This window comes from Sorex fumeus, unplaced genomic scaffold (assembly GCF_029834395.1).
Source record: "Sorex fumeus unplaced genomic scaffold, SorFum_2.1 ptg000007l, whole genome shotgun sequence".
Taxonomy (NCBI): domain Eukaryota; kingdom Metazoa; phylum Chordata; class Mammalia; order Eulipotyphla; family Soricidae; genus Sorex; species Sorex fumeus.
In genome coordinates this window covers 38,055,996-38,196,850 of record NW_026606064.1, presented here as the reverse complement: position 1 = coordinate 38,196,850, position 140,855 = coordinate 38,055,996, and the positions used below count along the sequence as shown (strand labels likewise).

General features: G+C 53.4%; 2 protein-coding genes across 2 annotated transcripts in view; one reads left to right on the top strand and one right to left on the bottom strand.

Moving 5' to 3' along the window:
* The window catches only part of USH1C (USH1 protein network component harmonin), a 44,282-nt gene extending 3,614 nt beyond the window's left edge, over positions 1-40,668 (bottom strand). Inside the window, exons 1-21 of the mRNA XM_056137198.1 lie at positions 40,619-40,668; positions 31,615-31,682; positions 30,175-30,318; positions 29,889-30,027; positions 25,160-25,268; positions 25,010-25,034; positions 24,771-24,828; positions 24,385-24,479; positions 22,588-22,672; positions 21,701-21,760; positions 21,471-21,527; positions 20,985-21,127; positions 19,977-20,042; positions 19,540-19,664; positions 15,149-15,198; positions 10,619-10,771; positions 9,160-9,276; positions 8,193-8,678; positions 4,098-4,217; positions 2,913-2,963; positions 55-96 (exon numbers count right to left, since the gene is read on the bottom strand). Of these exons, the coding sequence (XP_055993173.1) occupies positions 55-96; positions 2,913-2,963; positions 4,098-4,217; positions 8,193-8,678; positions 9,160-9,276; positions 10,619-10,771; positions 15,149-15,198; positions 19,540-19,664; positions 19,977-20,042; positions 20,985-21,127; positions 21,471-21,527; positions 21,701-21,760; positions 22,588-22,672; positions 24,385-24,479; positions 24,771-24,828; positions 25,010-25,034; positions 25,160-25,268; positions 29,889-30,027; positions 30,175-30,318; positions 31,615-31,682; positions 40,619-40,654 (2,229 nt within the window). The 5' untranslated portion in view covers positions 40,655-40,668. The remainder of the gene's footprint in view (positions 1-54; positions 97-2,912; positions 2,964-4,097; positions 4,218-8,192; positions 8,679-9,159; positions 9,277-10,618; positions 10,772-15,148; positions 15,199-19,539; positions 19,665-19,976; positions 20,043-20,984; positions 21,128-21,470; positions 21,528-21,700; positions 21,761-22,587; positions 22,673-24,384; positions 24,480-24,770; positions 24,829-25,009; positions 25,035-25,159; positions 25,269-29,888; positions 30,028-30,174; positions 30,319-31,614; positions 31,683-40,618) is intronic.
* Positions 40,669-42,301: 1,633 nt separating this feature from the next.
* OTOG (otogelin) lies at positions 42,302-125,072 on the top strand. The gene is made up of 54 exons (XM_056106876.1): positions 42,302-42,394; positions 49,045-49,120; positions 50,018-50,110; positions 50,256-50,410; positions 52,574-52,692; positions 54,074-54,279; positions 55,313-55,443; positions 55,563-55,669; positions 55,976-56,085; positions 56,410-56,538; positions 57,589-57,697; positions 59,433-59,479; positions 59,818-59,963; positions 63,283-63,415; positions 64,577-64,754; positions 67,566-67,690; positions 68,873-69,085; positions 69,388-69,580; positions 70,376-70,450; positions 70,709-70,752; positions 72,287-72,440; positions 79,017-79,124; positions 80,262-80,400; positions 82,120-82,254; positions 82,563-82,709; positions 83,157-83,276; positions 85,932-86,048; positions 86,541-86,697; positions 88,506-88,532; positions 89,951-90,118; positions 91,203-91,484; positions 93,955-94,072; positions 94,605-94,684; positions 95,006-96,786; positions 98,094-98,262; positions 98,517-98,662; positions 99,107-99,196; positions 106,522-106,705; positions 109,133-109,353; positions 109,707-109,845; positions 111,183-111,377; positions 111,606-111,818; positions 112,332-112,436; positions 112,589-112,696; positions 113,477-113,578; positions 116,397-116,495; positions 117,716-117,756; positions 119,217-119,292; positions 119,408-119,586; positions 120,250-120,354; positions 120,536-120,655; positions 121,913-121,958; positions 124,709-124,788; positions 124,872-125,072. Exons 1-54 carry the CDS (start codon positions 42,302-42,304, stop codon positions 125,070-125,072), a joined length of 8,634 nt encoding a protein of 2,877 aa, XP_055962851.1.
* Positions 125,073-140,855: the final 15,783 nt, after the last annotated feature.

Sequence of the window (140,855 nt, the reverse complement as noted above, 5' to 3'; positions counted from 1 at the left end):
GCCCCCTCACCCAACTCTGGGGACTGCTCCCCAGGGGCAGGCATTCTCTCTCACCATGGAGTAAGGGTCAAAGTTTTCTTCGTATTTCCGGAAATCCTGGAAGCAAAGGGAGGGGTGAGGGCTACAGAACCAAGCCCCGAAGGGCACTGCCAGATGAGTGCAGGGAGGACAGCATGAAGCGGGTGGAGATGGGGGTGAGGCTGGGGGCTTCAGAGAGGAGGCCGGCAGCCCCAGTAGCCAGAGCACCCCAGCAGGGGAGAAGCAGGAAGCCAGGAAGCCAGGGAGGCATTTGGGGACCCTGCCCACTCTGCCCGGTCTAGGGGGTGCCCGTGGCTGGAAGGGGCATCCTCACACTGCCAGGTGGTCCAGACAGGCACAGCCTCCTTGCTGGGGTATCTCCTGCCCACCGCCTCAGGTCTTTTAAGCTCTGCCCTCATTTCCCTGCATGCTCATGCTAGTCGGGGCTGACTCTGGAGGTGAAGTTCAACTTACGTCTCCCCAAACTCGGACCCCATGGACCGACAACTCTTCTCAAGAAGCTCTGGGGTGGGCGGAGGGGAACCAGTGAATAGAGGTTAAGGGACAAGGCATGAATTAAAAAGGGGGTTGGTCACCCAAAAGGAGAGAGAGAACACAGGGGATTGCCCTGCCACAGAGGCAGGGGGGGATGGGGGGATGGGGGTGGGGGGATATTATCCATGGTGGTGGAAAATGGGCACTGGTGGAGGGATGGGTATCTGATCATTGTATAATCGAAACCCAAGCACAAAAAATTGTAAATCTACAACTGTAAAAAAAAAAAAAAGAAACAAACAAAAAAAATTTTAAAAAAAAGAAACAACAAAAAAAAGGGGGGTTGGCGCTCTGTGCTTTCAGGGCCCAGAATCATTCACACCTCCCCGAAAGGTCAGAGGGCTCTGCTGGGGTGGGGGCGGGGAGACCACACAGCTCTGCTGTCAACTGGTTTGTGGGGCGAGGGTGGAGGGACGGGAATCAGCACAAGATGAAGATGTGGTGGGTGGGAAACGGGAGCGGGAAGCTAGAAGGAGCCACTGTGGCGAGGGGGGGGGGGAGCCGGGGCCAAGGGGCCAGGCCGGACAATGTGAGGGCCACACAGCGTGGGCTTGAGCCCCTGGAGACAAGGGGGCGAAGAAGGAGGTCCAGGAGGTGGGGGTCACGGGCCTTGCTGGACTGAGTGACGCAGCTCCCAAGGCTACGCCGGGAGCAAGTGGCCGGTCCCGGGTGGCCCCAGCAGGCAGCAGCCTGGGTCTCGGCCCTCAGCATCTGCATCCCAGCATCTGCATCGCTGGCCCTCCCCTCTCCTCACGCACCACCACTTCCCAAACAAAGCCTGAGGTTCTTCTCTTTTTTTGTGGGGGGGGGGGGCGGGGGCACACCTGGCAGAGCTCAGGGGCTACTCCCGGTGTAGTGCTCAGGGGTCATTCCCGATGATGCTAGGGGGCTGTGCAGTGCTGAGGATCGAAGGTGGGGCTCCTTTCTGCAGAGCTGCTCTGCAGAGTTCTCTCTCTGGCCTTGAATCAGGGGTTCTCTCACCAGCTCAGAGGCCGCCCCCTTGTGGGTCACTTGAGGAGTGGGCGCAGGGCTGGTCAGGAGGGATGGCTCAGGGGTTGCTGTTCCTTCTAGGATATGCAGCAGTGACCTTCTAGGAGCCCTGGCTCAGGGCGAGCCTTGGGGCATGGTCTGCATCTTGTGTGTGCTAGAAGTGGCACCTACAAGCCCTCACAGCTGGTGGGCACTTCTCGGGATCCCCAGCCTCCCCCGCTCCCCACAGAGAGACTGAGGGGATGTTGGCATCTAAGGTCACCCAGTTCCAGGTCGTGGACAGGGGCTGGACTCCCAGTCTCAGCTCTGAGCCTCCTCACCTCCCACCCTTTCTCCCTTAGGGTGTGGTGCCCCAAACCCCAAACCCCAAATCCTTGAATGTCTAGTTGACAATCATTATAAATCACCATAAACTGTCTTGCCTGCAGCCAACTCCAGCATGATCCCCAGAAACACATCTCGGCCCCTGAGCCTTGTGACCCCTGAGCATTGAGCCAAGAGTGCCCTCAAGCCCCAATCCTCAAAAGAAAAACCACACACACACACACACACACACACACACACACACACATCACAGTTGCATGAATTAAGGGTGGGAGGAATACAGAGGCCCTTATACGCCCACCGAGGAGCACACAGCCCTCTGGACCCGGATCCAGCACCTGTTTCCAAATCTCTCTGCATCCGTTTCCCATCCAGTGGGGCAACAGGGAGGGGAGGGGGCGGAGATCATGAGACCTTTGAAATGGCTTGAGCCAGCTTAGCCTTCAGGAGCTGCCCTCTGTTGCTGCCAGGGCTGGGCTGGGAGCAGCCTCTCAGGTAGCCCCTCATGGACAGCCCCCGAGGGTGATCAGAGGGACCCAGGTTCAGAGGGGAAGCTGCAGGATGACCCTCTCTCGGCGTGTCCGGTGTCAGCTCCTTGGACCTCCCCCTCAGAGGTGACAGAAGAAGCTGCTAGCCCCATACCCCTCACAGGCTGGCCAGGAGTGCCCTGGACAGACAGACGGAGGGTGGGGGTGCTGGGGTAAGTGGGGAGAGGGCTGGGTCAGGCCACCCTTTCCTTCCCTCTTAGGGCTGGAGCAGGGGCCTCTCAGGGTTTTGGGGACCCTCCTGCTTGCTCATCTTAGAACAAACATCAGCCAGAGAGGTGAGCCCCAGGGCTCCTGCCACTCACCCACGTGGCATGAAGCCCTCCCCACCCTCTAGTCCAAGGCAGCGGGGGACATGGCTGGGGTCAGAGGAACCCCAGAAAGTAATGCTTTTCCTTAGAACCAACTGGTGTTTCCCAAGAAAGCCATCAAAGAGGGAGGGGAGGGGTGTTCCACAGCACACGAGGGATGGGGGTTTACTTGTCTGAACGCCGTCTGATAAACCACCATCCGCTTCAGCATCTCCTGGGGCTGCAGGCAGGAAACAACAGCGCCACCCGTGACTCAGGTCTCGCCTGCCCCCTGCTGCCAGCCCTGCCACATGCCGCCCCAAACACACATGGAAACTCCTGCAGTTCTAGTTCAGCGCACGCCACCCTTGTCATCCGTCAGCCCGAGCGCACAGCAGGGACGCATTGGACGGGGTCACAGGCAACAGCAGGGCAGCTAAAGCCCCAAATAAGTATCTGTCTGACACCTGGACGGGGTTCGCTAGGAAAGGGATAAACATTCTGGCACGTTCCTTCCTATGGGAAGTGGAAGGTAAGTGCCACTAGATGGGGCACACAGGAGTCCGGGTGACCGGGGTGGGCCCTTCCCTTCCAGGAGCATAGTGCCCACTTGGCAGTCCTGGTGGGGTGATCTGGGGGCTACCTCTGCTGTGTCCAGGTCTCTATCTTGGAATCTGGATTACACAGTGAGTGTGGACTCAGCCCTGGGAAGCTCAGGGACCCTGGCTAAGCCTCAGCTTCCTTGAGCATTACACGGAGGGAACGTTGTCACCAAACAGTTGGGAGAACACACAGAGCTGGACAGACTCAGCTCTCCATGAGTCTTTGTATCAGTGGCGCAACCACTGCTAGGTTAAACTGTGGCTGCTGCGACCACCACTAAGTTACACTGTGGACCACCACTAAGTTACAATGTGGCTGCCAATAAACACGCTAAGTTACAATGTGACAGCCGACCATCACTAAGTTACACCTTGGCTGCCCACTAAGTTACAGGGTGGCTCTGGACCACTGCTAAGTTACATTGTGGCTGCCAATGACCACACTAAGTTACACTGTGACTACCAACCATCACTAAGTTACACTGTGGCTGCCCACTGCTAAATTACATTGTGGTTGCTGCCACCACCTCTAAGTTACACTGTGGCTGTATCATGGGGTGCCGGGCTGCCGGGTCCAGATGAGCAGCAGTCCCTCTAGTCATGCTCACACCCACCCAACCCTGAGGCCGCGGAGAAGTCCAGGAGCCCACGCCTTGTCCACACTTGTACCCTTCCTCTCTCCTGGGTCAACAGCACCCAGGGGAGACGGTCCTCGTCTGTTTCCTTGGCGATGGCCTGGGAGTGGGGGGAGGTGGACCCACCCCCAGGCTTACCAGGACCTCGGCTTTCACTGGGTGCCGGTAGATGAAGTTGGGCTCCTGGTGGACCATGACGGGTTTGGAGATGGTGGACACGCCAGGCCCCCGAGGAGGCTGTGGGCTTGGGCAAAAGGTCTGCAGGGGTTCAGGGTGGAGAGACCCAAATGAGGAGGGGGGGCGTCTAGCGAGGCATCTTGACATGCAAATTCACACCATCAACATGCAGGGTGGTATGGTCCCTGCACCTGCGCAAGCCTCCATATGTGATCTCAGGCAGAGGACAGAGAAGGCCACGGGCCACTGCATAGGCTCTCAGGCCACAGCAACCAATGGAGGGCTTGGAGAACAGAGCTGGTGACCTGGAGGCTGAGGGCAGCTTGGTGACTCCGAGCACACTCAGAGGCTCCCTCACTGGCCTGGTGCTGCCCAGCCTCCTCCCTCCCTCAGGCCATGCCTGGACAGCACATGCAGGTCCCAGAGGCTGGTGGCTGAGACCCAGCTGATTGGCACCTGAGACACAGGTGTCCCTCTGCTTGGCTCAGACACCCTGGTTCATGTTGAGTAAACGGGTCAGAAGGGTAGAAGGGGTCCTTCCCCGAACCCTTCCTGGTGCCCCTGACTGCTGAGCATCTTGGTTTAACACTGCCTCCCCATGCCCTCCCGCCCCGCCCCCTGTGAGCTTCTCCACCCTCCACTGCAGGCTTATGCCTCATGCCTTCTCTCCCCTTATACATTCTCTCCAAAATGCCAGGTTTTGGTGCCTTGATTTTTCGGTTTGGGGACCCAGAGGTGCTCAGGAATTATTCTGGGTGGTGCTTGAGAGACCACTGTGGCGCCAGGGAACACACCAGGGCTGGCAGCACACTTGCAAAGCAAGCAGCCTACCTTTGCAACTTATTGGAACTTATGGTTCCAATAAGTAACACTTATTGGAACTTATTCACACTCTCTTATTCACACACTCTTCTCTCCTTCTGCCCCACCTGCTTAGGCCTTAGCTTAGGTATCACCATCTCCCTCCTCTGAGCCTCACTCCTCACAGCACACAGCACTTTTGTTTTCCTTTTCCCATAGGGATAGTTTGCTGCTGATGTGCCTCACTTCCCTACCAGATGGACTCAGGCAGGGGCTGGGTTGCCCACTTGCCAAGGTTTTCCAGGAGAGTGGCTGGCACAGAATAGATAGATGCGCATGAAACGTCTCAAATGAATACCTGCATGGCTCAACAGGACATTGGGCCATCGATGGGTAGCTACGGCACCTAGAATCTGGCAGGTGCCGTGTGACTGGACAGGTCTTTAGCCAGCAGTAGTATACTCCCATCCACTCCACACCCTAGGCCTGTTGGTGGTTGGACTGGCTATGCAAACGTGACATGGAGGCTTTTGCTACAGCTCTGGAAAACAACTCACCAATGGCACACAGGAGGGGGTCAGGCAGGGCAGTGGTACAAGGGTCAAAGGGCTGGTGCAGGCGGGAGGAAGCAAAGCTAAACGGTAGCCCCCAACTTTGCCCCCTGCACCAGGAACAAGCCTGGACCTGAGGGTCTTTCAGATATTTAGGGTCCAGTACTTCAGATGCCCCAGGTTTGAAAGGGGTCTTCACTCACTCTATGCTAATGGGAAATGAACGGCGAGACTTTCATGATTCATCAAGGAATCCTCAAGGAATCTGAGAACATGGGTCCCAGTGTTGAAGTTTCATCCTACCCCAAAGACTTTCAGTTTACCTCAAGCCTTTGTTTGCTGTGCCACCCAAATTTTCTTGGACCTGAATCTGCCACTGATCATGTCCACTGTGCCTGCCATAGTTTTAACCTAGAATGGGCTCACGCAATATGTTCTCTGCTTCTCCTAAAGAGGTGGGTGCCATGAACATTTCCATTTTTTCCAAGGAAGACACCCAGGCTCGGATAAAATGCGGTGGCACCAGCCCAGAGCTCTCCAGCCATTTTGTGTCCCAGCCAGGATGGGAACCCCAGGGATTCCATCTTGACCACTCTATGGTCCCTCCTATGCCCTTTCCCCCGTTTAGTATAACATCCCTCAAGGCTCCCACAGATCTTTTACTCTACAGAGATGCTTCCACCTTCCCACGAGCACCTCCTCACCCTCACTCCACTTAGACTATGCTGATTTGGCGGGGAGGTTTGGGTCACACTTGACAGTGCTCACGAGACCATATGCAGAGCCAGGGATTGATGCATGCAAGTCAAGGGCCTCAATACCCACATCCTGTGCTGATTTTATAGCTGAATCCTGCCTGGTCCCTTGCCTGTCCTTCAGATGGCAAAGCCTGGGCCAGACAGGGCTGCAGATTCCCTCTGCATCCCTCACAAGGTGGGTCATGGCTCTGTGCACTAGGGCTCACTCAGTGAAGCTGGTGTGGCTGGGTTCTGGGGCAAAGAGGCTTCTCCCTATCCCTACAGCTGATGCAGAACCCCACTGCAGGCTCAAGAAAATCCTTGGAACTCCCTGCAGGAGGCTGCAGTCCTGTGGGCATCTGACATTTTCTTCACTTGCACTTGATTCCCATAGCACTCCTGCATGAGCTGAGACCATCCAAGGTTTGCTCTTGATGCAGAAACTTCAGGTGGGGAAGGTTGATTAGCAATAGCACAGCGGTAGGGTGTTCGCCTTACAAGCGGTCAACATGGCCGACCCAAGTTTGATTCCTCCGCCCCTCTCGGAGAGCCCGGCAAGCTACCGAGAGTATTTGATATGCCAAACACAGTAACAACAAAATCTCCAATGGAGACGTTATTGGGCCCGCTCGAGCAAATCGACGATCAACGGGAGGGCCTTTTTAAAAAAAAAAAAGAATAAAAAAATTAAGGTGGAGTTCATGCCCAATTCAATCAGCTAATCAGTGGCTGAATAAATAGCTGTACCCCTACAAAAAAAAATCAAAACAAAACAAAACAAAGAAATAAAAAAAATTAAAAAACACTGATCTGAGACCACTGGCTACCCTCGGCTCAAGTCCTCTAATCACCCACCTCCCCTCAACTCCCCTCACCCCCAGGAGACCCACTTGATAAACTGCTTTAGAACTGACTCCAGCCAAGCCCCAGGGAGCAGGGGGATAGGTGTCTTCCTCTCCATGAGGTCAAAGTTCCATGGCTTCCTTTCAAATTAGTGCTCATGAAACAGTCATTGGGTTAAGAACAATTAAAAACAAATGTCTTTTTAAAAAAAAAAAAAGAAAGAAAGAAAAATCACTGTTCTGTCTCCTTACAGGAAAGAAAATTTTCTGTAGTGTTTAAATAATAAATTTCAAGACTTCTAGGAAATTTGCAGTTGGAAGTTGGAAGTTAGCAAGTTTCTGCCTACTGTACACTAAAAGCCAACGTCATTGGTTAGTACCATAGAAAGTGGTGCTGTCTATGCTGGAGATAGTACAGTGGGCGGGGTGCTTGCTTTGCACACAGCTTACCTGGAATTTGATCCCTGGTACTACATATAGTCCACTGTGCCCTCTGGGAGTGAGCCCTGAGGGCAGAGCCAGGGGTAATCCCTGAGCACTGCTGGGTATGTCCCCAAAACAAAAAAGAAAGAAAAAAGAAAATAGCACTGACGTTGGACAGTGTTATCACTTCATTTATAGAGCCCAAGATTACTCCCCCTTTTTTGATATGTATGTGGGGGGGGGGGAAGTGGTGCCCAGGGGACCGTGAGGTGCTGGGAATTGAACCTGGAGCTACCACATGAAAACTATGCATCCCAGCCCTGCAAGCCCTCTCCCTGGTTGAGACCCTTTCCCCCCCTTTTTCACCCAGTTAAAGTTGGGGTTGATTTCCCATATTTAAGACTTTAAGGCTCTCACAAACTGAGCCTTGCAGGTACTACACTGCAAGTGACCAGCAGAGGAGTGAAGAGAGCTCTGGACACCGTCACTCTTCCTAGTTATCTCCGTAATTCACCCTAAAACACAGCACTGCAAAACCAGCAGAAACCATGCACATGCAGGAATGCGCGCGTACACACGTGCGCGCAAACATACACACACAGAGGGCGTGGCACACGGAAGCCCTGCCCCCAACATGCATAGGAGTAGGGGGCGTGGCGTGCAGAAGCCCGTCCCCTCCCAGCATGCTCTCTCCGGTGGTACCTTTGCCGTGGGCGGTGGGAAGCTGCGTTCAGGGACTGGGGAGTTGATGGGCTTCCCGCCGTGGTTCCTGGCCTCCCAGTCCTCTGTGGGGTTGCCCATATCCCCCGTGCGGAAGGTGTGGCTGCCCAGAGCCTCCTCCAGGGCCGAGGGCAGTGGACGGGTGGGTGTGAGGTCTTGTGTGGGGATGGATGGTGGGGGCGGAATGGGGATAGGGGGCGGCGTGTGCTGCACCCAGGGGGAGGAGGAGGTGGTCGCGCGCCCAGATGCGGGCAGGAGAGGGGGCGCAGGGATCTTGGCGGGCGGGTTGGAGGGGGGCGGGTGGGGCATCACAGGCAAGGCCGAGGACGTCTTGGGGGGATAGTAGAACATGTCTAAGGGGATGTCATCCAGGTCGGTGGTGTGGAGGTGCAGCCCGCCTGCGAAGCGCTTCAGGGGCGGGACCAGGGGAGACACAGAAGGCGGGGGAGGTGGGGGCCCCGTGGGCATCTGTTGGGGGGTGGGAGTTTTCAAGGAAGTTCTGTCACTGACTGGAGCACAGAAGCACTTTTCTGCCCTGTGTCTCTTGGTGCTGGAAACTCTCTGCCCTCCCAGACAGTTCTAGAGAGTGAGTGGCACGGGTCTGCCAGCTGGTACCCAGCTAACCCTTAGTGGGCAGCTGGGAGGGAGGGCCCATGGCAGGAGGGTTGCAAGTTATGCCATATATGGGCCTCAAGTAAGGGGCTCCTAATATTAACTATCTAAACTGGGACACACTTGCCAGAAAAGGGGAGACCGGCCCAGGCACCAGCACCATAGACCTAACTGGGGCTGACTCAAAGGGCTGGACCTTCATGAAGGGTCAATCTGGAGACTCGCCCAGGAGAACAGCTATTTCCCCAGAGCCAGGTCAGGCAGTGGCCACTTTGCCTCCTCTGTGGTCCCCCAGGTGGGCGTTGGTGAAGGCCAGGGTGGGAAGAAGGTGTGTTACCTCTGGGATCTCATTCTCAGCAGAGGAGATCTGCTCGAGTCGCGTCTGACACAGCCTTTCCACCCAGTACTGAATCTTTTCTGATTCCTCAAGGTCTTCCCGCTCTGTCTCTGACACCTGGGGCCCCAGGCCGGTGTGTAAAGGAGACAAAGGGTGCACTCACGTCACGGTGGGCCATGGGAGCACACCCCCTCAGGTGTGGGAACTGAAGGGGAGAGGGTGTCGGCACTTCACTGCATTTGCAGGCAAAGTATGAGCTTGTGGATTATTGCACAGGATTAGCTGGCCCCAAACCCTTAGGGTCTGGGGATCCTCCAAAAAGGGGTCATTTGGTAGAGTCTTCCATGAGGATAACTTGACTCTCCCCAACCCTCTTCCAGGCTGCCTTGTCCCTGTGAGGCGTAGGTTTGATCTTATATTTAATTGTGTCACTAATTTGTTCCTAATGCCAGACCTAATTCACTTCACATATTCCAGGACTCCTCTGATTTCATAATCTAATCAGCTTGGCATTCTGATTCACAGCAGCATTAAAGGCAAGCAGAAGCAACACTATCTCCAACAGCTGGGAGTGAAGGTCACCCATTCATCTAGAACATAGGAATTAGTGTTCAGGGTTGCTTTGGGCAGTGTTGGAAGGGGAACCCTCAGATACATTCCAGCCTAAGACATACCCTGTATCGATAGCTGTGCCCCAGACTCTTAGCCTGATTGAGGAATAGCTTCAGCCCCTGCCTGCATCAAGGGGTTCATCTCATTTATTTAAAACTTTTTGTTTGTTTTTCGTTTTTGGGCCACACCGGCAACACGCAGGGTTGCTCCTGGCTCTTCACTCAAGAACTATGGGGATGCTGAGGATAGAACCCAAATCAGCCGCATGCAAGGAAAGCACCTGACCCGCTTTGACTATCGTTATGGCCCCAAGGGGTTCATCTCATAACCAGCCCCTCAGAGGACAGGCAGCCTGGGAGAACCTAGCCTGGGACCTCAGAGAGGTCACTTCATCTGAGAAGCAGGTGGGGGCCAATTTCACTGCTTCTGTCCAGAGGGGTTTGCCCTGAGCTGTCATGCCACCCACTCACAGCTATCCAGCAGGTTGAGAGGTCTCAGCAAGGGCTCCAGTCTGAAGGGGATAAGGCTAAAGGTCCAGCCTTGGGATTCTACCTGGCACCCAGGTGTGTGGAGGGCTAACCTTAGGCCTAAGTGGGGCACAGGGGTTGGCCTCAGACTCATACTAGAGCCAGGAGGAGGCTGTTTCCATCTCAAACATGCACTGAAACCAGCATCTCAGATGAGACTGGCAAGGGGGTGACCTCACTCTGCAGACTGGGTGGCCCATCACTGGACCTTGGGATCTGTTTGGGGAGGACAACTCCCAGCTGCTCCACCAGGGGAGCGATGGGGAGCGAGCAAACCCTGTCCCAGGGAATCCGCCTCTCTCCGTGGACGGGTCACCTACCTCCTGAGCTAGCCGGTTGATCTTCAACTGTTTCTCCTTTTCCAACATTTCCTCTTTCTCTTTGTAAAGCTTTTGCTCAAACTCCAGCTCCTTCTTATTCTTTCTCAACTCCTGGAGGCTGTCGTACTTGGCTTTCTTCTTCTCCTTCCCTCTCTGAGCAGGTGTGGCATTGTTCACATGGCAACAGTTACAAGGCAGTGCCGGCACGGTGCAACACACATGGCATGTGACCCTCACACACAACCAGGCCGCTGGCTCCTGCGGTGCCCCGGCCCCTCACAGAGTGGGCAGCATGTTCTTTTTGTCAGCCAGCAGCACTCACTTTCCAGCTCACTGACTAGTTGTGTGACCTCTCAGCAAAGTTCTTCTCAAGGCTTGACTCACTTCATCTCCCGAATGGGAAAAATACCTGCCCTGCAGGCTTGCCATTTTTAACCAACAAAGCATTGTCTATGAGGGGCTAGAGCAATAGTATAATGGGTAGGGCGTTTGTCTTGCATGCTGCCGACCCAGTTCAATTATTCCCAGCATCCCATATGGTCTCCCGAGCACCTCCAGGAGTAATTCCTGAGTGCAGAGCCAAGAGTAACCCCTGAGCATCGCCGGGTGTGACCCAAAAAGCAAAACAAAAACAAAAACAAAACAAAGAAAAAGCCCAAAGTATTGTCTATGAAAGAGCTAGTAAACGTCAAAAATATTTTATGAATAAAAGGCATTGTATTTACTTCCTACTGTCTGAACAATGATGTCTCCATCATCTGGATGTTCAGACACCACAGATGATAGTATCCTTGGGACTCTAGAAACCAGGCAAACCTCATTGGTACTGATCCTTTTAGTCTCAGGGAGGGGGGTGGAGCCAGCCTCAGCACCAGGGATAAGAGGGTTTGCCAGGAGGCTTAAGCTCCTAACAATTTCATCCTAAGGGATCCAAACCCATCAACCACTAGGGTCAGGCCTGAGAACTAAGGACTAAGAAGCCTCAGTACTGGAATGTGAGAGGATGGCCTGACTTTTCACTGACCATCAGGATTTGAGGGGATTTGGGGGGGGAGATATGAGACAAACAGGCTGGTTACTCTCCTGTTGGAACTGAACAAAGCCTGCTTTCCCAGATACTTCTACTATGGGGCTGCAGGGAAATTCAGGCAGTAGGGAAGGGAAAGAATGGACACTAGTGGACACAGACTGCTTCTATGCCCAGGATGGCTGGCAATGGACTCCTAGGGAGGCATTCTCCCCATTGTTTTTGATGAAGGCACTCAGAGAGGCAAAGCCCCTTGCCAAAGGTCAAACATCTAGTCAGTGGTGGTAACAAGATTCAAACTCATCACTTATAGATTCTATTGTGCCCGCTGAGCCAGGGGACCTGGGCTCTGGGTAGGGAGAGTGTCACAAACACACACACACAGATATACACAAACACAGGGAAGTCAGAGCTAGCACTCAGGCAAGGGGACAGCAGAGACAGTCCACACTTTGGGAGTTCTTGAGGAAGAAGAAAGCCACGTGTTCACTGAGCTTACCCCAGGGTTCATGCTTTTTCCTGGCACCTGCTCCCAGGATTCTAGACTCACCCCTGTATCCACAGCCAGGAATGAAGAACTAAGTTCTCAGCAGTGGATACACATTGCATTGTCCGGAGCTGGAGGGACATGCTAGGCCATGATGGGTTCATGCCCACATCATCCCACTTCCCTGCCTCAAGACACCCCGTGTAGAGAATATATTTGGAGATGACCCCCTACTCTGGGAGGGATCAAGGAGCTGCTTGAGAACATGGTTCTGTTGCTTCAGCACCCTGCTCATTCTCTCCCGTGGTTGTTCCCTAGACTCCCTGCCCTCAATCCCAGGAAGAGCCCCAACAATTCTGCTCAGCGGCAGCATCTGAACATACGTTCCTGGCTACCCAGGTAGAAAGGGACCATCTGAGTTGTTAAAATCCCCGCCAGAGCCCACCTGTCAGAGCCAGAGATGCTGGTGGGGGCGGGGAGGGGGGGGACGACACAGGAATGCCATTACTTCTGCTCCATCTCCAAGAAGGAGGCTTCTGCTTACAGTGGCAGAAGGGGCAGCTATCTCTCAGCTTTGCCTCCTGAGTGCAGACTGGCCCCTTTTGGGCAGTTTCCTAGCTGTGCAGGAACTTGTCTTCTCGCCAAACTGCGGGAGTCTCTAAGCTGCACTAGTCCAGTCGTTGGCTCCAGCAGTGCTGGCCGTAGGGCTTAGGCAGACCATGATTTCTCCTGTGGGCCCAGGTTTTATGAGGTCACGGGCCAGAGATCTTGGGCCCTAGAGGGACTACAGCAATAGAAAGCATTGGGTCTTTACTTCTCAATTAGAGGAATTGTATGCATGGGCAGTCATGGCCACCAAGAGGGTTTTACTTGGGGACTTGGTGACCCAGCTGCCTGCAGGAACTGTTGGTACCTTTTCAGATCCAGCTCAGAAGCAGGACTCTGCTGTCCTCTCAGCTGCTGGTTAAACCCATGGCAGATACACCTGCCCATCTGCATTAGGGTTTTCGAGCGCCAGTGTGTAGGTGTATGAAGGTGGAAACTAATGGTCTGGACTGAGAAGAGGTGCTTGGAGGCTGTGCTCTTGCTTCTACCAAAAAGCAAATTTTCTCCCTTTGGAAAAGGAAATAACAATTCAAAGCACCAGGGTCTTTTTTGGACTAAGTGAACTTAATGAGTAGGGGAATAAAGTTCAGTTTTCAAGAGGCATAATTTCTGATGCTCTGTGTGTATGTGTGTGTAGGGGGGGGGAGGTTGGGGGAGGGTGCACACACACATGTGTATATGTGAAGGAGACTCTAGTTCTTTCACATGCACCTAGTTATAAGTGCCTGGAGAAGCTTTACCTACTTAGGTCCTTTGATTCTTTGATTCTTTTTACCCCTTTCTTTTCTTTTCTTTTTGGGGGGTTCCACACCTGATGATGCACAGGGGTTACTCCTGGCTCTGCACTCAGGAATTACTCCTGGCGGTGCTCAGGGGACCATATGGGATGCTGGGAATCGAACCCGGGTTGGCCATGTGCAAGGCAAACGCCCTACCTGCTGTGCTATCACTCCAGCCCCTTTTCTTTCCTTTTTGGACCATACCTGGCAGTCCTTGGGGCTTACTCCTGACTTTGCACACAGGAATCACTCCTGGGATGGGGGGCTTGGGAGACTAGACAGGGTGCCAGGATTAAATCTGGGTCAGTCGTGAGCGAGGCACGCATCTCATCAGCTGTACTATCTTCCCAGCCCTCTTTGACTTTCTTTCTAGCAAAATTCTGAGTGTGATCCATCCTCCTGGAGTCCTAAATAGAGATAGCATATAGAGAATAATAAATCTAACTAAAGAAGATGTCCTAAGTCACAGAGCTAGCCTGGGAAGGAATGGACAGTCACATGAAATCCTCTTCTTTCTGTGACGACACTCTGGCACCATGCAAAGGCATCTCCTGAGGTCTCTGACCTGAGTTTTACCCAGTGCCACACAAGTCCCATCTCTTATCCCGAGTAATAAAATCTACCTTTTCAGGAACAGCACTGCCACCTGATATCCCAATAACATGGTGTTAGAGAAAAGGGATGGATTTGTTCACACATCAGATATTTCCATTTTATAGACAGGGAGAAAAAATCTATCACTGGAGGTGGCTCAAAGGGCCGGGTGCAAGGCTATGCATGTGGGAGTCCCAGGTTTAGACCCTGGTACAGCATGATGCACTGAGCACTGCTGGGTGCATCTACCACATGAAAAGCAATAAAATCAAGCAATTAAAGATCATAAGGGTCAACCACATACCAGGACTTTGGTTTCTGGGGGCAACCATCCTGCCTAAAAGAGCCAATTGATGAATAACAGAAATTCATTCACCCAGATTTATGCCGGTGCCAGATTTCCAAATATCAGAGTCATCGCAAATGCCCAATCTGCAAACACGAACAGCTGCATTTTCATAATCAAATGCCAAAGTGATTTAGGAAGAAAAAGGACAAGCGGGAGTTTTATGGGGCCTGGAAATAGGATAATGAGATTTGGAGAGAAAATTTGAGGCCCCAGAGAGCAGGGAAATGGCATCCTCGAGGTCACAGGCAAGGCTGTTTCTCAGACGGAGGGGGCTGGCGAGGCGATTGCCCACCCGAGGCGGCACCAGCCCCAGCCCACCCGCCCCTCCCTGGCAGCCTATCTGTTCTGGAGACCAGCTCTGTACTCAGCCCACCTCATACGTCACTGTCTGACCTTGGCTGGGGCTGGGGCTTCTGGTTCGACTCAACAGAGAAACAGAGCAGAAGCCTCCTGCCTGCCTCTGTCCTGCTCCATGCCCACTGGAGCTTGTGCCTGACAGTCCCTAGGGTTCTCTCGCAGTGAACACGTTGCCTCCTGCCCTGGAACTCAGCCTGACAGGGAGGCACAGACAGAGCTCCTCACCCCAGGGGATAGGCTGCATTTCACAGCGTCGGTTTGACAGGAAAAGAAACGGGAGTTTGGGAAAGGCGAGAATCCACAGCACACTCCACCAGGTGCCCCGTCCTACCTTCCGGATGCTGGGGAATTTGCCATCATAACGATAAAACCACCCAAAGGCTGGAGAACAGAGAACACAGGCCAGAGTGACAAGATTCCTTAGCTCAGCCCGGTGTCCGTGGGCTGCGCAGAGGCGGGGGCCCAACAGCAAAACGGCGCCCTTAGTCCAACTCTCCACTTACCTGGCCTCCCCCCAGGGTGTCAAGCAGGCCCACAAGCACCTGGGAAAGGCTCTGGGCCACCCCCTGCTGCCTCTCGCCAAGACACTGGCATCAGCGGTCAGTGGGTGCCAGGGTCACAGTTAAAACTCAGTGTGGCAGGAGAAGCGGCTGTAGGTGACCCCCCACGAGGCCCAGCTGAAAGCTAGCCAGGTGCCCCCAGACTCACATGGGGCCTCCCCATTCGTTTAGGAGCTGGAAGGAGACGAAGGGGCTGCTGAGAGCATCTGCAGGATTCAAACAGGTCGTCCTCCCAGGCAGGCCGCAACCTCGGCTTCCATGTGGGACAACCAGGTGCTGGCCGGTCTGCTCGGGGCTGGACATCTCAGGCAGCAGTAGGCAGAGCCTCTCCCCAGCAAAGCACCCCCGCCCCCCCCCCCCCCGGTCTGGGTCAGAGAAGCTGGACGCCAATGCAGTTTGATAGGGCTAGGGTGCGAACCCCACTCTGCCAGGGCCAGCGGGATGGCTTAAACCAGTGTCCCTCAACCCTTTTCTGATCAGGATCCTCTTCCGGCCTGGTTTCCTTCCTTCCCCGTACTCGACTGCCTGCCCCCCTAGTTTCGGGCCATGCCCCCTCTGCCCATTTGATGGTCTTCTTGGAATGTCCTGGGAGTGGGCCACAGCTAGTAAACACTGGCTTAAATCATTACCTGCTCACAACCAACCTGAGTCCCCAAACACAACTCTGAAAGCTACCTGCTGCACCAAACCCCCTTATTTGCTGGATCTTGGGGGAGCTATAGGGTGACCTAGGGGATAGGGATATTCTAGAGCACCAAAGAAGCAACTTGGGTTAAGTGGGACTAAATGATTTGACAACTGGAACGTCAGTCCAGTCCTGAGACCTGACCTCAAGGATTTTTGGTTTTTTTTTTTTTTTGGAGGGGGGGTGTATACTGACTGTGTTCAGGAATCCCTCCGGGAGGGACTTGGGGGTCAAACGTGAGTTGGCCTTGAGTGAGGCCAGCGCCTTAGCCTGCTGTGCTACCTCTCTGGCCCCTGTCCTCGAGGTTTGGTGTGAGGCTTGGAGGGGCTCCCCAGGCTCCGGAGGCCCCCCCTGAGGTCACGGACTGGCAGGAGGAGGTGCGCAAGGCAAGCAGAGCAGCCAGGAAGGGCATGAGGCGAGGCGGGGTGGCAAACCTGCTTTCCCCGCTCCTTTGGGCCTGCGGGCTGGTGCTCTGGCAGTGCTCGCGCGGGTTCACCATCTACCCGGAAAAAAGGAGGAAACTGGTCAGCCCAGAGGAAGGGGAGAGAGCAGGAGGCCAGAGGTGCTTCCCGAGATGCTGGGGCCTGTTCCCAGCTGGCTCCGTGAGAGGTCAGGGATAGGAATAGGGCACAGAAGCCCTGCACCAAGGTTTCTCACTCTGGGAGGGGACACACGGTGCTTTCAACCTGGGTGGCTTTCACTGCTCCATCTGTAAAATGGGCAAAGGGCGGGGACTCCTGCTTTGGTGGCTGCCCAAGAAGCCCTGGGCAGGGCGCTCAGGGGAAATGGCAGCAATTCAGTGAGAGCAGGGGACTGTCTCATGGGCTTGCCGGCAGGGAGGACGCAGAGAGGCCCCTGCCTGCTTCTGTCCACCCAGGGAGGGAGCCCCAATGCCCCGATGGAGTTGCACGGCCAGCAGCACATGGCGGTGGGGATCCCAAGGAGGTGACAAGGTCCCGGGGGTTTGTGGAAGCACCAGCTTAGGTGGTTCCAAGCACCTGGGTTTTGGCTCAGCTGACCATCTACTCCAGTGGCTCCCAACCTGCCCTCCAGCCTCCTGGAGCCCCTGACGGTGGCCTGTGAATGCGCAGTGAGCTGCTTCTTAGTATTTGCAAGTTTTCCTTAGAACTCGCCCTCTGACCTGGGGAGGAGCTGGGAGGGCAGTGCCTGGAAGGTGGGCTCCACATATAACGCCTCAGCCGTGGGGCATCCCTGCCTTCCTGCTAACAGATGGGCCCACTTAATAAATCACGGAGAATACACATGATTGCTTATTCGCTTAGCAGGGAAAAAAAAACTCCGCTTCCACACCATGGGGCTGACTCATGGAAGAGGGATCATGGAAGGGGTCTTGGATGGGAAGGGGAGCTGGAAATCTCTCATTTCTGGCTCTGAGCTTTAACAAACACCCCCAATATCACTTTAGGAAAGAAGGCCCCCTTTTTTGGGAGGGGGGCTTTCTGAAAGTTTATCTTGGGCTTGAGGGCTCGGTGGAATGTTGGGGTTCTGCTGGGTGGGTCTGATAGTGGGAACCCCTGGGATAGGGATCTGGAGGGGGCAGGTAGCCACTGTCTTGGTTAGCAGTGGCTTCATTCTGTAGTAAGAGATGCTCCAAGCTCTTTCCTATCTATCCAGGAAGTGTGAGATCCACTAACAGGCCTGGATATCAGAGTCAAATAAAACCTATCAGCTACGGACCTGTGGTCAGGGCACAGATGGCTTTTGGTGGGGCTGGACTGAACCAGTACCTCGAGACTAGATCCCAGCAAAGAGACGTGAATGGGGCCAGCTCAGAGGCCTTGGGGCAGTTCCTGACTTAGCTCCAAGTTAAAATGGAGCCACGGGTGCTGATGGTGATGGAGATGGAGCTGCTAGCTCAGGCCAGGAGATAGCTGTCAGCCCCCTCCTCCCCCCACTTCACTGGGGTCCCCAAGAAAGCACTTTCATCCTGAAAAAGGGAACGTTCTTGCTCCTTCTATTAAAAAAGCTTCGTGTGTTTCAGAATCTCTCAATAAGCAGCGAGCTAAAGAAAGGGTTTTTATTGTCTAACATTCCTGAGGAGCTGTGTGCTCTGACGCCAATGCCCCGTGTCTAGGCAGGGACTCAATTGACGAAGATTACTTTCATGAGAAGCAATTAAAATCGATTTCTCTCCCGTGGGAGCTCTGATTTCACTCGCAACAGCAAATTAGCTCTCTGTGTAAGACACAGATTATTCACTAGGAATTGAGCTCCAGTCCCATCCTCAGCTCATGCCCACGGTCCTGGGGGAGGCTGTTGAGAGGGCGCTTTGTCCTGCACGGGGCCCTGGGCAGATGCTACAGCCCCTTGTGCGCTGCACCTGGGAGGTGGACCCGTCCACATGCTCCCCACTGACCAGGCTGATGCCCTCGAGTGACCAGTGCTTGAGTTCTACCCAGAGTTGGAGTCAGAGCTATGCGGATTCCATCCGAGGACCCCAAATGCATCCCACACTGCAGAGCTGGGAAACTTTGCTTCTTGGGTGGGAGATTCACCCCCTCCCTGCAGTTCCCACATCAGCTGAGCACAGTCAGCTGGTGCAGAACCTGTTCCACACTGAGTACAACTCAGGACTGTTTCCAAGAGGCAAAGGCACAACCAGGCAACCTGGGTGTGACCCCCGCAGCCTCCTAAGCAGTCAGGCTCCTGCCCCCTGCACTAGCCCACTCACCAAGCTCCAGCTCCCCTCCTCTTGCCCTGGGGGTGTGAGCTGCCCTTTGATGAGCTGTCCTGGGGGTTGGGGTGAGAGGGGGTGAGCAAGGGAGAGCAGTGTGGGAGAGTGTGCTGCCACTGGAGGGCATGGCACAGGGCAGATAAGGGGGGATGGGAGATAGCACAGGGCAGATAAGGGGAGAGATGGGGGATGGCACAGGGCAGATAAGGGGGATGGGGGATGGTACAGGGCAGATAAGGGGGGATGGGAGATGGTACAGGGCAGATAAGGGGGGAGGTGGGGAATGGCACAGGGCAGATGAAGGCAGGCACAGAATGGTCAATGTTGGCACCTGGGAGGGCCCTCACTCTTCTCCTCACTCAGATCTGGAAGTGGGGTGACCTAGTCCTGGCACAGGGACGCAGGTAATGGGGCTCTTCCGGGAAGTGCTTGCCCAGAGCCCCTGCAGGTGGCCCCCCTGTGATATACCCTCGCACGGACTCTTCCTCCCTGCCAAAGCTCCTTCCTGTGCCAGGGCGGGGTCTGCCCGCTGGAGGGTGTTTCAGGAGGGAGAAGTGAGTAGTGGGTCCCTAGGCCAGGGAAGGCTCACAGTGCCCCAGCCCCACCCGGGGCCCTGGCCGGCACCTGGCAGCCCCTCCATGAGGGTGATGATGTCAGAGCGCCGGGCATGCTTCACCTGAAGAGGGTGGGGGCAGCAGAGAGACCAGCACCTCTGCCTGGACCCCTGACCCCGAGCCCCAGAAGGCGGAAGCCCCCCCCCCCCCGCCAGTCATGTCACTTACATTTTGGCTTGCGAAGGGGGACGGGGTGCACCTCGGCAGTGACGGTCTTGGGCGAGAGCAGCTGCTCCTTGGAGCCCCAGTCTTCTTCCCACTGCTTCTTAAACTTCTCTTCATCCTCCATGATCCTGAAATAAGATTCCCACGCCTGTGGGTGAAGGGAAAGCCTTGGCAGGCCCGCCCCCTCTGCCTGCTGGGAAGCCCCCGAAAAGCCAGGACAGGGAACTGAGGCTCGGCACGATCACCTATAAATGGGGCAGGAGTGCCACCCTAGCACCCTGGCAAGACCCAAGTTGCCAAGGTTATGGGCTTTCCTGGGTGAGGAGGCAGCTACAGATAAAAGGGAGTCCCCCATCCAGCACCCCTGACCTCACACCGTCACACACACACACACACACACACACACACACACACACACACACACACACACACGGACTCACTGCTCCATCTCCTTCCGGTATCGCTCATTTTCCTCTGCTGCCTTCTGGGCAATTTCCTTCTTCCTTCTGAAACACAAAGACAGACAAGCCTGAGTGCACCTAGGGGTGAGACCTACTTCGAGAAAGGTGCTCCCCAGCACTTCCCAGCTCCCTCCCAACTTGGCCTGGACAAGGTCTAGGTGCTGGCTAGCAAAGTCGGGAGCCCAGACTCATATGTGACTTAGGAGTCGGAAGCCAAGACTCATGTGTGACTTTGGGGGACACAGCTGGGTGGGTCAGCATGGGTCTCCTTCAAATATCCACCCTCAAAACATAAGATTAATGGCAGGCAGGAGACAGATGTGCCCTGCACGATGACACCAGGCCCCTGCAGGTCAGAGATGCTCATCAGGCCCCAGGGCAGTGGGCTGGGGACAGGAGGTGGGAATGGGGGGGGGGGGGGGGCTTCTCACAGTGGCTCTCCTGGCTAACAGCCCCTGTCGTCAGTAGCCAGGTGAGCCCAGTCCACTGGAGGAGAACCTGCCCCCGGCCCAGGGATCTGAGCAGGGGAAGGTTATCACCACAGACAGAAGGAAAGATCACGCAAGCGCGCGCGCGCGCGTGTGTGTGTGTGTGTGTGTGTGTGTGTGTGACCATGCCTGAGGTTTAACCCCTCTGAGTCTCATCTCCTAGTCTGTCAATGAGTTCATCCACCATCCACCTCCCAGAGCTACTGTGAAAATCAAGCTATGTGACACTAACGAGGCCCTCACACGATGCCAACCGCATGGTGGGACCCCAACACAGGGCACTCACTGCTCACTGTAGGGACCCAGTCTGGTAGAGACATAGGCCATGGGAGCCGGAGGTCTTGCACCACCCTCCGATCTCCATCAAGCCCACTGGCCTGAGGGTGGGCCTGGAGGGGTGTGGGGAGGAGGAAGCCGGCTGGGGCACGGTGGGCAGAAAGCAGGCAGGAGGGAGAGGACAAGTGCGAGCGGGGAAGGGGTGTCGGGGCCGCCCACTCACTGCCGCTCCATCTCCTGCTGCTCCTGCAGGATCTTGTTGGACTCCATGGCCAAGTGCTTCTGCATCAAGAGCTCCTGCCGCTGCAGCTCGCGCTGCCGTACCTCTGCCTGCCGCTCTCGGTCCGTCATGAACAGCTCCCGGCCCTGGCGGGGATGGACGTGGAGAGGCCCCTTGCTCAGTCCCTGAGGGAACTGTCACAGCCTTGGAGACCAAGATGCAGTTGTTTTTTTTTAGCATTGTTCCCCTACCACCATCCCTACTGAGTCAGGCACGGGGTGGGGGGCGGGGGGGTCTCCTGTTCACCCAAACCTCAGCCCGCTTCACTCTGTTTTATCTTTAGGGAGTAAGGCCCAGAGGCCTTTCCCAGACACTTATGACAGAAAGCAGAGGACTGAGAGGCTGGGGCCAAGGTCAGAGTTCAGAGGTCATGCCCCCTCCCAACACCCCCTTCCCTCCTCCCGCCTCCCACAGTCCATTCTCACTTACAGCTCCAGCCACGATGGAAATGGTCAGGCTGCGACTACTCTTTAGTACGTTCACAGCCTGAAAGACAAGAAAGAACAAACAGGTGGTCAGCGAAAGCCTGACAGAGAGAGCAGAAAGTCTCAGAGGCTGTGGGCTGGGAGAAGGGCTGAGAAGAGGAGAGGAGAGATGATCACGGTCAGTGGGTGAGGACCCCCTCTCCCCTCCCCCTGCCCCGCATCACCCCATCGCACCTCTTTGTGGTCCAGGTTGGAGAAGTCGATGCCGTTTACCTCAACGATCTGGTCCCCTGTCTGGTGAAGAAATGCAAAGAGGGTGGATGTGTTTGCTGTCCCTTCTTCATGCACTCAACTGGAGCCAGGGACAGGCAGTAGGTCTTGCCATGGTTATATTTGAACCCTCACAATGCAGTTGAAAACTCTGATGCCCCCCAAACATAGGAATGCCCCCAAAACCTCATATCTGTCACCAGCTGCCAAATATTTTACCCTTAGAAGTTTGCTTCTTCCCCTAAACGCCTGATACTTTAATAAGTCACTTCTGGAAAAAGAAGCCCCTGGATTTCCTATAGAGCAGAAATAGTTACAGAGTCATAGTAATGGTTGATGTTATAGCTTCGTAGCTCATTGATCCCTTACAATGTGCCAGGCAAAATTCTAAGCATATATAATAATCCATTTGACTTATAATGGTCCCAGAAGGAAGATTATCTCTCACCCACCTTCATAGGAGAGAAAACATGCATAGAAACAGGAATTTGTCTAAAGCAATGGTTAAGAGTACTGGCATTAAGTTCCTCCTCTGGAAAGCAAGGATAACGATAGTACCTAATTCTCAGAATTCTTCTGTATTTTGAAAGGCTTAGAACAAAGTCTTTCCAGCAAACACACAGTGAATGCTAACTCTCTGACTATTGTTCGTCTATCCCCAAGCAATGGATCAAACGCTAAAGACCAGAGACTCAACTATCACCGCCTCTGTGAAACCTTCCCTTGGTGGATGAAGAGGAATCAAAAGCCGATACTGATGAGAGAGTATTGGCCAGGAAACCTCCCCATCGGCCCTCCCCATCCCAGCCTGACCCCACACGACACTGGGGCCCTAGCCCAAGGTCACTCACCTCCAGTCCCACCTCAGCTGACAGTGAGCCAGGCTTCACGCTGCTGATGAAGATGCCAGGTTTCTGGACGGGGCCGCTGGAAATGCTGCAAACGAGATGGGAAAGGCAGGTGAGCCCGGCTCTCTGTTGCTGGTCCGGTCCCAGTGTCTTGCCCCCTAAGTGCGTGTGTCTAGGTGCTCCAGCCCCTCAGGACACAGCCCACCCATAAGCACAGGACCAAAGAGCCTCTATTATCTACCGTCCAGCCTCAGTGCCCTACACAGCATGCAGACCACCACTTGTAATCCCTACTTCCCCTTGCCCACCATATTGTTTCTTCTCTCTTGCCAGCTCTTTTCAGGCCTTAAGACTCAAATGCTGGGCTGGGGTGATAGCACAGCGGGTAGGGCATTTGCCTTGCACGTGGCCCAACCCGGGTTCGATTCCCAGCATCCCATAGGGTTGCCCAAGCATGGCCAGGAGTAATTCCTGAGTGCATGAACCAGGAGTAACCCCTTTGCATCGCTGGGTGTGACCCAAAAAGCAAAAAAAAAAAAAAAATGACTCAAATGCTGCATATTTGTAAGGTTTTCGCCAAACTCCTATCTAACTGCCAGGCTTGGCTCCTTCCTTCTCAGTGCTCCAACAGCAAGGATGGTGCTTTCACCATTATTCTCCCCCTGTCCATCAGACATTACTAATCCATTCCAGCACTTCTATACCAAACTTGGATACAGCCTTATCCAGGCTGGACTCTTTTCAAGACTATTCCAGGCAGCCACTACTGATTGGTGACAAAGTATCGACCAGGAAACCTCCCCCTTGGCCCTCCCCATCCCAGAATGTAGCTCCATTAGAGTCCCTGTCACTCTATGTTATAGATACACAATTGGTCTCTCTCTGAGGCTGTAATCCTGAGCAAAGAGAGAATTTTTTTCTTTTTTGGGTCACACCTGGCGATGCACGGGGGTTACTCCTGGCTCTGCACTCAGGAATTACTCCTGGCGGTGCTCAGGGGACCATATGGGATGCTGGGAATTGAACCTGGGTCGGCCGCGTGCAAGGCAAATGCTCTACCGCTGTGCTATTGCTCCAACCCCGACTTTTGATCAGTTATGCTTCGCAGAGAAGTATTGGATAAATGTGAAGTAATGCCAAGAATAACCAAAATCATACTAGCTAATATTAACCTTCCAAGGTGCAGCCCTTTGTCCTTGTCATCTCCTTCCTCCTCTCAACAACCCAGTATGTGGGTATTATCGTCCCCAGGTTCTCTAGAGGCTGAGCCTGGTTCAGTGGCTAGTGTAAGGTTCCCGAGTGCAGAAGTGGCAGTGGCTGTGTCACAGTGGTGCCGAGGTGCTCAAAGAGCCCGGGATGGCCCAGGGCCTGACTGTGATTTCCGGCTGCCTTTGAAGGAAACTCACAAGGTAATAAGGGACAAGAGAACCAGGACAGATGACCAGCTGGACAGGCTCCTTTTAGTCCGGGAGAAGAGGAGCACAGGGACACTCCCAGGGGTCAGCCCCTTGGTGCAGGTATGATGGTCAGGGCTTGGCCCAGCTACCAAGGCCACACCTAGAGGTGCTGAGGGTCAAGCTCTGGAGCTCACACAGACAAGACGTGTGCTTCCCCCGCTGAGTTCTCGCTCCTGCTAGAGTTACTCAGAGTTCTCTGCCTTCAGGCCGGCTTCCTTACTTCTAAATGGGCCCATCAGAGGTGTCATTCTAACCCACAGTGTGAGACTCCAAGGGGAAATGCGCATCAAGAACCCTCGCCAGTGGAGAGGGAGAGGCAGGAGGGAGAGAGGGAGGCGCCCACCTGCAGCCAAGGCCCCGGGTGCCCACCAGGCTGATGAAGACCTTCTTCTCTTTGTTCTCCTGACTCCCGGAGGAGGCCCCGCCGCTCCGCACGCCCTGGAGGAGGGAGAGGACAGGGTTACTGGGGGGGGGGGGGAGGGGGCACGTGTGTGCAGGGGGTCCTGGGGACTCATGAGACCTTCCGGTCATCACTGTTGTCCCCATGAGCTGGTGCTCACAGGGTCTGGGGACACAGGGGGCGCTGTGTTGTCTGGCTGTAAGCCCAGGGCCCACGAAGGTTCCTGGGGAGTCTCTGGAGCACATCCCCAGAGCCAGCCACTCCTCCCAAACCAGGTGCCATCCCATATACACCCCATCCACACCCATCAAAGGGATCCTGGTCCTTACCCCAGATTCCGACACGAACTGATCCACATACTGCCACTTGAGAGGCTCATCAGGGCCGCTGAGGGGCAGAGGGGCAGGGAAAACAGAAGGGGGCTTATTAGGGAGGAGGGTTTGGACAGACCCCTGAGCCAGGTCTGTACCATCCGCAGCCTTCAGCCCCATTGGCCCCCCCATCCCAGGATGCTGTACCCCAATCCCAGCCCCACAAAGCCCCAAGTGCAGAGGAGGAGCAAGCTCACCTCTTCACAGGAATCAGGCCGATGTCTGTGGGAGAAAGGCACAGAGAGGTGAGGATGGCTCCTTGGGCATCCCCTCAGGAGTCAGAGCCCCAGCTGTACCCCCCATCAGTGACACCCCTCCACCCCGACACCCCACCCTGGCTCACTCACGTCTCACTTTGATGGACACGGTCTTCTTGGTGCGGATAAGGTTGATGACTTCCTCGTGGGTGCAGGAGGAGATGGAATAGCCATTGATCCGGACAATCTCGTCTCCAACCTTTGGCCACAGACAGAGAGAACCGGCACTGGGTCAGGGCCTGCCCTCAAGGAAAGGGGCATGGCCCTGCCTGCCTTCAGTCTAAACCTCGATACACACCCGAGGGCCGCTTTGCTGCTGTGATACACGTCCCATCAGCCTGATACCTGGGACAGTGGATGCTTGCAGCAGCCTGTGCTCCCCTCTGGGCAGACAGAATCACTGAGGTGGGGGCTGTTGACTTGGACTCTGTAGTAGCCCCCACTCCAGAGTCCCCCTGACTGCACTGAGGGGCGGGAACCCGCCAGGTGTGGGAATCTATCAAATGGGTGACTTTCACCTAGATTCCAGCAGCTGAATCTTTGTCACACCCCTGACCTTTGTATCTTTGTCACCCCTCCCTGACCAGCAGGCTTCCTGGTCTATTCAGGTGCAGGATAACTGGGGGAGAGAGGATTGTTCATGACTGTCACTTGACTCTAGCTTTTAACACACACACACACACACAGACTCACATTCACACACACCAATTATCTCTCTCACACACACATCAACTCTCACACACAAACTCTCACAGAGTCTCTAGATTATCTATCACACACTATTAACTCTCTCTCACACACACTCTAGTTTATTTCTCTTACACACACACACACTGACTTTCACACACACACACACACACTGTCTCTATCTTTCACACACAGTCTCTCACACACAGACTCTAGTTTTTCTCTCTATCACACACACTCTGACTCTCACAGTTTATCTCTCTCCCACACACTGACTCATTTCTCATTCTCTCTCACACACACAAACATACACACACACTGTCTCTACTTTATCTCTCACAAAACACACACTGTCTCTCACACATAGTTTATCTCTCTCTCACACACTGACTCAAGTTTCTCTCACCCCTCCCCCCCACACACACGCTTTTCTTCCACTCTAAGCAAAAGAGATGAGCTTTATTTTAACTCTGCCTCAGCCTGCCCTCTGTATTTCTTTTCTAGGGGTGAACATAGGGCAGCAACTGAGCACGGGCATTAACTGCTCTGGGGCCACACCCTTGCTCTTACTCTTAGGAGTTGTGTGACCATGGCAAGTCTCTTGACCTGTCGCCTCTGTTTTCCTTGTCTGTAAAATGGAGGCAACGCAGAGGTTGCCATGCAAATACAGCGACAGTGTGCGTGTAAAGCTGGCCCTGGACACAGTAAGTGGCCCACATGTGGTGCTGTCTTTTTCACTGGCTGAGCCTGGGCCCTCGGCTCTTGCTGGGATCCCGCTTCTGGGAGCCTGATCATAACGGGAGAGATGAGGGCTACATTGGGCCGGGCAGCAGGCATCATGGATGGATTCATGGTGAGACCACACCCCCTACTGGACACTGCTGGGGTCTTCCTGGAACACCAGTCTATTCCTCGGGTCCTGACTGTGGGGCAGTAAGGAGCCTCAGAAACAAGGTGAAACTGAGGCACAGGGAGATGAGGCTCTTGTCCAAGTAATTAGCCGCAGAGCAAGGGCTAGTTCCTGGGCTCCCCATCCTGCCCAGGCCAGTGTAGATTAGCCAGGGTGGCACCCCACAGATGCAGACCCTCTGAAGATGCTGGTTTATTGGTTTGGGGGACATACCCAGTGGCGATCAGAGCTTACTCTTAGCTCTGTGCTCAGAGATCGTTCCAGGTGGAACATGTGGGATGCGGGGATTGAACCTGGGTTGGCTGCATGCAAGCTAGTGTCTTACCCACTGTACTATCTCTCCCACCCATGAAGATGCTGGTATAGGGGGAGGGGTGGGAAACTCAGGGGTCGACTCTGTGGGGGGATAAGTGGGGAGGCACATAATTAGTTCTTGAAGGGGTCCTCAAGACTAGCTCCACTTACTATAACACCCCTGACTCACATTGAAAATGCCACCCAAGTCCTTCTCATCTGGGCCTGGACACAGGCCTCAGGGTTCTCAGGGCACTAATAGGAGAGACCAGAGGCCCTGAGAGGTGCAGGGAAAAGGGCTCTGGAAAGTGCTTTCTAGGTTCCTGAGGAAAAGAGCCACAATAGCTAATGCCACCCACTTTTCATGAGCATCTCTGAGAAGCGGCCCACCTCCTCCCACACCCCTGAGGGTTAAGATCCTGTCTTCTCGAGACCACGAGTGCTGTCTCTTCAGCGCTGGGAAGCAGGAAAGAGGGGCACTTGTTCAGGCGCGGCTGCGGGTCCCTGCATTCTATCTGCCCTGTCTGTATCCTCGACGCGGTCAGCGTCCTCAGGTCCCACAGGGAAGGGAGAGGTTACGCTGCCCATTTCACCGCTGGGACACCAAGGCCCAGATACTCTCTCTCTCTCTCTCTCTCTCTCTCTCTCTCTTGCATGCTCACTCTCTCTGGTCTCTCTCCAGATACTCTCTCTCTCTCTCTCTCTCTCTGGTCTCTCTCTGGGTACAAAGAATGACTCCTGTCTGGGAGGGGGCAGATGGGGTGCGCTCACACACAAACACTCCAGCAGAGGACAGAGCAGAGAGCGAGCATACCTGACTGGGGCGCTAAGGGTGGGCCCAAGCCCCAGGCCACTGTCCAGCCCCACCAGGGCCTTCTGTCGCACCAGGCAGAGTCTGAACCTGCTCCTTCGCTGACTTTTAGAATCTTCTCCCCATTACTATCAGGCCCAAAAGCTCCCCCAGAAACCTAACCCCAACACAGTTGATCTCAGTTTGGTCACCACAGATGCTCTCTTGAGTCTGGCAGGAATGATCCCTGAGGACAAACCAGGAGTGATCCCTGAGGACAAATCAGGAGTGATCCCTGAGCACAAAACCAGGAGTGATCCCCGAGCACAAAGCTAGGAGTGATCCCTGAGCACAGAGCCAGGAGTGATCCCTGAATACAGAGCCAGGAGTGATCCCTGAGCACAGACCACATATGGTCTTTTGAGTCTGGCAGGAGTGATCCCTGAACACAAAACCAGGAGTGATCCCTGAGCACAAAACCAGGAGTGATCCCTGAACACAGAGCCAGGAGTGATGCCTGAGCACAAAGTGAGGAATAAACTCTGAGCACTGCTGGGTGTGGCCCAAATAACCAAAAAAAAAAAAAAAAAAAAAAAAAGGAAACCTAATCCCAGACAGGTCCCTGTATTCAGCTGTACCCCTGGAGGTGGGGGAGGCTCCCAAGCTCCTCTGAGAAAGGGTCCCTGTCTTGTTCCTACAGAGAATGTGCCCGGGACCCTAGTCACATGGATCCGCACACACAGACCCCGGCTCAGGTGGCAGGATCCTCTTTCCTCCCCTGCCAGGCTTGCGGGGAGCCCTGCCAAAGGCGCTTTGTCCCAGGGCCCCGTGAGATGATGACCCGAGGTCAGGGCACACGGAGAGTGAGGGGGCCTGGTGGCCCAAGGAAGCACCCGCTGCTCCTGGGCCTGGGAAACCGAGTCTCAGGAACGTGCCCCCACCCGGGCTGAGAAGTGTTTGTCTGAGGTGGCGGGCTCGCCCCTGGAAAAAAGAGGGCCTGGGGGACAGCAGAAGAGAAGCTCATTATATCTCTTCTCTGGCCGAGTTTCTGGGCTGGAAAATGTGCCGCCCAGGAGAGGAATAATGAAGAGGCTGAAATTTCAGCCGCTGCCGGCAGCCGTGAGACCGGGATTGAGAACAAAGTCGCGTCTGTCAGCTCTGTCCTCCGTCTCCTGTACCATATCCCTAGGCCCCCTCACCCCCCCGAGGACCCCCGCTTGGCATGGAGGATTAGGATGTTGATAATCAGCGCCAGGAGGGGGCAGGGGTGGGGCCGAGGGGTGCTTTTATCGGCGCATCAGGAACGCAGTCGTGGGCTAGGGCTGCAGGGAGCTGGCGCCCAGCCCATCTTTGCCAACCCTGGCAAAGAGGGACTCCTGGGTGCTGAGGAGACATCCGGGACTGTGAGGTCTGGGGTCCAATCCTGGCTTGGCCACTCACTGGCTAACACTCTAGTCATGCCCCTGAGTCTCTACCGAGTCTGAGAAAGGGGCGGGGGTGGCCCAAGGGGACATGCGGAGATGTGACCGCCAGCACGTGAGGGGCCAGAGCTCTGCCTCTCGGCCAACTTGACCCAACCCTCGGCTGCCCGGCACCTCCCCAGAGAGGCTCTTTATATGTCAATTCACCGTCTCCTTGAAGCTGGCCAGTCTTTTCATCACCCCCATTTCACAGATGGGAAAACCCAGAAACTGGGTGGGGTCATTTCACCAAAAAGCCAAACAACTCAAGGAAGAGCAAAGGCAGGCCAGTCTGACCCCGGAGTCTCTGCTCTGAAACCCCGCATGGTCCCCCTGGGGGGCTTCCCTTTTCCGTTCTAATTTAGGGCTGTGCATTCCACACAGAGGGATTTTGGGGGGGGGGGGGGGAAAGGGGTGTGGCACGGTGACAGCTGGGAGCCAGGCTCCAAGTAAGAATAAAGGGGACTGGTCCCTAGGTCCCCAGCCTGACTCCTATCGGCCTGAGGAAAACCTGTCAGCATGAGGCACGTTTCCTGAGAGCCCGCCAAGGCTCTACTAGACCAAGGGAATATGTTAGAGGATCTTGAGTATGAGGGGGTGAGGAGCCAGGAAACCAGCCTGCACACACACACCCCAAACACACACCCAGCCCTGGCCTCCCGGCCGCCATCTCCTCACCTGGAGCCCAACGCTGTCTGCCTGCCCACCCTTAATGAGGTGGGAGATGAAGAGGCCACAGCCGAACTCCAGGCCCCCGCGCACGCTGAGGCCCAGGCCTTCGGGGTGCAGGCGGTCCAGACGTACCTCCTTCAGCTTCCTGCCGTGGTGTGAGAGGTGGTTCACACTCTGTCCACTCTTGAGGTGGCCCCTGTCCACCCCGGGGCATCCCCCGCCTCCCATCACCCCCCTCCCCTGCCCCCACCCACTCCTGGCCTGGGAGGTGGTAGGGGGCCGCCTGGCACACCTGGAGCGCCGGGGGGTGAGCTGGTCGTACTCCACCTGGTGCTTCAGCGGGATCAGGGGCCGGATGGCATCAAACAGTGGCAGGCGGTTGGGCTCATTGATGACCAGCTTCAGGTCCCCCACCAGCACGACCACATCCATGGTCCTGTGAAGACGTAGGGTCATGTGACCTTGGCCTCTAAGATACTCCCAAGGTTGGCAGTGGACTAGCCCAGTATCGGGCCAACCCTCCTCCGGGCCTAGGCCTGGGAGTGGAGGAGACACTGGAAAATTCATGAGCCCCCAACTCTGGGCCGCTGGCCTCAAGAGGGGCCGTCTTGTTTCCTAGAACTCTCGAAAGGCGAGCACCTAAGATCCAGCCAGGATCCCAACAGTTCCCCCTGGATCCCAGCCCAGGATCTTTCCAAAGAGTAACCCTCTGGACAGGGGGGCTAGCTGAGACCTTTCTCATGCCTAAGGCTCCCTCCCTGGGGTGCTGCATGAGGCTCCTCAGTCCTTCCTTCCCATGGTCTTACCCACACTTGCCCCTCATGGTTGGGACCCTGGGAGTCTTAAGCCCAGCCACAGACTTGCTCTCATGCAATCTTTTCTAAACCTCAGTTACTCCCCCTCTGAACCCCAGTGAAGGCCCCATGGCCTGGAGCTGGTCATCTCTTCTCTCGGACTGGCTCGGGAACCACTGTCGGCTCGAGGCTGCCTATGGCCCCTGTGTGTCCTGACTTCTGTCCCACCCCACCCCTCCCTTTTGCACCCTGTGCTTTCATGCCCCTTCCCCTGTGCTAGGCCCATGGCTCCTCTCTGGACCCCACCCCCACCCCCACCCCCACCCCCGAGCCTCCTGACCCAGGCGCGGAGGCCTCCTGGTCATCCCCTGCACAGGTGGAAGAGAACATTCCTGGCTGTTAGGGCAGTTCCGTTAGAGTTCCGTGTACTTTCGGTGTCTAAGCCGCCAGGACTACTTCCAGCCCCCATGAGACCACAGTAGTAAAGGAAAGAAGTAGAACTCATACTATTATATAGAAGCAGAACTCATTCTACTATTCTACTACTAGAGCCCACCTATGTGGTACCCAGCGGATGCCCAGGAGTTGATAAGCACATGCTGAATGGGTCCCGAAGCAGGTGGGAGACGGTTGACACAGTGCTGGGGCCAGCAGGTCTCTCTCTTGAACCTAGCTGCCCACTGGCCAGCACCGGACTGTGAGCACCCTAAGGGTGGGCTGTTTTACTCTCCCCTGGGCCCCTGTCCCCAGCACTGGGCCACACACAGAACATTTGTGAATAGTGGGTGCAAGGATTCCCTGGAGTACGGGCTACCTGCCTTCCCGTGCTCCCTGTGACAAACAAAAGGCAACGGCCCTCCCAGCTGCCAACAATCCAGTAGGGTCCTCAGAAGACAGAGGCAGGGGTGGCCGCGGGGGGCTGAGCCCCAAACACTTACTGGTGGTAGATCCGCAGCACGTCATAGAGGTAGTCCTTCTCGGCGTCATTTTCAATCAGGAAATCCACCTGGAAAACCCAAGGGCAGAATTACAGCTCCAGACCCAGCACCCTCTGGTAGACTCCAAGGAGTGGGGGGCACCTCAGGGACCTCCCCGGGAGGACAAGCCGGGGGTCAGAGAGGACCTCTGAGTCCAACACCAGCCCTTGAGGTGGCAGGACAAGCCTTATCCTGAGCCAGGGACAGGCAGGCATATAGAGACACCAGTGCCTGTCCTAGCTGCGGCCCTCCCCACCGCACCCCCATGACTCACTAATAGGGGGGACGAGGCTAGAGTCTGCGCTCAGTGTGGCAGACGCCCTCCCTTACCTGACAGCGGCTGTAGTGCCGGACGGCGGCCCTCAGGAAGGATTTGGGCCAATCGCTCGCATAGCACATCACCCCCTCCCACCAGGCGCCCCCCACCCCAGAGTTTCTGGGTCAGCAGCAACAGCCCCGCCCTGCCCCGACCTGACTTAAGCTGGGCTGGTCAGACTTCTGTCCACTAGTCCCCTCCAGTAGGCCCCACATGCCACCCCCCCAACCAGGCCACAGGAGGGGAGAATCAGGTTACATCATTTCAACTTTGCTGACGTCAGTGGCTGTGCCTCTAAGGCCAGGGTCAGGAGCTGTTTCATTCGCACCTGGGTCCCAGGGGTGCTGGTGGATTCAGAGCCCCAGATTCCAGGCCCTGCCTCAGCACAGTGTAAAGCTCCAGTGAGTGTGTCCTGGCCGCTCTCAGGTTCAAGGCGGAGTGGGAGGGCTCAGGGGAGGCCTGAGGCACGGCTGGGTCAGGCCCATCATGGTCCCAGCCCTTGGTCTATCCCCCAGCATGAGGAGATGCTGCTGGGAGCTGGGAGCCCCTGCCCTGTGAGGTGGGGGTTGTCAGGGGACAGGGTCTCTCTGGGCATCGCAAGGATTCTGGAAGGCAGAAGGCAGAACCCCCCCCCGCCCCGCCCATCCCCACCCCCATAGGGAGAGGTGGACATGCTGGGTACAGCCTTCAGAATTGCCGGCCTGGATGGGGGAGCACATGCAGATTCCTGGCCTCCACTGGCTGTGCCCTGACCCCGTAAAATCAGCAGAATGTTTCACCAAAGATGAGATTCAGGGGCTGGAGTAATAGCACAGCGGGTGTTTGCCTTGCATGCGGCCGACCCGGGTTCGATTTCCAGCATCCTATACGGTCCCCCAAGCACCGCCAGGAGTAGTTCCTGAGTGCAGAGCCAGGAGTAACCCCTGTGCATTGCTGGGTATGACCCCCCCCCCAAAAAAAAGATAAGACTCATTCTGGAGGCTTAAGTCTCCACAGACCCATGGCTCAGGCTTGTGCGAGTATAGAAGTTTCCTCTCCTGCTTTTCTCTCTGTCCCTGTTTCACGATCAGGCCTAGCACCACCAGCCTACTTAAAATTTGAGGATGGGGCATCTGCTTTCATGGGTGGCACGCTGGACTCTGACATACCCAAGGGGGACACAGCCAGCCTGCTCTCCGCCCCTACCTTGGCAGTGTGAGAGGGTGTGGGGGGCTGTGCCCAAAGGCCAGGGATACCCACATTTGAAATCTGAGTAGAGGAAAAGTCTGGCCTGTCTCTCTACCCTGAGTCAGAAATATCTGTGTAGATGGGGTCGTATCACCTGTTTGCATGATTTGTGCTCAACACAAAACCTATTTCCCAGCTCCTTAGGTTGCCTTATCAGAACCCACCTTCACCTCCCGCCACTCTTCCTGTCCCTCCTTTCAGTGCTCCCCGCAGGCCAACCTGCTCCGGCCTCAGGGTCTCGGCACCAGCTGGTCCCTCTGCCCAAATAGCCCATCCCGGGGGCTGGAGTGATAGCACAGCAGGTAGGGTGTTTGCCTTACATGCGGCTAAACCGGGTTCGATTCCCAGCATCCCATATGGTCCCCTGAGCACCACCAGGAGTAATTCCTAGGAGTGCAGAACCAGGAGTAACCCCTGAGCATCGCCGGGTATGACCCAAAAAGCAAAAAAAAAAAAAAAAATAGCCCATCCCAATCCCCACGGCGAGCCTACATCTGTGCTCACCTACCAGCCATCTTCCATCTCCTGAGATGGTCCAGTTCCTACCTGATGACTGATTTTTAGGAAGGGAAACTGGAGGTGGGGGTGGGTGGGCGCAGGGCAGCACAACTGACTTGCTTAGGTCTGTGCTCAGGGATCACTTCCTGCAATGCTCAGTCTACAGGGGTTACTCTTGGCTTTGCACTCAGGAATTACTCCTGGCAGTGCTCGGGGGACTATATGGGATGCTGGGAATCGAACCCGGGTAGACCATGTGCAAGGCAAACACCCTACCCACCGTGCTATTGCTCCTGCCCTTCCCTCCCTCCCTCCCTCCCTCCCTCCCTCCCTCCCTCCCTCCCTCCCTCCCTCCCTCCCTCCCTTCCTTCCTTCCTTCCTTCCTTCCTTCCTTCCTTCCCATGCTCAGCCTTAATATGTGGTGCAATGCAGGGGGGGAGGGGTTGATGGGAGGGAAACTGGGGACACTGTTGCTGAGAAGAGTACACTGGTGGAGGGATGGGTGTTGGAACACTGTATGACTGAAACCTAATCATGAACAGCGTTGTAATCGTCTATCTCAAAGTGATCCAATAAAATTTTATATAAAAAATTATGTGGTACCAGGGATTGAACCCGGGTTGGATGCATGGAAGAAGAATCCCTTAACTCCTGTACTATCTCTTCAGCTCCTCTCTTCACAACAGTGTGGGGTGACAGAAAACCCCAGACAGCAAGGCTGAGGTCTTTTTGCTCGAAATTCCTTGGACTGGCAGGTGGGAAGTGGTCCATATGTCCGTATAGAATGGATGTGTCCCCTGCGCTGTCTGGTGTACCCCCACAATCAGATGGGAGGAAGGGGGTCGGGTCGGAGACAGGAGTAAGGCCACTGTGCTCACAGCATCCTCATGAGGCAGCACCGCCAGCTTGGCCTGGCCTTTCTTCCCTATGTTTTTCTCCCCAGTCACCCCACCACATAGGCTGACATTCTCACGCCTTTTCACAGATGAAGATCAGAGAAATTAAGTCCATCTCCCTCGAGGATTGCTTAGCTAATTGCTTAGCTAATCAGACTGTGAGGATGGAGGTCCGGGTCCACCTGGGTCCAAAGCCCATGTTCCTCCTGTGACCCCAACATGTGAGTTAGACCTTCCAGGGCCACCCCAAGCCAAACTTGCAGGCCCTCTGCTTTCAAGAGGCTGCTCTCCGGGTCTGGTTTCCATCTCTCTCCTTGGGCTGGGACCCCCTTGAGCAAGAGCCCAGACTATCCGCAGGAGCACTGGACATTCGGACTCTCTGTTCTGGGTGGGGTGAGGATGTCCAGTGAAAAGGCTCCTGGGTTCATTCCAGATGTGGGTGGTGACAGTGGACAAAGGAGAGGGGAGGGATCCAGGAATGGCTTGAGCTCTCCCTCATCCTGCCCTGCAGAAATGTTCCTCCCAGTCCTGTGGGCAGCCTCCAGTGCTGACCCTGTGTCCCCAGGCCCAGACCACAATCCACCTCCTCTCAGTGTCTTGCTGGGACAGTCTCACTGTAGGCTCATTAGCCCAACATCACTGGTGCTGTCCTGCCACCTTCCTCCACATCTCATCTCAGCTCTGCCCTTTCCATTGGCTCCCGTCCCCAGTGTCCCGGCTGGTCACAGTCCCGCGGCCCCTTCTTCCAACACATGGGCACCTCCTGTCTTTGCTCAGAACCTCCCTTCCACCTCTAAACAGCTGATTCCTCAATTAACAGTAGTCTATATGCCTCTACAGCTGGGAAAACAAACCTGGTTTGTAAAAAAAAAACTCTTTAAACAGGGAGAGATGGCCAGGGGATGGCTCCAAAGGCTGGATCTTGTGGTTTATTCCATCCCTGGTACTGCACAGCCCCCTGAGCACCACTGGAAGTGACCCTGAGCACTGTGTGGGCAGTAGTCCCCAAGCACCATTGGGTGTGCCCCCCCAACCTTAAAAAATATGAGTCTAAGCGAGAAATTAAAGTGGAGGCATTGTGGGAATCATGACTGTTCCCCAGTTTGAGAAATGCTCAGAGATGCTCAGGGATGACAGCTGTGTTCTCTGGGCGCCTCGGAGTGAGCACGGGGCCCCTTCCAATTTCAGAAGGATTAATAATTCTTAAACATTATCCACGGAGTTAATAATTGTTAAATGCTCAGGACAATGTCTGATAAGGAGTAAGTCATGTTGGTTCAATAAAGTTCAGTTAAGCATAATGGAGTATGAATTCTCTGTGTTTGGTGGACGTGATCCCTCCAGAGACTGGTGGTACAAAGGGATCTAGCCATCCCTCTGCCCGGAGGCCCATCGAGAGGGGACCAGCCTTATGTCACTCTTATAGGATCCTTTATCTTTTCAAGAGCAGGGAGTCCTTCTACCCAGCTGGTGCCAGTGAACCCAGTCTCCTCCTCCTGCTTCTCCTGCCTGACAGGCTGTTCCTTATTTTTGTTTTTGAAGAGGGCTCCCAGGCTCTGTCCAACTGCACTGTTTCCTCTGTCTTTCTCTTTTTATTTATTTATTTATTTTTTGCTTTTTGGGACACACCCAGCAATGTACAGGCATTACTCCTGGCTCTGCACTCAGGAATTACTCCTGGTGGTGCTTCGGGAACCATATGGGATGCTGGGAATCGAACCTGGGTTGGATGTGTGCAAGGCAAATACCCTCCCCACTGTGCTATCACTCCAGCCCCCCTCCTCAGCCTCTTGAAGGTTGAAGCACTGTTTACAACCCAGGCCTCGCCAAGACTGATCCCCAGCACAGACTTCCCTAGACACGAGACTCGACAATCACAATCCTTTTCTACTCTTCTCTGCTTGAAGGTCCCAAAGGCCACTGAACTGGAATCATGCCATGGAATTCTTGGTATCCACCATCTCATCCCCATTCCACCTGCTCCTCCTCTCCCTACTATGACCCCTCTCTCCACACACACAAACCATCAGCCAAGCCTGATGGGTCTACCTGGTCCCAGCCCCCACCTGCACCCTGGGCAGCTGCAGGAGCCACAGACTGGTCGGCCCCTTTGTTCCTTCTCTGACCTCAGCCTGCAGACTGTCATCACCAACATCTGTTTGAAAGGTAAACCAAGCCACACCATGCCCCAACTAGACAGGGCCTCAGCACACTCAGAACAAAAGACCAGGTGCTGACTTGAGCCCACTTGGCCCCCAAACAGCCCTTTGAGTCACTTTGCTTTTTTTTTTTTGTCACACCCGGCAATGCACAGGGGTTACTCCTGGCTCTGCACTCAGGAATTACTCCTGGTGGGACTCAGAGGACCATATGAGATGCTGGGAATTTAACCCTGGTCGGCCGCGTGCAAGGCAAACACCCTACCCGCTGTGCTATTGCTCCAGCCCCCTCTGAGTCACTTTGGCCTCCACTACCCATCAGTGCTTCTCCAGGCTTCTGGGCTGTTTCTGGGGAAGGCAGGCACGCGGAGCCTCGAACCTTCACTCTGCTGTTCACTCTTCTGTGCCTGTCCCCATGGTGCCCTTCCTCACTTCTTCTGGCTCTCTGCTCAGGTACCAGCTCTCCAGAGAGTCCAGGGGCTACTTCTGACTCTGTGCTGGGCTGGGGGGACCACGTGGTGCTGTGGACTGAGCCACGATTAGCTTCATGTGAGGCATTGACCCCTATACTATCTCTCTGATCGCTCATCCCAGTTGATTTTTTCATGCCGTCATCACTACTTGACCTTCCCTGATACTTGTATTGATTTACTAGTCAGCTGCCTTTCCCGCTAGAAAGAGAACTTTGTGAGAACAGAAACTCTGTTTCCTTACTCACTGGACAATGTCCGGCCCACGGAGCTCAGTCCAGAGTGATTGCTTGTCTGAATCAATGAATCAACAAAGGACTGATTAGCAAGTCCCTCAAAGGCAGGGGTTCTCTCTGATCTTCTTATTTTCCCGACCACACAGCCTCACCCCTCACCCCGAGATGCCTGGCTTGGGCAGGGTTCACCCTAGAGCCTCATAAATGCACAACTGCTGAATAGGCAATAAAAACATTTTTGAGCAAATGAGTAACCAAGTTCCTGCCATCTGTGGCTGTCATTTCTTGAGACTATTTCCTCCCTCTGCCTGTCCTCTGTTGTTGTTGCCACTGTGACTGGGGGTCCCACACACTGGGTGGCAGTGCATCCATCATAGATGGCCTGGTTTGTGGTTGCACTGCTGGCACACACAGGGGACGCTGGGGGGTCTGAAGTCAATGCCTGCAAGGCAGGTGCTCTACTGCTCTACTCTGAGCCCTGGCCGCAGCCCTGGACAGGTTTCATTACAAATACTGCTTCTCTGGGGGCGGTGGGGGGGTGGGGAAGGGAGTCTTCATCTCTGATGTCCCCCTACCCTCCATTTGGTAATTGGACACAAGGGTATTACCAAGGAGGGCATGCAAATGCTGCTGGGGGCCGTGGGGGCCGTACAGGTATCAAGGAGCAGACACTGGGTGCTCTGGAGCCATCACTGGGAACTATGGCTGGTGCCCGCGTCCCTTGGAGGCAGGACTTCAAATCCCATCTAGTCCTAACTGCCCCAGGAGGTCAACACTGCCAACCTGTTCTCACAGCTCAAGAGACTAAAGCTGGAGAGATGAAAGGGCTCATCCGAATGAATGATTGGGTTGAGATCGGAACCCAGTTCTAACTGAACACAAGAGACCACAGAGAGCTCTTGGTGGAGACCCACTAAGTGGCATGGAGCATTTTCTCCCTACACACATATACAGCTCATCCAGCATGCACATTAAACTCATTAAACACATTAAACTCACTAGTAAAACATCACTGTCATCCTCATTAAACAAAGGAGAGAACCAAGGCACAGAGAGGCTGATAACTTGCTGAAGGTCATGAAGCACTTTCCAAGACAACACACCACCTTCATTGCCACCCCTAACAAGTGAGGATTTTTGTTAGAGACTCTTCCCAAGGAAGAGATTTATTCTGATTCACCAAAGATGTGTCTAGAAAGCAAGACAGCCAGTCTGTGTATCTCCACCTCCATCTTCCTTTCTCCCCAGGCTCTCGACAATCGCCTCTCTGGGAGAGAAGGAGAGGGGAGCTGCTTCCTTGGAAATAGCAGGGCACAAAGTCCAGTCCCGGCCTCACCCAGCACTGTGTCAGCCCCGCCTGCACCCAGGTTACTAGGTAATAACCCGTGATGAGGAAGAGAGGGTAATGGAAACAGAGAGCCGAGGCACCTTGGAACCTCCTGGGGAGAGAAACAGAAGAGACCCCACAGCCAGGTTGACACCCATCACTGGGACCCAGAATGCAATTCTCTCCAAAGAAGCAAAAAACAGCTCTCCCCACCGGAAGAAAACAAGAGGACCTGGCCTGACTTTCCATCCAGGGGGCAGAAAAGTGAAATTCAAGCCTGAGTCGGGGAGGGAAATCGGGGGGGGGGGCGTGCTCCCTCAAAGTGGGCTGCCTGAAACCTGCCCTCAACCTGTCTCCTCAGTAGCCGAAACGTCTCCCCTTACAACTCCATGGAACAGTACGCACCCTGAACTCCGCCTCGTGCTGGCCTCACTCTGTCTGTTTGCCAGCCTGTCAACTCCAGCTGAACCCCAGCTCTCTCTCACCCCTGCAATGCCCAGGCCCCACTGAGAGGCTTCGGCCAGGATGAACTACCCCCTCAAACCTAACCCCTGCACTCGGCACCCATGCGTGTGTGTGTGTGTGTGTGTGTATGTGTGTGTGTGTGTGTGTGTGTTTGTGGGTGTGTGTATTTGTGGGTGTGTGTATGAGTGTGTATATGGTATGTGTGTGTTTATGCATGCGTGAGTGTGTGTATGTATGTGTGTGGTATGTGTGTTTGTGTGTGTGAGTATGTATATGTGTTAGGGTGGGTTCTGCCTCCCACCCACACTACCAGCAATTTGAGAGCACCGCTTGGTGGCTCTGGTACCAAGTGGGTCTTCAACACACTTACTAAATGGATGGTGATCCCTGACCCCTTGTTCCATGCCCCAGTTCTTTCCCCCTGTGGTCCTCTATAATGCTGAACTCCTTGGGGATCCCTGGGCCTTTCTGGGGGGGGAGAGGTAAGAGACCTGACCTTGCCTATCTGAACTCATTGCCCCTGGGCCAGGGAAAGGGTTTGTCTTGGTCTAAAGATCCTACCATCTTGGGCTCTGTCTGGGTCCACCCTTGGGCACATGGTGACAAGTTGTGAGGCCCCCAGAACCCCCTGAGCTCTGTCTGAGTCATTTGAAGGCCTGGGGGAGGGGAGGGACAGTAAGGGAAGAGGATCCTCAGAGGTCCTCCCTGGCTACAGGATCTCAGCGAATCCAAAAAGACTTCTAGAAAAGTCTTAGATGAAACCCAGCAACTCTGAGCCAGGACCCCCGACACCCCACCTGAGGCCCTCTACACAAGGACACAGCAGGGGCCACTCCTAGCTGAAGATCTGACTGACTCTGGGCCCCTCCCTGTAGCTCAGACCCAAAGAAATACTCTCAGGTGGGAAGGAACTTCTCTGGGGAGCTTCTAGGTTGTGATAGGAGGAACAGGACACCGACCCCCAGTTCCCCTTCCTACAGAGCCTCCCCGCTCCATCTGCTCAACAGCCCTGAGTTGGAGAGACAACAGGAGAAAAGAGGGGACTTGTCTGCTTTGGGCCTTCTCGGAGAAGTGCCCTATCTCAACCCTGGCCCAAGCCGGGAGCACTCCCCAGCCCCTGGCGGGCAGAAAGAGGAAGCCCCTTTCAGGAGTTCACTTCTGTCTGCCACCCCCACACCTGCAGCCAGTCCCCTTTTCCAGGCCCCTCCCCGCCAGGACCCACAGGATCCTCGGGGGAGACACCCAAAGCCGCTCCAGCTCCGCTGGGAAAGGCAGGAGAAGCCCCAAAGGGTGTCCATGTCCCCCATCCCCCCGCCTGGGACTCTAGGGTCCTGGGTGCCCAGTGTGGGGTGGTGGGCTAGCAGCTCTGACCTTGTGCCGGAATTCTCGAGCCACCTTCCGGTCCATGGCTGGGCCGGATCGAGCAGAACTCACTCCTAGGGTGCTGGGGCTACCGGAGCCGGCAGGAGCGACAACCGTGACGGGCAGGCCCTCGGCGGTGGAGGCGGGGCGGGGCCTATGGGGCGTGAGGCGGGGCCTGGGGCGGGGCAAGGGCCTATGGGCGGGGAAGAAGCCTGGGGAGGGGCGGAGCCTATGGGACGGGAGGAGTGTCTCCGGAATCTCAGAGCATCCCTAGGGACGCATACCTGTCCCGCTCCGTTGCAGGGAAAACTAATTGGCCAAAATGTGTGTCATTCCGGTGGCTGCACTCAAGGCTGATGCTCCTTTGGGGATGTTCCCAAACACACGCGGGTGGAATTGGGGACCCTTTTCTGTTCCAGTCCGAACATACACCAGAGCGGGCTGGGACTGGGTAAGCCTATAGGAGTGCATCTACCCTCCTGAAGCTGTCACAATTGTCACAGGTATCTCACCTTTAGGTACATCCCTGGTGTTGCGTCTGTGCCCCTTTTCCACTAGGAAAAAGTCTTTAATCTGTGAATTCTCTGGGGCCAGGTCTACTTATGGCTAACTGACTTGAATCAGTTAAGCCAGTTAAAGTAACTCAACCAAAGTTTGCCCAGGTCATGATAGGTCTAGCACTGGACTTTAAAGACAATGAGCAAACAAGCCTGGGATGGACTGAGTAGGAAGAGGGAGACAGGAAAGGGGTGGTAAAACCAGAATATTTTTGCTTATGAAGCCCACGCCTTGAATTTACCTACTTGCACCATGTCAGGACACAGGAGAGGGAGGAGAAAGAACAGAAGGAGGTGGGGGGAACGGCAGTGGAAATCAACAAACAACTTAAAATGCACACAGTGACCTCCTCTTTGTATTCTCCTTTGATAACTGAGATTTTGCCAGCAGACGATTTGTATTTGAACAAATAATTGCCTTATTTAAGGCATGATTCACTGCTGGAGAAGAAACTTAAGATAGATCCACATTCTTATCTTTATTTCAATTAGTTAAGTGAGAGTTCAAGGAGAGAGAGTTTCCAGCTCTTCAGGAAATTGTCAGAATTTTTCAATTTTTCAGGAAAGACACATGTAATAGGTTCCCTTGCAACAGATGTGAGAAACTTCTTCATTTCTTAAAGATGTCACATGGCTCTTTATTTTCTAATTAGAATGCAGGTGTATCGGCACCTGACCAGACTCTCCTTTATAAAATGTTTTCTTTTTCTTTTGAGGATAGCATTGACTCCTGGTTCTTGTCTCCCATGAAAATTCCTTTTCAAGCTCCTTGTGAGGCCACCCTCCCTTTTCTCATTCCTTAACCAGTATTTTAAGGCTCTCTCCTTAGCTTCCTTCTCTTCACTTTCCCATCTGTGTCTAGTTTGTGACCCTCCCCACTTCCTCCTGCCCCCCCACCCCCTTTTCTCGGGATCCTCTCCCTGCTGTCCCCATGTCCCCCCACAAACCTCTCTTTCATCCTCTTTCACCTACCCAAGATCTTCCCTCCCCCAGTGCACACCCTTCTGGAACTGGGGAAAGGGAACCTCACTTGCTACCCACCTCTGTGTGGGGATAGCTACGTGTGCTTTATTTGCCAAGAAAGTAAAAAACAATGTGTGGTAAGGGATAGATGCTCAACAAATTTGTTGAATGAATGAATGACTGCATTCTAAATCTGGATCCCTGTCAGGACTCCTCTGGCACTAACATCACCACCATCACCACCACCATCATCATCATTATCGAGGTGATACAGGGCTTGGCATCTAGGTGGTGTTACCAAACTTACTTGGTCAAATGAAGCAGTTTCTCAAAGTTTTTAGGTTTATCTTTCCACTGCTAATTTTTTTCTTTAGGCAGTGCACTTGATTCACAAAATCACAACTGTTTTTGTCAAGTCTGACCGGTTATCATGTGAGCCATAACATGGGATGCGCAAACTCCGAGTGTCGAGTCAACACTTGGTAAGCGAGTGCCCTGGTGAGAGCTGGGCAGGGCTAAGACATGAACCATTCCCTAGAGGTGTTCAGGGGTTGGGTGGGGGCTCAGGCTAGGGTCCTGCAGCCTGTGTCTCGCTTCTTCTGGTGACCGCTGAGCTCTGCGGGGTATGTCCTAGGTCCTGCCAGTTCTTGGATCTCGGATATGAGGGACCCCCCAAACCCAGGTTCCTGAGCCGGGGATTTCTAAGGTACTAGTGTTGGGGGTTGGTGGCGCCCTCTGTTTCTCTCAGGGGGCTCTGAAACCAGTGATCTGCACCCAGCCTAAAGGCACACATAGGGAGCCTGAAAGTTGGCGATGAGCTGGGCGGTGCTCCCAGCTCGGGGAGGAGCCGAGCGCTGGGGAGGCGGGGCGAGGGAAGCCTGGGACCGGAGAGTCCCTCTGCTCTCTGCGCGGGTCTGCAGAGTCAGGACCCTGCCTTCGTCCCGAGGGAACCCTCGCATCCGCCCGCATTCAGTCGCGTCCCCGCGCGCCCCTATGGGACCCCGGACCCCCCGCGCCCTCTCGCCTGCGCTCAGTCTGTGCTCTCTGCTCCTTTGCGCGGGGCTGCCCCGGGGTAAGCGCTCCCGCGAGCTGGGGAGGGGGCGAGGTTCTCTTTCCCCAGCTCCAGGGGGGTGTGCGCTGGGGGGAGGTCGAGAGGAGGAAAGAGAGGCTGGCGGGGGCCGGAGGGAGGCAGAGGGACAGCAGGACAGCAGGGAGAGGGTCCTGACAAAAGGGGGCGGGGTGGCAGGAGGGAAGCGGGGAGGGTCACAAACTAGGTTTGGTGGCAAAAAACTAGGTGGGAAACTAGAGCGAACTGAGGGAGGGGGGAACTGGGAGAGAGGGACCCCTGGGCAAGAGACTCGGGGAGAAAGCTTCAAGGAAAGCATATGGAGCGCCCTCTCTCTTTGTGTATGTGTGTGCCTGTGTGTGTGTGTAAGAGAGAGAGACAGACAGATTCAGAGAGACAGAGAGATGGGCTGTGTGGCTTGTGAGAGTCGGGGCAGGGATGGCAGGAGGCGGGGACCCATGGTCCAACGAAGGAGGCATAGCCTGAGTGGACTGTGGCCCCTCTCGCAGCAGCAGCACCCACGCCCGGGGGCAATGCAGAGCCACAGCCTGAGCCTACCCAGGACCCCAGGTGTGTAAACTTGCTGCCGGCTGCCCCGCGCTCCCATCTCTACTCCTGGTCTGGGGGATCCCTGGGCTTTAGCACAGAGAGTGGGAGAGACCTGGGTGGGGGTTCACGGTCCCTTCCTACCCCCTCATCCATGCCAGGCTGGTTTCTCCTCCAGCCACAGACCTCAGGAGGAGACGGCTGCTGTCGAGGATGCTGGACTGGTGATAGGAGACCAGGTAAGGGGAGTCTGGGTAGATGCTGGGAAGGAGTATCTTCCTGTCTGTGTCTGGGGGTGCAGGGAGCAATGGGGGCACAAGAGCATTGCGGTCTAGGAGCTCTGCTGAAGGGAGAAGATGAGGTTCCTGCTGTGTAAAGTACACAGATTTCTGACACCCATGGATTCCCGCTGTCCTTGTTCTTGGGGCTGAACTGGCCATTTCTTTCTTTAAGTGTTTGTTTTTTAGGGTAAGCGCTGGGATTAGGAGGCAGCCGAGCTCTCCCCTGCCCCTAGTGAAAGTGAGAAGGTGAGGGGTGAGGAGAGTGGCACGAGGAGGGCTTGGGAGAAAGCTGTTAGGAGGGGTGAAGGGATGAGGAGAGATGTTAGGAGAGGTGAGGAGAGATGATAGGAGGGGTGAGGAGAGAGGTGTTAGGAGAGGCGAGGAGAGGTGTTGAGAGAGGTGTTAGGAGGGGTGAGGAGAAAGATCTTAGAGGTGAGGAGAGGCATCAAAAGGGGTGAGGAGACACATGTTAGGAAGGGTGAGGAGAGTTGTTAAGAGGGGTGAGGGGAGATGGTAGGAGGGGTGAAGAGAGATGATAGGAGGGGTGAGGAGAAAGGTGTTAGGAGGGGTGAGGAGAAAGCTCTTAGGGGCGAGGAGAGGCTTCAGGAGGGGTGAAGAGAGAGATGTTAGGAGGAGTGAGGAGAGATGCTTCAGGAGGGGTGGGGAGAGAGGTGTTCTCTTTGCTGGCCTGGTCTGTGCCTTCAACCTTGTCAGGCCTCTCTTGTCTGTCCTCTGAGCCTGTGTCCTAGAAATGCTGCCGTGAGGGAAAAAACAGAACTGGGCCACCTGGTGGGGTTTGCCAGAAGGAGGTTGAGCAACCGTCCTGACCACTGCCTAACCCTGCCCTCCTGGGGTCCTTGGGGCCAATGGGAGGGTGGTCTTGGAAATTTCCCTTTGTCCAGCTTCACTCATGATCAGGTGACACAGGGTCTCTGTCTAACCCGCCTGTCTTGGCCTACTTTCCACAGCCACAGGGATACCACAAACTCAGCCTCCCCTTCCTGCACCCAAGTCCCACTCTGGGGTGGGGGTGGAGCAGTTCTGTCCAGTTCCTTAGCAGGTTGGGGAGCAACACCAGTAATGGAAACAACATGCCCCAAATTTCTGTCCTTTGGAAATAGATATGAAAACTAAAGTAGTGGGGGCCAGGGGCTGGAGCGATAGCACAGCAGGTAGGGCATTTGTCTTGCACGTGGCCAACCCGGGTTTGATTCCCAGCATCCCATATGGTCCTCTGAGCACTGCCAGGAGTAATTCCTGAATGCTGAGCCAGGAGTAACCACTGTGCATCCCAGGTGTGACCCAAAAAGCAAACAAACAAACAAACAAACAAATACAAGCCAAAATAAAGTAGTGGGGCCTATACTTAGTCTGTGTTGTGGGGATTTAGGGAAGGAGGCGAGGGGGGCCTTCCAACCTGTGCACCAGGGACCACTCCTGGTGGTTCTTGGTCAGCCAGCATTGTGGTTCAAGGCACGGGCCCAACGTTGCGGTGCTTTCCAGGCTCTTCCATGCTGGGCCAGCAGGGCTACATCTAGCACTTCTCAGGGAACCGTGAGTGGTCAGGTGCATGAATTTTAGGATTGCACTATCTCCCTGGCCCATATTTAGGTTTTTCATTTATCACTCGCCCACTGCTCCAGACCCCAAGTTCTCGGGTCAGAGTCAGGTTGAGTTTAAGTGGGAAGGAGAAACCATCATTCTTCCCACACATGGGAAATGCAGGCAGGCAGGTGACCCATGGGGCCTCAGAGCAGGTGGAAGGGGGCCTCCTGGTGGAAATGCCCTGTTCTCCAAATCCTGAATGTGCTAGATTAGTATTTCTTAGCCTTTCCTCACTGTGGCCCCCTTCGGACCTTGTTTCCTTCATGTGAGGCTACAAGTTGGCTTCCTAGTCTTACCCCATGGCCCTTATTTACTCGATTTTTCACTTTCACCCTCCTGGGAAGATCCTAGGAGCCAACGGTTGAGAAATGCTGCCTAGAGGACTCCAGAATCCTGGGGCTTTGCCATCCTTTCCCAGGCGTCTCACTCTCCAGGAAGGCCCTTCCGTGTTGGATTTGGGTAGTGCTCCATCCCCCCTTTCCTCAGAAAAGCATCTGGGCCAGGCAATGCCAGCAGGTTTATCTCAGGAGAGCAAGTAAGGGATTGGAATGACCCTCCTCAAAGGCAGAGGGAATGGGACAGGGGGTTCATAAGACCCTTGGCTAAAAAAAATGACCTGGGTGCCCCTCCAAGGCCTCTAACAGAAATTCCTTGTGGGTAAAGGGGTCTCAGATAAGCAACTTACTACTGTGGGGCTTGGCCACTCCCCAGAGCAGAGGCTCCCAAGCTTATTTTGTCTGTCACCCCTATTTTAGAAGAAAAATTACTCAAAGTTCCTTTGGCACTCAATGTCCCTGTAAGTGGTAGGACAGAAAGCTCCCCTGGTTATGCCCAAGGATTCTACCTCCCCCCACCCCGTATGGGCACCCCTAGGGGTTGATATCGCCCACTTTGGGAGACTGCTCAGGAGAGTGGCTGGTGCAGACCAGGGGTTCGTGAACTTGGCCTGCAGATGCATGTTATTTGTGCAGACCTAGGTTTAACAGAGTTGAGAAGAGTCACACTTCCTGGAGTGGTGGCTGTTGACAGTCACCAAGTAAGAGCAGAGCTTTTTGTTTCCTTCTTTTTTGTTTTGTGGTTCTGGAAATTGAACCCAGGGCCTCACATGTGCAGCATGTGCCCTGACACTGAACCATACCCTTGACCCCACTCTCAAGATCACAGATGTTTTCTTTTCTTTTCTTTTTTGGGGGGGTCACACCTGGCAATGCACAGGGGTTACTCCTGGTTCTGCACTCAGAAATTACTCCTGGAAGTGCTCAGGGGATCTCATATGGGATGCTGGGAATTGAACCCGGGTTGGCCACGTGCAAGGCAAATGCAAATGCCTTACAATCACTCCAGCCCCACAGACATTTTCTTTTCTATTTTTTGTTTGGGGCCACACCTGGCAATGCTCAGGCTCCCTGATTCTACCTCAGGCATCACTCCTAGCAGGGCTTGGGGGAACCAGATGGGGTGCTGGGCATTGAACCCTGATGGGCCATGTGTAAGGCTCTCTACCTCCTGTGCTATTTCTCCAGCCCCAATCATAGTTATTTTCATATCACCTAATAGTTGTTAATACCTTGAGATCTCATTTATGTTCACTTCAAGATTTAGGTGGTGAAAGAAGCTGCTGCTCAGAGCAAGGATGTGGCTTAAGTGGTTAGAAAACATCTCTTGGAGGCTGGAATGATAGTACAATGAGCAGGGTTGCATGTGGCAGACCTGGGTTTTATCCCCAGCACCTGATATGTTACCCTGAGGCCTGCAAGGAGCCATCCCTGAAAGCAGAGCCCGGAGTGAGCCCCGAGAATCTGCAGGTGTGGCCCCCAAACTATAAATAAATAGGTAAAAACTTTCTCCAGAAAAGATCTCACTTCTGCTGGACTGGCTGTCTTAGCGACAGCTCTTTCTTCTGAGAACACCTTGAGTCACCCAGAGATACAAAGGCTGGAGTTTAATTTAGAACCCTTTGGGACATTGGCAGTGGCCATTTTCTTGTTTGTGTTCCTGTTTTTTTCCTGTGGCCTCTGAGCCTCGTTGACATGACTTGTGACTAGGGTACGAAGCCTGACTTGGGATGCAGCCGGCAATCCTGGCTAAGGAGATCCAGGGAGAAACAGCAGCCCCAGTGGGATGGGAGGAAAGCTGACAAAGGGGCTCATTGTCCTCCCAGGACCTGGACCCTCAGTCTGAGCACTGACATCAGACTCCTCAGACTGGAGTTCCCAGAAATCTGAGGTCCGGGTTGATGAGCCACAAAGAGACCATCCGAAACAGTCCTGATTTCATGCGTGTTATTATTATTATTTTGAGCGGGAGTAAATTTGGGCCAGCAGTGGTCAAGGCTTATTCCTGGCTCTGCACTCAGGGATCATTCCTGCTGGGGCTCAGGGGACCACTCACCATAAGTGGGTGCCAGGGATAAAATCAGGGTTGGCCATGTATGAGGCCAGCACTTTAACCCCTGCACCCTGTACTATCTCTCCTGCCTCCTGATTTCATGTGGTTTATATCTCAAGAGACCGAAGATTGTGATTTTTGATGTGAAAAGTAAAATTTATTTCTCTCATCCCCCCCCCATCTTTCCCATACTATGGTGCCTGGGAATTGAACCCAGAAACTCACACATCAAGGCATGAGTGCTACCTCTTAGCTGTGTCCTGGCCCAAGAGAATTGCTAGCTACATCTTTATCTGAGGTGTGTGTGTGTGTGTGTGTGTGTGTGTGTGTGTGTGTGTGTGTGTGTGTGATCTGCAAGGCAGGGTTTTTGCAAAAAGTCTGAAAGCAAGGTAGGGGTGTTCCCTGACCTAGGAATCATACCCAGAACCTCACACATCAAAGCACGAGTGCAACCTCTTAGCTGTGTCCTGGCCCGATAAGATATCTAGCTCCACCTTTACCTGAGAGGAGAGAGAGACAGAGACAGAGACAGAGACACAGAGAGACAGAGAGAGACAGAGACACACACACACACAGAGAGAGAGAGAGAGTGTGTGTGAGTGTGTGTGTGTGTGTGTGTGTGTGTGTGTGTGTGTGTGTGTGTGTGATCTGCAAGGCAGGGTTTTTGCAAAAAGTCAGAAAACAAGGTAGGGGTGGAGTGGGCTCGGTGTTCCCTGGCCTGGGGTGAGGGACTGCCTTTGTTTCTCAGCTCAGTTTCCCGGGCCTCTTCTTTAGTGGAGAGGAATCATGTTTGGTTTCCAGACAAGAGGGGTTTTGTGTTGAGATGTGAAGGAGACAAGGCCATACTGGGGGGATGGAGTTGGGGGGGGGTGCATGCAGCCTGCCTCAAGCACCGTGAAAGATGGGTCCTCCCCTTGGGGCCTGAAATCTCCCCTTCAGTCCTCTCAGAGCCTGGACCCCGGGGGGGGCAGACCCCCTGCCTCCTGGAGGTCAGCCCTGATGGTGTCCTCTTCCCTCTGTCTCTCAAAGGAGGCCGGCGCCCTGGACTCCTCGGCCATGTCATCCTGGGAGAGGCGTCTCCATCGGGCCAAATGTGCTCCTGCTTGTAAGTGGCTCTTCCCTGTGGCCCATGGGCAGGTGTGGGGGGACAGCGCTGTCCCTACTCCCCCCAGAGACCTGTGAGGGTAGAGCTGGCCAGCCTCAGGGCTTGTGGGGCTATGTTCCACCTCAGGGGCTTGCTCTCAACAAACCCTCCCAGACCAGGTTCCAACTTTCGCAGATGGAGGAGAGTTCCCTCTCCAGGGGTCCTGGGGCGCCGGCCCCTCAGACTGATGCCAGAGTCTTGTCCTGCTTGTTCCGTGATTGTTTCCCAGCCCCAGCCCCTGTTTTTGGTGCCCTCTCTAACTTCCCATGGCACAGCCTCTGACCTGTCCTCACGAGGGCAAGTGTCCTGTGACAGGTTCCCCCCATTTGTCTGTGGCCTCTCCCCCAACCCCTCCCTGCTTCCTCTCGGAGTTCTCCATGATCATCCTCTTTACCATGTTCCAGATGTGAGTTCCACCTCCCCCACCCCAAGCCCTCGCCCCTGACTAGTGCTTTGGGAGCTCCAGGGGCCATAAGAGGGAAGCTGCCCCTGCCAATCTCGGGTCCCTCCCTGCCCCCTGCACGTGCTCCGGGTTTTCACTTCTGCTGCCTTAGCTGGTGGCCAAGAATTTTGAGGTTGGGGAGCTGAAGACCTAGAGGGGGCCGATCTAGGGGGGCGGGCACTGGTGCCTGGTGAAGGCAGGTGATTTGAGACCACCAGCCCGGAGGCTAGCAGACAGTAGCATGAGGACCCGGTGTGTGGCCCCCAGGAGGGCTAGTTATCGGGAAGGCCGGGGCTGCCTGGGATGGGGGTCTAGACTCTCGCTACCACTGGGAGGTCTGGGTTCTGGGGCCCCACCAAGGCAAGCTGCTGTGGGGGTTCAAGTGAAGGTGCCCGTGTCACCCCCGCCTCCTGCAGACCTGTTCTCCTGCTTCAATGGGGGTGAGTGTGTGCACCCAGCCTTCTGTGACTGCAGGCGCTTCAATGCCACGGGACCGCGCTGCCAGATGGGTATGTCTGGGCTCCGGGCCACTCCAGGGAGATTCTGTGGTTCTGGTGTCTGGGGGAAATCCTCTGCTGGTGGGGGGTAAGGATGCCCCGCCCAGGAGCCCCATGCTGGGTGTCACTGCGTTCTGTTCTCTTCTCTCTCTCTCAGTGTACAACGCTGGCCCTGAGCGGGACAGCATCTGCCGAGCATGGGGCCAGCACCACGTGGAGACATTCGATGGCCTCTACTACTACCTGTCTGGGAGGGGGAGCTACACACTGGTGGGGCGCCACGACCCTGAGGGGCAGACCTTCTCCGTGCAGGTAGGCTCCCCAGTTCCCACATTCCCAGGAAGCACCCCTGGCCCTGCAGGCTAGCTGGCATTGGCCTCCCACTGCTTTCCAGGTGGGCCCTTGTCATGCACCGCAGAGTCACTCAGTCATCAAGTACTAAGTGGTCGGCTACTCTCCGGCCAGCCTCTTGAGTGGTGGCTGTGTGGAAAACAAAACCACTGTGGGTTCTGTCTTCCTGGAAATCACAGTCTAATGAGGAAAACGGACATGTAATTAAATGGATCATTCACGTGTAAATGAATGGTACCAAGGAGAGATGCCAGAGAAGCATATGATGGGAACTGAACCCTGCTTCCTGAGAAGGACACTGATGGGGAGGGCTTCCTGGAGAAAGTGATATTTAAGTTGCCCTTGGAAGAGTGAATTGGAATGAAGGCTGGGGAAGAGCACAGGGAGGAAGGCACTTGTCTTACAAGCAGCCAGCCCAAATTCAATCTCCGGCACTGCAGATGGTCTGAGCATCACTAGGAGTGATCTCTGAGTGCACAGCCAGGAATAAGACCTGAGTGCTGCCTGGTGAGGTTCTCCCTCCAACACACAAAAGCAAGGAATCGAAATTAGCTACGCAAAGGGGCACAGGGGTGGCGAACAAGAGAAATGACTCATGTCCTGGCAAAGGGCAGTTCCTACAGAGTAAATCTCTTACGGAGGTTTTCCCTACCAGATGGAAGCTCTGCAGAGCTCTCCGTGTCTTTTCATTGGTATTCCCAGCACCTGGGTCATATACCATCTAGGACGCACGTATGAGACTCTATGACACATTTATCTCCCAGACAGATGAATGTGCCTCCCGGGGGTGCTTCTTGGGGAACCGGCTCTCCAGGAGACACCTCAGCAAGCACTGATTTAGGGCCTGGGGGTTGGGCATTTGGGGAACCCTAACACCTAGTGTCACCCTTATGTCCCTTCTCAGACCTGCAGGCTGTGTCCCAGGTAGTCTGGGGACTCTGCTTCCCTCCTCCCCCGCCTCAGGGTATCTCATATCAGGTTCTCATGAATGTGGCATTTCTGGATGCACATTGCAATTTGGCTAACGGGTGCAATTTTATAGGTTATAAAATTCTCCCAATGAGACACAGCCAGCATACAAAGAAAGGGAATCTGAAATATTGTAGGAATGCATTCATGGAAAAAATATGCTGTGCATTTAAAATGTTCAGTGTCTATATTTCTGCTTCTTATTGTGGGGTCTGGTCCAGGTTTGATCCAGTTTTGACTAGATTTGACTAGGTGAAGCGGTGGCTCTCAGAGGTCCTGCTTTCAGCTAAGGGGCCTCCAGCCGGCTTTAGCCACATGGAACAGTCTCACCCAGGGCCTCATCCACCTGCTTTTTCCACCCGAGAAATGCAATGTGGGTGGGCGAGCCCTTATAGGACCACCTGGGAATCATCACACATTCAAGTATAATATTTGGTCCCTGCATGTTCAGAAACCTTTGATTGTTGCCCCATGTTTCAGAACCCCCCACATTCAGCTTTGTGACCCCTTATGGGGTCAGACCCCTGGTTTGGGAAAAGAGGGGCTGGCAGAAAGTGGGGAAAATTCCATACTGGGGAGAGGCATGCTTTCGAGAATGTTTTCTTAGCTCCAGAGTCTCACCGCCACCACCCCCTCCTCCTTGGACCCCAAGTCGGGGTTCTGTCCAAACAGGGGTGACAGGTGTCCTGGGGGTGATGCCTGTGCCAAGGAGGGTGAGACTGTACCTGCCAGCATTGCTGTCGAGCGTGAGTAGTGTGTTGGTTTAGAATGCCCTGCAGCCAGGGATGTTCATGCATTTTGTGTGTGTGTGTGTGTGTGTGTGTGTGTGTGTGTGTGTGCGCGCGCGCACGCGCGAGTGCACGAGTATTCATTCCCTGTCAGTGACATGAGCTAAGTATTTATCTACCCTTTCAACCTATGATGAATCAGGATGAACGGTTGGCATTGTGTCTGTGGCTGGCAGCGCTCTGCCCTCCCGAGATGCCACCAGCAACTCAGCATTACTGCTGCCCTGTGCTCTGGTGGGCAGAGTGAGGGCAGGGGAGAGGCACTTGGTCACGCCAGGGGCTGGGGATCAGCATTAGCAGATTCTCCGTGCCCCCACCCCAAACCCGGGCCCTGGCTCCCTACACACTGGCCTCTGCCTTTCCTCAGGTGCACAATGACCCACAGTGTGGCTCTGCACCCTACTCCTGCACCAGGTCCGTCAGCCTCTTCTTCGCAGGGGAGCAGGAGATCCACCTGGCCGAGGAGGTGACTCATGGCGGTGTGAGGTAACCGTGAGCCCCTTCTTCAGAGTGCTCCAAGGGGGGGCGGTGGGGAGAGTGAGCGCTTGCACTTTTCAAACCTGAAGGAAAATGTGTGTGGCGGGGGCAAACCATAGGCCTCTCTCTGCCGTGGGGTACAGGCTGGCCATGTGCAGAAAGATGGAGGCTTCTAGAACTCTCAGGTCCTGCGGGTTTCCAGCAGGCAGGGGTTTTTCTGCTTGGCCAGGGTGTCTGTTCAGCCCCGCTCCACTTTCCTCTCTCTCTCTGTACCAAGGCGGTCAATCTTCCTGAGGGGAGGGCACGGTGCAGGCCCCTCCACCCAGAGGCTTGTGTCTGAGGTCACAGGCACTCATAGAGCTGGTTATCTTGGAGGGACACGAGGGAGGCGGGGGACCCCCGACAAGCGAGGACTCAGCGTCCCCACGGAGGCCCGAGACTGGTCCTCCCTGAAGTATTTTGTGCAATGCTTCCTCCCTGCTGGTTGTGACTCTCCCTGCTCCCCATCCTCCATCCCTGGTCCAGCTCTGGAAACCCCTGAATAAAATGGAGGACACTAGAGCTTCTCCTGGAATAAAGCATCGCACTGTGGGTCTCTGGCCCCAGCCGGGCACCAACATGCTTCTTCGTTCCTCTTTCCTGGGAGGCAGCTGGGGTGCAGGTAGCCTGACATCAGCTTGGTCAGGCGCCCCCGGAGCAGCCCGGCTGCTCGGCACTGCTGGGCTCCTATCTTTTCCCCTTTCACTTCAAGTTTCCTTTTCTCTCTGAACACCCCCAACTCTTCCCAAGTAGATGTTGACTCTGCACTGTCTCTCCGGGCAGATTCAGTCATGAGATGTGCTCCTGCCAGGAAAGCTGCGATTTTATTTTATTGTTATTTATTTTTAAAATTTAGGCACTGCGGTGGGCTGGAGCAATAGCACGGTAGGTAGGGCGTTTGCCTGGCATGCGGCCGACCTGGGTTTGATTCCTCTGTCTCTCCTGGAGAGCCTGGCAAGCTACCGAGAGTATCCCGCTCGCATGGCAGAGCCTGGCAAGCTCCCAAGTGTGTATTCGATAGGCCAAAAACAGTAACAAGTCTCACAATGGAGACGTTACTGGTGCCCACTTGAGCAAATCGATGAACAATGGGAGCACAGTGCTACAGTGCTATAGGCACTGTGATTACTGGTAGGGTTTCATTCATCACACTTTGCCACCTTTTAGCAATGTCAGAGAGCCGTTTGCACACTCTGGAGCCAAACCCTCTGGCAGAGCAGACTCTCAGGTGTCCTCATGGGGTGGACGGTGGAGGCCTTGGGGCCTCCGCAGCTGGGTGAGGCAACTGCTGTGAGGAGGCAGTGCCTGCAGAGGGGCTGTGCTGGTGCCCACACTCTGGCTGTGCCCACAGGGTCCACCTGCCCCACGTAGTGGGGAGCGTGCAGCTGCAGCGGCTGGCAGCCTACGTCATCGTGCGCCATCCGTCCGCCTTCACGCTGGCCTGGGACGGAGCCTCCGCTGTCTACGTCAAGATGAACCCCGAGTTCCTGGGCTGGACCCACGGGCTGTGTGGGAACAATAACGCCGACCCCCTGGATGACCTGGTGACCAGTTATGGTGAGGGGACGCTTGGGTGGTCTCTGGGAGGTCCGGGTAGGGGCAAGGCCTGGGCTGGGCTGGACTGGATTGGTAGGCAGGGCACCTGGGGCTGGACTCCAGGTCTTGGGTCAAAAGATGCAAGTGTGCGTGGCCTCAGATGTGTTCTTCTTCTTTTTTTTTTTTTTTTGCTTTTGGGGTCACACCCAGTGGTGCACAGGGGTTACTCCTGGTTCATGCACTCAGGAATTACTCCTGGCGGTACTCGGGGGACCATATGGGATGCTGGGAATCAAACCTAGGTCAGCTGCGTGCAAGGCAAACGCCCTACCCGCTGTGCTATTGCTCCAGCCCCCTCAGGTGTGTTCTTAAGCTTCGGGTCAAATGTAATCCAGGGAATGCCTGCAGGGGTGTCTGTGGGGGTTGGCTACAGGGAGCAGGGGCCTGGAGGGAGGCAGAAAGAGAAAGGGCACCGTGGGAGTGGTGGGATATCATGCCAGAAGAGTTTGATAAGCTGAATCACCAGGGGCAGAGTGATAGTACAGCGGTTGCCTTGTACATGGCCAACACGAGTTCGATCCCCATCACCCCATATGGTCCCCCAAGCACCGCCAAGTGTGATCCCTGAGCACAGAGCCAGGAGTTAGCCCTGAGCACTGCCAGGTGTGGGTCACTCTCCCCCCCCCCAAGAAGCTGAATACAGCGACGCCTACTTGAGCACCCCCCAACTCCGCACACTCACAGCCAATCTCTCCTAGTCCGGGTGGAGAGCCCGCATGGGAGGGGGTGGCTGCCCAGTGTCACTTGGGGGAGGGGGCACTGACATTCCTTCCTCAGTTCTTCCCATGGCATGGTGCTGTGTCCCCTGAGTGTGGAGCAGTGAGGAGCCATGGCAGGTTCTGGAACATTCTTCACCCTGAGCAATTCCAGGGCGCGGGCAGGATGGAGTTCTAGGGCCGGCTTCTGCAAACCCTTTCCTCCTTTTTGGCCTCTCTTTGGTCCCCTCCACCCCTGTGCAGACGGGCAGGGGGTCACTGCCAGTTCTCCCCTGCAGGGAAGCTAACTGACGACGTGGCTGAGTTTGTGCACAGCTGGCAGGAGCAGCCCTTGCGCCAGCCTGCAGGGCCCATGAGCTCTGCTCCACCCCGGCCACCGTGCCTGCAGCAGAGCCCCGGAACCATGCAGGTGGAGACCCCCTGGCTGGCCCAAGTCGGGGTTCCAAGTGGGGCTGGAGGAGTCCCCGGGCTGCCCTAGCCCCTTGCCAGCCTCCAACCGTGCCCCTGCCTCCCCCAACCCCACCCCAGGGTGTGTACGAGCGCTGCGAGGTGCTGCTGCGCGCCCCCTTCGTCGCCTGCCACGCCTTCGTCAGCCCGCTGCCCTTCACGGCCAGCTGCACCAGTGACCTCTGCCAGTGAGTGGGCAGCCAGGCGCACCCTGGGACTGCGGTCGGGGGAGACCTTGAATGACAGATAAGCTTCCCCTAACTCTGACATGCTCCGCCTAAGTAGGTCCCCCCATCCCTCCACCCAGGGGGGCAATGCTGGAACCCGATTTCCAGCTGGACACCCAGTTGCCTCCCTGGTCCTCCTCTCCAGCTGTGTGGAAAAGACTGGGGGGGTGCTCCTTTGGGTGTTGGGTGGGACGGGGGTGGGGTCGGGGGCTGGTCTGGCAGCAGCCTGGGTCTTGCTTTGGTGTAACTCTCCCTTGCCCTGCATAGGTCTGGGGGCGACGAAGCCACATGGTGTCGGGCGCTGGCCGAGTACGCGCGGGCATGCGCGCAGGCGGGGCGCCCCCTGCAGGGCTGGAGGAGCCAGCTCAGGCAATGCTGTAAGTGGGGGTGGGGAGGGAAGGGTCTAGACCAGCTGGGCTTGGGGCTGTGGGTGGCGTTCTCCCAGAAGTCAGAGCTTTACATCCTGAGGTCCATTCCAGGGCGGGAGGAGTGGGGGGTGGAACGGATGGCGCAACTAAGGCTTAGAATGGGAGGGAAGGTTCTGAGCTGGTGAGGCCCTCCTTGGCTGTCATCAATTTCCTGGCCACACAGAGTTTCCAGGGGGACTAGGGAATCAGGAAAATCAAAGCCTCCCTCCTCCCCTGGTGGGGGGGAGCGGTGGGGCGGAGTCCTGGAAGAGCCCTGCTCCCCTCTCTCCCCAGCCGTGCACTGCAAGGAGAAGGCCTTTACCTACAATGAGTGCATCGCCTGCTGCCCCACCTCCTGCCAGCCCAGGGCGTCCTGTGTGGACAGCGAAATCGCCTGCGTGGATGGCTGCTACTGCCCCGATGGTATGTGAAGGGCAGCGTGGGCGCCCGGCAGAGGGGCAGGACGCCAGGGCTCAGAGGATGCTTGTTAGTGGAGTTAGTGAAGCAAGCAGCTCCTAAGTGGATGAATGCTCGGTTGGCGCAGGTGAATGGTGGGAGGAAGGGACCCAGTGAATCTTGAGATTCAGCTGGAACAGTGGATTACCATGGTGCGGAGTAGGTTATGATTTGTGGGTGAGGACAAGGCACTCTTCCGTGCTCTCATGTCTCCCGGTTCTATTTGAGCCTCTCATTCACATGCAGTGACTTCCTCCTGGGTTCATGCACGTGCGTTTTTCAGGAAAAGTTTTCTTGGTTAGCCTGGTGATGGGAACCTGCATATGCATACATACAATATGTGCATACATACATACACTAAAACACAAATCTCTGACTTTAGAGATCATAATCTGATTGCAGTGATAAGACATGTACACAACAGATCCCCCCATGTGACGGCTGATGTGGTGAGATCCACTCAGGAATTTTCACGAGAGAGACAGGAGCCCAGCGTGGGAAGGAAGGAAAGGGTGTCGGGGGAAGGCTTCTCAAGGGAGGAGGTGCCTAGGCTGCTTGCACATGCAGTGACAGATTTCCAAGAGGTGGAGAGGTAGGGCTGGGAGACAGTTCAAAGACCTGGGTGCTCCCAGGCATGTGGAAGTCCTGAATTCAAACCCCGGCAGCACCACATTGCCAGTCCAAGCCTTGAACTATCTGGACCAAGTATTGCTGGGATGGATGGTCCCAGGCCCCTGAGCACTGCTTGGGAGGTCCCCCAACTTCCCCCACAAAACAAAGCTGTGGAGAGGAGAACCGAGTTGGTTTGAGGTGGGGTACCTGGATCCGATATCTGGGAGGGGGAGTATTTGTTCAGAAGCGATTCAGATTAGGTCTGAGCCAGGGGGTGATCTGGGACCAGGTGGGCTCAGAGCTCGAAGTGCTGGAGGTGAGGCGCTCTTCACCCCAGACCTGGGAGCAATGGGGAGTGGTAGGCAGGAGCAGAGGGACACAGCAGGGCTTTCCTTGTCACCCTAGGACTGATCTTCGAGGACGGGGGCTGCGTGGCACCCGCTGAGTGTCCCTGTGAGTTCCATGGGGCCCTGTACCCACCGGGCTCGGTGGTGAAGGAAGACTGCAATGCCTGGTGCGTATGTGCACCGCTGGGGCCCAGAAGGAGTTCCCACCCCTTGCATTGGGCTGCTTGTCTGGGGGTTGGGGGACCTGGCCCATGGGGTGGAAATTACATCTTACACTGTTCCATTTACATCTTACAGTGATGTAAGAATAAGAGTAAATCGGGGTGCCCCAGAAGGGGGGCGGGTGAGAGCCCTCCCTGCCCCAAGGGACCCAGCCCCAGCAGCCAAAAACCTCCAGAACTTAACTGCCTCCACTCTCAAGCTCCCCACACACTTCAGCCAAACCTCACATATGAGTGACTGTTCCTGGACCATCATAGACAATCCATACCCATTCTCCATAAGTACACACCACATTTGATGGGGTTCAAATAGCAGGTAACAAGTCAGAGAGGGAAATATATATATGCATATATATATATATATATATATATATATGAAAGCTCACATCACTCAACCTTTAACAACATGTTGGTGATATTCTAAAGAATGTCTTAATGGCCCCCGCTAAAATAGAGCAATCTTCACACTGTCTCCTCTATGGATACTTCTGTAACATTTTCAGCAGTTTTCCATAACAGACAATACAAAACATATTATTTCGGTTGTGCCTTGGGACAGGGATTGGGACTTGGGATGGAAACATCTCACATTTGGTGGTGGGAGTGTGTAATGGTGGTGGGATTGGTGTTTGACTATTAACTGTAATCAAATATTGTGAACCAATTTATAAATTAAAAAAATTTTTTAAAAGTAAGAGTAAACCGCTCTTACTCCCAGGAGATCTCATTAGCACCATTCCACGGGAGCAATCAGACCCCCCCCCTTTTTTTTAATTTATTTGTTGAATCACCGTGAGAACAATTACAAAACTTTCAAGTTTAAGTCTCAGTCATACAATGATCAAACACCCATCCCTTCACCAGTACATATTTTCCACCACCAAGAAGCCCAATATATGCCTCCCAGCTCACTCCTCCCCATGCCTGTGAGGCAGATGATTTCCACTTAACTTTCTCTCTATTTTGATCACATTCATTATTTTTTTTTAGATTTACAATTTTTTGTGCTTGGGTTTCGATTATACAATGATCAAATACCCATCCCTCCATCAGTGCCCATTTTCCACAACCATGGGCTGGAGCAATAGCACAGCGGGTAGGGCGTTCGCCTTACACGCGGCCAACATGGCCGACCGGAGTTCGATTCCTCCGCCCCTCTCGGAGAGCCCGGCAAGCTACCGAGAGTATTCGATATGCCAGACACAGTAACAACAAAGTCTCCAATAGAGACATTACTGGGCCCGCTCGAGCAAATCGACGATCAACGGGAGGGCCTTTACCTTTACCTTTATGGATAATATCCCTCCCACCCCCACCCCACCCCATCCCACTCTGCCTCTGTGGCAGGGCATTCCCTTCTGTTCTCTCTCTCCCCCTGGGTTCTGTGGTCAATCAGACCCCTTTTACTATCTATTTATTTTGGTCTGGGGGGTGCACACCTGCTGGTGCTCTGGGGCTTCGCTTGGCTCTGTTCTTGGGGGTTGTTTCCTTTGGTGGGGGCTGTGCAGTGCTAGGAGTCGACAAAGCTGCCATCAGCCTCTGGAGCTGTCTTCCGAGTCTTTGCCACCCATTTTAGAGCTGGGAAGACTGAGGGTTGGGTCTGGAGCTCTGTGGAGCGCGCCACCTCCCCGAAGGGCCTCAGGGGTGAGCCCCTGCCCCCTCGCCCCCTGCTCTGTTTCAGCACGTGCACAGCAGGCAAGTGGACTTGCAGTATGTCCATCTGCCCAGGTATGTCTGACCCCCACCCCTGACTCCCTCCACTTCCTGTCTCCTCGAAGCACTTGGGGTCAGGCCCTCGTGGGGGGTGGGACCTCTGTGTCCTGCTTTCCCTTTGCATGTCACTAAACCCACTTTGCTTAATGAAGTGCTCCCCCCTGTCGTGGAGGGTTTGACATGGGGTCCAAGACATCTGGGACCTTCCTGAGCTCAGGGGACTTGAATGGAGTCTGTCTGGTCCCCAAACTCAGGGGCTGTTGTTCCGTCAGATGGAAATGCCCAGTGGGCTGTGTTTCCTCCCTGACTACCCAGGGGGCTCCAGCCTGCAGTCGCTTTTCTCTGCCTTTCAGCCGAGTGTTCAGTGACGGGCGACATCCACTTCACCACCTTTGACGGCCGCCGGTACACGTTCCCTGCCACATGCCAGTACATCCTGGCCAAGAGCCGCTCCTCGGGCACCTTCACCGTGACGCTACAGAACACACCCTGTGGCCTGGTAAGCCCTTGGCCCTTGGGGAGTCGTGTAAAAATGTAATGCCACTCTCGTGATGCAAGAGCAAGGAATTTTTGATTGCTAGCTCAAACTAGGGTCCAAGTCCAGACTGACACAGTGGCTTCAAGACAAGGACCCTGACTCTAGCTTCAGAGGGCATGATATAGCATAAGGTTACATAAGATACTCATTCTTGGCGGTTAACAAAAGACAGTTTCTGGCACTAGTCATTGCTGAGATGGCACCTGGTGATTGATTGAGCCCACTTGCTGGGCTCAAGGACTTCCCAAATGGGGTCTCGGTTGGCTAGCTTCACATTGTTTCATTTCTGGGAAACTGAAACTCTTTCTGTTCCAGGAACTGAACCTGAGGTCTAGCTGATTTTTCTCATTTCTGCCGCCTGTCATGGCATTGCCATTGTTTATGGTGTGGCTCATCTCTTCAGTGGGAGATTTGGGACAGGCCCTGGGTCTTTCCCGGCACCCATTCCTGCTCAGAAGAGCAGCTGTGAGATGAGTGCCACTATCTTCCTTTCCTCAGTGTTTTATCATTTGGGGAAGAGGGTTTGGACCAGACCAAGCAGTGCTCAGGGATTACTCTTTGGCTCTGTACTCAGAGACCACTCCTGGTAGTGTTGGGTGTTGTGTGGCGGGAAGATCATGTAGTGCTGAGGATGGAAACAGGGATGGGAGGCAACAGGGCAAGAGTCCTGATCCTATCCTATCTCTCAAGCCCTCTCTGAACACACACACACATACACACACACACACACATACACACACACACACGGAAATGAGTCTAACTCCATCTTCCTATTTGTTTTCTTAAACATCTATTTCTCTTCTCTCATCCTTCTAGTCATCAAATATTGAACATCTGTGTTAGAAACGGTCCTGAGTTTTAGAAAGTAGACTGGATTAGATCTAGCTCCTAGGTCTTATTTTTGTGGTGAAGGAGGATAAGTGATCTCACAACTCAGAATGCAACGACAGGGAGAGTGGATGGTGGATCCCTACGGCACAGGGAAGTGTGTGTATGGGGATTTCTGTGCCTATCATTTTACCTTAGGTGGGCCAGGAAAAACCTGACTGACCCCTTCTCTTCTCTGCCAGGGAATGGTATGACCCTGCCCTTTGTGTGTGGGGAGATTGGGGGACAGGGGTGGGTCTCTGGCTGACCAGAGAGATCACTCTCATTACACCATGAAGATGGCCAAAGAAAAGGCACAGAGAGCCAGGCTGGGTTGTCAGAGCTCTCTAGGTTGTGGAATACCTAGGGCATGATGGCACCTCAGCCGTCTCTTACTCAGGGCCCTTACCCGTGTCTCTGACAGAGACTGACTAGACTTCACCTGCACTAACCTGCTTCTGTGCTGGGCAGTGCTTCTCTATAATAAATTCTTTTTACTGTGAGTCAGGTTCACAAACCAGTGGTGGGCCAGCTTGGTACCTGCCCTGTGTGGGGGCACAGTAAGGACTTCACAGATGGACCAGTGCAGTAAGGACTTCACAGATGGATCTGTGCTAGTGCTGGGAGCTCACGACTTGTTAGGGGAGCTCAGCCATCTTCTTGAATCAGTGACTTCAGTTTGCGCGACCATATATTCAGTGCCACAAGAGAAGAGATATGCAGAGGAAGAAATCTTCCTGTGGGGCAGAAGGAAGGACAGGAGATGCTCTGTGGCAGAGGTGGCATTTGAGCGGAGTGGTCTAAAAAAGATAACAAGAAATGTTATGTGAGGATGGGAAGAAGGGCATTGTGGAAGGATTAAATCATGTGAGAAAAGCAATGAACTTGGAATATTCTGGAATACACTAATGCAGGTGCAGAAGGACTCGGTGACTGCTTCGCTGTGGCTAGTAAAAAGGAGGAGTGTGTGGGGGAGGACATGCATGAGTCAAGACGAGGCTGTGACTTCCACAGGGATGAATAGAACTGGGGGTGAGGACACAGAGGTTGAGAGTATTTGCACAGTGTTTTGAACTGATCACTTTTCATTCAGTTGATTTAAGGTTCAAAATTTCTCTGTGTGGTAGTCATGATTATTCTTCCTGTTTTATTATTTCTTTGTTTTCAAAATTTATTATTAAAGCATTGTGAATTACAAAGTTAATAATTGGATTCTCTCTGTCTCTGTCTCTCTCTCTCTCTCCTTTCAGGCACTATAGTTTGCAATATGTTACGAAAGGTTATCCTGTGTATCACTTTACCTTCTTTTGGCATTCAGTTCCTTTCCAGAGCGATCATTTGCAACTATTATTCTCATACGATGATGTTGTTGTGTATATATATATAATAATTAATATATATACCTTCTTTTGGCATTCAGTTCCTTTCCAGAGCGATCATTTGCAACTATTATTGTCATAGACCCTTCTCTGTCCTATCTGCATTCGCTCCACAACTTGTGACAGGCTTCCAACTGTGGACCCGTCCTCTTGGTACTTGTTTCTACTGTTTTGGTAGGAAACCATCGTATTATTCTCATACGATGATGTTGTTGTGTATATATATATATATATAGCGATAGCACAGCGGGTAGGGCATTCGCCTTACACGCGGCCAACATGGCCAACCCGAGTTTGATTCCTCCGCCCCTCTCGGAGAGCCCAGCAAGCTACGGAGAGTATTCGATATGCCAGACACAGTAACAACAAAGTCTCCAATGGAGACGTTACTGGGCCCGCTCGAGCAAATCGACGATCAACGGGAGGGCCTTTACCTTATATATATATTTATATATGCATATATGCATATATATGTATAATATATATCCTGCAAATGAGTGTGATCATTTTGTCTGCTGCCTTGACTCATTTCATTCAGCATGATACTCTCCATGTCCATCCGTGTATAAGCAAATTTCATGATTTCATTTTTCCAATGGTTGTATAGTATTCCATTGTGTAGCTATATCATAATTTGTTTGTCCATTCATCTGTTCTCAGAAACTTGGGTTGTTTCTAGATTCTGGCTATTGTGAAGAGGGCTGCAGTGATTGTAGAAGTGCAGATGGCTTTTCCGCATTGTGATTTTGGACCCGTATTGCTGGGTTGGATGGAAGTTCAATTTCTAGTTTTTTGAGGAATGCCAAGTTGACTTATTTTTCTTTGTACTATTACGCTCAGCCGTTTTCCACGAAGCTGTGCCTCTGCCTCCCTCATGTCCCCTTGTGGGGGTGTTCTGTGAGATGAACCCTAATGTCCTTTGGGACTGTATAACTCTGAGGACCCTGTTCCTGGTCTCACACTGGACTCTGCCCTGGCTCTTCTGTGGCCACAGGAGACACACTAACTGCCTGGTGGCTTTTGTCTCTCCCCAGAACCAGGATGGAGTCTGTGTCCAATCAGTATCGGTGATTCTGCACCAGGACCCTCGGAGGCAGGTGACCCTGACCCAAGCAGGGGACGTCCTCCTGTTTGACCAATACAAGGTCACACCACCCTACACTGATGGTATGACTCTGGTGGAGGTGTGCTGGCTGCAAGGTGACTGCCAGACCTCTTTCTCCAGATTCCTTGGGAGAAGGCCCTGCCACGCAGACAAGAGCTCACATTCTAGAACTGGGTGAATCAAGCTGGGCGTGGAGGGTGGGGGGGGTGTCTCAATAATTTGTGCTCCTAATATATGTTTGTGTCTCTGTTTTTTGCACTCCATTTGGCTTCCTACCTGTAAGTTGGCTTTTTCTTACATGAAGGGGACTGTCTCCAATCCGATCATCCACTATTCATTATTTCTGTCTGATTCCACTGGGGTTTGTGGCCAGTAGCTCATAGGAAACAGCTAACAAAATGCCAAAACAATGATTAAGTGAAATAACACATAAAATAACACTTACAGAGAAAATTTAGAGGGAAGAAAGAAAAGAATAGGAGCTCAAGATTGAGAGGCTTAGGCATGGATGGAAGATAAAGAGGCCAAAGAAATACTGATTATAAAAAAAAAGAAATACAGTCTACGAGGGGTAGTAATCTAAGATTGAATATTGCTACAATTGAATCTGAACCATACTGTGAGAGAGAAAGGTAACTCAAAGGGATGTCACCGTTGGCCTCCCAAGGTCAGTCTCCTACATGGAAAACCCCACCTGAACATCACTCCTCAGTAGCCTCACAGCACCCCTGGCCCTAGAAGTCTCAAATTACCTCCTGGAGCAACTTCAGGACCAGAACCACTTGGCCAGGTTTGCTGGGGAGTTGTCCCCAGCCCCTGAGCAGTACTGGTGAGTCCACTTTCCCGCCCAATTAAAATCCAATCCAATCCTATTGTGAGCCTTCTGGTAGCCCATTGTAAAAAGAGTAGTAATAGAATTTTCCATTGCTGGAGGAGGATCTATACCTGTTCCTTAAAGAGTCAAGTAATTACAATGGACCCTCACATTCAGTTTCTCAACCCAGATTGCCCCAGTAGGTCATCCCGGTTCCGGGTAGCATCACTGAAGGGCATTTCCTCAGGCCTTAGCAGGCAGTCCAAGGCCAGGAGAGGCTTTGCTGTGTGTTGAAGACTAGGTCGGGGGTGTGGGGGTCGGAGTGGGCCTTGCAGGGAACGGCAGTGTTTGTGGGGGTGTTGGCACACTGGCCACACTTCCTTCATGCCCCTCCTGGTTCTGTGCTCAGATGCCTTTGAGATCCGGAGGCTGTCCTCGGTGTTCCTGCGTGTGAGGACCAATGTGGGTGTGCGTGTGCTCTATGACCGGGAAGGACTGCGGCTCTACCTGCAGGTGGACCAGCGATGGGTGGAGGACACCGTGGGCCTCTGCGGCACCTTCAACGGCAACACGCAGGATGACTTTCTGTACGTGCCCTTGCCCTGAAACCGGAACCCAAATGGGAAGCAGAGAGAGGAGGCGGGGCCTGAGGGCAGAGTATCAGAAACCGCCTGAAGGAGGCAAAAGTCTGGGACCCAAGATATAGGAGGGGCAGGGGCTGGAGTGATAGCACAGCGGGTAGGGCATTTGTCTTGCACGGGGCTGACCCAGGTTCGAATTCCCAGCATCCCATATGGTCCCCTGAGTACCGCCAGGAGTAATTCCTGTGCATTGCTGAGTATGACCCAACAAGCAAAAAAAAAAAAAAAGATAGTAGATAGCCGTGACCTTGTACACGGCTAACCCTGGTTCCATCCCTGGCACCACATACAGTCCCCTGAGTACTATCAGGATGATTCCTGAGCACAGAACCAGGAGTAAGCCCTGAGCACCACCAGGTGTAGCCCCAAAGCAAAAACAAAAAGTTAAAAGTCTCTCCCAAGCGCCCCCTGAATCTGCTGTGGGCCCGGAGAACCACAAGGTTTGTTTACTATTTTGCCTTTAAATTTAGAATGTCTGCTTAAGGCAATGCTTAGTAGTCTCGCCTGTGCTGAAGACTGCAGGTGAAGACATAAAGGGCTGGAGCAAGGGTGTTGCACGTGCCTGTTTGATTTCTAGCACCACATGGTTCCCTATGACTCCCAAGCATCTCCGGATGTGGTTTCAAAACTAAAAAGCTAATTTCTGCTTTCCCCTTCTCAATGATCTGATTTAGTATGGGGCCCAGAGATTTCTCTTTGGGTGATTGAGTGGGCTTCTCTGGTAGTTCCCAGAGATGGCTCTCCACATTTTCTTAGGGAGTGTTGTGCTGGCTAGGAGTTGAACCCAGGCTCCAGCCTGCAAAACATGTACTTCATCCATGAGTCTACACTCTGGTCCCAGGAATCTCATTTTATACTTAGCACCTTTGAAATTCTAGTGATAGGTCCTTCTGACCATAGCTTAAGAAATACTGTTTTTAAAAAATTTTTATTAGTGAAACACCATGAGGTACAGTTGTAGATTTATAATTTTTTGTGCTTGGGTTTTGATTATGATCAAATACCCATCCCTCCACCAGTGCCCATATTCCACCACCATGGATAATATCCCTCCCACCCCCATCCCCCCCATCCCACCCTGCCTCTGTGGCAGGGCATACCCTTTTGTTCTCTCTCTCCTTTTGGGTGTTGTGGTCTGCAAAAGAGGCATTGAGTGGCAAACATGTTCAGTCCATAGTCTACTTTCAACATGCATCTCCCCTCCTGGGAGGATCCTCCAAACACCCTTTATTTGGTGCTCCCTTCTCTATCTGAGCTGCCCTTTCCCCTAGAATGCCCGGTTGGCCTCTAAGCTATGGAGTAATCCTCCTGGTGTTGATCTCAGCTATTCTTGGGTATTAATCTCATATTTTGTTACTTTATATCCCCCAGATGAATGCAGTCTTTCTATATCTATCCCTCTCTTTCTGATTCATTTCGCTTAGCATGATACTTTCCATGTTGTACCACTTGTATGTAAATTTCATGACTTCATCTTTTCTAACAGCTACATAGTACTCCATTGTGTAGATGTACCAAAGTTTCTTTAACCAGTCATCTGTTCTTGGGCACTCAGGTTTCTTCCAGTTTCTGGCTATTGTAAAGAGTGATGCAATGAACAAACAAGTGCAGATGTCACCTTGGCTATACATTTTTGCCTCTCTGGGATATATTTCCAGGAGTGGTATTGCTGGGTCAAATGGGAGCTCAATTTCTACTTTTTTGAGAATCGTCCATACTGTTTTCCAAAAGGGCTGAACCAGTCGGCATTCCCACCAACAGTGAAGGAGTGTCCCTTTCTCGACACATCTGCGCCAGCATTGGTTGCTTTTGTTCTTTTGAATGTGGGCCAGTCTCTGAGGTGTGAGATGGTATCTCATTGTGGTTTTTATCTGCATCTCCCTGATGATTAATGATATAGAGCATTTTTTCATGTGCTTTTTTGCCATTCTGAAAGAAATACTGTTTTATGGGTCTTGTGTACCCCAAATAGGTTTGACATGACTTGACTCTACTTTTATTGAAGGTGAACATCTGTTGATGAATGTGAGTCAATAATTTCTGTCACACTATTCCAGGATAACTCATTTACCTTTCCAGCCTGGTGCTTGAAGTTTGCACCCTGTGATCCTCCCAGTGCTCAGGGGAATTTCCCATGAACTGACAGTTCTTTGTGTATGGACACAGTTCAGGAATTTGAGAGGGGATAGGAGTCGAATCTTCCAGAAAGAAAACACAGGGTTGATGTTACGGGCTGGAAGTTCTCAGCTCTTCAAGTTACATGCATTGGGCCAGGCAGAAAGAAACACTAAAGCTTTCTAATGCCCGAAATGGGCTTTCTGATTTGTTCAGGAAAGTAAGAACAAACTGAGAGCTTTTCAGGGCTTCCATTGTATCCTGTCATGTACTTTGAAAACTATCGCATTTGACTAGGCATGTCCAGTGGGGCTGAGTTGAAAGCAGCTGATCAGACTGGTGGGGGCAGACCTGGGTAGTGTGGGGGTTTCTTCCTGTCCTCCTAACTATGAACCATCAACATGATTCTTTTCATGGAGTTCTTGTTTTTTTCTGAAGTCAAAACTAGGAGTGGGTGTTGAATGTGGGGGCAGTGTGGGGATCCCCAAACCATTGCCTCTCCCTTTGGAGCCTATTAACTGTTCTGTGTGTGTGCACCTGCCTCTGTGTCCCTCAACAGGGAGATTCTGACATGGGTGTATGCTGTATGGTCACCCGAGTCCACACGGGCAAGTGTGCGAATGTGACTATCTGTGGCCGCAGGTCCCCTGTGGGTGTGCCTGAGAGCACCCCACAACTCTTTGGCAATTCTTGGAAAACGCTGTCAGCCTGCTCCCCGCTGGTCTCTGGCACCCCACTGGATCCCTGCGACGTGCACTTGCAAGCTGGTGAGGTCAGGAGCTGGGGGGTTGAGGGAGATGAGATGGTAACTCAGCATGAGGTGCTGATCAAGCTGGGAGGACGGATACAGAATGGAGGAAAGCAAGGAGGAGGTAGGCGTGTCCTGCTGAGTTTGACAGACAGGAAACAGCATGCTCCACATGATCGTGCACACACACACGGACACTGACCATCTCAGAGCAAGCGCCCAAGGACCCCAGTCACTCCACCAGGTCCGTGCTGTGCCCTTGCCTTCTTCCTCATCCCCCTCTCCCCGCTTCACCCATTGGCCTCTGTGCTGACCTGCCCACATGACAGTTCCTCTCTCTCCAGGCCTTTATTCCTGTTCACTCCGCGGACATGTCCTCATTCACACGCTCTCACTCCTCACCTCTTTCAAGGTTTTGCACAAATGCCACCTTCCCACAGAGACTTTCCTTTCCTAACCAACGGATTTCAAATTACAGTGCCTCCCTGCTCCCCTCCCGAGCACTCTGTATCCTTTCTAGCTTTTCTGCTCATCTCAGAGTCTTCATCTTCAACTTTTCTCTGTCCTTGTCCCCTGCTGGTTTCCTCGGACCTGAATGTGAGCCTCCAGAGGCTAGGATTTGTGGGTTTATTCACTCCTGTGTCTCCTGGCATTTGGAGCCATGCCTGGTGCTAAGTGGAATGCATTCATGAATGTGTACACTCACACGCTCACACACAGTACTCCACACACACGTGCATGCTCTTACAACTTATGTCCATGCACACTTGCACAACCCCATATGTGCACACACACACTCATTTATGCACATGTATATACACTCACACATGCACAGGTATATACACTCACATGCGCACATACACATGCATACTCACACACACAAAATTACATGCACACCACGCATGTATACCTGCACACACCCACACACATGCACACATACATTCACACAACCATATGTGAACACACACTCACACACAGGCACACACTCACACATGTGCACACAAACTTTCACAACCATATGTGAACACACACCCACGCACACCAACCCCCCCCCCACATGCACACACTCACCCCCATGCACACCACACAAGCTCCCATGCACCCTCAGTCATGCACTCAGCCCGCTGAGCTGGACGAGAGAGAAAGGCTGGCTCCTGCCCACTCCACCACTGGCCGCCTTGCCCCGTTCTCCTGTCCACAGCCTCGTACGCGGTGCAGTCCTGCAGCGTGCTCACTGGGGAGCCCTTCGCGCCTTGCTCTGCCTACCTGAGCCCCTTGCCCTACTTTGAGCAGTGCCGCCGGGATGCCTGCCGCTGTGGGCAGCCCTGCCTGTGTGCCACGCTGGCCCACTATGCCCACCTGTGCCGGCGCCACGGGCTTCCTGTTGACTTCCGTGCCAGCCTTCCAGCCTGTGGTGAGTGCTTATGCACCCAGGGAGGGGAAGCTGGAGGAGCCTGAGCTCCAGACTCAGTGTCCACCTGCTCCCCAACTCTCCACAGAGCCCCCTGCCCATCTTCTCCAGCCTTGCAGTGTACCCCGCCCCACCCCTGCTGCTAACTGCTCCCCTCTCTGCTCCACACTCTGTCCTGGGTTACCCTGGCTGACACCCGAGCCTGGGACATGGGAAAATGTCCCTCCTCCCACCCCTTTTGTAAGGTTACCCTACATGGTTGTGGGGACCAGGGAGACAAGATGTGGCTCTCTCTCCCGTGACAGCACTCTCCTGCGAGGCCACCAAGGAATACAGCCCCTGTGTGGCCCCCTGCAGACAGACGTGCCAGGACCTGGCCAGCCCTGAGGCCTGTGGGGTAGACGGTGGCAGCGACCTCGGTGGGGATGAGTGTGTGGAGGGCTGTGCCTGCCCGCCTGACACCTATCTGGACCCTCAGGCTGACCTTTGTGTCCCCAGGTAAGTGTGGGCATGAGACTGGGGGTCCCCAGGGCACCTGGGAGGCCTGGCTGGGCCCCTCGTGGCTGGACCTTGGTGCGTGAGGTAGGAGACCCCTCCCCTCAGCCCTCTGCAGCCCCTTTTCTCAGCTCTGGATCTGCAGACCCTGCTGCCAGGAGCCCCAAAGAGCCAGGAGGGTCTCTCCTCTCTTCTTCCCCATTTCTGCTAATAGTTCTGGGTCTTCTAGTAGGTTCTATATGCTAGAGAGGCCCTGGCAGCTCAGTCACAGTGGGACCCTGTCCTCTTAGAGCTCATGGCCAAGCTGATAGGAAATTACTGACCGACACTGGGCCTGAGGGAACCCAGAGTATAAAACAGACCCTGGGGAGCCCTGGGCTGCCACGGGCCATTTGGGGAGCCCTGGGTTGAGCGGCCACTTGGGGGGAGTCTGTGCAGCCTGTCTGCCTGCTGCAGACTGGGAGGGAGGGAGGGAGGGAGGGAGGGAAGGAGGGAGAGAGGGAGGGAGGGAGGGAGGGAGGCTGTGTGCAGGTGCGTTTCCTGGAAGCTTCCCTGTCTTTCTGGTGTTCCCTTCTCTGTCACAGTGAAGCAGCTTTGGGGGCGTAGGGAGGCCAGCGAGGCTGACCTGGTCCTCTCTGGGGGATGGTCTCTGCTCCCAGACTGGGCCTGAGCTCTGTCCATGTTGTCCCCCACACCAGACCCCGCAGGAGTCCCGTGGGCTCTGGGGAGGCTGATGGCTGAGGTGCCCTTCCCTGGCCACCCCTCCCAGCCCCTGGGTCCGCTCTTCTCCCCTCCCAGGAACCAGTGCTCCTGCCACTTCCAAGGCATGGACTACCCACCTGGAGACAGCGACATCCCGGCGCTGGGCCACTGGTGAGCTGGCTGGGAGGGGACCTGCTGAGGACAGCAAAGCTGGGCAGAGCTCCCCGCCAGTGATGGCAGCACCGTCCCTCAGTGTGGGGACCCAGGGACAGGGTGGGGACCACTGTCTGTGTCTGCAGGTACAGGGTTGAACCCTGGGCTTTATATCTGGGCTCTGCAGTGCCTGGACCGGCTGATCTAACTCACAGCCTCAACTCTCTCTCTCTCTCTCTCTCTCTCCCTCTCTCTCTCTCTCCCCCTGGCCCCCAGCCACTGCAAGGATGGAGTCATGAGCTGTGATAGCAGAGCCCCAGGTAAGGGTGTCAGGAAGTTGCTTGGGGGCTCCCCATAATATGGGGGTTATGGAGAAGGGCTTGGAGAACTGGAGGACAGAGCCGGAAGGGGAGAATCCAACCAGGTCTCGCCCCTGAGCTTCCTGTATTCCACCTCCTCTTGGATGAGTGGTCCTGGGTGGGAGGGTGGCACCCTCCCCCACCCCCACATCTTGTCCCAGATTCCACTCCATTGAGTGACTGTCCCTCTTGCTCTTTTATCTTTTTTTTCTTTTTTTGCCTTGGGACCACTCCCAGTGATGCTCAGGCCTTACTCCTGGCTTTGAGTTCAGGAATCACTTCTGGTGGTTATTAATCAGGGGACCATAAGGGTTTCCGGGGAGCAAATCTGGGTGTAGGGAAAATGCTTTACCCGCTGTGCTATTATTGTTCTACAACCTCTCAGTCCCGTCCCCTTCTTAAGGAAGGACCAAGACAGTCTCCCAGGGACAGACAGAGGGGGTGGCTCTGTGACCTCCCTGGGACCTGCATTTCCTTGGTCTGAGATGTCAGATGGTCACGGGTGGGTGTGGGAGGCCATGGGCAGGGGTGGGGACAGCCTGGGCGTTTGAGACTCTCGGGGTGAGAGGGTGGGGGGTGGAGTCCATGGTAGGTTGGCCTGGGAGGGGCTCGGAGTGGGGAGAGCAGAGGCTTGGGGTCCTCAGAGCAGGCCGAGAAGGATAGAGACCAGCAGAGAAGAGCTCAGAGCAGGCAACTGGCAAATACCTGAGCAGTGCCTCCGGGTTCAGACCCTTCCAGCAGCCTCCCTGCGGTTTCCACTGCTCCTCTTGGAAGCTGAGTTTCCTCATGGATGTCCTTCACGCCTTCCCCCTCCTCCCAGGCTTGACATCTCCTCCTCCTGAAGGTGCTTTTCTTCTGGTCACTTTTGCCTTTGGACTTCTGCCTCTTGGGAGACTTTCCATCCCTGGCCAGGCTGGAGCCCTGTTCCCTTCTGTCACTTTCCCTCTATCACTCTCACAGGCAGGAGCAGCGGGCAGTCGGGTCTCTGCCCCGCAGGGACAGGTAGTGACTGAGTTGGCTGTTGACTGTCTTGCTGTGAAAGTCCCTGGTCTGTGGCCACCCACCACGGTCCTTTTTCTCATTCTGCTCTGGGTCCCCTGCTCCATTCTGTGCTTGGGCGGGGAGAAGTGTGAAGGGGGAGAGAGGTGCCAAGATCAGCTAAGAAGATGAGGGGGAGGGGCCCCAGGCAGTGCCCACAGGGCCAGTGGCGGTGCTCATCCTGTTTTGGGACAGGGTGTCTCTCCTGCCCGTTGTCACGCGTTTGGAACCCGAGGAGCATCTCAGAGCAATCAGGGTCCAGCGGCAGAGAGAGAGACAGAGACAGAGACAGAGACAGAGGCAGAGAGAGAGACGGAGAGAGAGAGGGTGAGAGAGAAAGGGAGAAAGAGAGAGAGCAGAACCCACCCCACAGCCTTGGTCCTCTAGACCCCAGGGGCCTAGACCCCTTGGCCCAGGTGTTCCAAGCACCTGCTGCCGCACCCCTCTCCCCCTGCAGCCGCCGCCTGCCCCGCAGGCCAGGTCTTCGTGAACTGCAGTGCCCCGCACGCCGACCTGGAGCTGAGCAGAGAGAGAACCTGCGAGCAACAGCTTCTGAACCTGAGTGTCCCAGCCCGGGGGCCCTGCCTGTCTGGATGTGCCTGTCCCCAGGGGTATGTGTGTGTCCTGCAGAACCAGGGAGGGTCTCGAGGGCCAGAGCGGTCCTCACCGCACCTTGCGGGAGGACATTAGCCCAGGGTGAGGAATCGGGGGCAGGAGTGTGGGGATTAGACCCGCCGTGGGTTCTGCCTGGCGCTGACCCATGTTGGATCTCGGGCTGGGAGGAAGTGGGGCTGCTCTGGTAAGGGACCAGCAGGCGTCTCCCTACCATCCTGGAACATTATCCTGGGAACAGGCTCCCAGCAGTGTTCACCCCCTCACCCCCCGCCAGAGTCTCAGTGCCTTCATCATGGGCTTTCTTTCTTTTTTGGGAGGGGGGTCACACCCGGCGATGCACAGGGGTGACTCCTGGCTCTGCACTCAGGAATTACTCTTGGTGGTGCTCAGGGGACCATATGGGATGCTGGGAATCAAATCTGGGTCAGCGGTGTGCAAGGCAAATGCCCTACCCGCTGTGCTATTGCTCCAGCCCCATCATGGGCTTTCTAAGCATCTCTGGATGCTCAGTCTTGCTCCCCGGGACTCTGGGCAAAGGCTGGGAACTGGAGCTGTCTGGTGGCTCCACATCCTTTGGCCCTGGGGCCTGAGCCCAGAGCCCTGAGCAGTGGGGCCAGGTAGCAGCAATTCTGGTGTCAGGCTTCAGATCCCGATTCCCCTTGCTGGGCATTTGTTAAGTAGCTCAGAGTCAACACTCTGGGCAAGCAGGCAGTGTGGGTCTCCTTGCATTTACAAATGCCCCCCATGGGATCCTGGGAAGAGAGCGTCCCTTCACAAGCAAAGTACAGGGCCAAAGCATCAAGTATTTGCAGGCTCCTCTGTGGTGGGCTCTCAGCAGGTGCTCGGGGGCTCAGGGAAATTTTCCCAGGACAAGGAGGAAGCGGTGGATGCGAGGAAGATTCCCCAGTAAGTGGCCTGGGGATGGGACAAGGGGGTGGGGGGGGTGACTGTACTAAAGGTAAAGGTGTGAGTCAGCAGACTGCTGGGGTAGGGTGCCATTGTGGAGAAGGGAGGGACAAGGAACCCATAAACTGTGTATCTACTAGGTGCCAGGAAGTGTACCCAGGTCTATAATTAAATTCTCATCATGACCTTGGGAGGAAGGTCTCATCCCTCCCCCCTCCCTCCATCCTGGTTCTGCTCATGGGAAAATAGAAACTGGGAAAGTTAAGCCACTTCGGGGAAAGCCAAGTGGATTTAGCACAGGCTTCTTCCCTTTCCTGCTTCCTCCCACAACCACAATGAAATGTGAATAATGGACGATAAACACTTTAAATGCCCAGGGACCAAGACTGTTGGGCTGGGGATGACAGTGGCAAGAGATGGATCAATAGTTTTTGAAGAAGGAACAAGGGTGCATGTATAGAAATTGTCCTTGAGCGCAGAGCTTGATGGCTGATACTGACCTAGGAGATGAACCAAGGAGAAGGACCAAGGAGAAGGACCCGAGGGGATCCTGACAGGACATCTTGGCGATGGGCTGGTGGGAGGAAGAGAGGGTGTGAGTGGCTCATCTGTGGAGGGGGCAGTTCACCCCCAGATCTCCAAGAGAAATCAGAGGCCTTGACTAGGGGGCCAAGGGGAGGGATGCTCTGTTGCTGACAGAGGTGAATCTCCTCACGTCATCTTTTCACAGGATGATGTGAAAAGACAGAGATGTAGTTTACTGGGACCCCAACTTGGTTTTCAGGATGGTGGGGTCACACCCGGGGATGCTCAGGGCTGACTACACTCAGCAGATACGCCTGGTGGTGGTCAGAGGACCATATGGGATGCCGGGGATCGAACCTAGCTCTGTCATGTGCAAGGCAAACAAATGCCCTCCCCTCTGTACTATCGCTCTGGCCCTCAAGCCTGGAAATTTTTGACTCTCAAGTTGTGAGGAAAGATAATTTTTTTTCTCTTGAAGTGTCTGGGTCAAGAGAAAATTATTTTAAAAAATGTCCATTTAGGGAATTCCCCGACTGAATGCTGGTCTGTCTTAAATCTGGGTCCAGTGAGCTTTTGGGTTTTCACTTTTTTCCCCCTCTTCATTTTAAAGAAAAATTTTTGGGGGGGAACCACATGTAGCAGTGCTCAGGGCTTATTCCTGCCTCTGCACTCAGGCATCACTCCTGGTGGGGCTTGGGGAATATATGGGGTGCTGGGGATTGAACCAGGATAGACTGCATCCAAAACAAAGTGCCCTACCCACTAAACTATCTCTCTGGACCCTTTCCCTTTTCATTTTAAAAAAAAAGTAAGGCATAATTTATAGGCAGCAAGTTGCACAGATTCCAAATATATCATTTACTAAGCTCTGACAAATGTGTACCCTCTTATAACCCACGCCTCTAAAGATATTTAGAACACTGTATCACCTCAGAAAATTCCTGCACATCTGTGTCTTTTTCCAGTTAATTCTTCCCACACCCCATCCACCACACACTCTGCCTGTTCAAGAACTTTATCTAAATGCCTGACTTCTTTTCATCTATATATATATATATATGTATGTTGGTACACATTGTTGCATTTTCAAGTATTTGACCCATATTTCTAACCTGGCTAATTGCCACCCCCCACCTCTGCTGAGTTTTACAGGTTCATTACATATTCTGGTGCAAGCCATTTGTCTTATTGCAATAATATTATTATTGTCTTCTTGCAAATAAAATGTGTTGCAAATATTTGGTCCCAGATGCTAGTTTGCCTATTTAGTTCATGTGTTTTAATATACCTAAAACCTTCCCTCATTAGAAGATTTTTATTTTGATTTCTTTTCTCCCCTTCAGGGTCAATGCTCTCTCTGTCTTCTCTAGAGGACTCTTGCCCACTATAAGGTGGCAAAGATATTCTCTGGTGTTTTATTCTAAAACTTTACAATTTTAGCTTTCACATTTGGGTCTATTATCTATCTAAAATTATATTTTATGTTTTTAAATGGAGTCAAATTTCTTTTTTGTTTTTGTTTTTCTGATGTTATTTCCAGTGGTTCTAGCCCCATCTCTAAAAAACACTTTCCCTATCAAATTGCCTTGGCAACTTTGTAAAAAAAATCAATTGACCCTTTAAATGTGGTTTTATTTCAGGACTCTATTCTGTTCCATTGATCTATTTGTCTAACTTAAGACCAATATGACACGGTCTTAATTTCTGACTCTTTATAGTAAGTGTTGAGATGAAAAAGTATTAGTCTTCCAACTTTGTTCTCTTTCAAAGTTTTTTTTTTTTGGCACTTCTCTGTCTTTGTATTTTCATGTAAATATCAGATCAACTTGCCAATTTTACAAAAAGTGTTCAGAATTTGATTTGGATTATGCTGAATCTGTAAGTCAATTTGGGCAGAACTTACCTGTCCACACTGGTGAGTGTTGTGATCTACACTATGATATCTTCTCTCCACATAGTGATTCTTTCATTTCTCTCAGCAGTGTTTCATTACCTTCACATAAAGGTACTGTACATTAATTCATAGAAACTGATGTTTTTGTTCTCATCAAAGTTGAAATTTGTCAAATAGATTGACTTAACAGTAGGCATACTGTTTTCTTATTTTCTTTTGGTGTCTGTAGGATCTGAAGTACTGTCTCCTCTTTGTTCTTAATATTGTTCTTAATCATTCAAATCTTTTTCTATTATTTTAAGTTTTTCAGTTTGCCCAGGGGATGGTTAACTTTTTCAGTCTTGTCAAATAATCAACTTCTAGTTTCACTGATTCTCTCAGTTATGTTATTGTTTTCCAATTCAACCATTTTTTGCTTTAATATTTAAAATTTTCTTCTTTTTCGTCTTTGTTTTTTTCAAGATTATTTTATTGAATCACAGGAGATAGACCCTTACAAAGCTGTTCATGATTAGGTTTCAGTCATATAGAGTTCCAACATGCATCCCTCCACCAATGTCCATTTCCCAGCACCAGTGTCCCCAGGTTCCCTCCCATCAACCCACTGCCAGCCCCCCCCACAACCTGCAATGGCAGAGACCTCTCTCTCTCTCTCTCTTTCTCTTTCTCTCTCTCTCTCTCTTAGTTTGTAATACTGAAACTGATAGGTTATCATGAATATTCCTTAACCTACTTTTAACACTCAATTTTTGTCCAACGTGATCATTTCCAACTATTATTGTCATACTGGTCTCTTCTCTATCTTACCTACTTTCTGCTCCCCATACACTTGTGGTTGATTCCAACCATTGACCAGTCTTCCTAGCCCCTGATTTTTCTGGCCTTGGATATTCGTCTCCCGCTATGTATTTTTATATATCACAAATGAATGCTGTCGTTCCATATTTGTTCCTCTCCTTCTGACTCATTTCACTCAGCATGATACTCTCCATGTCCATTCATTTATAGGCAAATTTCAGGACTTCATAAAGTTTTCTTCTTACTACTTAATTCAGAAATAATTTGTTATTACATTTTTTTAGTTTAGTCTTTTATTTTAATCCTTTATTATTTTCAAGCACAGATATTTATAGCTATGAGTTTCCTTGTAAGCAACGCTTTAAGTGTACTGTCCCTATATTAATTAGATGTGCTTTATTATTTTTGTTGCAAGATTTTTCTAATTTGAGATTTCTTGAGGTATGGGGTGTTTTGAAAGGCTATTAAAATTGGAACTATTTGGAGATTTTCCTTATATGGATCTAGTTGATCTTGATTTCCACTAAATTTTATTGTGGTTGAAGAATATACTTTTATGACTTAAAATCTTGACATTTTATCCAGGCTTATTTTAAATTCACTTATTCATTATTTTTAATTTTTTAAATTAAGTCATCATTATTAGCAAAGTAGTTCATAATAGAGTTGTTTCAGGCATACAATGTTCCAGCACTCCACCAGCAATGTCCCATTCCTTCTACCAGTGTCCCCACATCCCCTGCCACTCCCCAACACCCCCCCCCCCCGGGCAGGTATATAACAAACTTATTTAATATTGCTTGCTCCAGTATAACTTAAAGAATTAGAATTATTATAAAATAAATCAATAGTCAGCTTGTAGTGATTGATTACAATGGGATTTTAACCTATGTAAATTAAGAAATTAAAATCATTTAATACAATATAGTATACTGCCTTCTCTGGTTTACATACCTAAGTTTTCAACTCTGGCATCTAAAGTATGTTGCATTAAGTTTTATCTTGCACTTGGATCTTATTACAGTATCATCATATTTCCCTGTCATAGATGAAGCTCCCTCTCCCCTCCCCTTGGCAGGTGTATAACAATTTATTTCTTATTTCTGGTACAAAAAACAACTTAAAAGAATGGCAAATAGGATTACCAAAAAATAAATCATTGAGGGGCCAGAGAGACAGCACAAAGGGGAGGACATTTGCCTTGCACATGGCCGCCCCGGGTCCGATCCCTGGCATCCCATCTGGTCCCCTGAGCACCACCAGGAGTGATTCCTGAGTGCAGATCCAGGAGTAACACCTGAGCACCGCTGTGTGCAACCCCCCCCAAAAAAAAGCAAAAAAGAAATCAATGAAAGTCAATTTGTGATGATTAATTGCTATATGTTTTTAACCTTTCTTAATCTAGTAGAGGACAATCACATGCACCATTAGTGAGTGCCAGACTTGCTCCCACACGATAGGAAGTATCTCCTGGCCTTTAAAAGAGCTCTTAATGCTTCTTGTAAAACTGGTTTCAAGGCTATGAATTCCTTAAGCTGTTGACTGTTTATGAAGCATGGTAGCATTCCTTCAAATCTGAATGATAATCCAGCTGGAAAAAGTATTCTTGTTGAATTTTTGTTCTATATCCTTCCATATTCTTCTGGCTCATAGAACCTTGTTCGATAGACCTGACATATTTATTTAGGGGCCACCACTGTCAATTCTCAGGGATTACTCCTGGCTCTGTGCTCAGGAATTACTTTTGGCTGTGCTCGGGGGAGCACATGGGATGCTGGGAATGGAGCCCTGGTTGCTGCATACAAGCCAAAGGCCCTCCCCACTGTATTGTTGCTCTGACCCCATTTATTGAGGTTTTTTAATGGTCCAGAATACCTTGCTGAACTCCTTTGTATCTGAAAATAATGTGCCTTCTGTAATTATCGAGTAGACAGCATATTTCCGTGTACTTCCTTGTTTTTCATATTATTGTTTCCATACATTTACTACTACGTGTTACAAATTCCGTAAGTCATCAATACTAGTAATCTTGATTAAATAAATTAGGGAGCTTTTAAATTTACCAACACATTTTCCCCTTACTTTTGGAGTTCTTTATCCTTCATGTAGATCTGATATTTTCTTCCTAAAATGTTCCCTTTAACATTTCTATGAACAACCTGGGTAGTTGGGCTACTGCCCAGGTCCACGGTCTGTTTGGTAGTATACAGCTGGTGCCGAATCTTGTTTCTGGATCATGGCAAAGACATCTAAACTAGACCAAGTCCATCTAGTTTCGGAGGCACCTTGAAGCCCCTTTGGGTAGCATCAGTGAATATGAGTCTCTCTCTTTTAGTGCCCTAGAAGATGCTGACAGGAAACGAGGACCTCTGTGTGGATGCTGAGTCCTTTACAGAGGCAGATGTGGGAAGACTGCTCTCCTGACCACCTCTTTGCTGTGCCCCTACAGCCTGCTCAGACACGGGGATGCATGCTTCCTGCCAGAGGAGTGTCCGTGCACTTGGAAGGGGAAGGAGTATTTCCCCGGGGACCAGGTCACCTCTCCCTGCCATACCTGGTACGTGAACTTTCCCTCAGACTCTGCCGTGTGCTGGAGCTGACAAAGGATATGGGACATAGGATCATGAGCAGAATTAAACATTCTGTTGTTGCTATCATGTGATGCTTTCTATCCACACTGCTGTGTTTTTATGTGTTGGGGGAGGGAGGGTGTGTGTGTTTGTGTGTGTGTGTGTGTGTGTGTGTGTGTGTGTGTGCGTGTGTGTATCCGGGCATGATAGAATTCTAGAGTATGAGTGCTTACATGAATGGGAGTTTGTTCAAACACATATATGAATGTGTCTACATGCATGTGTACAACTGTACTGATGTTTGCTGACTTACGTGGCCATGTCAGTGTGGGAATAAATGCAAATGTGAAGTAAGTGAGCCTGCCTATGTATGTATAGGTGGGCTTTCATGAGTCTGTGTATGCTCACATGCCCCTTTGGCCTCCTTATTTATTTCTTTTTGGCTCCTGGGCCACACCCACCATGCTCAGTCCTTACTCCTGGCTCTGCACTCAGGGATCACTCCTGGTGGGCACAGCAGGCCCTCTAGGGGGCCGGGGATCGAATCCAAGTAGGCTACATGCAAGATGAGCACCCTACCTACTCTACTATGACTCTGACCCCGAGAACTTCTTATTTGAGAGGCAACCTCTCCCAATTCCCAATCCCTTTTGCCCAGATCCTGTCTTCCTTCTAATATATTCATTGCTTTCTAATACACTGTGTTATTTACTTACACTTACATTTTGTTATTTGGTATATGTCCCCCTGTTTAGAATTCATCACAGAGGCAGAGCTTTCTCACTGTTTTATTCATTGGCGTATCTCATACACTTGGAATAATTACCTCGGGCCCACTAAATGCTTAATATTTGTAGAATGAATGAAGGAGACATTGTAGAACACGGGTTTTGGATACGTCTGGATGGTGATGGCATGTTTCTTCACTGTTCTGAGCTTATGTGTCTTTTACAGAAGAGAGGCACCCACTATCTTACTCTTCGGGCTTCCCGTAGAGGCTGATGACTGTTGACCCCAGCCAGGGGACACAGGGGGTAGGGATTCCCCCTACAAGGGTTCTGTTGAGCACATTCCTGGTGGGGCTCAGGCTGAGTCCTGAGAGGTGCCTTGGGTGTGTGTTTCAGTGTGTGCCAGCAGGGCTCGTTCCAGTGTGTTCTCCACCCCTGCGCCGCCACCTGCACGGCCTACGGTGACCGCCATTATCGCACGTTCGATGGCCTCCCCTTTGACTTTGTGGGGGCGTGCAAAGTGCACCTGATCAAGGTGAGCTTCTAGGGATGTCTCCCCAACCGGCCGTGAGGGCAGGGAGAGCCGGTCAGGACCCAGAAGGCTCTGGATTCCGGTTTGATGCGTAGTCAGGAGAAGGGAGCGGGTGGTGTATCAAAGTCTCAGGGTGTGACTGTGTGGGGACCGGAAGCTCAGAGGAGCAGGCTTGGGCTGAACAGAGCCCACCACAGGTAACAGACTCACCAGGAGAATCTTGCCCCAGAGGGTCAAAGGCTGATTTTCTTGTTCTGTTTTAAAATAGTCTCTCACTTGATTCAGCAATACTGCCTTTGGTTTATTGATCCCATGTTATAGAGGCAGCAACTTGGACCAAGGGTGGCTGGTTTTCTTGCCTAATGTTGCATAGTTGGTCTGTGGCACAGCCAGGGTGAGGTTCAAACCCAGACACTGGCCTGGAGAACTACGTGCTTATGTTGGTACGTTCTCCCGGGAGGAAGAGGCATGGTATGACAATGGGGGAAATGTGGTGCAGCAGAGGCAGAATCCTGCCCCTAAAAAGAAAAGGGGGACAGACAAGGATAGGTTGGAGTGTGTCCGAGACCAAGCTGGAGACCTTGTTTGGCTAAGAGTCTGCCCTCCTTATTACACAGTAGTGGCATGATAAGAATAACACAGAGCAAATGCACCACGGAATTAACCCTGTTTGTGTGGCAGGACTCTGACTGGGATCTCACCCCAGGAATTAAGTAAAATCTCCAGCAAACTATGGAAACATGCATTAAAACCAGATAGGAGTTTACATTGAAAAAAATCCCTTTTCACATATTTTCTACTGTGTTGCCTGCTGGATAATCACAAAGGGATGCCCACCATGACTCCTGCAGACCCTCATCCTGAGGCACATCTCACTTTGTTCACACGATGATGAGTCTGCCCTTGGCTTCTCTTACATGTGAGAGTGTGCCTGGGATAAGAGCTCAGCTAGCTAGTCCCTGTTTACTATTTTTTTAAGCCTTTGGGTCACACCCGGTGATGCACAGGGGTTACTCTTGGCTCTGCACTCAGGAATTATTCCTGGCGGTGCTTGGAGGACCATATGGGATGCCAGGAATTGAACCCAGGTCGACTGCGTGCAAGGCAAATGCCTTACCCGCTATACTATCACTCTGGCCCCCTCTCTCCACTTACTTTTTTCTTTCAGTGTCAGAGTAGACTTCTAGAGAAAGGAGGTACTGTACATTGTTCTATCATTCAACATTGATGGTCACTCAATCAACTTCTAAATATTGGCAACCATGTCAAGGTCATTGCCAATATTGAAAAGTTTGGTGAAATTTTATAGGAATGAATTTCTAGCCTCTCAGAAGTGGAAATGCTATCCAAAGTTATGCCTACATTCAGTACCTACAAATTGCCTTATAGCCAATGAATCCATGTGCATTGGACAGCTGCCCTCTCTGCCAACATCAGTCTGCAGACATTATGTATTTTTATATTCATTTATTCACACAAGCGTTCATTCACACCACCATTCATCCATCTGACCCCTTGGGGGGAAGTCGCTTCTTGTTAAGCACTGCCTTGTGTGTCCCAACATGAAAGTGAGTGTTGGCTCAATGAAGTAAGTGGCCCAAACACACAGTTAACGAGAAGCAGGCTGCCAGCCTCTCCGGAGCCCCTGTACCTCCACCCCTGCACCTCTTCATGGGGTCACTTCTGTCCCCAGATTTTGGAACTCACATCCTCTCTCCCCAGAGCACATCAGACTTCAGCTTCTCTGTGATCGTAGAGAACGTAAACTGCTACAGCTCTGGCATCATCTGCAGGAAGTTTATTTCCATCAATGTTGGGAATTCGCTGATCATCTTTGAAGATGACTCAGGAAATCCGGTAAGACCTGTTGAGGATGAAGTTTGGAGAGACAATTAGTCTGCAAAGTCCCGGAGCAAAGAGGGCCATGAACTGGCTCTTGATCCAGCAGATTCTCTTTGAGCACCATGGAATTGAGTCAGTGATGATTGAACTCCTTGGCTGGGATCAGGAGTGCAGGGCTACAGGCACACAGAGCTCCATGAGGGAGGCAGAGGGTGTGGGGGAGGGCATGGGGCTGGCCCATGACTTGGAACCTGGCCCTCCGGACACAGTGTCAGGGAGGGGCTGCTCGAGCCTTGGGAATTGTCCATCTCTGTCCACCCCAGAGTCCTGAGAGCTTCCTGGATGAGACGCAAGAGGTCCATACATGGCGAGCGGGCTTCTTCACGCTGGTACATTTCCCCCGGGAGCACATCACCCTCCTGTGGGACCAGAGGACCACCGTGCACATCCAGGCTGGGCCACAGTGGCAGGTAACTGCTTTAATAGTGACTATCACCACCCCGGGGTTGGCCTAGTACCCCTCTGGGGCTGAGCCAAGCCAGGCAGGGTGTCCTTGCATGAGCTGCCCCTGCATTGGAGAGCCAGAACATTAGGCCATCTGCCTTGCACCATACCCAGCTCTTCAGCCCCCTTTCTGCTGCTGCTTCGGTCCCTCTTCACGTCGTGACCCCAGGTTTTCATTTCCAGGTTCATGATAACTCCTCTGCCTGGGACCCGCCCTCACGTTCCTCATCTTTCTCTTTCTGCTGGGGCGCCATGCACAGTGGTGCTTTGGGGCTGGCTCCTGATTCATGGCTCAGGGATTTGCATCCTGCAGGGCTTGGGGCAACATACAGAGGGTGCCAGAGATCCAACCCGACCTCCTGCATGCCAAGCATTTGCTGACCCCCTGGCCCACGTGTCCTCTCTTCTTTCAGGGCCAACTGGCGGGACTCTGTGGGAACTTTGACTTAAAAACCATCAATGAGATGAGGACCCCAGAGAACCTGGAGCTAACTAACCCCCAGGAGTTTGGCAGCAGTTGGGCTGCAGTAGAGGTAAAGTTGGCGGCTGCTCCGCCCTCCCCAAAATGGTTCCCTGGCCAGCTCTGAGCACCTGAGCCCACAGCTGCTCTTTCTGTCTCTGTGCCGTACCCCTAGCCTTGGCTCAGCCCCTTGACCTGAGCACGTGCACCGGCTTAGCTCATGAATCGGTCCAAGCCCTGTTGTTGGGGGCAAGGTTCTGTCTTGGAGACATGAGCGCCTGGCAGAGAAGGCAAGGCTGGTGGAAGAGACTTTTCCCGTCTCTGCACACCCCTCTGTGCCTGGCTTACGGCCCGGTGCAGAGGAGAGACAGGAAGGAAGCTGAGAAGGATGGGGGCCATCTGAGATGACTTCCTAAAGGAGGCAGGATTAGTGGGGTCCTGAAAGACAAGCCACATGCAGAGGGCCGAATGTGTCAGAGAGAAAACCTCTGAGAGGCAGGGCAGCATCAAGGGAGGTAGAAATGAGAGGGTGTTCTTCAGGTCCCTAAGATGTCTGGCTAAGCCTGCCAGCCTGGAATCTTGTCTGGGCTCACCAGTCAATCACCCATCAATCACCGTATACCCTTGAATAAGTCCCACCTTCTCTGGACCCCTCTATGGGGGCAGAGGGGCTGTCTCTGGGAGGAACACTGAAGCCATTTCCCCTTTTGGGATTGCCCTAACCAGCCAGATGAGGCTGCCAGGGAACTGTGTGCAGAAAGATTCTAGGCTGGTATCAGGGACAGCTGGAAGGGGAACGGGGATCAGTTCCCCATGTCTGCTGGGGATGCTGCATCCGAGGACCAGCCAAGCTCACAGTAATCTCTGGTCTTGCATCACCTATTGGGTGATGGAGTGAAGCCTTTGTAGGCTGGGCGCCGGGAGGCCATTAGTCCTGGAGCTGGAGGTGATGGTGAGATACAGCCTCTTGCCTCTGCGTCTGTGGGTTCAGAAAGGTGTGCTGGACTCCAAGAGGGTCGTTTCACTGGGGGCCACACCCACCATGCTCAGGAGTTACTCCTGTGTACAGGAATTACTCCTGGTGGGAGAACTAGATGGGGGATTGAGGCTCAAACCCGGGTCGAAATGTTCAAAGCAGGCTTCCTACCCACTGTGCTATCTCTCCAGTCCCTAAGATGACTTTGAACCTTTCAACACTTGTGGGCCAGCACAGACCTACAGACACACTATGTAAAAACCCTGCTTTCACCTGCTCTGATTTTATTTACTTATATTTATTTTTACAGAGTTTGCAACCTTTATGTTTTTTTTTTTGTACCAAGTTACTGCACCTCCGCACGCCAACAAAGCACCAAACCTGTCTACCCTGGTCCCTTTGTCCTTCCTTCCTCTGTCCTTCTTCCCTCCCTCCCTCCCTCTCCCTCTTTCTTTCTTTCTTTCTTTCTTTCTTTCTTTCTTTCTTTCTTTCTATTTTTAACCCCAGCAATGCTCAGGGGTTACTCCTGGCTCTGCACTCAGAAATTACTCCTGGCGGTGCTTGGGGGACCATATGGGATGCCAGGGATTGAACTCGGGTCAGCCGAGTGCAAGACAAATGCCCTACCCGCTGTACTATCGCTCCAGCACTTGTTTTTCCTTCTTTGTTTCTTTGCTCCAGATCCCCTGTGTCCCTTCTTGTCCATCCCTTCTTTCCCTTCCCCGTGGCCTCTCCGCTGCCGAGGAGCAGAACTCTGCCGCCAGAGCATGCTGTAGTCTCAGAGAGGTTGAGTGGATGAAGAGGCTTTTCCCTCTGTGACCATGTTTCTCTCCTTGATCCCCTTATGTAGCACCTGGGGGAGAGCCCCAGGGAAAGGTGTACCCTGAGGAGAGGCTTCTGAGGCCCTCAGGCACCTGAGCAGGAGATCCAAGGATGGTGTCACCGAAATCATGGCTGTGCTTGGCTCGCTCAGCTCTGCTGACTTGGCTGCCCCAACTCTTCCCCAGCTCAGGAGTCAGGCAGGGGCTTCATTCATTCTCAGCTCAAGGTGCCACCTGCTGTGCTGGGTGCGAGCCAGGGCTGGGCTCGCATCTGGATGTTCATCTGGGGTGGACCTTTTCCTGGTAACTGTGGGCCAGAGGTGCAGTGGCAAGACTCCACCCCCCCACCCCCCACCCCCGCCTCCACACAGTTCTGCTTGCTCTTAGGTAACTCAAGCCCACAAATGGATCCTGGAGTTGTCCTCTCCCAGCCCTCCGTTTCCCCTTCCTTTATGGGTTTAATTTTGCTTTTTTTTTAAATTAATTTATTTTTGGCACTTTTTAAAATCACATCCAGGGTTACTCCTGACCGTGCTCGGGGACCATATGGGATGGTGGGGATAGAACCTAGGTCAGCTGCGTGTAATGCAAATGCCCTACCCACTGTACTATCGCTCCAGCACTTGTTTTTCCTTCTTTGTTTTGTTCTGTTTGAAGGTGTGTGGGGGGGGATACACTGAGTGTGCTCAGGGATCACCCCTGATTCTGCACTCAGGGATCACTCCTGGTAGACTCCAGGGTTAGATGTGGTACTGGGGATCGAACCTGGGCCAGCCGCATGCAAGGCTGTACTGTCTCTGCCGCTCCTCCCTTGTGGACCACTTCCACCTTCAGGCGAGGGGGAGGCCGGGGCCCAGGTGTCCACGCTGTGAGTCCCCTCCACACTGGGCAGGGTGCGGGGAGGCAGCCGCAGCTCTGCCTTTGCCTGCAGTGTCCAGACCCCCTGGAACCCCGGGACACGTGTGTTCTGAACCCCCTGAGAGAACCATTTGCCAAAAAGGAGTGTGGTGTGCTGCTGAGTGAGGTGTTCGAGACCTGCCACCCTGTGGTGAGTGAAATCTGGCACTGGCCTCCCTGGACAACCTCCCACCCACTTACCCCCACCCCCGACCTCTCACAGAACTGCCTCCAGCCTGAACAGCTTTTCTGATGCCCAGGGACAGCCAGCCGGGCTTCAGCTCAGCTTCCCCTGGACTATTCCTCCCCAGGGAGCTGTCCTGAGCAGTGCTGCCAGGCGCCGGGGGGCTGGGGACGGGGCTATCAATGTCCCACACTTTCCCCAGTGTCCTCCCCAGCCTCAGAGGCTGCCGCCGCTGTCCCAGACAATCATCCAGCACCCCAGGTGCTGGGAGGCACAGTCAAGGTTGGGGATGGGGGGCAGAGTTTGCAGAGAAAGGGCTGTCTAGGGCACAGGAGTTGTGTCCCGGGCAGCCCAGACCCCAAACGCAGATGTTTCTCACCCAACCCTGTGAGTCATCCACCAAGAAGCTGCGGGACTTCTGCATCTGCCCCCTGGCCTCTGACCTCTGACCTCCCCCAGGTTGACGTCACTTGGTTTTACTCCAACTGCCTGACGGACACATGTGGGTGCAGCCGGGGTGGGGACTGTGAGTGCTTCTGTGCCAGTGTGTCTGCCTATGCCCACCAGTGCTGCCAGCATGGGGTAGCCGTCGATTGGCGGACGCCTCACCTCTGCCGTGAGTGTCCACACAAGTCACCTGGGGGCCGGCGGGTGGGGGTGGGGTGTTGCCCTATGCGGGTTGGTTGCTTGTTGAGTTCTTCTGACCATCCAGGGAAAGAGAGAGAGAGAGAGAGAGAGAGAGAGAGAGAGAGAGAGAGAGAGAGAGAGAGATGCTCAGGACCTCAGGACCACAGGCATGGATTGAGGGACACCCCTAGTGGAGGGAGGGAGAGGCATACAGACAGACCAACAGAGATACTCAGATGCTCAGGACCTCAGGACCACAGGCCAGGCGTGCAGGGAGACCCCTAGGCTGACTGCAAACCCATTTTGCTAGAAGAGTTGGAGCCCCTGGGAACCAGGCCCACTGCCATTGTGTGTGAGCAGAGTGACCTCCAAGAAGCCAAGCAACTCCCTGGGGCTAAGTTTTCTTATCTGAACAGGAGGCACAGTCCCCACCTGCCAGGTTTACCTTAAGGATCAGGTTGGAGGAGCTGAGAGTCGAGGGCCAGGAGAACGAGCTGTGTTGTTAGTGCAGTCCACTAGAGGGCGCGCTGGGAACACGTTTGAAAATGCTCGTTGTCCATGTCGTGGATCACTATGTTTATCGTGATGGAGAAGGGTCCCTTCCCACCAAGGCTTGAAAACCAGACTTGGATTTTGTGCTTGCATTCCTGCGGGACCTTCATCTCTCCTTCCCTCTCTTCCTTCCTTCCTTCCCTCCTTCCTTCCCTCCTCCCTCTCTCCTTCCTTCCTCTCTCCTTCCCTCTCTTCTCCCTCTCCCCCCCCCTTTTTTTTTGTTTTGTGGCCACACCCAGCTGTGCTCAGGGCTCTGCACTCCGGAGTCACTCCTGGCAGGCTTAGGAGACCATACTGAGTGCTGGAACCTGGGTAGGACGAGCACCAGCCCCTGTGACTGTGAGGGGCTGTGACTCTGGCCCCTCCCTGTCTTTTTTTTTAGTTTTGGTCACACCCAGCAGTGCTCAGGGTTTATTTCTGGCTCTGCACTCAGGGATCACTCCTGCTGGTGCTCGGGGGACCATATGGGATTTGAGAATCATGCCCAGCTCAGCTGCATGCACACAAGCCAAGTGCCTTAGCCACTGTATTATCTCTTGTATCACTTGTCATCCTGTTGCTCATTGATTTGCTCAAGTGGGCACCAGTAACGTCTCCATTTGTCCCTGTCGTGTGCTAGTGTAGCCCAATGGCATCTGCTCGCTCCAGGAACACAAAGAGCACTAAAAATTTTTAAATTGAATCACCAAAAGATACACAGTTATGAGATTGTTTGTGATTGGGCTTCAGTCATCTAATGTTCCAATACCCATTCCTTCACCAGTGTACATTTCCCACCACCAATGTCCCCAGTTTTCCTCCCACCATCCTCCCTACCTGCTCTCTCTCTCTCTCTCACTCTCTCTCCCCCTCCCTCCCCCTCCCTTCCTCCCTCCTTCTGGCCATTATGGTTTGCAGTGTAGGTACTGAGGGGTTATCCTGTGTCCTGTAGATTTACCTACTTGAAGCACTAGTTCTTGTCCAGAACGATCAGTTCCAGCTGTCACTGTCTTGCTGTCTGTCCCACACTCACATATCTCCCTGAGGGCCTACTCTGTGCCGAGTTTGCTCCTCTGTGCTGGGTACCCAGGCAGGAGCCAGCGCAGTTGTTGGGGCGCACGGCCTGAGTGAGTCTGGGGACCTGCTGGTTGCTGGGCATCAGGGAGGCAGCACCACAAGCCTGGCCCTTGGTCAAAGGGTGCCGGAGCCCCACCCTGTCAGCAGCCCCAGGCTCCTCAGGAAACCTCTGCTCTCTCTCTCTTTCAGCCTATGACTGCGACTTCTTTAACAAAGGTAAGACCCCTTCAGCAAGTGACACCCCGGGCCAGGACACTGGAGCCATTGCAGAGCAGGGCAGGGGCCCCCTTCCTGCAGAGAGAACTTGGCATCGACCCCGGGAACTTGGGTCCCAGAGCCCTGCCATCCCTTTCTGCAGCAGCTTTCCGGGGATCACAGTCTCTCTGGCAGCCTCCCTAGGGAGGAAGGATGCCCCTGGCACCACCAGCTCCCAGGGTCATGGAGTTTCGTCCTGTGTTTCCTGGAGTTTGTGCTGGCAAAAGTCCACGCAGCTGCTCTTTCTGATGGTGGCCATGCACAGCCTTGCTGGCGTGACCATCAGACTGAGCCCAGCTCACAGGGTCTAGAATGTATCCCCACTTGGCCATGAGCTGGAGTGAAAACCCAGGTCATGGGGCTGGAGTGATAGCACAGCGGGTAGGGCGTTTGCCTTGCATGCAGCCGACCTGGGTTCGATTCCCAGCATCCCATATGGCCCCCTGAGCACCGCCAGGAGTAATTCCTGAGTGCATGAGCCTGGAGTGACCCCTGTGCATCACCGGGTGTGACCCCCAAAAGCAGAAAAAAAACAGGTCATGGCTAATGACCAGAGACAGGCTGATGTTCAGTTAGAGCCAAGGCGTCCGTGTAGCCGCTAGGCTTGTGGACAGTGCTGGCTGCCCAGGTGAATTCACAGCACTGAACTCTGTCCAGCTGGTCAGGTTTATTTAACCTTTGGCTTCCTCTGGGGGCTGAGGTGCTTGCCTGGCACGTGGCTGGCCCTGATTCCATCCTTGAGCCACGTGGTCTCTGCAACATTGCCAGGGGACACTCCTAAGCACAGAGTCAATCATAGTCCATGAGCACCACAAGCTACCCCAAATTTCAGACCCCTCTCCTGAACTCGGGCCTCCTCGGGGGTTGGGGGGGGGAGAAGGGGTTGAAGGACACTCAGAGTTGGTGAGGGGTGACCTGTGGGGGGGCACAGGAAGAGACTCACCTGGGACATGGCACTGGAGCAGGAAGAGACCTTTGCACACAGCCAACGCCTGGGTTCGGGTCCTCCAGGAAAGAGCAAGAGAAGGGCAGCAGTGTGTCAGGGGTTGGGTCCCCTCCACGCCACTTGTGCAGGGCTCTTGAGAACCCAGGGAGCCAGCAAGGGGTGATGATGGGGAGCTGAGTCCCAGAGTGGGGGGCTTTGCAGTGGAGGGGAGCCTGGCACTGCTCCAGCCGGCACCAACTAAGGCAGGAAGCGAGGCCTAAAGTGGGCATGGGGGAAGGTGGGTTCAGGCCACCCCTGGGTCTCTCTGTCCTTCCTGGGGGCTGAGGGGTGAGTCCCTGAGCCCCTCCCTGGCCCGCATCCTCTTTGCCCCTTTGGGTGCGGGGTAGGCAAACTCGCTGGGAGATGGGGATAATGACTGGTGCCTTCCCTCCAGCCCTAGGGAAGGGGCCCTACCAGCTGGCCAGCTTGGCAGCAGCCGGGGCCCTGGTGGCGGCGAGGGCAGCGGGCAGTGCCCTGGTACTGGTGAGGGCAGAGGACGCCCCTCGGGGGCTCCTGACAAGCTTCCTGCTGACGGCGGCGCTGTGCAAGGCCAAGGCCCACGGTGAGCTCGCCCCGCCCCTGTGCAGCCCTGGTTGAGGGGTGGGGGGGTGTGCTGAGGCTGTGACTGGGGAAATGTGGGGCTCTGGCCTTGCACCCCTATCCTGGTTTGAGTGGTGCTCAGGGTCAGACCCCTGGGCAGGGAAGGGCCCTGTGCTGCGCTGTGTTCTGGGGAAGCCCAAAGGGGGACGCAGCAGTGACACCCCCACCACCAACAGCCTCTGCTGCTTTGTCCCCCATAAGGGAAGGTCAGGCAGTGGGGGCCAGGAGCAGTGGGGGCTGGGGCAGCCTCCCGGGGGCCCTGTTTGCAGGCTGCAGGCTGGAGGCAGGCATGGCCCCACGGGGACCCCCAGCCCTCTGGCCTGGGCTTCCCCGTCCTAGCTCAGTGTCTCATGAGCTGTCATCTGGCCTGTGCACAGGGAGGGCCTTGGGTGCGGGCTGGGCCCCATGGTCATCTGGGCCCACACATGCTGGCCCGGGCCATGCTGATGCTGCCCCCACATTGTGGGCAGCCTCAGCCTCTGAAGCCACAGAAGGCACCGAACAGCCGACCCCAGTGTGGGTTAGAGCCTGGACCCCAGAGACGCTCCAAACATAGCGGAGAATTCAGTTCTCAGTCTGCCTGCTCCTGCCCCGAACCTCTCCCCAGCCTCCCCTCCTCCTACTAATCCCCCTCTCCCCCCTCCACCTCCTCCTCCTCTTTCTTCTCCATCTTCCTTCCTTTTTCCATCCTCTCTTCTCCTCCTCTCTTCCTCTCTTCCTTAGGTTCAGAAGGAAGGAAAGGAAGGAGAGTGGGAAGGAAGAAGGAAGGGAGGGAGGGGAGGAAGGAAGAGAATGAAGGAGGGGAAGAAGGAGGGAAGGAAAGGAGGGAGGAGGGAGGGAGGCAGTGAGGGAGGAAGGCTGAGCCCTCACCCCTCCTCAGGCCCCTCCCGCGCCCACTGTGGGTGCTGTGAGAATGGGCAGCTTGAGCAGGGGGCAGCACTCCTGGGAGGTGTTGCTGGGCTGCCCCTGGGAGTCAGGACCAGGACTGAGCCCTGAGGTGCTCTGGGCTTCGTGGTGACCCTGCACTTCCCCGTGGCTCTCTGCAGACCCGGATGTGGTGTCCCTGGAGGCAGCGGACAGACCCAACTTCTTCCTCAGTGTCACAGCCAACAGGTCCCTGCACCTAGCTCGGTGGCAGGACAGCGACGCCTTCCGCAGCCGCGCCTCCTTCTCCCTGCACCAGGGCACGGGGCAGCGGGAGGGGCTGGTGGCGCTGGAGTCGCTGGCAGAGCCTGGGGCCTTCCTGCACGCGGCAGGGCCTGCGCTGACCCTTCAGCCGTTCCAGCACTTGGAGGCCTTCCGCAGCGCCACGCTCTTCCGCCTTCTGGGTAGGTGACCCCCACCCCCCCCACCCCTCCCTGCCCGTCCTGCCTCTCCCCAGGCCACTTCAGTCTACAGAGGGCGGGAGGGGGGCAGTCTCCTTGCTAATAGCCTAGAGAGACGTGGACAGTGCAGCTTGGGGGCCGGCCAGCTTCTGGGGACCTCCAGGGGCAGTTGCAGGATTTAAAAATAGGGCGACCTTTGGGGAAGCAAGGGGAGAAGTAGTCACTGGCTCGGGTTTCCTGTCCATGAGCTGGGGCACCGTGGGCACCCCGCCCAGGAGCCAGAGGGACAGTGAGGGGCACCTCTGTGCCCTCCCTCGCCAAGGCTGCAGGATTCTGGGGTTCCGCCAGCTCTGGGCCAGGCGGCTGCCACCCCCAAGCTCTGGCTGTCTGCTGGGGTTCCGGGGTGCCACAGGCAGGGTGCAGGGACCCCTCTGCAGGGGATGGGGTACGTGAGCATGGTGCCAGCCGTTCCCCCACCACTGGGCGCTCTCATTGGTTTGGTGAGGGCTGGGCTGGCTCACCCCACTTCTTCCTTCCCTTCATTGTTGCAACAAGGAGGGGGTCGCAGGCACCTGGCCGAGGCGCTTCCCACCTTAGTTGCACTCACGCCTGCATCAGTGCCTGCCAGGGCCGTGGATTTGGTGCACGAAGAGGTCGCATGCTTTAGCCCTGGGCTGGCAGAGGACACGTACTGTGTGTGTGTGTGTGTGTGTGTGTGTGGCCCTGGGGAACCCCAGACAACACTGCTGCTAGCACTGCGCTTGGCACATGGGATGGCGCTGGCCACCTTAGGCCCCCAGTGCAGACATGGACTCACCATCTTCGGTGAAGCCCACCCCGAGCAGGTCCTGCCTGGCTGGGATGGCACCACCATGACCCTCCTAGGGGGTGGGGGCGGGGTCCTGGCACAGAGCAGATGAGCCCAGGCTTTGCAGCCAGGCAGCCTTGGCCTCACGTCTCGACCTGACCCCTCTTTCCCTCATCATTTCTTCACCCACAAAGGTAGGTCAAGGCCTCCGAGCTTCTGTGCAGGGGTCAGTGGCCCCTCACAGGTTCTGCTCTGGGCCTGGCACAGGAAGAGCCCCTCCCCCCCACACACACACCCCGAGTGTCACTTTGTCACTTCTCAGTTCTGGCCTCGAGGCTCTGGGGAATGCCAGTTTCTCTGCCATTTGCAGCAGCCTGCAGATTGGGGAGTATTGCCCACCCCCCACTATCGGGCGCTGTAGGACCTGACTCTCCCGCACCTCCAACCTCACTGCTTCAGAGATGCACACTCCACCAAGGTGGGCGTGGGGCTGGTCCTCCTGGAAGGAAGCAGTTCCTGGCCACCGGCCTTCCCGAGTCTCCCTGTTCCCCAACATGGAGCATCTACCCTGGGAAAGTCCCATCTTCCATCCTCTGCTGGGCTCTATCCCTGGGTGCTGTGAGGGCAGCGCCTCTTGGGGGCGCTAGAGAGTGAGGAGGGCTGGGGACAGGCGCAGGGCTGCTGGTCCTCTCTGGTCACCAGAGCCTGTGCTCAGACCGGCCACAATGCTGGGGCCACTTCTAGGCGTAGAGAGGCAGGGCTGGGCCTGGAGCGGGTCTCTCCCTCTGGGGGCCTGTTGCCCACAGGGTCTGGGGCTGATCAGGGAAGGATCCCTGGGTCCTTTCTGCTACTTTTTAAAAAACAAAAAACAATTTTTTAATTGAATCACCGTGAGATACAGTTACAAAGCTTTCTTGTTTGAGTTTGAGTCATACAATGATCGAACACCCAACCCTCCACCGGTGTACATTTTCTACCACTAATCTCCCCAGTATACCATCCCCCCCTTTCCAACCCTCCCCCTGCCTCCATGGCAGCCAATTTCCACCATACTCTCTCTCTACTTTTGGGCATTATGGTCTGCAATACAGATACTGAGAGGCCATTATGTTTGGTCCTTTATCTACTTTCAGCACACATCTCCCAAGCCTGCCTCATGAGCTGGGGGAGAAAGCAGCTGGAATAGAGAAGAGATCACTAACCTCCTGCTACTTTGAACACCAGGGGAAAGCCAGAGCACCCCCCTCCACAAACACACACACGCCCCATCACCCCCTGGACTCTGCAGTGGCCTGGCTGGAGGCAGGGCCAGGAGGAGGGGACTGAGGACTGTGTTGTGGGTGGGATCACGGAGACCCCAGATCTGCACCTGGGCTGTCACTCAAAGCCCTGCTCCTGACCCCCCAACTTTCCCCCTCCCTTCTCAGTGCAGACACCAGGTTCCCAGAAACCCAGGAGGATCAAGGGACCTTCCCCAGCTCTAGGGACAGCCCTCCCTCACCCCCACCCCCGGGGGCAGGGGCTGGCTTTGGCTTCCCCTGTGCACAGGTGTTGGTCTCTCCCACGGAAAGGGGTGGGCCCAGGCTGGCACCTCCATGTGCGGGCACTTGCCCCAAGCTGGCACCCAGCCATGGGGGTCAGACTAGAGGGCACGCTGTTTTCCAGATGCCAAGCCCTCGGGGGCTGCCTACCCCGCCTGTGAGTGGCGCTACGACCCCTGTGCCAGCCCCTGTTTCCAGACCTGCCGGGATCCAATGGCCACCAGCTGCCGGGAGGTGCCCAGGTGAGCTCCCCGGGGTGTGAGCTAGCCTGTGGGTGCCCCGAATCTGCGGGCAGGCCTGCATGTGGTTGGGGGATACAGGCCCTTGTGCACACACAGACGGACCTGTGCTCACACTTTACTCTGAACCTCCCATCCCTGCAGCTCTCCAAACATACCACACACGAATGAATGCAGGTGGAGGATGCGCCTGGGGCTGTGTCCCCTTGTGCTTGGGGGAGGGGGAGGCTGTGGACTCACATGTGTGCCCCCTTGTAAGCGGCCTGGGTTCGAGGTTGCCGCAGAGACCACACGCTTGGGTTCTCCGCAGCCTGGGAAGGTGCTGAAAGGCGCCTTGCCAAGACCGGCGAGAGTGCGCGCATGCGCATGTGGCCAGCCCGTGGCGTGCAGACTCGGGTCTGTGCACCACTGCAGCTGGTGTCCCTGCAGAGGGTCCTGGGAGCATCACACACGGGGTTTCAGAACCAACGAGGAGGCCGTGAGAGGGTGTCCCGCGACCCCGAGGGCAGGCTCTAACCTGCTCCCCTCTCTTCAGGGTGGAAGGCTGTGTTCCTGCCTGCCCCGCCCCCAGGGTCCTGGACGAAGTCACACAGCGATGCGTCTACCTGGAGGACTGTGAGTGACCTACACGGAGCCTGGGCCTCCAGTGTCCAGTCACGCCCTGTCCCCTGCCCGCTGTCCCACCTGCCACAGCAGGTTCAGCCTGGGGACTTGGGGAAGGAGAACCCTGTAGGGCTACCCGAGGCCTGGTGAGGCCCCCGGTGGGGCGGGACTGGCTGGGGTCACCTGGTGCTGATGCAACACCACCCAGGGTCTACTGCTCTAGGTTAGCAGCATTCAGGCCTCCCCACTGTTCTTACAGGGCACCTCCTGACTGCCCCGTCTCACCAGAGCCCGTCTGTGCCCATGTTCTGAGACCTTCTTCTGTCTGCCCAGGTGTGGAACCTGCGCTCCAGGTCCTCACGGACGCCCCTGGGAATCAGACCCTCCCCCCTCAGCTGCCCACCCCTGGCCACGAGGAGCTGCAGTCGCCATTGGGACCTCCAGGGGCTCCCTCCCAGGGGCCAACGCTCACCCCAGCTGCTCCTCTCATCACGGCCCCCAACCCACCCACGGAGGGACTCCCACAGTCTCCCGGCACCCCCCGTGCCACTCTTCAGCAGCTGCTGAGGGTCACTAACGCCCCTGCTCATCCCACCAAGGCCCTGGCTGGGCAAAGAGTGGCCACTAGCCACCCGGTCACCTCTCAGCCCCCCGAGGCCTCCCTCACAGCAGACATGTCCCCGCTGTGGAAGACACCAGCTCCCAGCACGGGGCCGGGTGCCATGGAGACAACCAGCGTGACTGTACTCTCGACCCAGAGCTCCAATGTCACTGTCCCAACCCACTTGCCTCTTATGACTAAAGCACTGCCAGTCACAGGCCCCAGGTCCTTGCCTGTCGAAACGACCCCCGTACACCCCTCCCGCAGCCCAGGGCCACCTGCAGTTCCCTCTCCCCAGGTCACGGAGGCTCCCCCACACGTGACCCCCAGGCCTCTCACTTCCTCGGGCTCCCAGGAGGCTTTGCTGACACCTGAAGCAGCAGAGGTAACCAACCGGACAGGGAGCCCCCAGGCCCCCCAGTCCCAGAGAATCGCCAGTCCCAGTAGCCCCCCAGCCGAGGCCGGGACATCCACAGAGCAGCTTCGTGCTGGACCTCTGACAACCAAGAGAGCGGAGATGGTGCTGCCCACAGAGGAGGCCCAGGCAGGGCCCAGCCAGTCCACGGGGCAGCCGCTGTCCCCGCTCCCAGGCCCAATCCCCACAGCCCTGCCCAGCCCTGCCCAGTTCACCTCCACAGCCACCAGGCCTCCATCCAGGCTCCCGGCCACTGCAGCTGTCCATGGCCTGTCCACAGCTGCCCCCCAGCTGGGGGCCGCGCCCTTCACACCTGCAGAGTCAACCCGGCCACCCCACCTCCTCTCCGGCCTCCCCCTGGACACCAGCCTGCCCCTGGCCAAGGTGGGCACATCTGCTCCCGTGGCTATGGTTGGCCCAGAGGGATCCATCGACAGTCGTCCACTCCAGTCCCAGGCCACGGCTCTTACTAGAGCCACAACTCCACCTGCATGGACACATAGGCCGGCCGTGCCTCCAACCCAGACCCCCCCTGTCCAGGCATTGGCTCTGGACCACAGCACCCCTGAGACCCTGGGCATGGCATCAGGCTTGCTTCCTGAAGCGGCAATGCCGACCTCCGGAGCAGGGACCATGGCCGAGGGGCCATCCTCCACAGTGTCCACTGTTCTGGGGAGGAGCACCACAGGGAGGACGGCCATTCTGTCCAAGCAGGTGTCTCTGCCCAGCTCAGCGGATGGTTCAGCGGATGGCACTGGGCAGGGAGGACACACGGAGCTCCCATCAGCTTCGGCCCACAGTCTTACTGCGGCCATGGTGGTGACCGAGATGCCAGGTCCCTGGGCAGATACGGCGCCCCTGGGGCCCACCTCCCACCCACCGAGCAGCCTCCCACTCTGGACAGCCTCCCGAGAGAGCTCCGGGGCACTGCTCCCTCAGCTGCCTGAGGCCCATGGCCCCTCGGCAGGCCCGCAGGTGCCCGCAGAGCCAGCAGGCGAGGCTACCACGGAGCAGTCTGGGCGCTCAGCTCCTGTCCAGAGCATCCCTGAGGGCTCAGCCTGGGCCACCCTGGAGGCCAATGTATCTGCCACCTGTGTGGTGAGTGACCTGTTGGGCTTCCTGGGGCGGATCCCTTGCTGCCTCCCCTCCTCCTGATCACTGCTGATCGTGTAGTGAGCAGAAAAAAGGCAGGATTCTGTGGGACCAGCTCGTAGCTATTAGTATTTATTTTATCCACCACCAGATAGCACGTCTTAGAACCCAGCCATGAGGTCTAATTTGCCACACGAGGCGTATCCCGCAGGTCCTGATTCCTATCGCTCCCCCATCATTTAAGTCAGGATCTGCCTACACTTGTTCAGCAGAATCCGAATGATGCACAGTCTATGCTCACATCAACCTAGTCCGACTCTGCGACTTGGGTGGCTGGTTGGGTGGTAGAGAGGATGAGGGCACACACAGGAGTGGTCCCTGGATGTGACAGCGTGTTGCTGTTTATAGTTAATCTTTTTTTTATCACTGGTGCATTGGAGGGTTAAGTAGAGATGGTCTCTGTCTACGGTCTGAATTTTCCTGCATTTATACTCGATTCTGCTGGTGTTTGTCGGAGGTCCCGGCACTGTAATTCACAGTCCCAAACTCCTAATGGAAGTGCCAGAGTCTCTCTTGATTGGCTGCTTCCCGGCGCCGCCTTATTCTCACATTCTGGTTGGCTGGGTTGTTCTTGCATTCTGATTGGTTGCAGCTCATCCAATGGCCACAGCCAGCGCATCCATGCCAATTCTGATTGGTCGTAGGCAGATGTCTGTGGGGTGTTGTTATTAGCACGAGTCTCTCAGTTTTGTCTCACATTTCATATATGCTCTCATCACATAGTCTCTAGTGAGGGTCCCAACACCATCCTTGCCTCTACCCCAAGCTCCTGTCCAGCACCTATAAACTTCAGCTTCACTAAGCGTGCACCAGGCTCCCGGGACTGCTTGACGTGGGTTGAGTGACAGCATGGTGTGCTGGTGTGTGCGTGCTTCTTCTGTCTCTGACTGGGACGGGATGTGTTTCATCTCATGAGCAGGGGGCACAGCATTCACTGGGTGTGTTGGGGGTTTCTGGGAGAGCGAGCGCGCTTGGGTGCAGGGCTATGCTCCTGGGACAACCCGCACACGTGGGACAGCCAGGAGGAGAGCTTTAGGGGCCAGTCCCCCTGCGGGGCCCAGCCCCCGTACCCTGAGAGTGTGTTGGGCAGGTACAGGCAGACCCTCCAGTGCTTTTTACCTCTGATATTTCTGCTCTGCTAGAATCAGCATTGGAAAGGGTCCATGTTTGGGGGAAATCGGATAGGGAAGGGCGGTGGCTGCTGGGGCAGAGATGGGCAGGAACTTACTCTACACCTTTGCTCTGTGCCCCAGCCAATTGCCGAGCAGGACTGCGTGCGCCACATCTGCCTGGAGGGCCAGCTGATCCGAGTGAACCAGTCCCAGCACTGCCCCCAGGGTGCAGCTCCCCCTCGCTGTGGGGTCCTGGGCCTTGGAGTGAGGGTGGGCGGGGACCGCTGCTGTCCACTCTGGGAGTGTGCCTGTGAGTCCTTAGGGCATCCTGTCCTCCCCGTGTCCCTGTCCCTGACCATTGCTCCCTGACCTTAGGGTAGCCATGACCCCCAGGCACCCTCCTATCTCAGCAACCAGACATGATGAATTTCCTACTCTTGGGCCCTCTGATCTCTGGATAGCACCTGCCCTAACCCTCCTACCACCCCCAGGGCCTCTGGCCCACCTGGGAGGGGGTCTGGGTGCAGCCCTAGGGCATCTGCTTCCACCTCTTCCCTCCCCCAGGCCGCTGCTCCATCTTCCCTGATCTCAGCTTCGTGACCTTCGATGGCAGCCATGCAGCCTTGTTCAAGGAGGCCATCTACATCCTCAGCCAAAGCCCAGAGGAACTGGTCACTGTGCATGTCCTCGACTGCAAAAGTGCCAACCTGGTGCCTAACCCTCACTTTCCTTCCCACAGGGCCTCGGGTCTGACTGGGTTTGGTGGGGAGAGAGCTGTGAGTTGGGTTTGGAGAGTGTCTTCTGTGTGTAGGGAACAGAGGTGAATGAGGCACCTCCAAGACCTCCCCGCCCTTGCCACTCCAGTCCATGAGGAAGGGCCTCAGTATAGAGGCCATGGGCACAGGTGTCACCTGTTGCCTACTAGGACACCTCCATTGGTCATATGGAAGAAAGCAGCTTTTGTTTTCAGGGAGTGGGTTTGCATGAGGTCAGGTGGCAGCTGACCTCATGGGATTCCATTCACGGCTTCAAGTGAGAGCCCAGGCATAGTGTGACTTGGGGTAGGCCAGGGGGTGTTCACACTTGGCAGTGAGGAGGCAACAGGACTGGCTCCAGGGTGATGCTGGGCCTTGGGTTCTGGACTCTCTCTACAGGGGCACCTGAACTGGCCCCCGTTCTGTCTGGTGATGCTGAATGTAACTCACCTGACGCATCGGATCACCATTGACCGCTTCAGCAGGAAGGTGAGCATCTCCAAGACTGGCCCTCCAGGGCCTGGGTCAGTCAGCCCAGGGGCAGGGGGCCTGGCAGTGGGTGGTGGGGGAGGGGGTTGAGACTTGCTCAGCCTTGGGAGTGGAAGTGCCAAAAGCCACTGGGTTCCAAGATTTGTTTCTGAATCTCTAATATCATGGCCGTTAAGTAGCTTGATTAGAAGCCAGAGAGGCCATGCGTAGGTGGTGACTTGGGTAAAGATTATTTTTAAGTCTAGAAAATTTGCTGTTTATTTTGGATACAGACTACTTATTAGATAGAAATATTGTCTCCCAGTATGTGGCATGCATTTTTTTCATTCAGTTACAGGGAAAAACTTTCAAAGGGAAGAAATTATTCATTTTGAAAGAGTTCAATTTGGGGGCTGGAGCAATAGCACAGTGGGTAGGGCATTTGCCTTGTATGCGGCCGGCCTGGGTTTGATTCCCAGCATGCCATATGGTCCCCTGAGCACCGCCAGGGGTAATTCCTGAGTGCAGAGCCAGGAGTGACCACTGTGCATCTCTGGGTGTGACCCAAAAAGCAAAAAAAAAAAAGAAAAAAAAAGTTCAATTTATCCATTTTTTTTGTGGGTCCTGATTTTGATTTTATAAATAACGTTTGCCTAACCCGTTTCACAAAGATTTTCTCTTAGGCCTTTCTTCTTTTAGACATTTCATAGTTCTAAATATCCTCTTAAACTGTAAGCTACATCTTCTCCAATTAGAGACAACTTTAGGTCTTCCTTTTCAATAATATGCTATTTATTTCTAATTCCAGATGATTGCTCTGGCCCTTGAGCACAATGTTGAATATTGGGAGCACACATCCCTGCCTTTTTCTCCCATTTTTGTTCAGATTCTGTCACTTTGTCTGTCTTGTCTGTAATAATGCCTCTTGATTTTTTATGTATTTAGCACTTATATTTAAGATATATCTTTTTTGCCCCTTTCTTTGAACTTTAAGTTAGTATATTTTTATTTAAAATGGGATACAAGGAAGCAAATAGTTGAGTCTTCCTTTTATTTAATCTGCCAATTTCTCCTTTTTAGTTAGAGATGTTTAATTGTTTTCATTCTGTTTGGCCATCAATATTATTGCAGTTATGTATACCACATTGTTACTTTTTTTCCCTCTGCTTTTCCCCTCTGGCCATTCCCCTCCCTTTTCTCTATCTCTGCCTTATTTGGGGCTGTCTCTAAGAATTCTATTTCATCACTCATGCTGGATCATTTTTCTTTCCTGGTGATAACTTTGGGTTTTTAGCATATCTATTTAACATGTAAGTCTCGCTTCAAGTATTGTTTTACCACATCATACATAGAACAAGAACTTAATATAGTGTGCTTCCACTTCCTCAGTCCCTGCCTTTGTGCAATTATCATTACACATTTTACCTTTATATTTATCATACATGCCACAGTGCATTAATATTTTTTCTTGGCAGTCAAGAAAAAATATTCAATGTGATTCTTACAATAAGAAAAAAATTTTATATATCTCTACTTGTTTCCATTTTTGGTGTTCTTTATTCCTTTGAATGGATCTGATATCACTTCTTCTCTGCCCAGTTGACTTCCTTTAACATTCTTACAACTCAGGTCTGCTGATGATGAATACTTTACATTCTTGGGTGTTCGAAAGAGTTTTGATCTCACTTTCACTTTTTTTTTTTTGCTTTTTGGGTCACACCCGGCGATGCACAGGGGTTACTCCTGGCTCTGCACTCAGGAATTACCACTGGCGGTGCTCGGCATACCATATGGGATGCTGGGAATTGAACCCGGGTCGGCCGCGTGCAAGGCAAACACCCTACCCTCTGTACTATCACTCCAGCCCCTTACCTTCACTTTTAAGGTATATTTTCACTGGATTTCGAATTATGGATTTTCTTTTTCAGTATCTCAAAGATTGTACTACATTCTTCTTTTTTATTGATGTAACATTCACAGAACAAAATTGCCCATTTTGCTTTATTTCGTGGGGAAGTTGGGCCACATCTGATGATGCTTGAGGGCTTCTACCAGCTCAGTACTTGCTTCTGTTGGTGCTCAGGGGACCATGTAGCGAAAGAACACTTTGAGCAATCTCCAGTCCCAAGATTTAACTGTTTTGAAGTTAACAATTCAGTGGGGTTCAGTATACTCACAGTGTGGTATACCCACAGACTCTAATTCCAAAGCATTTTTATCATCCAAGCAAGAAAACCTGACTCCATTAATTAGTTCTTCTCCACCTACCTCCTTAGTCTTGTTTGATCACCAAAACCACATCGTGAATTGATATATTTATTCTGAATATTTTACATGTATTAGATAGGTAGATTAAGAGACTATGTGACTTTTTGTGACTGGCTTCTCTCACTGATCCTTCTTGAGGCCCACTCACATGATAGTTTCTGTTGGTACTTTATTTCTTTTTCTGATGGAATTGTACCTCTTTGTAAAGGTATTTCACAATGTGCTTCTGAGCTCTCTGAGCATTTCCACCTCTTGACTACATTAACTATTGCTATTATGGAGTTTTACTGTCTTTTGCTATTTCTAATAAAAAAAATCTGCTGCCATTTTCCTATTTGATTTTCTGTATTTAATGTGCCCTTTTTGTCCCTTGGCTGCTCTTACTGCTTTCCTTATTCCATTATGTTTAAGCAACTTGGTTATGAGATAAGTGGGAATTTATTCTTCTTTGGGGACTTTATTAACTTGTACATAAGGCCAATTGAAGTTGTTTCACGGAGCCTTTATCTTTTCTTCATCTCTTTTTGGAGGTGTCTTTTTCTTTTTTTTCACCTTTCATTCTGGGTTGCTGTTTGTATTTAAATTCTTAAAGACTTTTGTCTATGGTGTCTATTTATCTGGTTAAAACCCTTCAATGTATTTTTTACCTTTAGACATTGTGTTTTTCACCTCTAGAAGACTGATTTGAAAGATCCTCTTAATACATATTTATGTTTTCCTTTACTTTTTTGAGCATATGGGATACAGGTTTATAATTGTTTTTTAAGTCCTAATCTAATTCTATAATAAACATTATTTCTAGTCTATTGTTTCCTGCCTCCCACCCCACTCCCCCCAATTAATGAGTTTTTTCTCTCTCTTTTTTGCCTATTTGACAAATTCACAGAACAAAATTGCCCATTTTGCTTTATTTTGTGGGGAAGTTGTACCACATCTGCTGATGCTTTACGGACTTTTATTAGATTTTAGACATTGTTGATTTTGCCTTCCAAGAAAGCAGACATTCTCTTGTCTTATTTTAGAAGAGATTCTTGAGGTCTTCAATAGTCATTCAACTTTAAAAGTTTAGGAACTGGAGAGAGAGCAGTGGGTAAAGTGCTTGCCTTACACCTGCCTGACCTGGATTGGTCTACAGCACCACCCTTGGACACCGCAGGAAGTGGTCTCTGAGCACAGAGCCAGGAGTCAGCGCTGGGTACAGCCAGGAGTGGCTCCCAATTTTTTAAAAAATAAAAACAGTTTGTTCTGTTTAAGATTTGCTTTTAAACTTAGCTGATTATACCAAGTAGCCGCCTCCTCCTCCTCCTTCTCCTCCTCCTCCTCCTCCTCCGTCTTCTCATTCTCCTTCTCCTTCTCCCTTCCCCTTCTCTCCCTTCCCCTTTCTCCTCCTCCTCCTCCTCCTCCTCCTCTTCCTCCTCCTCCTCCTTCTGCTCCTTCTTCTTCTTCTTCTTCTTCTTCTTCTTCTTCTTCTTCTTCTTCTTCTTCTTCTTCTTCTTCTTCTTCTTCTTCTTCTTCTTCTATCACCGTGAGATACAGTTGCAAAACTTTCATGTTTGAATTTCAGTCACACAATGATCAAACACCCACCCCTCCACCGGTGCACATTCTCTACCACCAATGTACCCAGTCCCCCCACCTTTCCAACCCCCCCGCCTCTATATTAGACAATTTCCCCATACAACCTCTCTACTTTTGGTCATTGTGGTTTGCAATATAGATACTGAGAGGCTATCATGTTTGGTCCTTTATCTACTTTCAGCACACAATCCCCATCGCGAATGATTCCTCCAACTTTCATTGACTTAGTGATCCTCTCTCTATTCCAGCTGCCCTCTCCCCCAGCTTCTGAAACAGGTTTCCAACTAGGGAGCAATATTCCTGGCCCTTGTGTCTACTGCCCTTGGGTTTCAGTCTCTTATTATGTTATTTTATATTCCACAAATGAGTGCAGTCATTCTATGTCTGTTCCTTTCTTTCTGATTCATTTCACTTAGCATGATACTCTCCATAACCATCCATTTAGAAGCAAATTTTGTAACTTCATCTTTCCTTACAGTGAGTAGCCTTTTTCTTACAGGTTATTTTGTTCATTGTTTTCTGTTCTACCTACAAAGCGACAGCTGTTTGCATACCCAACCACTCTAACAGCTGTGCACACTGGACTAGTTTCCTGTCTTCCTTTCACATGTTTCGTGCCCCCCCCAGGGGGGTCCCCCAACTGCACCATAGGTACCAATCGTTGGCTGAAAACTCAACACAGGGTAAGGGTAGGACTGGGGAGGTGACTCTGCTGAACTGCTAACACACTCCCTTCACCTTCTCCACTCTCTCCTCTTCAGCATTCTTCCCTTAAAATTCTCTCTTGTCCTCTTTGAACTCCAAACTCTTGTCTCATAAACTCCAGCAGTCCACTAAGCTCGGCCCAGCTCCCCTCTTCCTGCCAGCTCCCCTCTTCCTGCACCGGGGCCTGAAAAACCTTTTCTAAGCAGTAACATTGCAATCGGGGCTGGAGCGATAGCACAGCGGGTAGGGCGTTTGCCTTACACGCGGCCAACATGGCCGACCCGAGTTCGATTCCTCCGCCCCTCTCGGAGAGCCCGGCAAGCTACCGACATGCCAGACACAGTAACAACAAAGTCTCCGATGGAGATGTTACTGGGCCCGCTCGAACATTGCAACCAAAAATGTTTCCCTCTTTTGTTTCCCTTTTCCAGGGATCACCCCAGCACTGCCAACTGCTCAGTGTCTGAAAACTGGGGTTTCATGCATTGGGTCAGGGTTTCATGGTGGTTTAAGCCAAGAGGGTAAATCCAGTCCTTATGATACCCATCTTGGTCTATAGCCGAAACCCCTTGTTGGGATCATGCTGGAGTCCTAGGAACATAGGTGAGCATCTTTGGGCTTTGCCTGTGAGTGTTCAGTGTCAGAGCTGGAAGAGGGCCCCAGGAATATGAACCACCCTCCCACCTCCCCACCCCCGTACCCTCCCCACCTTTCTTCTAACTGGGAAGTTCAGGCTAGGAGAGAGACAAGAATTTCTGAGATCAGTCAGAGACTGGGGCACCCTCTCTGCACATACAGTAGCTCATGTCCGGGATAATTCTCCAAGTGATTAATAAAACAGGAAATCTTGGGGGTGGGGAAGGAGATATAAAGTCAATATAAATATTTAACAACTCTAATCTTTTCCTCTCCCATTTCCACAGAGAAATACTAATAATCCATGAGACATTCAAATTTAACCTTGTCATCGTGGAATAAATGTTGTAGCTTTGGATTTCAATGTGTTTGAGAGAATGAGCGTGTGCTGCATATTTAACAAACGCTGATTGATTCCCCAATTTCTATCAGGCCCAAAGGCAGAGACTGGAGATTCTGTGGCCAATCAGAGAGAGTTTCTGCCCTTAAGAAACTCGCAGTGGGGTAGGGTGGGAATGTGTGTGTGTGTGTGTGTGTGTGTGTGTGTGTGTGTGTGTGTGTGTGTGTAGGGGAATCCAGGATGGAGGGGGACACTGGGACAGAGGTGGAGGGAAGCAGGCTCTGGTGAGTGTGGTGTTGGAAAACTGCATGCATGAAACCACAGCAAGGCCAGTATTGTTAAATCATGGTATTGTTAAATCAAAGAAAATTCAACGAAAAAATTTGATGAAGGAGCAAAGGGAGTCTATCTGCCTTCGCAGTGAACACAAAGATGGAGACTCACACAGGAGGGTGTCCACCTGGAGGTTGGGGGTTTAGGAAAACTCTCCCAGAGGAAAGGATCTAAGCAGGGTCAGAAGAGAGAATGGTTAGGCCTTTTCAGGAAGGCGTTCATTTTTGTTTTGGTTCTGGACACACTTGGTGATGTTCAGGGGTGACTCCTGGCTCTGCACTCAGTAGCACTCCTGACAGCACTCGGGGGACCATATGAGATGCCTGGGGACAACCCCCACGTACAAACACCCTGCACACTGTGCTATCACTCTGGGCCAGGACTGTGTTCTTTGGAGCAATGGGGTGCATCCTGCATCCTCCTCCTATATATTTTTTCTTTTTCCTTTTGACTTGGGGGCCACCCCTGGTGGTGCACAGGGCTGACTCCTGGCTCTGTACTTGGAGATCACTCCTGGCAGTCTCTGGGGGCTATATGGGATTATGGGAGGCCGGGGATCAAGCCTGGGTTGGCCTTGCTGAAAGCCAATGCCCCTGCCCACTGTCCCATCACTCCTGCTCTAACTGCGACACTTTTTAAAATTTTTTAGAGAACTTTATTTTTTTATTGAATCACAGTGATATACGCATTTACAAAGTTCATGAATGGATTTCAGTCAAATAATGTTCCAATATCCGTCCCTTCACTAGTGTACTTTTCCCACTACCAGTGGTCCCAGTTTCCCTCCCACCCTCCCACCCCCCTGGCAGGCACTTTCTTCTCTCTCTCTTTCTCTTTCTCTCTTTCTTTTTGGGCCTTAGGGTTTGTAGTGCAGATAATGAAAAGTTATCAGGTATATCCGTTTATTTTGAATACTCAGTACTTGCCCAAAATGATCATTTCCCAACTATCATTGTCATGCTGATCCCTTCTCTATCCTAGCTACCTCACATACTCACATACTCTTGTGTGCCCCTCACATACTCTTGTGGCAAGCTTTCAACCACTGACCAGTCCCCCTGGCCCCGGTTTCCCCTGGCCTTGGATATTAGTCCCGTACTATGTAAATCCTACACTTCTTTTTTTTTTTTTTTTGCTTTTTGGGTCACACCCGGCAATGCACAGGGGTTACTCCTGGCTCTGCACTCAGGAATTACTCCTGGCGGTGCTCGGGGGACCATATGGGATGCTGGGAATTGAACCCGGGTCGGCCACGTGCAAGGAAAGCGCCCTACCCGCTGTGCTATCGCTCCAGCCCCCAACTCCTACACTGCTATTTTCTTGTTTTATGCTGATGGAAATGTTTTCAGAATTCCTCCTGACCCCTTGCATGCACCTGCCTGGAACAGACCCAGCATGGGGCAGTGCTTACTAAACACTTGGACAAATGGCAGGGCGGGTGGACAGACAGACAAGTGGTGCTCCTGTACATACCTCCCCCATCCAGGTGACTGTGGATGCTCAGCCGGTGTGGCCCCCTGTGAGCAGGCACGGGTTCAGGATCGAAGACACGGGCCACATGTATGTCATCCGGACGCCTGCACACATCCAGATCCAGTGGCTCCACAGCTCAGGACTCATGATCCTGGAGGCCAGCAAGGCCAGTGGCACCCCAGGCCGGGGACTCTGTGGTGAGTCGGGCCCCTCCCTGCTCCCCTCCCCCTCCTCCTCCCCCCTCTTCCTCCTCATCCCTCCACCTCCTTCCCCCTCCTCCTTTCTTCCCTCCTCCTCCCTCTTCCCCTTCTCCTCCTCCTCCCCCTCCTCTTCTTTTTCCCTCCTCCCCCTCCTCCCTGTCCTCCTCTTCCTTTTCCCTCCTCCTTCTCCCTCCTCCCCTTCTCCTCTCCCTCCCCTCTCCTCCTTCATCCATCTCCTCCTCCTCCCCCCTCCTCCTCTTCCTTTTCCCTCCTCCTCCTCCCCCTCCTCCTTCCTCCTCTCCCCCCCTCTTCCCTCTTCCTCTTTCCTCCTCCTCCTCCCTCTTCCCTTTCTCCTCCCCCCCTCCTTCTCTCTTTCCTTCTTTTTCCCTCCTCCTCCCTCCTCTTCCTCCTCCTCCCTTCTCCTCCTCTTCCTTTTCCCTCCTCCTCCCTCCTCCCCTTCTCCTCCTCCTCCCCTCTCCTCCTCCACCTATCTCCTCCCCCTCCCCTTTTCTCCTCTCCCATTCCTCCTCCCCCCTTTATCTCCCCCTTCCTCCTCCTTTTCCCATCCTACTCCTACCCACCCCTCCTCCTGGCTCCTGGTTCCACCCCTGCCCCCAGACGTGGTTTCCTGGGCCATGGAGAGCTGGGGCAGGGTGCCGGCAGCGAGGATGCCTGGGCAGAGGCCTCATGCCTTGTTCCAGGGCAGACGCGGCCAGCAGAGAGATGCGCTGGGCTCTAGCCTGGACCAGTTGTCACCTCAGCCGGGATTGTCTGTCAGCTTCCCTGATCACTTCCTAATACCAGATAATCCTTCCGTCTGCAGATGCCAGGGCCCTTCACAAAACACTTCCACATTCTGATCTCACTTATTCCAGGTCAACCACACAATAGCCCTGAGAGAGGCCCAATTGAACTACAGAGGGACGGGGGCTCAGAAAGGTTAAGTGGCTTGCCTAAGGTCACAGAGTCGAGCTGTCACCACACACAGAACTAGCACTCTTCAGGGCACAGCAGCATGACTGAGAATGTCTCGTGGGACTGGATGAATTTTGATAAGGAAGAAGGGTACAGGAGGAGGCCTACCTGTTGCCCTGTGCAAGAGCATATTGACCCCCTAGGAGCACTCCATGACAGGGGGCCATGCTTACAGTGATGGATGACTAGATACACACACACACACACACACACACACACACACACACACACACACACCTCAAACTCACTTAGCCTCCCCCTCCACATCCCAAATCTGCAGAAAGCACCATCCTCAAAAGCAAGATGGGAAACGTGACTCAGGAGTCCCAAATAGGACAGGAGGGGTTTCCCATTATATACTATAAATGATATACTTTGTATCCGCAGAACTGGCGGTCTGAGGTATCAGAGCTGACATCTGCTCATTTCTCTTGGGGTTCCCTGGGGAGGAGAAGGTAGAGTGCACCAGCAGCACCCCTTGCTCCCCCTGGCTCTGGCAGGGCTGGGGGCTGGCAGCCAGGCTCCCCTGCCCCTTGCTGCCCCTACATTCCAACCAGTCTCCAGATAGGTTGGGGGGATGGGGGGCGAGGGCCCTTGAGGGGAAACAGGGGTACCTGTAGTCAGCCATTGGCTAAGCTATGCCACTCCCTCTGAAAGCCAGTGGCCAGGTCATCACTGCAGGTATCAAGGGGGACTGCTCTGGACTGAGGACCCGGAGGAGTTTCTGTCCCCACAGTAGTGGAGGGAGCAGAGATGGGGGAAGGGTGAAGCCAAGGCCTGAGTGGGGTGTTAGATCCTGGGAGCTACAGGAGCTGGTGGGTGCCATCTCAGGCAGGGAGCCCCGCTGTTCACTCCCAGGGGCCAGGTTCACTGCCCTGGGGGGCTGTGGGTGGGCGTCACCCTCTGTGATTGTCTGCAAGAGACACACCTGATGTCCTGGGCAGGCTGCTAGGCAGGTGTGTGTGGGGGGAGTGATGAGGGGTGCTGGGGGAGCGGGAATCGTGTAGGAGGTGCCCTTGGAGAGCAGAACAGAGAAGCTTCACTAACCTGGGGAGGCTGAGGGTGGGTCCTGGGCTCCCGAAGGCAGAAATTCTGAGAGTGTTTCCAGAGCCAAGCCTGAGAACTGGGTGTGAAGGTTCAGCCCACTCTGGCTTGGTGCCTTACCCATGGGCATCACTGGCATGCACGAAGCCCCCAATGGAGAGCAATGTTCCCTCCCCACCCCCCTCTCCTACCCATGCTCCTCCAATCTGCGGCTCTGCAGTGTTCAGCATCAGTTTCCAACTCCACAGGAAGGGGCAAGTCGGGAAGCGGTCATAGACCTGGTCTTTCACTGACATCCCAGGGGCTGGGACAGTCCCGGGGTGGGGGCTAAGGGGTGGGGGTGGCAGAGCCAGGTGTGGTGGTGTTGGACACGATGGGGCTGGGACGAACTCTTGCCTCTTGCAGGGATCTGTGATGGGGACGCAGCCAATGATCTCACGCTGGAGGACGGCTCTGTGGTGGGCGAGACAGAGGACCCTGCGCCCTTCCTGGATAGCTGGCAGGTGCCCAGCTCCCTCACCTCGGTGGGCCAGACACGCTTCCGCCCAGACAGCTGTGCCACGGCGGACTGCTCGCCCTGCCTCCGCATGGTGTCCAACCGCACCTTCAGTGCCTGCCACCGCTTCGTACGTGTCCCTGGTCCATATCTGTTGCATGCAAATGCACTTCCGGTCCCTGCACTTTCAAAAACCATCACTGCATGTTCCCTGACCGTCCTCCCCCCCACCACCTGCAGGCATGCCCCTCATCCCACTGCCGGGGGCTCAGGCCACAGCCTAAGAAGTTGCGCTCTGGGGAGCAGAGCTGGTGCCCGCAGCCCCACCTGCCAGGTGGGGGCACCCTGGCTGGGACCCAGAAGCCCCTTTCTGCAGGGAGATAGAGATCTGGAGGGGTGGAGCCTGGGGAGGTTGATGCTGCTGTGGGCAGGGCCAGGTCGGGGGCACCTGGGACTGACCACGGCCGCCCACACACCTGCCAGGTGCCCCCGGAATCCTTCTGCGAGCTGTGGATCCGAGACACCAAGTACGTGCAGCAGCCCTGCGTGGCGCTGACCGTGTACGTGGCCATGTGCCACAAGTTCCATGTGTGCATCGAGTGGCGACGCTCTGACTACTGCCGTGAGTGCGCGTGCGCGGGGCGAGCACACCTCCTCCTGGCCTCTCGGCTTCTGTCACCGGAGGAAGAACCCGCAGGGCCGGGGCTGAGGCTAAATTACATGCACACACTCATACTTCTCTGCATACTCAGTGCAGGCCTCAGTCCACAGCCGCTGGAGCCGGAGCCATAGTACAGTGGGTAGGGCAACTGCCATGCATACAACTGACTTGGGTTCAAACTCCCATAGGGTCCCCTGAGAAACCGCCTGGAGTAATTCCAGAGTGCAGAGCTAGGAATAACTCCTGAGCATCAATGGGTGTGGCCAAAACAAAACAAAACACACACACACACACACACACACACACACACACGCACAAATTCATAGCTGCAGCAATTAACAGCCACATCAATCCACAGCAGCACCCACAGGTCCTGGTTGGTTACTTTTAGCATTCGGGAGTCCGGTCCAGGAACAGCTTCTGAGGTCCCCACACCTGTAACAGTTAAAAGATGCAAGATGGACACCTCTAGACTCATGTTTGATAAATCATGCTCCTAACTCAGTGGCTAGGAAACCAGTTTGGGGGCATTCTAAAAGGGCAACAGAACAGGACGGGAAAGACAGGTGCTGCTGCCCTTAAGGAGATGGTTTCAGGAAAGGTGGTTTGATCTCACTCCATCCTCAATGCTCAAACCTGGCTGTCCTTTGGAGAACATTCATGCCTGGGCCTCCCAGTCAGTGAGTACAGCCCAGTGGGCCTGGCCCTGGGTCCTGGCGCTGACATTTCAAAACCTCCCAAGTGATTCTTTATCCATTGCCTTTGGTCCCCCCCCCCCCCCCCCCGCAGCCACCCACGAAAGATTCCTTGTTTATTGCATGGTTGGAAGCAAAGGGGAGACTGAGTGATCCTTTGGTCATCACAATGGGGCCCCCTGAATGATGCTTTGTTCATTTCATGGGGAGTGCTGAGTGATTCTTGACCCTTTACATTGGGGACCCCTGCTCTTCAAGTGTGTGTATTGGGATGTTGATGTCAAATCCAGTTTTTACAGTCAGGCTATACTGAGAACATGCAGCTTAGAGTGTGGGTTGATGAGTGTTTTCTGTCAACGGTCAGATGTCCCATCCTGGAGGCTTTGGGGGGACATGCGGGTGCTGCTGTCTTGGGGTTGGGGGGAGGGCAAAGAGGGGCCAGGAGAAAGAATGGTCACCAGGGGGTTAAATGCAACTTTCCTTCCCCCAAATTCTGGAGTAGGCAGTGGGGAGAGGTGTGGGAAAAGGCAACAGCCTTATACTCTGTGAAGGGCACCCGCTACTCCTCACCTGCCCCGTACCCCCAACCCCATGACTCCACAGCCTTCCTGTGCTCCAGTGACTCCACCTACCAGCCCTGCGTGGTGGCCTGTGAGCCCCCCGAGACATGCCAGGACGGGATGCTGGGCCCAGTCGACCCGGAGCGTTGCCAGGTGTTGGGCGAAGGCTGTGTCTGCTCCGAGGGCAGCATTCTGCACCGGCGCCACTCGGCACTGTGCATCCCTCCGGAGAAGTGTGGTAGGTGTCCCCCCCTCCCCTCCTTCGCAGCATGGGTGCCCCACCAACCCTAATGCTAGCCCCTCCCCCCGTCAGGCTTCTGTGACCTTACGCTTGCCTGCAGCTGGAGCCCATCAGCATCCCTGAGGTTCACTTTGGGGCGCGTCAGCATTCCGGGGAGGATCTGGTCTGGGGCTGTCGGGGTCCCCCAGCCCAGCTTCCTCAGACTCTGGGTACCCCTGTCTGCAGCCTGCACTGACAGCGCAGGGGTGCCGCGCGCCCTGGGCGAGACCTGGAACAGCTCCCTGAGCAGCTGTACCCAGCAGCAGTGCCAGGCCCCCGACACCGTGGTGCCCGTGGAGCTGCACTGCCCCGGCCCGCGGCCCGAGAGCTGCCCGCGCTTCGGGGAGGTGGTCCTGCTGCTGCCCACCCAGGAGCCCTGCTGCCTGGGCGCCGTGTGCGGTGAGCCCCGCAGGGAGAAGGACCCCGTGGGCGGGCGGGGTTGCGGGCACCAGCTCTGCTCCCCAGAGCGTCACTTCTCAAGCGCCACTTCTGGTGGCGGGGTGAGGGGCGTGCCTGTAGGTGGTGGTCAGGAAACACGGTTTCTGGACGTGCAGGGAGCGGAAGTGCATTAGCACCAGACTCCTGGCGACTCCCGGGTGCTTCTGGCAGTGCTGGCCACGTAGCGTTTCTTGGGTGCTAAGTGGGAAGAGCTGAGCAAGTCCTGTGCAAAGCAGGAGTCCCTAGGGTCAACTGCAGTCCCTACCCTGAGGAGTGGTCAAGTATTCCAGCAGTGGAGGGGGCCCGCGCATGTTAGCAAGCTCACCAGGCTCTCTCCCTACTGGCCCTGGCTGTCTGTGTGACCCCTAGGGCTGGGGCCAGTGGGGACAGCGCGTGTCTCCAGCTGGGCAGTGCTGGAGGCATGGGGGAGGGCACCCTGGTCTCCAGGTGACAGGCCATGTCCTCCCTGGCCAGTGTGTAACCAGACTCTGTGTGAGGGCCTCGCCCCCACCTGCCGCCCTGGCCACCGACTGGTCACCCACTTCCAGGAGAATTCCTGCTGTCCCCGCTACAGCTGTGGTGAGTGGAGGGGCACAGGGAGCCCTATGGAGTGGCCAGGACAGCTGTAGAGGGGTTCCCTGGGGAGGAGAAGGTAGAGTTAGGGGCCCTCCCTGCCTGTCACGTGGCCTGGTGGGGCCTGTCCCCAGCACCCACCTCTGTCTGCTCCCCAGAGTGTGACCCGGACTTGTGTGAGGCAGAGCCTCTTCCCAGCTGCCGCCCGGACCAGACCCTGATCATTGGCCGTCTGGGGGACTCGTGCTGTGACTCCTACTTCTGTGGTGGGTGCAGGACCCACCCTGTGCTCACCCTTAGGACCCGGAGGGAGGGGGGGTGTCTCTGGTCAGGGTGGGATGGGAAAAAGGGGAAATCCCAACAGCCATCCAAAAGGAAGCAGCAAGGGAAGAGGGAACGGACTGAGTCACCCTCGGGGACTAAGCAGAAGGAAGTGGGGACCAAGTAGGGGGAAGTGGGGGGCCAAGCAGGAGGAAGTGGGGGGCCGAGCAGGAGGAAGTAGAGATGGAGCAGGAGGAAGTGGGGACCAAGCAGGAGGAAGTAGGGGGCCAAGCAGAAGTGAGAATGGAGGAGGAGGAAGTGGGAAACAAGCAAGAGGAAGTAGGGGACTGAGTAGGAGGAAGTGGGGGCCCAAGAGGAGGAAGTGGAGATGGAGCAGGAGGAAGTGGGGACAGAGCAGGAGGAAGTGGGGATGGAGGAGGAGAAAGTGGGAACCAAGCAGAAGTGGGAACCGAGCAGGAGGAAGTGGGGATGAAGCAAGAGGAAGTGGGGACTGAGCAGGAAGTGGGGACCAAGCAGGAGAAAGTAAAGACCGAGCAGAAGGAAGTGGGATGTTCATTGAGTTGAAGCTCAGAGGTAACAGCAGCCAGAGGGGACTCAGATTCTGACTCTGCATGGGTCACTGGTGACCACAAAATGCAGTAATAAGCTGGCTTTTATCACCTCTGAGTTTTAGGTACCCACCATGCCCCAGCAAACTACTCTTTACCCAGTCCCTTGGAAGGGGACTGTGCTGTGTGACATCCCCCCCATCCCCACCCCCACAGCCTGCGGTGACTGTCCGGACCCGATCCCTGAGTGTCAGGAGGGGGAGGCGCTCACAGTGGACAGGAACACCACTGAGCTCTGCTGCCCTTTGTACCAGTGCGGTGAGTCCTGGGGGCCTCACAGATGGGGGCACAGGGGATATTAGGACCCCCATGGTGAGCTCTGAAGACAGCAACCACTACAGTGAAGCTTTGGGGGGACACAAGCATCTGAGCCTCACCCAGGATCCCCTGCAGAGGAAAGCCTCAGAGCCATCTCTGTCTTTGCCCGACGTAGCACCCACATTTGGCCCCAAATCTGATTCCATCTGCATTGCAGTAAAAGGCAAGACTCTTCGTCTTGTTTTTATCTTTTTGTTTGTTTGTTTATTTGGGGACCATATTGTGGTGCTCAGGGGTTACTCCTGGCTCTGTGCTCAGGGATCACTCATGACAGGGCTCCGGGCTTGAGGTGCCAGGGATGAAACCCAGATCAGCTGCATAAAAGCAAATGCCCTTCTGGCTGTCCTCCCGCTTCAGACTCGGGAGTTCCTCTTCTCTAGAGTCCAGAGCATCCTGTTGTGCATCTGGGCCGCCTTCTTGATCCATCGCTTCCTGCTTCCACCTGTCACACACTGTGCTGCAGTGACCCAGGGTGCCTATATCTTTTTTTTTTTTTTAGTGTTCATCTTTTTGTTCTTTAATATTGATTTTTTCTTTTTTTTAATTAAAAAAATTTTAATAGTGAGACATCATGAGGTACAGTTGCTGACTAATGACTCAGAAAGAGAGGGACAGACATAGAAAGATTGCATTCATCTGGGGAGCATAAAGTAACAAAATCGGAAACTAACACCCAAGAATGGCCGAGATTTGTACCAGGAATTTTACTCCATGACTTGGAGGCCTATATCTTTTTGAGTTTGTGCTTTTGCACCCTTGGGAGAGCTGCCAGAGGTAGGGACCAATGGGGCGCATGGGAACCCGAGTGTTGATGCTTTGAGAAGTCTTTCTGCTTTTTTTTTTTCCCCAAGAAAGGCCACATCAGGTTGCCGTTATACTTACAAAACTGGTCTGAGCAGAGGGTCAGTACCCTCCTCCTGTGGCCTGGCTCGACCTTTGGCCTCAGATTCCTCGTGTTTCTGGGAGACCTGCTGGGCATAAGGATGGAGGGTGGCCCTGGTCAGTCATGGCTCTGGGTCCATGGGTGCCACTAACTAGCAGTGTGGCCTGGGGCATGGCAGCAGCCCTCCTATCCCAGACTCCTCTTACTTTAATGGTGCCCACCAACATATGTGGCTTAAGGGGGCCTGGTGGAAGATTAGTGACAAGATATCAAAGGACCTAATTGTCATTAGCTTCATGGTAGGTGTTCATGGTCAGGGATGGGTCATGGGGCCATTAGCTTCTCACCTTTGCCCCATCGTGTCTTCCTGATGCCTTGAGCACTAAAAGCACGATTCATTCTCATAGGAAATGTGAGAAAATGAAACACTCCCTTCCTACCTGCCGAGAGCCTACTCTCAGCACTTCAGCACGCTGCCCTCCTGCTGTGCTCTCTGCCTTTTGGTGAATGTGTTTCACCCAAAGGTCCCACCGGTCATGCTCATTTTAAGCATCTCTGAAAATAGCATCTTTCACTTGTGCATGCTGATGCGTTTGCCAGTTGCCAGTTCCTGATTCTCCTGGTGCCCCTAATGCAGGATCTGATCCAGAACCGCATGTTAACATCTGCCTGAAAGAGCTGCTAGTCTAGCACAGGTCCCTTTTTCTAGAGGACACAGAATTGTTGGTGTCTGGGCTGTGGTCTTGTAGAAAGCCCCACTTCTGGGCTCATCTCATTGTTTCCTCTGAGGGTTTTTGCTCCTCTGTCCTAAGAATTGGTGGGTTCAAGTGCCGCAATTTGTTTGGTTTGGTAGTGGGGGTAGGAGGAGATTGGACCACACCTGGTAGGACACAGGGATCACTCCTGGCTCTGTGCTCAGGGATGGATCACTCCTGGCAGTTGTTGGGGAAAGTTTCTATGTGCTTCCAGCCCAAGTCCTTAACCTCTGTATAATCTCTCAGCCTCAAATCACCTAGTGGTGCTCAGGGGACCAGGTGTGGCACCAGGGAATGAACCTGGGTTGGCCATATGCAAAGCAAATGCTCTACCCATGGTATACTCTCCATCCCCTAGTCACACAATTTTTGATTCTATACTAAACTCTTATAGAGTTTCCTCACCTGGCACCTCGGGAGATATGTTCTAGCTGGTGGAGCCACCAAAGCTGATGTCAATAATGGTCCTGGATTAGGCCCCACCCTCTTCCATTTTTCTTCTTTCTACCCCAAAGTCTCCCATGACTTGGACAGAATTCAATTGCCCTCCTTCCCTTCCACCTCAGAATTTTGGAAAACGCCCATTTGTAATCCTTACCCAGACCAACATACTTTTGTAAATCAATAAAACAACCAAACACATCTCCCAATCTTTCCCTTTGGGCCTCTACTCTCTTGTCCTCACCAGAAAGTCGTGCTCTGGGACACCCTCAGCCAGGGTGAGAGAGAATTCTGCAGATGAGAATTGCCAAAGAGCCCCAAGCAAAGAGGGGCAGGAAGCATGAGGGACTGGAAGAGGGAAGAGGCCAGGGCAGGGCAGTCTCCCCGAGGGGCTCAGGGGGTCTCCAGCTGGTGGAAGCAGCTCTAGAGAGAAGTGCTTTTCAACGAACCTTGCACCTTGCTGGTCTCCAAACCCAGCTGACCAGTTGGTGAAGAAGGCCCAGTGTACTGACTGGATCTCCTTCCATGGGTCACTTCGGGGGCCCAGTGGACCCCAACTCTGGACCCTGTGGGAGTCCCAAGGAGGCTGGAGGAGATTCTCCCTCCTCAGCCCATATTGTTGTGTTTTGAAGCAAGCGCCTTGCTGTTGCATGACTGAGGCTGGCCCCCTCCCCCACAGTGTGTGAGAACTTCCGCTGCCCCCAAGTGGACTGTGGCATGGGCACTGCCCTGGTGGAGGTGTGGAGCCCAGACCGCTGCTGCCCCTACAAGTCCTGTGGTAAGTCTCCCCTCAAGGATGCCCACCTCACCCCCTTCCACGCAAAGGCCAAGATTCAGGCCCGCTTGGCATGGACCCAGGCCCTGGCCTTGTTCACTTGGCTCTGTTCTTCCTCCATCCTGCACCCACGGACACTCCTTCCTGGGATAAAATGCAGGGTAGAGCAAGTTCCAGAAGGCACTTTCACATCTTTGAGTGTCTATACCACAACAGTGTGACCCGTAAAGCCAGTTTTTGTTTAAAATTCACCTATAAACCTTTTGGGGAGCAGTAAGGGTTAGCTTGTGGTGTGTATGTGAGGGTATCCTCAATCAGTCATGAGCACCAGTGGGCTTTAGGTTAAAATGTTGTTTAGAAAGAGTTTAGCAACTTTTGTTTTAGTTTTTTGCTTTTTGGGTCACACCCAGCCATGCACAGGGGTTACTCCTGGCTCTGCATTCAGCAATTACTCCTAGCAGTGCTCAGGGAACCATATGGAATGCTGGGAATCAAACCCAGGTCGACCACATGAAAGCAACTGCCCTACCCGCTGTGCTATCGTCCAGCCCTGAGAGTTTAGCAACTATTTAGCAGCTAAATAAACCCAGGCCTGATTTGTCGTTTTTGGGGCCCCTGAGTACAAGCATCCTGTGAGCCAGGATGAGAATCTTTTCCTTCAGGCGTTGCTCCCTTGAAGCCGAGTAAAGCAGCAAGGCCTGGAGCAGGCACTGCAGGTGTTCAGGTTCAGGAGTGAGGGGGCAGGGATTTCCGTTCGTGTGGCCCCTCTGACCCTGAGCTCACCCCTCTCACCCTACAGCCAGAGCAGCAGAGAAGGGGGAATGGGGGAGGGGAGGGAAGGGGTGCCTCGGGGGGGGGGGGTCTGAGAACTGGAGCTGCTCTGGTTCCTGGCTTGGAGCAGTAACGTGGGGTGTGCTGGAATGCGGATTTGGAAAAGGCCTTTGGCCTGTTCTAGAATATTCTAGATGTTGCACAGGTGACTGCACAGCAACCTGCTCGATGCTGGGTCAGGTCTGCCTCCTGCTATGGAGCTCAGGGGCCACACCCACCACTGCCCCAGCTGCCCCGTGGGGTAGGATCCCCCTGCAGGATGGAGGTTCTGCCTGCTGGGAGATGCTTAGGGACCCTGGGGCACTTCCACCTGGACACTGCTGGTGAAATGGGTACTGGCCCTTCCTGTTTTATTTATTTATTTATTTATTTATTTATTCATTTATTTTCAGAATGTGACTGTGACACAATCCCAGTTCCCCGGTGCCACTTGGTATGGATATACCCCCCTGCCCCCTCCCCCACACACACCCTCTCTGGCCTGCCCCCTCCTTTTTTCCTTTCTTATCTCTTCTTTCTTTGGAGACCCTGTACCCGCCCTGTCAGGCAAAACACCTCAAACTCTACTTTAGCCTTACAAGCAGCCAACATGGCCGACCCGAGTTCGATTCCTCCGCCCCTCTCGGAGAGCCCGGCAAGCTACCGAGAGTATTCGATATGCCAAACACAGTAACAACAAAGTCTCCAATGGAGACGTTACTGGGCCCGCTCGAGCAAATCGACGATCAACGGGAGGGCCTTTACCTTTACCTTTATCTCTTCTTTCTTTGGAGACCCTGTACCCGCCCTGTCAGGCAAAACACCTCAAACTCTACTTTAGCATCCTTGCCCCAAGCACTGCTGGGTGGGCACTGGGTCTCCCTTGGGAAAGCGGGCATAATGGTGCTTCTAGCCAGGAGGATGAAGAGGCAGGATGGGCGGCCTGGGAGATGCCTTACAAGGCGGCAGTGCATGCCCTGCCTGTGGGAGCCCCGGGTTGTATCCTCGCCTGCACGGTCCTCAGCACAGCGCCTGAGTGCTTCTGCGTTTTTTGTTGTTGTTGTTGTTTGTTTGGGTTTTTTTTTTTTTTTTTTTTTTTTTTTGCTTTTGGGATCATACCCAGAGATGCTCAGGAGTTACTCCTGGCTCTGCACTCAGGAATCACTCTTGGCAGTGCTTGGGGGACCGTATGGGATGCTGAGAACTGAACCCAGGTTGGCCGCGTGCAAGGCAAACGCCATACCCGCTGTGCTATTGCTCCAGCTCCCCGAGTGCTTCCGCATTTGGCCCAGGGTGGTAGAGGTCCATGATGAAGACGACACTCAGGCCAGAACAGATCTCCATTGCTAGTTGGGTGGGAACCCCCCCAGAAATCCTGTCGCTTCTCACCCTCACTGTCACAGCCACCCAAAGGAGCTGCCGCTTTGGCTGTCTCAGTTTCACCAACAAGGCGACTGACCGGGGAAGAAGCGGGTCAGTCAGCAGGCAGGAATGGAAGTGGCACTTACTACAGCCAGCTACAGGGTCCCTGGGGGACAGTGGAAACCCTTTAAAAATCATGACCTCGCATTTAAAGTGATTGATTGATTGCTTGCTGTTTTCTGGACTTGATGTCCTCTCATTTTGCCCTCTTTCTCACCCCTCCTCTTCCCCCTCCAACTGATTAAGAGGGGTCTCGTGGTGTGAGGTTCAGGGTCAGCAGACACGAGGGTCCCTTGCTGATGGAACCAGCAGGTGTGCAGAACGGAAGGAGAGCTTAGACCTTGGGATAGCCACAGATTTTTTTTTGGAGGGGTGGGGGAGTTACCACACACAGGAGGGTGCCAAGGATTCCCCCTCCCAGAGCACCAGCCCCTTCCTGTAAAGAGGCCGGATGTCCGCTGCTGGCTCGCTCACCCCTCCGCCCTCCTGCAGTGGGAGAAGTCGCAGCTGGACGAGGCGTTCCTGCACAGTGCGGAGAATGTGTGCGGCTGTGCCAAGTACGAGTGTGGTGAGTGAGCGCGTGCACGTGCGCGCACGAGGCGGAGGGCGGCAGGCCATGGGGTGGGCAGCGCACGTGGGCAGCAGCCAACCCGGGTGACCGCCGCCACGTGCTCGCCCACCAGTGAAGGCCCCGGTGTGTCTGAGCCGGGAGCTGGGCGTGATGCAGCCGGGCCAGACGGTGGTGGAGCTCTCGGCCGATGGCGTGTGCCACACCTCCCGCTGCACCGACCTGCTGGACCCTCTGAGCGGCTTTTACCAGATCAATGCCACCTCCGTGCTCTGTGACGTCCGCTGTGAGGCGGTAGGGGGCGTGGAGACAGGGATGGGCTAGTCAAGCTGACCCTCCCCACCCCACCATCCTGTCCCTTCAGTCTTTCTAGACAAGTCCAGAGAGCGTGCATCAGGACCCCCATGTCCTCCTGTGGTGTAGGAACTGTTGAGAGTGGGCCAACCTCGGACAATTAGGGGGCTCCGACCGGCTGGACGCCTGGCACAGGGGGGCTCAGAAATACCTGGCACCTTCCCAGCTTGTGGGTTTGTGTCACTGTCTGCTGTGGAGCTTGTCACAGGGCCCAGTACCTGGCTCTGCACTCAGCTGAGTGGCCTCAGCTGAGTGCACTCAAGGAGGGTGGAGTTATTCCCATTTCTCAGATGGCAAAGCCGAGGTCTGAAATGTTCTATTCATTGTTCCAAAGCCCCGCCGGAAGTGGGGTGGCCAGCTGAAGCCTGTCTGAACCCAAAGCAGGCTGGAGCTTCTCTGGGGTGGGGGTAGGGTGGAGGGGGAATGGGCTGGGGATACTTGCAGGGCTGGGGGTTGGGAGCTGCATGGAGGGAGCGGGCTGGGGGTTCCTTTCTGAGCAGCTGCAGGGGTCCTCCTGGGACTGAGGTGTGGGCTGCAGAGAGGCAGGGCAGGGACCCCCCCCCCCCCCGAGACTGAGGCCCAGCCCTTGGCCGCTGCCTACAGAACCAGGAGTATGAGCACCCTCGGGACCTGGCGGCCTGCTGCGGTGCCTGCAGGAACGTGTCCTGCCTCTTCACCTTCCCCAATGGCACCACCTCCCTGTTCCTGGTATGCTCTGGGCTGGGTGGTGGGGCGGGAGGTGGTGGTGGTCCTCAGAACCCAGGCCCAAAGCCCAGCTGCCAACAGCATCTGCTGGACCAGCTCCTGGGGGGACACCTGTCCTGGGAGGTGTGGTCCAACCCCCCACCCCCAGCCCCCTCCAGCCTGTGTGTCCCCCTGTGTCCTCCAGCCTGGGGCATCCTGGGTCGCAGAATGTGCCCGGCACCACTGCAGCAGCACCCCCTTGGGCGCCGTGCTGGTCCGCTCACCCATCAGCTGCCCCCCGCTCAACGAGACCGAGTGTGCCAAGGTCGGTGTCAGAGACTCCTGCCCTCTGGCTGGGGGAAGAGGGAGCGAAGGGATGGTCCTGGGTGTAGGAGTGTGGACATGTCACCAACTCCATACCACATCTCACGCCCCCCCCCTTCTCCGACATGCACAGTCACATGACCCAGGCTCGCACCCCCCCCACACACACACAGGCCGTCACTCACCTTCACACGCTCCAGTTAACTCCCTTCCCACCCTCTACACACACACACACACACACACACACACACACACACACACACTCACTCACACTTGCCACTCATCAAGGCTCTCTGGTGCACACACATTACGCATGCTCAGTGCAGGGCTGGCTCATAAATCCACACCGGCATGGGCGCATGGGCACACCTTGGGCTCTAGGCTCCCCGCCCCCTGCTCCCCATGGCATGGGCTCATTGTTGAATTAAGGTTCCCGACTTTAATTTGGGCCATTTAAGGAGATTCTTAGTGTTGGGGCTGGGGTGTGTGTGTCTCAGTTCTAGACCATTGGCCCTGCCTGCAGGAGACCTGAGCTCCATCCTTGGCACTGGAACAGAGGAAACCCCCTTAATAGGGCTGGGGACGTGGCCCAGTGGTAGAGCATTCTTCATGCATGAGTGAGGTCTTGGGTTCGATTCCCAATGCCACATGGTCCCTGGAGCACCAGTAGGAGCAACTTCTGGTCAGAGCCAGGAGTAGCCCCACTCCCCACACCCCCCACACCTCTCCACTCCCAGAAACACTGGGGATGGCCCCCAAATAAACAGGAGACATATCTTCCCGAGAAACAAAGGCAACCACACACCCAGCCACCATCCCTGCACGTGCGCACAGGACATAAAATCATGAATCACACAGGTGCTGAAGCCACACTCAGCCCCCCAGCACTTACAGAGTTGACCCACCTCCCACCCCACATCAGAGGAGAGTACTCCAAGGGACGGTCGCCTCCTTTTCAGAGATTGACAAAGGGCACTGACCCAAGGAGAGCACCCCAGCACTTCCCTGACCCTCTGGGTGGTGAGGCACGAGGCGGGGAGGGGGGGCGTGGAGGAGAGGAGCTGCCACCGGGAAGACAGAGACCCTGAATGTCAGACCCCACTCTGGGTGCTCTCCATGCCCTCCTCCCTCAGACAGGGCCCTCCTCCCTCAGGCCAGAGCCTGCCGGGCAGCAGGGGTTGGGCACTCCAGAGCTGTGGGTTCTTTGTGTTTCTTGCTGGTGTCTTGGCTCCAACACACCCCCCGCCTTTCCCTTCAGGTTGGGGGCTCGGTGGTGCCTTCCCTGGAGGGATGCTGCAGGACATGTGAGTGAGCCTGTGGAGGCAGTGTCCAGGGCTGCAGGAGCCACTCAGAGGCTGAGGTTCTCTGCTGTGGCCAGCACCTCTGCTGGTGGCTCGTGGGGATCATTCCACGGCACGGATGTGGAGGTGGACGGGACCATGGTCTGTCCCAACACAGACCCTCATAGGGGCTGAGTCTGGGCCCCACCAGACTCTCTATCTTCTCCTCCTACCCCTGCCAGTGCCCTCTACCGCCATCTCCCATGACCTCCCTGAGGTCAGGAGCCCTAGTCATGAAGGGCCTCTCTGGGAGGCTCAGACCCACATGGTCTCTGCAGAAGGAAATGAGATCTCTGTGTCCCACGACCTCCCCACTGCCCACCAGCCCGACAATAGGACCCCCCGTACTTCCCCATCCTGGGCACCTTCAATGGAGGCCTCTAGGATTGGGGACTCAGTTCCTCCCCATCACTCCCTGCCAGGAAGCCGGTCTCAGTGCCCCCCCACCCGGGCTTACCCCCGACCCACAGCACATGCTCCCAGAATGCCATGTGTGTGCCCCTGTGACCTGCAGCCCGTGTCCCTCTCCCCAGGTTCCCCGGGGACCCTGTTTCCTGTGGTCCCCGTTAGCCCCGCCTCTCCTCCACGGGTTAGTGTCCACTGCCGCCCAGGTACACCCCCCGGATGCCCAGGGGACCGGAGAGGGGCGGCTGCGTTGCTCTTCTTGCCAGCAGTGTCCCTTCTGCTAGGCGGCCCTGGCGCGGGGTGGGGTGGGGCGGACAGTGGCCCTGCTCCCTGCGCCTGGTCATTGGGCGCCCCTGCTCGCATGCTGGCCGGCGAGCCATGACCCCCCGGGCTTGCATGGGTATGCTTCGGCTCTGACTGCTTTCCTGGCACCCACCCATGCCCCCTGCTGCCACTGCTTTGCTCCTCCTTGGGCATTCAGCCAGCTTCAGTTCAGGACCCAGAGGACCAGGGTCAGCCTGGGGTTCTCCTTCCTCCTCAGAGCAGAGCAGGACAAACCTCCCCTGGGCCGGAGTCTCCGTCAGAGTGGGGGAAACTCTCTACCCGGGTGGAAAACTAGCGGCCGGAAGGAAGGGCTGGAAGCCATTTCCAGCTGCTCCCTGGGCTGCAGAGCGTGGCATGCCTCTCATCAGTATTGGCTGAGCCCTACTGATGCGCCGGCCCTCCCTGGATCCTCCTGGGGCCGACCTGCTCATGGGAATGGCCCTCACCAGCAGGGCGGTGTGGCTGTGTTTGCAGCAGGGGTGGGAGCACTAAGATAAAGATACAGGGTGGGGGAGACGGTATAGCGGGACGGGTCTTTGCCCCACACGCAGCTGACCCAGGTTCGATCCCCAGCACCATATGGGGTGCCCCGAGCACTGCCAGAAATGATCCCTGAGCACAGAGCCGGAAGTAAGCCCTGAATACTACCAGATGTGGTCCCCCCAAAATAAAGGAAAAGAACACAGGATCGGGGGGACATAGTTCAAGCATAAGGGCACATTCCTGGCCTGGATCAGCCCCAGGTGTGATCCAAAGTCCCACATGATCCCCCACCCCACCCCCAGCGTCACTGGGTATGGCTCTGGTACACCCCCCACCCCAGGCACCAGAGGGCCAAGTACCACTGGGAGTGGCCCCGAGATGGGAAAGAATGAGTAATTTATCATTATAGGTTCATAATTATGTAATTACAATCCATATTGAGGTGTCTGGAACAAGGCAAGAATGAACAGTGCAGGGGCTGGAGCGATAGCACAGCGGGGAGGGCATTTACCTTGCACGCGGCCGACTCAGGTTCAATTCTTGGCATTCCATATGGTCCCCCAAACACTGCAAGGAGCAATTCCTGAGTGCAGAGCCAGGAGGAATCCCTGTGCATTGCCAGGTGTGACTCAAAAAAGAAAAAAATGAACAGTGCAGAGGGTCGGGTCAGGTGATGGGAGGGAGGGGCTCCTACCTGCTCAGGGAAGGAGCAGAGAGAGAATAAAATTGGGGGTAGGGGTGGGGGTGGCCTGGGTGGAAGAAAGGAGCTGCCATTTCTGGGGGTGCATCAGGAAAGGTCCAAGTGAGATGTTGGAGCAAACAAACAGGAGTGAGGGGGTGACTGAGCACCCCTGTGGGTGCTGTAGGAGGGTGGCCTGGGCACAGCACAGCAGGCCTGTCTCGGTGAGGTGGGAACCCACCCAGGGTCCCTGCTGGGTTTGGATCCCTGGGAGGAAGCCAGGTGCTCTGGGCTAGGCTTCCGGTAAGCAATAGCACAGCGGGTAGGGCGTTTGCCTTGCACGTGGTCGACCTGGGTTCGATTCCCAGCATCCCATATGGTTTCTTGTGCACTGCCAGGAGTAACTCCTGAGTGCAGAGCCAGGAGTAACCCCTGTGCATTGCTGGGTGTGATCCAAAAAGCAACAACAACAACAACAACAAAAAGATCAGCACAGAACCTCAGCACTGGGGCTGTCTCAGGGCAGGGAGCTGCAGCTCAGGCGGGGCAGACACCCAGGGCCAGAGATAGATAAACCTCAGGGCTGGAGGGGAGAGGAAGCTGCCGTGTCCCAAGGTCCTCCTCCAGCCTAGCCCAGGGCCCCCCACGCCATCCTCGGCAGCCCTGTCTCTCTCCCCCACCTCCTTCCGGGGCTGGGGCACTAATGCTGGTTAGCGGCTGCCCAGCATGGCACTAACAGCACCATCCGGATCCCCCACCCCCACCCCCAACCCCCAGGGGGCCCCACTCAGCTGCCAGCCCTCACCTTTCTGTCCCCTCCCAGGCAAAGAGGACGGACGCTCTTGCAAGAAGGTGACCATCCGCATGACCATCCGCAAGAATGACTGCAGGAGCAACACTCCCGTGGGTGCCCGGGAGATAGTGGTGGAGGGGGGCTTGGGTGGGGGTGGGAAGGCAGAGGCTCACCAGGGGCCTGCCGCCTCCAGGTGAACCTGGTGTCCTGTGACGGGAGGTGCCCATCCGCCAGCATCTACAACTACAACATCAACAGCTACGCCCGCTTCTGCAAGTGCTGCCGCGAGGTGGGACTGCAGCGACGGGCCGTGCAGCTCTTCTGCGCCACCAACGCCACGTGGGTGCCCTACACGGTGCAGGAGCCCACCGACTGCGCCTGCCAGTGGTCCTGAGGCCCAGGGCCCAGGGCTAAGGTGCTGTCTCTGCCACCCCTGCTTTCCGCCACTTGCAGCTGGCCCGCCCTGCCTGTGCAGGAGAGGGGCCATGAAAGGTGTGGGGGAGTGGGGACATGCTGAGCATAGCACATGGAGGACGCACACAGAGAGCCGGGCATATCCCCCCTACCCCTACCCCTACCCCCCAGCACACCCCTCCTCCAAGCATGGGGAAAATGCCACCACTGAGGAGGACCTCGGGGACTCGGCTCTGTCTTGGAGTCTGGAATGGACGGGGCCATCCAGTGCAGTGACCATCACTCTGGGGGCTTTCCTGAGGAGCCATCCCGGGGCACCCCAAAGCTAAGTTCAGAGCCAGCAGGCGGCCCTTCTCTCCGGCCAGAGCAGAACCAGACAACAGAAAGAAAGGGAGGAGGTTCTCGAGCAGCATGCAGACCCGAGTCTGGCTGTGGAAAGACCTCCCCAAATCTGAGAGGCGTGTCTCCCACACAGGTCCTCTCAGTGCCCACTCTGAGTACGGTCAGGTCCATCCAGAGGCTGAGGAGGGGCTTGGTGAACGTCATGTCCTCATGGTTGCCCGGCTATTCCCTTTTTGAAATTGTCGTCCAGGAAGGGTGTTAGGAGGTTCGGCCCATGCCTGCTCCATGCCTGCCTGCCCCTACCCCCCTTTCCCGACCCCCAAAGCCAACCTTCCTGGCAGAGGAGCTGATTCACATGAGGTGGGGCACCCCTCAGCACCCTGGGTTGTTTAAGGTCCCCCTTCAACCTGGCCTGGCTGTGGGTGTTTACTCCAGGAATGTGCCAGAGATGGTCTCTGGAGTGGGGAATATGCTGGGGGTGGGGGGCTGTAGGAGGGTCAGGCCATACCTGGACCCCTATTTATGGCACACAAGCAAGAGAGTCTGTCCACAGAGAACGCATGTCCTAGGCCTCTGCAGCTCTGAGACTCGGAGACTAGACATCTTTGTCTGAACCTTCCAAAAACCAGGCAGGGACCCCCCTTCTGACCCCACTCTGCAGATCTCTGCACCCTCTGCTCTCCTGTTTGACTAGAGATGTGCATCTTGCCCCCTGGGCCAAGGTCCCTGCTGTGCCTGCTGCCTTGTGGTGTGTCTCTCTGCCTTCTGTTCATGCATCCAATAAACCAGGAAGCACCAGGCCTCTGAGCTTTTCTAAGGGGCTCAGACTTGCTCGTATCTGTATCTCAAGGCATTTCATTGGGAAGAAGTGACTTGATTTTATAGTCCTTGAGGTCAGCCCAACTTCTGCCCCGCCCCTGCCTGGTACTGTGCCCCACTCAGAGCAGGTCTTCAGTGGTGTCTGGTGGAGGAGAATGGCTTCCAGGGCAAGGAGTGAGGAGAAGAGACCTTGGAAGCTGGTGTTCCAGTGAGGGGCCTGAGGAATGGTCCAGCCTTGGGCGGGGAGGGGGTCAGGACAGATACTGCTGAGAATTTGGGTGGGATCGGCTCTGGGAGTAGGATATATAAATACTGGTCTCTCTATGTTTTGTCCTTCCTTATACATGAAGCCCTGGGTTTAATCTCTACCACTTAAAAAGCACATAGGCAAATTCAAGGGTCAGTGGAAGGGTGATTCCCTGGGTTGCCCTACATGAGTTGGCATAGAGAAGAGACCTCCAGAGGTGCCCACCAATAAGAGGAGGTCACCCCTAGGGCTTGAGTCAGTGCTTAGGGTGCAAGAGCTTTGCCCTAATGAGTGGTCTGAGGATGCTGCAGCCCTCTGAAGCTGTTGCTTAGGAATTTCTTTAAGGGCCTTCCCCCTTGGTACATCTTATGAGCATGAACCCTAGGACTGTTGTTAATGAAAAGGGAGCTTGACAGCTTTTTTTAAGCCGCACACTTTTATTTTGAAGAAGATCAGAGTTATCAGAGGAATGATCCAGTAAGATTTTGTCTGCCCACTTGTGAAATGGGCAGACTAACTTGTGAGATGCAGGTAAGGTGGCAACTAGAAGGACATTTATAGCCTGAAATTCATATTTGTAGATTTTGCCATCGCTACAGCTCGAGCTAGGGTGGGCATGGTTTCCGCATTGACTTATCACTGCTGATGACCAAGGGCTGCACTCAGCAGATTCTTTAGCCATCACACACTCTCTGAGTCACACACCAATAGCATCCAGAGACAGTTTCAGATCCTGGGCTCAAGAGGACTTGATCTTAGACATATCAGTAAGGAGAGGTAGTTTAAATTCCTGATTCTATGGCACGAGAGATACTTCTTTTTTTTTTTTTAATATAAGAGTACTGCTATTTATTCAGCCACTGATTAGCTGATTGAATTGGGCATGAACTCCACCTTACTTTTTTTTTCATGATTTTATTTATTTATTTTTCTTATATTTGTCTATTGAATAACTGTGGGAAAAGTTACAAAGCTTTCAGGTTTAAGTCTCAGTCATACAATGATCAAACAACTTTCCCTTCACCAGTACTCATTTTTCACCACCAAGAACCCCAATATACCCCACTCCCACCCCTCCCAATGCCTGTGGGGCAGATGATTTCTACTTAACTCTTCTCTACATTGATTACATTCATTATTTCGACAAAAGATGTACCATTATTGTTCCCCCCAACAATTTCTCCCCCCAACAATCAGAATTGCTGAAAAGGCATTGTGAAATACTTTGTTTTCTATAGTTGGTTATGAGAATCATAGGCACGAGGGATATTTCGATGAACCATACAGTGGCTCTTCGGTCATTGCTGAAGCCCCAAAGATCCCAGCTGTTCCTCTCACCCACTGCCATGCCCAGACATTTCCACCCAGGCGCAAGCAGGCAACTTGGGCACTGAGCCCTCCCACTCAGCTGTTGAGGAAAGAGGCAGAGATACAGGCCAGAAAACCTTTCTGCAGTTTGGATGGGTGACCCCAGGCTTACCAATGCCTGGCCCCACCTTCTCTCAGTTGCTGGTGACCAGCCTTCTTGGCTGGACTCCTCATGCCTCCTGGTGTGCCTCAGGTGGTCTGTTCCATCCCACCAGAGTCACAGACCACCAGAGCCTTGTGGATCATGCTCCTGACCTCACATTCACACTCCCTAGATCCTCCAGTCTGGCCTGAGAGCCAACCTCCTGTGTCTTCCTTTTCAGGCCACTGTGGGCACGTGTGCGCGCACACACACACACACAAACACACACACACACACACCCACCATGCATGCAAACATAGCTTCATCAATCCCATTCCCTTGAAAGAAATCAGGACTGAGGAGGGCCCCCTCAGGAGCAACATTGGTCCTGGAACACATTTGGTGATAGGAGTCCTAAGAGCTGCTGCTATGTCCAAAAGTGTGAGACTGAGGGCCAGAGAGATAGTGCAATGGGTAGAGCACTGGCCTTACAGGCAGCTGAGTCAGGTTCGATCCCCAGCATCCCATATGGTCCCTGAGCACTGCCAGGAGGGATCTCTGAGCACAGGAGCAAGGTGTGGCTCAAACCCTGCCTCCTCCCCTACCAAAGGGGAAAAAAAAGTGTGAAGTTAGGCCTGAGAGCTCAACAGGCTAGAACTCATGCTTTGCATGCAGTGGTGGAGGCTGGACCCTGACACTGAGTTGAGAGTGCCCCCCTCCCCACACACACCGCCAGGTGTGGCCTCCCCTCAGAAGGAATATGAGGTGACCCCCCACAGCTGACTCCGGGCACTCTGTGGCATCTGTCCAGTCGCCTGTCTGCTTCCTCCCTCCTCTCTGTGTCTGACAGAGCTTGGGAACACTCCAGAGACCACACAGCACACTAGAAGGGGACAGGAGCAGGCCTCCAGACATGCAACCACCTGAAAGCCCCTGAGGAACCACAGTCCATGGCTGGGGCTCCCCCGTGTCAGCTTTGCAAACATAAGGGGTTCTGAGCCCCAGAACCATCCCATTTTCCGTGCTTGAGGCTCAAGTTCCCGCCCTGATTTTCTGGGCTTAATCTCTTCCTGTGGAAATCAATAAGGACATTGTGATGGAGTGATTCACGTTCAAGGTCAGGCCAGAGCAAATTGGAGGCGACATGCTGATTTTGCTGCCAGGCAGAGCCAATCCTGCTCCTGGGCCCCTTAACCCTTTCCTCGCCGTTCCCATGACTGCCTGGCCCCTCCCTGTCTGCTTGCCCACAGGGCACCCTGCCTTTGCGTTCATTTCTCCAGGCCTTGGAAGCTCACGTACTTGTCATGGCTATTGGAGAAAAGAGGCAGGTGGCAGTCAAGCCTGGACCCAAGCCCGAGCATCTTCACCCCTTTCCAAGGGCTGCCCTGGGATGTCTGGCAGTTTCCCCTTTCCGACCAGGTCTCACTTTCTCTTCTTTCCTGGTTTGTCCCTCTTGGGGAGAAAGAGGAGGAAGGTGATCAAGCTCTTGCATTGATATATTTTTGTTTTTGTTTTGGGGGCACGCCGGGCAGTGCTCAGTGGTTAGAACTGGCACTGTGCTCAAGAGATCACTCCCAGTGGCTCAGGGAACCATAAGGGATGCCAAGGATCGAACCCGGGGTCAGCCGCGGACTATCACTCCAGGTCATTTTGCATTTATATTTTTATGCCTAGTAAGTGATATTTTCTGTGACTCAAAAACGTTGGAGGTTTCTTTTCTCCCTTCTAAAAATCAGACCCAAGCAGGTGTATTGAGGAGCCTGCCCATTCCATCTTGAGGGTCTAGTGTCTTCCGCATCTGCTTTCTGAGGACCCAGGCACTAGGCTGCCTGGAACACTCACTGGGGTTAAGGGGAAGCCCTGCAATAAGACTTAAATTTACTCCAGTCCACTGGTCCAGAGCCTCTATGAGCACCCCTAGCTGCAAGGACAGCTGGGAAATGTAGTTCTGCTGCATGCACGGGCAGAAGTGCTCAGGATGAGGGCACGGGTGGACCGCATCTTCCCAGTTCATGTTCATAGTCAGGCCAGAGCAAGGTCAGGAAGAGGAGATGACGCCGCCAACAACTCAAATTCCATGAACAGGAACAGAAGAAAGAGCACGCAACACAGGGAAGGCTTATATGTGGGCTCTGCTCAGAATAGGCAGCAACTTGGTCATGTGCCCTGGGAGAAGTCAGTGGAGAGAGGGATTATTATTATTACTATTATTACTATTATTATTATTATTATTAAAATCACCATAGCACAGTGGTAGGGCATTTGCCTTGCACGCAGCCAACCTGGCTGAGCCGGGTTCGATTCCTCTGCCCCTCTCGGAGAGCTCGGCAAGCTACCAAGAGTATCTCACCTGCACGGCAAAGCCTGGCAAGCTACCTGTGACGTATTCGATATGCCAAAAACAGTAACAACAAGTCTCACAATGGAGACGTTACTGGGCATGCTCGAGCAAATTGATGAACAACGGGAGGACAGTGTTTTTTTTGTTGTTGTTGTTTTGATTACAGTTACAAAGCTTTCATGATTGAGTTTCAGTCATACAGTGATCGAACACCCATCCCTCCACCAGTGCACATTTCCCACTACCAATGTCCCCAGCTTCCCTCCCGTCATCCCCCCCCCCCCCCCGCCTCTATGGCAAGTATTTTCCTATTTACTTTCTCTCTCTGCTTGGGGCATTATGGCAATACAGATACTGAGAGGTCATCATGTTTGGTCCTAAGTCTATTTTCAGCACACATCTCCCAGCCAGAGCGATCCCTCCAACCATCATTGACTTAGTGATCCCTTCTCTATCCCAACTGCCTTCTCCCCCAGCTCATGAGGCAGACTTCCAACCGTGGCCCTTGTCTCTACTGTCCTGGGTTGTCAGTCTCATACTGTGTTACTTTATATCCCACAAATGAGTGCAGTCATTCTATATCTGTCCCTCTCCTTCTGACTCATTTCACTCAGCATGATACTTCATGTCCAGCCACTTATAAGCAAATTTTATGACTCCATCTTTGCAGAGAGGGCTTTATGGTAGGAGATAAGGGGTCTCTGAGGACCCGTGACTGGTCTGAGCTAAGGACAGTGGTGGAGAAAGTCACCTATGTTTGGCTGGCCATACGCTAATCTTTATTTCTGTGTCTGCAGCTTCAAACACTGGGAGCTGGAGAATGAGTGTGATATGCCTTTAAACACGAAAGGGAGAAACTCGGGCAGCAAGAAGTTAAAGGGAAGAGGCATAAGCAGAGCTGGGGAGCCAGGTGCCCCCCGACACGCTGTGGTGGTGCCAGTTAATCCCCTACAGCAGGCAGGAGGCCTGCACAGCTGTCTCTGTGGAGTGCCACCCCCACCCAGCCCTTGGCCCAGAGGTCCTGGAGATGGGGGTCTGCACGGAGGCGGGCTGGCGGAGAACTGGGTGGGTAACTGCATGTACCCGAGGTGAACTTGAGTCCCAGTACAGAGCCACTCACTAAACTTGTTCTCAACTCCCCATCGCCACAACGATGTGTCTCCCTCCCACTGCATTTCCCCACACTGAACTCAAACTGAGAGCCTTCCAATTTAAGGAGGATCCCAGGACCCAGGACCCAGAACAGGGTCCAGTCCTGCCTCTGTGGCCTTTCCTGCCCTGCCCTAGCCTGCAGTCCTGCCTTGAGCCTCACCTCCTCCCAGACCCCAGAAACTTCTCTTTGAACTGGAGCCACCCCATTCCCCCTGGCCCTAAGTTCTGCTCGTCTGGGTATCTGGGGTGTCCCCAGGAAAGCCAATGTCTCTTCTCAGCTCAGGGAAGGGGGATGAAGGCCTGACGTCACTGTTCATTCATGATTCACCCACGTTTCATTCATCATGCAGGGGTGAAGGTTCCGAGAGCTGCAGTGAGGGACTGACCTGAGCATGGAAGAAGAAGTCAGAGCTTGCCCCGTGCCTGTTTGCCCCTGGCTCACACCCACCCGTGCTGCCTTCTCTCCCTGGGAAAATCACAGAGAGCTATTGCAGGCCCGGTAGCTGGTCCTGGAAACCAGAGAGGATCCAGAGAGAGAGAGAGAGAGAGAGAGAGAGAGAGAGAGAGAGAGAGAAGAGAGAGAGAGAGTGTGTGTGTGTTCTAGTCTGGCGATAGAGGATGTTGGCAAACGCCGAGTGAGCCTCAGGCCCGCTGTGAGGCAGACTGGGGGCTTCTGCACCCCGGGTTGGCACATGGGCACTGAGTGAGATCATGGGTGAGGACAGGAGGAACAACTGCAGAAGCTGAGGCCATGTGTGAGGCCGGGCCAGGGTAGCACAGCCCAGCCTGCCCAGGGCAGGAGCCAAGGTCCTGACAGTTCCAGGCCCGTCACCTGCAGGACCTCCAGGGCTCCAGGCCATGCCTTTGCTTTGCTGGGTCCCCATCAGCTGTGCAATCCTGCCTCTGTGCTCCCTGAGCCAGACCATCCTTTATTGGATCGCTAGAGGGGATGAGGAGGCAGGATGTGTGTGTGAGCCTGGATTCTACAGCCCAGGCTCTGCTGCTGACGGGCTGCGCGATGGAACCCTCCAGACCTCAGTTTCCCCATTGCTAAAAGGAGGTCTGGCAGAGAGTGGATGTTTACAGAGAAAAGCTGGTGGGAAGTGTTGAATGAGTTGAGTTGCCGCTGTGGGTAGATGTTTACACATCCTGTATCTCAAAAGCCACGTTCTTCAGGAAGAGGGAAACTGATCCTAGACATAGCGATAGCAGAGGGAGCATAAGACTCAAACCTCAGTGCTCCTTCCATTGCCGCCACCTCCAGGGAGTCTTTCCTGAGCTCCCACCTCACTGGCACTTGCAGTCTGAGCCACCCACTGGTCTTTCTAGGAGTCTCAAGTTCACTCTCACCTGCAAAGCTCCCTGGAAAGGACCAAGGCTCTTCCTCCTACTTTAGCTTCTCCCATAGTAATAAGCACAAGATGAGGGTCTCTGCAAGGCACTCAGCTCCCATCAGGGCTGTTCCTATGGGGGTCCTGCTGAACTGGGTGGCATCCGCTCTCAGGACAGAGGGGAGAGAGAAGGCAGAGAGGGAAGGGTTAAAGGCTCAGCAGCTGGGCCAGCAGCCTGCAGACGCCCAGCCCAGCACGGGAGGCCTGTGCCATTCCATTCCTTTGCAGATCAGTTACACCCAGCTGTCTCCCTCCCCACCTCCAGCGCCCCTCGGATTAGGCGGGAAAGGAGCCCGACCTGCAGCCTGCACACGGCCCTGGGGAACAGCGCCTGCAGCCCACGCCTCGGCGACAGCTGCCGAGTGTCAGGCAGGAACATAGATCAGCGGGCTCCTGGCAGAGGTGCCCCTGGGCCCCTGCTCTCGGCATGTGCAGGAGGGGCCGTCTGAAGAGGAAGGGGGGCTGGGAGGGATTGGGGAGGTGCAGGGAAGGGGCTGCTCTCAAAGACATCTCTGCTCTTCACCTCCAATTCCACCACAAATGGAGGGTTTCCAAAGACAGAGTCTTATATTATACTCCAGGGATTGCACGGGGTAGGGGGGCTCTGGGTGGGAACGTCAGGGGGAAAATCATGAAAATCTTGTGTTCAATAGCACATATAGGAGGCCCCCTTAGAAAGATCTACTGTCTCAGTCATTCCACAGAGTACTTTAACTTTTTTTTTTTTATTTTTGGGGGAGGAGTCACACCCAGTGACCCACAGGGATTACTTCTGGCTTTACACTCAGGTATTACTCCTGGCGGTGCTCGGGAGACCATATGGGATGCTGGGAATTGAACTCGGGTTGGCCATGTTCAAGGTAAATGCCCTACCCACTATGCTATCACTCCAGCCCCTGAGAACTTGAACTTAAAGAAGATTTTGACTTTAAGTGGTTTCTACTATGAAAAATGGTGCAGGCTAGAGTTTTCTCAAAAAGAAAAAAAAATAATGACATGAATATTCACAAAATGCCTTAAAAATTCAGATGAAATGACAAAGGAAATTGGAGATGCAGAAAATAAGTTGTCCATGGAATATAAACTCGTCTTGTCAACTGGCTAAATATAAGGAAACCCAATCAAGTCAAAGGAAGGCAAAATAGCGGATAGCAGAGATAGATTACCTGGGTTCCAATTCAGATCAGATTCTTCACTAGCTCTGTGACCTTGGTGAGTTACTGAGCCTCTCTGAACTTCAGGTCCCTCAACTGTGGAAATGGAATAGTCACATAATAGTTCTGAGACTGAAGAGAGCTATGCAGTATTTCCTGGAGTGCACAGCCGCATTTGCGGCCACGCAACATCTTATACTCTAGCCCACTGATGTATCTAAAGCAGCACACATATGTTTGGTTTTAACATACTTTCTTGTATTCCCTTATACGGGCTTAAATGACCCCAGAATTATTGTGGTGGGAAGTTGCTCACTGGTTGCGTGGGTGTTTAAATACTATCTGTAATGAACTATTGTGAACTACTTTATGAAAATAAAATGTATAAAAAGCGAAAAAAAAATAGTTCTGAGAATGGAGTGGAGATGAGGCTAGTGGAGAATGGAGCGGAAATGAGGCAAAACATCTTTGCAGTCACACTGTCTGAGAAATCAGTGTCTCCCCATGAGTGAATGGCGATGGCACATCTCCCTCCTCCAGCTACACAGCTCCTGGCGACCCCTCACAGCCCCCTCCTGATGAATCTGTGCTTTCATTATAAATATTATCCAGTGAATTAAGTTGCTGAATATTTTTGGAAATCACAAACATTTTTTATAAGAATGGGCAGTTGATCCCCAAGTGGAGCCCAATTTGAAAAGACAAGGAAAATGTCTCTCAATAAAATATCATCAATTCAGAAATAGGAAGGGGCTGGGAGAGGGTATGGGAGGTTGGAGCTCCTGCCTTGCAAACCTAGAAGCCCCTTCCCTGCGCCCCTTGGCACCCAGTGTGATTCTGGCAGATTTGCTGTTGAGCCTGGTGATTGCTGTCTGCGATCCTGGTGCCACAAGCGGTTTGAGGCTGCATTGCAGGCGGGTGTGAGCATTGTGATCATGTGTGTGTGAGCACTGCAGCCAGGTGTGTGAGAAATGCAGCCAGGTGTGTATGAGCACTGAAATCAGGTGTGTGCGCACTGCATCCAGGTGTGCGTGAGCACTGCAGTCATGTGTAGGAGCACTGTAGTCAGGCGTGTGTGTGTGAGCTACATTGTAGACAGGTGTGTGTGAGCACTGAAGTTAGGTGTGTGAACACTATCATTCAAGAGTGTGAGCACTGCAGACAAGTATATAAACACTTTCATAGGTGTGTGAGCACTGCAGACAGGTGTGTGAGCACTGAAGCAGGTGTGTGAGCACTGTAGCCAGGTGTGTGTGTGAGCACTGAAGACGTGTGTTAACTCTTTTGTAGGCATGTGAGCACTGCAGACAGGTGTGTGAGCACTGAAGTAGGTATGTGTGAGCACTGCAGACAGGTGGGTGAACACTTTCATCAGGTGCGTGAGCACTACAGACAGTTGTGTGAGCACTGAAGCAGGTGTGTGAGCACTGAAGTCAGGTGTGCGCAGACACTGCAGACAGGTGTGTGAACACTTTTTTTCAGGTGTGTGAGCACAGCAGACAGGTGAATGAACACTTTTGTAGGTGTGTGAGCACTACAGACAGTGTGAGCACTGAAGCAGGTGTGTGAGCACTGAAGACAGGTGTGTGAACACTTTCATAGGTGTGTGAACACTGAAGCCAGGTGTGTGTGAGCACTGAAGCAGGTGTATGAGCACTGAAGCCAGGCTTGTGTGAGCATTGCGATAAGCTATGTGAAGGAGCAAACCCAGACAAGCATCACAACCGAAATTGGTTTGAGTGCCATAGTGGGGAAGTGTGATCCTGGTGAGCACATGTGTGAGCATTGCCACAACCCCCATGAGCACCATGACCATAACCCAAGCACCTCAACTAGGACTGCGACCCATGGCACAGCAGGTATGCAAGCATGGTAACTGAAGGTGTGCGAGCCTCCGGAAGCACCATGGCTGAGTGTGAACACCGCAGCCTGTTGTGAGATGAATACCACAGCTGAAGTGTGTGAGCAACACTGCCAGGTTTGCGGGCAAGCCCTGGGTGTGGAAACAACATCTACACAATGAAGGGAAGGAAGGCAATGTTTTTAAGCAGAGAGGAAGAGAAAGGGAAAAAGGGAAAATCAGAGACAGAAAGGACAGGAACAGCTTTTTAACATTCCTACATGATTCATGAGACTATTTAAGAATCCACAAAAGGAGGTGTCTGAAAACACAATCAAAATTCCTTTGAAAATTAGAATACTTGCAGGTATGTAGAACTTCATAATACACCTTGCAATCATAAACATCTAAGATACGTAACAAAATACACATTTTTCGAACGCTGGACAAAAGGGAACATTAGGCTGAGATTCTCAAGAGAAAGAAACCCAATTACGTGATGCCTACTGGGGTGTGCCAGCTTCCTCCCTGAGGCATTTTCTGGATCTAGGCACAGAGAAGGTGAAGTCCCCTAGAGCTTGGTGGTCTCACTGAGTTAAAGAGATGGAGATTGAATTCAGGAAGTCTGTGACAACTGGGGTTTGTGCAGCAGAGTCCCAAAACAGTGGGGACCACATAGAGAAAGAGCTCCAGAGGTGTGATGGATTGAGTATGTTTCTGCATACAATGCACACACATGTGGGGTGAAGTCTAGCAGGTATACTGAGTAAATAGCTCCAAGCAACCCTCAATTTCTTCCACCAGAATGGAGACACCTCATTAACTACCCAGGCACTTAATTGAGCCTCCAGAAAATGTTTTCTCTTTGAAAGTTGACTAAACTAACATTAGCATGCAAGTTACCCTAAACTTGCCCTAATTCAACATTGGAATAAGCCTCAAGTTGGCCATTCCTTTCTCTCTCTCTCTCTCTCTATATATATATATATATGTATATATATAACTTATCTATAAAACACAACAAAGTCTAAATATTTTTTACAAGAAAAAAATGTCCAAGAGTCTATTAACAATGTCCAGAACTCAATTAAAACTAGATATACAAAGAAACTGAAAAACATAATTCATAAGGTAAAAGTCAGTAGAGATAGATGTAGAAATAAAATGGTGTTTCAGCAGATGAGGACTTTAAAATAGCCATGATAAATATTTTCCAAAATGGAGAAAATGATGCTAATAATACAGACAATACCCAGAGGTAGAAAAAATGACATGGTTAGAAAAGAAATGGATGGTATTTTTAATGAATATTTTAGTAATAAAAAAACCAACACTTTAAATAAAAATTATATTAGCAACAGATTAGAGACTTCAGAAGACCAGATGAGTGAACTTGAAGATATGACAAGGGAAACTCTAAAAAGTAAATGGCAGGTTAAAGGAAGCTGAAAAAAATGTACAGATTTGTGACTTGTATAATGTGAAATGATCTTAAAGTCATGTTATTTATGGTTCAGAAGGAGAGAAGGAAAAGGAAAAATCATGTAAAGGAATAATGGCCAAGGTTTGGGGAGATAATGACTTCCTCAGAATGGTTGAATAAGGTCTTGAAAGCCCTCAAGTACTTCTGGGGTGGCCTTGTTGGTCCCTGACATTGCAGGACCTGATCAGTACCACATACCACGTGGTCCCCAAGCTCCTCAGGAGTGATCCCTAAGCCCAGATCCAGGAGTAAGTCCTGAGCAATGTAGGTGTGGCCCCAAAACAAAAGTAACTTTTTCTCTCCCCACAAAATTTTTTTTTTAATTATAGGATTCAGTTAATATCCTTGCCTTAGAGGAAAATGTACAGTACTAAATACAGATTCTAGATGAATCATCCTCGTTTTCACTTCAGGAGACCATGACATGAAAAGTAAACCAAACTCTACCTAGGACATTAATAATAAAAATGAAATCAGAAATCAAGAATTTTGCTTGTAAACTTTTGTAAACTTCATTCAGTTAAGGATTTTGCCTTGTAGTTCTCATTACCAAGATTCTCCTCCCCCCAAATCAAAAATGAATAATGGGGGTTTTCAAGAGCATTACTTATGTATTTTCATCATATCATATGCTAATAAGGTGAATTCCATTGCTTGGTGCTTGGCTATTAAACCAATCCTGCATAATCCACTTGGTTATAGTGTGTTCATTCTTTTTATATTAGATTCAATGAGCAAAGTTTGATAAGAATTTCTGCACATTTTTCATCGTCTGCAGGTTTCCCTTATACTATCTTTGACTTGCTTTGCAGTCAGATCACACTGGTCTGACAAAAGTGAGTTGTCAAAATACCTTCACAAAAATGAAGGTAAGTATTCCCTTGCCTTCAAATGGGCCAAAGTGTCTGTGTGGAGTTTGGCTTCCTCCTTGTTTTCCGCTAGATTTTAGATATATTGAATGTTTTTATAGTTCCATTTTATCTCCAGATCCCCCATCTTCCAGTATGTAGACATTACACCCACCAACTGCTTCCGGTGCTGTGTAATCCCATCAACGGTCAAGACACAGAGACTATAAAACCCAGCTCCTGGATGAGAACAGCAGAGTCTCCTGCCTCCAAGGCCTGGCTGTCCTCACTGGGGCCCCTTGGAAGAGGGTGGGTTGAGTTTTCCTCCCCACCCCAAGCAGAGCCCCGACAGTTGAAGACCTCTGGTTCCAGTCACAGCCATGCTTAAGACCACTCTCCACACGTTCAGACTAGGCTCATGCATGAAGGAACCGGCAGAGGAAGCCAGGGCATAGATCTCCAAGACTGCTCAGATTGGGACTGGGCCTCCTCCACCCAGATCCCCCATCCTCCAGTATGTAGGCGTTAAACCCACCAACTCCCCCCAGTGCTGTGAAATCCAATCAACGGCCAAGATGCAGAGACTATAAAACCCAGCTCCCAGAAGCACGCAGCCGCATTTGCGGCCACGTGACATCTTATTACCTAGGTCTTACTCTGGAGAACCTGGCAGGCTACCAAAAGTATCCTGTCCACACGGCAGAGTCTGGCAAACTCCCTGTGGCATATTCAATAGGCCAAAAACCAGTAACAATGATGGGTTTCATTCTCCTGACCCTGAAAGAGCTTTGAATATGGCACTTTCTAAAATCTCAGGGCTAGGATGAAGGAAATATTACTGGTGTCTCCTTCAAGGAGGAAATCAATGAACAACAGGATGACAGTTTATCTCCACTACTGAGTTAGCATTTATTTTTCCTCCTTAAGTTTTATTGTAGCTCTCTGAGGGTTATCACATACATTCATTTGCAAAGTCCACCTTCAGTAATATGTCCTCATATTCAGTTAATACAGGAATCTTGCAGTGGTTCACCTCGGTGCCTCTTTCCCATCTTGACTTTTGTTGCTAGGATACAGTTTTTTTTAACACATGTATTAACCCTATTGTGTTTCTCTTATTTTTTTGTTTCAATCAATTATACTTTCAAGTGATTAATGTATTTCAAAATTATTTTATGCTTGGTTTCATTTTTAGCTTTTCTAGAGTTTGTTGCAACTAAAATATCTTATTCTGTTGTGTCTTTATTTCTAAATCAAAGTTTCTCTCTATCAATTTGCTTTGGACAGACTTTCTTTGAATGCCTGTTGCTCATTTTAATGATCCATGTAGAATTTTTCTACATGGATTCTCTCTACTTTTGTCTAAAAATGATTTATTTTTATTTAATTAATTAATTTTTTTCTTTTTGGGTCACACCCGGTAATGCACAGGCGTTACTCCTGGCTCTGCGCTCAGGAATTACCCCTGGCAGTGCTCAGGGGACCATATGGGATGCTGGGAATTGAACCCTGGTCGGCCGCGTGCAAGGCAAACGCCCTACCTGCTGTGCTATTGCTCCAGCCCCTATTTAATTTATTTTTATTTAGATAGCACAGCGGTAGGGCGTTTGCCTTACAAGCGGCCAACATGGTCGACCCGAGTTCGATTCCTCCGCCCCTCTCGGAGAGCCCGGCAAGCTACCGAGAGTATTCGATATGCCAGACACAGTAACAACAAAGTCTCCAATGGAGACGTTACTGGGCCCGCTTGAGCAAATCGATGATCAACGGGAGGGCCTCTCTACTCTAAATATCCAGGTTTTAAAAATTTCTCTAAGCACATTGTTTTTCCATTGCCCTTTGACTTGCACCTCTGCTGTATTTCTTCATTTGTTTCTTCCTAAAAACTCTACTTTTAGGACTCCAGTTTTCTTCAAAATTTATTTTTATTTTTGGCATTCAGCATTTTAAATATGCTGTTTCCTAGGGGTGGCTTTTGGGGATATTGGGGGTCAGTTTCCCTCTGTTTAAGTCAAAATCTTATGGCTTTTATCTTTTTGTCTTATTGCACAGTATTTTGAGAGAATTTCTTGGAACATAATTTCAGTCCACTAGTTCTGTCTTCAATATATATCAGACCTTCCATTACTTCCCCCCACCACCATCAATCAGGCTTTAACTTTTAAGAAAACTTGAGGCAATAATTTAGCTTCAAGTTAATTTTATATATATATAAATATATATCTTTTAAATTGATAGGATTAATAAACTGTTTGAACCTGTTATGTAAAATGTATGGGGACTTATTTTAGAAATGAAAATAGGGCTACCATATGATCCAGCAATTCTGCATCTTGGTATCTATACCAAGAACACTAATTTGAAAAGGTATCTACACATTTTTGATCACTGCAGCTCTAGTAAACTGGGTATAACCCAAGTGCCAAACAACAGAAAAGTATATAAAGAAATTGCGGTATTATACACATTGAAATACTTAGCTATAAGAAAAGATGAAATCTTGCATTTCACCACAACTTGGATAGTGTCATGTCAAGCAAAACACTTCTGAAGGAAATAGACAAATACCACCTGATCTCACTTCTATATAGACTATAAAGAAACAAAGTTTGAGAATAGACAGTGGTCAGTGAAAACAGAGCCTTGGACTGGGTGGGGAAGGGAATGGAAAGGAACAGATATGAAGGAACCTGAGG

What these genes read in the sequence shown, in the direction of transcription:
- OTOG (XM_056106876.1), top strand. Translation starts at nt 42,302, where the DNA reads ATGAATGACTGCATTCTAAATCTGGATCCCTGTCAGGACTCCTCTGGC. An exon ending in AGCTGCCGGGAGGTGCCCAG is followed by an intron (nt 94,073 to 94,604) that starts GTGAGCTCCCCG and finishes CCCTCTCTTCAG; the next exon opens with GGTGGAAGGCTGTGTTCCTG. An exon ending in ATGTATCTGCCACCTGTGTG is followed by an intron (nt 96,787 to 98,093) that starts GTGAGTGACCTG and finishes TCTGTGCCCCAG; the next exon opens with CCAATTGCCGAGCAGGACTG.